Below are 144,179 nucleotides of genomic sequence, written 5' to 3' on the forward strand. Positions count from 1 at the left end.
ACAAAAGAAAAAAAGACTCGTAAGCTTTAATATTATCCAATGACTTCAAATTAAAAACTAATACAAGTTTCCTTCAGAAAATGACCTTTAATTTTTTTTATAATTTTTTTTATTTTTCTTTAACATATTCAATGTCTTTAGAACAGTTTCCATTGTCAGCTGATTAAAGTTTTAATCCGAAGTTTCCACATTATGTCACAATACTAAGGAACGGCCTAAATAATATTCTAATTTAACACCAGTTGGTCAACAGTTTACATAAATAGTGCACATTTAATACAGCCTCTTCAAGGCAGCAGCTATACCGTGTGAGACACCAGAATTTATTACAATTTTCCACTAGTAGTTATGTACAAAGAATTTAATTCTCTTTAGCTGATTAGCCACTTCCTAACTTCATTTCTTAAAGAGGTTGTCTTGTCTGAAATTTAAAAAAAAAAGTAAAAAAGTACCCTTACCACATGAAGCAGCGTCACCCATGTCCATGGGATACGTCTGGCATTGCAGGTCTGTATGTGGATGAACTGAAATACCAGGAACAGCCAATAGTCGAGAGTGGTGCCATTTCCGGGAGGGCGGGGGAAATAGACTTTTTGTCAACCACCTTTTTTTTTACTAAAGGGAGTCTGTCAGAAGATTTTAGCCTATCCAACCACAGCTTGGTGTAAAAAAAAACCAAAAAAAGAACAAAAAGCAAATTGGAAACCTATGCATTATGAGAGAATAGCAACAGAAATCAACTTAGGCTGGAGTCACACTTGTGTGTGACTCGTGCGAGTATCGGATCGCACTACCCGGACCGGCTGGCTTCTCTTCTGCCAGGAGTGGCTCCGCTGTATGCATTTCTTTGATGCTGACCCGCTCCTGTCAGGAGAGCCGCGGCTGGTCTGGGCAGTGCAATCCGATACTCACACGAGTCACACGCAAGTGTGACCCTGGCTTAATCCCATTTCTTGACGGGCTGACAAGTATCCACTGGGAAAACCTATCCACGCAACTATCCTAGTATGAACTATCAATACCTTTCTTTTCATGTTGACTGAGAGGTTTAGAGTTCTAGTTTTTGATCATTTCTTGCCTGGTTTTTCTAGGGCAGGGAAGCCAATATAATAATGGATAATGGAAGCCAATGGGAATTCAGCCATTTTTTCTGGAAGATTTCTCATAAAAATGCTTGCGTTCCCCATTGGCTTCCATTAAACTTGGTACTTGAGTTGCGAGCATCCAACTGCTTGTTACGAGCACCCGAGCATGATAGTGTCCCGCTCATCACTAGTTACGAGTACCCGAGCAAGGAACTGCCCGCTCATCACTAGTTCCCTGTTATTCTAATTTTAAGAAAGTCAACTTTATGTTTCAATTTCTTTTTAAGTCACCCACCTAGGGGATGTTGGTGTGTGGGTGGAAAGGTTAAAATCCTCTGACCAACTCCCATTAAGTATTATGGTCCAAATCCCCAAAAATATTGTTTGCTACTCTTTAGTCATATCAATACTGTATCAAATCTGTAAGATCATGTGAAACTTCTCTTGTAAAGATTAATTTATTGAGCCCAACATAACAGATGGAGTAAATAGACTTCAAGAGTAACATTCGTTTTAATTTTTATCTCCTAAATCAATAATACACATAAAAATAAACAAATTGTTTCTTCTCCTGGCATCATCTGTTAGGGGAGAGTTTGGCGGTAGTACACAGAGGGATTGATCAACAAAGTGGTTTTGCAAAGATTATATTTTTTAACAAAGAGGCTTTCCTAGGGTAACCTTAAACAGCATAACTGGTCAGCTCCTGCTCTCCGTCATTTCCACCCAGTCTTTATTGATGGGTTGCAGCGGTGACATCACAACCAGAGCGCATTTACCATTAGACCTTTACCCAACAAGAAAACAAGGATTCCTGATGGGAGGCATTTTGTAATGTAGAATATTGTTCCAACATGACAGACAATCATTAGCTGGAGCCATCGCTATCGACGGGTTTGTCAGTCTAATGGGGGCACCGGACAGATGACTGCCAATCCATTTGATCTTCAGGAGATAAGCCACCACCACAAATGTCTGGCAATGGCTTTGTCACAGAGAGCACAGGAACATTGAGAAGCGAGTGCTCTTGTGTATGGGATAGTCGGGAGAGACAGTGGCTGGTCAAACCATTGGCTGAACCGTCCATCTGATAGTCATCTAATGTGTATAGGGCTGGGGGGAATTTTAGTGTTAATGTAGCCTAGACCTATGTAATCTGAGGCAGAGTGATTACTTAAAATACTTAGCCTGACAACCAAACTTATAAGATGTAACTTAAAATGGCCAATTCTAATGGGAGATGAGTCAGCTGAACCAAGTATGGGAGGCATCTTGACTCTTCCCCTTACAGATGATGTCAGGGAAGAGAATGATCAAACATCATGTATTTCAGGGGGCAATTTTTTGTTCTCTTAGCACAGCGTCGAGATCAGACAACTTTGGCGTAAACCTTCCGATCGGTATGGAAAACACATGCACACTTGGCCGAGTTATGAGACTGCTGTAGGCAAAAAGTTGTTTAAAAGGGGTATTCCGATCACCACGATCCTATCCCAAAATGCAGTAGCTGTAATAATAATAACATTAGCAAATACCTCCAATTAGAAATTTAGTATAGTTATCCTGATTCACCATGTCATTTACCTCATGTTCAGAGCAATGCAGGACCTTAGGTATCCATAGTTAAGACCACGCATATGGTCACAGTTGGTTAGATGTTAGTGGTTATAACCATGGATACCGAAGTTCCTGCAATGCCCTGAACATGAGGTAAGCGACATAGTGAATCAGAAGAACTATACTACATTTCAAATTGGAGGTATTGGCTAATATTATTATTATTATGCCTACTACATATTGGGATAGGATGTTGGCGATGGGAATAATCTTTTAAGGTATTCAAGAACCTTTAGGAAAAGGATCCTATACAATCTGTCTCAAATGATTAATCCCCTCAGCCAACTGCAACAGTCCAATTCTCAGCCTCGTTTTTAATTAGATTTTTCAAAGTAGAAATTTATGGAAATTGTCTTTATTGTTAGTAAAAAATAATCCATCCAATTAAAGAGGATCCTCTATATTAGAGGAAAAAAAAAAAAACTACAGACTTTTTTTTTATAGGAACAACATCTCGCCTGTCCATGGGGTACGTCAGGAGCTCAGGCCCATTTACTTGAATAGGGCCGAACTGCAATGCCTATGGCCAAAAGTGTTGACATTTCCCCAAAAATGTAAACAGTTATCCTAATCTTAGAAAATGCTTTAAAAGGCTGGGATTTGCTGAGAAGGCATTGATCAGAACGTACATTCATATATTTATCAGGAAGTGCACCTTCAAAAGTGTAAAATGCTATTTTTTCTCTAAAACATTCAACTTTTTCAAATAAAAATAAAATAAAAAAACACCAAAACCAAAGATCTGTCAAAACAGGTGCAAAAGAAAAGTGGACAAATCAGATTTCCTTTTCCTTGCACAAGTCTTGATAAGTGTCCCCCCCACTGTATTCAATTACAAACCATATTGATTATATAGCTTAATCTGTGTAAAATTTGTCAGTTACCATTGGTAAAATATAGCCCAACCACTATGTATTATAAATACATTCAATATCTAACAGAAGTGATAAATGTCCTATAAAATGTCAACATTCTTATGAGATAGAGTCTGTGTGCAATGTATGAACACCGGTCTCGAGACACCATAACGTGACTATCGGTGATGTGTGGAGAACGAGGCACAAGGAGTCACTACTTCTATTTAACCCCTCTAGAAATCCCACTGGGTCAACTTTGTTTATATACTATAAGTTCTAGGATATTCTTAAACATGTAATGAATTAATCTCTTACACCCAACACAGCTTGTACACATAAGGCACTGGAACATTATAAGCTCTCCAATGTCCAATGGGAGATGGGGAAGGGAATCTAATGCCCAACTGCAGAGAAGAAATCTTCAGGATACATGGATAAGATTCATCTCTATCAAAATGAAACATTTTATAGAAAAACAAAAACTGGCCCAGTTGTCCTTAAAACTGTGGTAGGAGTTTGTGGTTACTCCATGATGTGTTGTTCTGGAGCTCTATGAATATTCTCTTGCTCGGTGACGATGGGGGAAGTAGAACGCCGGTATTCAGCCATTTATGAAAATGTAATTTTGTTTTGAATTTGGTTTAAGCCGATTTTCATGTATTCATTTTGAAGCTCTTAGAATTTTATGGACGTCTACCCTTTAATTTCTGAATACCATTACAAAAGCAAGCCATCTTTTAACAATACAGAGCTCCAATAGGTGTACCCCCACGATCCCTGAAGTGTAGGGGCAGAAGTACTCAGCAGAGTGCAGGTTTCCTCCAAGACTGAAGACTACACTTCATCGCCATTTATTTGAGCACAACTTTATTGATGGAGAGCAGCACTCAAAATTATGATATGTCTCCATGACATGTAAAAGAAGATTTTGGTACTCACTATGAATCTCTTTCTCGTAGTCTTCATTGGAGGACACAGGAACCATGGGTTTGTGTGCTGCCTCCAAACTAACACATGGTTCTTGTGTCCTACAATGAAGCTACTGAGAAAAACATTTTCTGAAAAGGATGACTGGCTTTTGCAAAGTGTTAATCTCAAAAACATTATAGCCTTTTCTTCTGTCCTGACTTCAAAATGAAAGTTGTCTATGAGAAACTTCACTGGATGATGGAGAGAAAATCCTTTAGAGCAATCTTACTTCAATCGGTGATAAGAGACAGGAGGAGACCAACAAGCCGTTGTGGAGCGTCTCCACTCTTGATGCTCACTACTTGTTAGAAGGGTCCCATGACCATAAGCTGGTCAAACATTGTTCCACGGTGATCTGCAGGGAAACCTGGAAATAAGAATTTCATTTTCCTAGAGCGCTACCAATGGGAAAATTTAGAATTATACAGAGCCCACACATTCATGGGTTGTCTGTAATGCAGGACAGGTCCACGTGACACGCTCTATGTCACCACTTTGACCAATGGTGTAATTTGAAGCCAACATGCCTTTACCCCACTCCCAACAATCACGAGTCTATAATAGTATTGATCCTCTTAAATTGGGGAAATGTAACCTTTGGTCCTACCTAGGTTCCAGGCCCTGGGGGCTACTCAAACCCATACCCCACTATAGTTATGACCCTGGGTCCCAACTCCAAGCAAAAAACAAGGATACCATGGTAGGATATATGGAAACGTTTTTTCTAAACTGCTCAATAAAAGTAAATTTTAAAGTTTAAAGATAGGTCCAAAACTCATGAACAAGGTGGTGGCCTTACCAAGTTCAAATCTAAAAAAGTAGCTGAATACGTATGCTGTACATAAAATATCCTTAGTGCTAGACACCATAGATAGTGGCGTTGCTATTCGTAGTATTTAAACAAGGATAGAAAGATGTGGTCCCTTGATGATTAGCAAGAAAGTGGGCTGCAAATTCAGAGGTGGTGGTGGGGCATGTACCCTAGATGCCAGGGGAGCCTAAGAACACCAAGCCTATACAGGGCTACTCAACTAGTGAAGGAAGACCTGATGCTTAAGCTAGGACTATTCTATTGATGCCATTATATTTTTCAACATCTCAAGCACCTCAATATCAAACTTTAATTAGTGTAAGTCTTGTTTCTATACCAGTAAGTGTTAGCCTGATCCCATTTAAGATAATGCAGCTTCACATAGAACAGAAAATAAGTCTCTATTTTCTTCAAGTACTAGGCTGAGTTATTTACAGTATGTTATAGTAAAATTACACTCTTTTAGGTCAGGACCCCCCAAAAATACATTCACTCCATGTAACTCCAATATTTTCCACTGCATATGGATCAGAAAGCGAAATGGTCTATTGAATAGTTAACGTCAGACCTACAGTACAACAAGTAGCATACGAGATCAAGCATTTGGATGCAGATGCATCTGTACCAATATCGGAATCTGAAATTACAGGATGTGTACGCTTGAGTCTAGAAACATTCCTAAAATGGACCCGGGATGATCACTTAAATGCAGATTAGCAGTGACTGCACCCTTAGGACAGTCCCCCCAAACATCGAGACTGATGGCGGTATACAGATGAAGTTGTGAGCCCACAGAGAACAAGAGGGTTTTTTCACTGGCAAAATATATCTATGTTGGGAAGATGATGGAGAATGCCAAAGGAAAAATGCCACCCGCAAAAAAGTAATTAACAGTTCAATGGAAAAAGAAAAAAAAACAAAACAAAGGAGGCTACACAGCTTAGCGCAAGTCTCCAAGACATGACAAGCCCTTGTAACATTTATGAATGACGTTCCAGCAGCAACTGAAAAAAAAATAAAACGCTCACATGTTCCGCAGACCTTGAAACATAAAAATGTATAAAAATAACTATTAAACCGGCAGAAGGCTATGGGGCCCGGAGGCGTCTGCAGTCACTAAAAGCAGCAACTACAAACTGAGTTCTGTCAGGACTGTTGTAGTATATGCATTTTAAAACTAAGAAAAAAGGGTCAGGAAGTTTTTTTCGTGTGTTTTTTTCATATATATTTTTTCTGTTCTCATCTGCGACCTTGGAGTTTTATTTTTTTCCTTTATTACAGTTGTTTGTAGTGATGTTGAATAATGCCATGATTTCCAGCATGGCTTGTCTGATGTTTTGTCCAAAGCGGTGAGAGTCCTGAAATTAAATAATTGTAAAGATTAAGTATGGAGACTGTTATACAGTTTTTTAATTTGCTGCAATGTTCTGGTTGCTATTATAGACAACTACCGTATTTTCCGGCGTATAAGACGACCCCCAACTTTTCCACTTAAAATATAGAGTTTGGGATATATCTATTTATACTCGAGTGTAAGCCGACCCGAGTAATGTACCCATTGTTTAGTGAAATCCCCTGCTGTAATGTCCCATGCAGTAATGAACCCATTGTTTAATAATGCCCCCTGCTGTAATGTCCTGTGCAGTAATGAACCATTGTACAGTAATGTGCCCTGTCCTTAATGACCTGTACAGTAATGTCTCCATTATTTAATAATGTGCTCCTGCTGGTTCCCTTCTGTCCCCATCATGCCGTTTACACACAATAAAAGATATTCTCACCTCTCCCCTGTGCCCGCGCTGAGTCCAGCTGTTTCTTGCAGTCTGCACACAGACTCCTCCGTGATAGCATGAACGGAGCAGCCGCTGCAGAATGTCTGCATGGCTTTACTACAGTTCAATACTTTATGGCGCCACAAAGCATTCAACTGCAGTAAAGTGCATCCAATACACAGGGCTACCGCTACTGTCAGTGCTTGACTGCAGTTGAATGCTTTGTGGCGCCGTAAAGTATTCAACTGTAGTAAAGCCATGACGACATCCTGCAGCGGCCGCTCCGTGCACAGACGCTATCACGGAAGGGTCTGTGTGCCTGTGGACTGCAAGAAACAGCTGGAGGCACCGCGAGCACGGAAAACAGGTGAGAATATGTTTTATTGTGTGTTAAGTGATAACAACCGGCGTATAAGACAACCCCCGACTTTTGAGAAGATTTTCAGGGGTTAACAAGTCATCTTATACGGTATTTTTTCAATTGGATTACTAGACACTCAAAGATAACTTACCACTTGGTTACATTTGTTAAATGGAATCAGTCACTGGGTTTTTGCCACCTAAAAAGTGAGAGCAGCATAATATAGAGACAGAGATCCAAATTCCAGCGATGTCTCACTTACTGGGCTACTTGCTGTAGTTTTGATAAAACTACCGCAAAAGTACAGTAGTTTTGATATAGCTACAGCACTGTTTTATCAGCAGGAGACTATCACTAGAGGACTAGTAAACATGCTGTCAAGTAGTCCTCCATATTTAGGAGCTCAGTATAATCCCGCCCCACCACTGATTGGCTGCTTTCTGTGAACACTATGCATAGGCAGAAAGCTGCCAATCAATGGTGGGGGTGGTGTTACACACCCTGCCATTCAGAGAACTGATAAAAATCCATGATCTCAGTTGCAGTTTTGTCAAAACTGCAGCAGACAGCCCAATAAGTGATACATCATTGGAATTAAGAGTCTCTGTACCTACAAGATGTTGCTCTCAAATGGAACAGCAAAACCTGGTAACATGTCCCTTTAAACTGGTCTTTTCTGATCAATTTCCTCCATTTGAGCTTGTAAAATTATGTATTGCAGCGGTGTGCAAATGATACTGTTCTTTATTGCACACTATCCACTTAATTAGTTTTGTATATTTATTACAAGTAAATATATTAATGAGTATAAAGGTATTTATTACATAAACTTAGAATAAAGTATGGAAATATCAGAAGACGTTAGTTCCAAGCAATGTGCTGAGGTTTGATAACGGTGTGTATGATTGGAGGCAAGAATAAACCCTACACAACTATAGGGAATATTGCTTTTCTCTAGTAGATCCCAGGGCTTTGCTCGCAGAACAAAAAAGGCTTCACTAGGAAATCACACAAAAATCACTCCGTTTTTTTCAGTCACAAGCAAGGACAAATGGTGGCATGAGCTATTTACACCATCAGTCAAATATTCTGGTTATAAAGACTGAGCGGGTTTTTATACTCCAACCCTTAGATGCATGGGACGTCTCTCTGACACTCGGGATTATATAGCGAAGCAGGAAAACATTAATAAGGGTGGAAAGAAATGAATGACAATTATGGTAAATTGACGCTGCCATTACTGCTCAGGGGCTTGGGATTTCCCTTTATTAGCTTAAAGGAGTTGTCCTATGAACAAATAACATTTTAATCACTAGATCTTGGAATAACAAGTTCAACAATTACATTTATATAAAAAAAAATGTTACTATGCTGAGATAATTTTATGTGTTGTGTCCATGTTAGGTACTGTGTAATGGCTGTGTCTGACCATACAGGGAGATGGTCTGATCATATCACAGCTACTGGACAGGGAGGACACAAAGAAATTTACAGACATTACAGCACTGGATCACAACTGCTGCTTTCTGTGAGGAAAAACATTTTCCTACTTGTTTAAAAACAATGTTTTACCTCACAGAAAGAATCAACTGCTATCCTGTTTCTATACTCATTTGTTGTCACCAATGGTTGCTACACAAGGAATAGAGTCATGCTGCTCTGCTCCACTTGGTGTTGAAAGCCAAACACCCTGGTGCTGGTAGCACCTGAGCAGTGAGGATGTCAGGCATCATCCCTCTATCAGTATATTAATCCATTATCCTGGGCATAGGTCATCAATATTATATGTTTGGTTATCTGTATAAATTAGCCCCAGATGTTAATATATAGCTCAACCCAGGTCAAGTGTTGTACTGGATCCTCCAAGGTTGGACAAACAAATGTGTTCATAGTTAACCTGAAGAAGACTTATCTAGAGTGACGCAAAAAAGAGGGCCATCCCAGAAACACAATGGGTGACAAGAAACTGATCAATAAAGAAAAAATATTGTCGTATGCTCCCTAGAGAAGCTGCAGCCTTACTGGAGGCAAGCACCAAGCAAAATAAGAAGCCGCCATACAAGAGATTTCCCGGAGGCTGTATAGAAACGCTACTTCTCCATCAAGAATGTACCAAGTGAAGGAGCTAATAGGAATCTACAAACTAAAGACTTTGTACTTACTGTCTCTGGGCTGGAAAATTTGCTTGATATGTGGAAATTGATCAGATTTTCTCCGACAATTATATAGGAAACCCCATATCCATCATCTGCAACCTACAAATACAACAAATGAGTTCATTGTTAGGAAAACTTATGAAATGTATCTCACCCTAGACATCTGTTTTCTGGCCCCACAAGTGTCAAAGATGTTACTGGTCTCAAGCCAGGTAGAAGGGGTTACAGAACTACTCAAACTTCTTAATAATGCAATCTCGGGGGGAAACTAATAAATAGGAAACATACTGAAGTGCAAGATAAATTATCAATGAATGTAACTTACAGGCCCAAAGCCACCACCACTTGAGACATTTTCTGGATACTTCTCCAGCTGGAAAAGGTGAACCTGCTGCTGAGGTGTCTGACTTGTTGACAGTCTCCATGGCTCTGACAGAACCTAGAGGAATAAAGATGTGCCACCATTAGGTCTCTAAACTCTAGACTTAACTCTACACCAACTTTTCTTAAAACGCTGCATTGTCCTATTCCTTTGTTATTCTACATAGAAAGATAGGTATAAAAATAAATTGACAAGAGGGTGTGACCGGTGGGTGGGTGGGGGCGATGTCCACAGCACATGATGATAGATTTCCAATTAGTGATGGACTGTGGGGACAAACTGTATCCACAAAGGGAATGATCCTGCCCATTTGTTAGAATATTCATAAATATTCAGAAGAAATACAATACTCTCAGGCTATGTGCGCACGTTGCGGATTTTACAGCGGACATGCCGCAGATTTGCTGCAGAAAAGGTTTCTAACATTTCTGCAGTCATTTCCCAACAAAATCTATGGGTATAAAAAAATGCTGTGCGCACACTGCGTTTTTTTATACCTGCAGATTTACCCGCAGATTTTCTGCTGCGGAATTAACATGCATATCACTTCTTTTCTGCAGGTACCTGTGGTTTTTGCCATAGATCATGGTAAAAAAAATGCAGGTACCAACCTCCGGAAAGATCACAGGAAAACCGCAGCAATACCGCGGCAGACCCACGGGAATACCACGGGTGCGTTATTACTGCGGTTTTTGCTGTGGGTGCGGTATTCTGCCAGAGGGTGCAGATTTTTTTTTTAAGAAAAATCCATTTTCTAGTGCACACATAGCCTTAAAGAGGCATCATCACTGATATCTAATAAGTAACCCAAGTCAGGCCTCCTATACATGTCTGTGTTTCCGCTCCATGTGGCATCACTTTTTTTTTTACGCATACAACGTGTACCCATTATAACCTATCGTGAGCTTCACATGTCCACCAAGGCACCATCCCACTGTATCCACTAAAGTTTGGCTACTGATCCCTGGTCCTTATGTGCAGGTGTATACATAGAAAACAGGGTGCACATATGCCCAATAATTACTCATGTGGGTGCTACAACTATGAGGGAATAGAGTCAATATATAAATAGAGAAAAAAGAACACAATAGAAAAATGCGCACACCAATATATACAAAGAATAAATATAAACTTTTATTATGTCCAACACATACAAAACACACAGTGATAATAAAAATCAATTAAAAACAGAGAAGCCTATGTCCCAAATGACACACAATCATATGGTATCTAATATATAAAGCTGAGTGTATGTGTGTGTATGTGTGTATGTCCGCTAAAGGAATCCGCACCGTCTCATTTACAATCACGAAATTTTGCACAGACGCCTCATGTGACTCAGGGAACGTCGTAGATTATGTTTGGGCGGGAAAATTTAACCCCGTGTTTTCCAGTTACTGTACAAAAATCCTGCCGCCATTAAACTGAATAGAGCTGGGAGCTCCAGGCTATAAATAGCAACTGTCAGTGGTTGCTATAGGAACAAAATAAACTGTTAGCATAAGATAGGATAGAGAGAGACAGAAAAAGACAGAGAGAGACAGCCGGGCAAAGAGACAGCCGGGCAAAGAGACAGCCGGGCAAAGAGAGTGAGACAGATAGACTGATGCAAATACAGAGAGATAGAAACAGACAGACAAGGAAAGAGACAGATAGACAGCGACACACAGACAGAGACTGGGAAAGAGATAGAGAGACAGTTACTATCCCGGGCAACGCCCGGGTACTACAGCTAGTCTATATATATAATTGCCTTATTCTGTCTGTCTGTCTTGCTCCAAAATTGTGTCCTTACGGTGACACAAAGCTGATTGGCCGCTGGGCTCGCCATGGCCCCCCCCCCGCATGGATTGGCCGCTCGCCCAGGCTCCGCCCCCCCACAGATTGGCCTCTCGCCCCGGCACCCTGCAGGCATTAGCAACTCGGCCACGCCCCGCCCCCCTCACGCGATGCACGCTAGCTCTGGTCCCGCCCCCCCCACGCATTCCCCGAACCGACACGGTCACGGAGCCACGACTCCCAGGTGAGTACTGTAACCCCGGGAGCCCACATCAGCGTACACCGCCAACCCAGCCGACACATACCCTCGCATTGCTGGGGCTGGCCGGCGTATGCTGGTGTGGGCTCCCGTGCGAGCGGGGGACGAGATACGCTGGTAACCATGGTAGCATAGTTACCAGCGCATCAAGGTCCTGCAGCGGTGGAACATACACACACGCACACACATAACAGCACACACACACATATACACACACACACACACATATCAGATCACACTCACTCTCACACACACATCACATCGCATCCACACACTCACAACATCCTGGGATATCGCTTGCTTCTCGGCGGCGATACTGTGCTGTGAGCTTCCAGGACCTGCCGGAGGATCACATGGCCAGAAGCATGTGGTATCTCCGGATGTTGTGAGTGTGAGCGCGTATGTGTAATATCGTCAATGTGTGTGTGCGTGCGTGTATGCGATCGGGTGTGTGTGAGTGTATGCGATCGTGTGTGTGTGTGTGTGTGTGTGTGTGTGTGTGTATGCGATCGGGTGTGTGTGTGTGTGTGTGTGTGAGAGTGTATGCGAGGAGCACGGCGTGCTGGAGGAGGCTGGGAGGAGAGAGGCTGATCCTGGGGAAGGCTGGGATGGGGAAGCTGAGAGAAGAGAGGCTGATGCTGGGGGAGGCTGAGGCTGGGGTAGGCTGGGAGGAGAGAGGCTGATGCTGGGAGGAGAGAGGCTGATGCTGGGGGAGGCTGAGGCTGGGGTAGGCTGGGAGGAGAGAGGCTGATGCTGGGAGGAGAGAGGCTGATGCTGGGGGAGGCTGAGGCTGGGGTAGGCTGGGAAGAGAGAGGCTGATGCTGGGAGGAGAGAGGCTGATGCTGGGGGAGGCTGAGGCTGGGGTAGGCTGGGAGGAGAGAGGCTGATGCTGGGAGGAGAGAGGCTGATGCTGGGAGGAGAGAGGCTGATGCTGGGAGGAGAGAGGCTGATGCTGGGAGGAGAGAGGCTGATGCTGGGAGGAGAGAGGCTGAGGCTGGGAGGAGAGAGGCTGAGGCTGGGAGGAGAGAGGCTGAGGCTGGGAGGAGAGAGGCTGAGGCTGGGAGGAGAGAGGCTGAGGCTGGGGGAGGCTGAGGCTGGGGTAGGCTGGGAGGAGAGAGGCTGATGCTAGGGACAGAAAAGCCTGATGCTGGGAGGAGAGAGGCTGATGCTGGGGACAGAAAAGCCTGATGCTGGGAGGAGAGAGGCTGATGCTGGGAGGAGAGAGGCTGATGCTGCGGGCAGAGAGGCTGATGCTGCGGGCAGAGAGGCTGATGCTGCGGGCAGAGAGGCTGATGCTGCGGGCAGAGAGGCTGATGCTGCGGGTAGAGAGGCTGATGCTGGTGCAGCATGGGGGATGGAGCACGATGGGGGGTGCGCAGCATGGGGGATGGAGCACGTTTGGGAGTGCGCAGCATGGCGGATGGAGCACGTTTGGGAGTGCGCAGCATGGCGGATGGAGCACGTTTGGGAGTGCGCAGCATGGCGGATGGAGCACGTTTGGGAGTGCGCAGCATGGCGGATGGACCACGTTTGGGAGTGCGCAGCATGGCGGATGGACCACGTTTGGGAGTGCGCAGCATGGCGGATGGAGCACGTTTGGGAGTGCGCAGCATGGCGGATGGAGCACGTTTGGGAGTGCGCAGCACGGGGGAAGCAGCACGATGGGGAGTGCGGAGTATGGATGGAGCACGTTTGGGAGTGCGCAGCATGGCGGATGGACCACGTTTGGGAGTGCGCAGCATGGTGGATGGAGCACGTTTGGGAGTGCGCAGCATGGCGGATGGAGCACGTTTGGGAGTGCGCAGCATGGGAGATGGAGCACGTTTGGGAGTGCGCAGCATGGCGGTTGGAGCACGTTTGGGAGTGAGCAGCATGGCGGATGGAGCACGTTTGGGAGTGCGCAGCATGGCAGATGCAGCACGATGGGGGGTGCGCAGCATGGGAGATGCAGCACGATGGGGGGTGCGCAGCATAGGGGATGGAGCACGATGGGGAGTGCGCAGCATAGGGGATGGAGCACGATGGGGAGTACGCTGCATGGGGGATGGAGCACGATGGGAAGTGCACACCTCCCCCCAACACACACGCGCGCGCGCGCGCGCACACTGCACAACACACCACACACACTGGGAACCACAAACAACTGCCCTACACAGACACCCACACACAACGCTGCACACACACAACACCCAACACACAAACACCGCGGCATACATAAATATACGCACATACCGCACAACACACACATTGCACAAAACATACCTCCCCCCAAAACACACCACACACACACAAACCGCGCAACACACACACACACAACGCGACAGACACACAGCGCTCCACAAACAACGCAACACACATACAACACCGCTCTCACCCCCCGCCACACCCAGACAACACCCAGAACATGTACAGCGCCCTACACAAACACTTGGTAACTACACACAACAACATCTATATATATATCTATATATATCTATATATATCTATATATATATCTATATATATCTATATATATATAACAAAAATCATACATGAACTACACAATACGTAAATTCTAGAATACCCGATGCGTAGAATCGGGCCACCTTCTAGTATTAGATATTTGTGGAAAATATCTGTTCCCTTACAGCAGATAAATATCAAGACGGAGATACAAAATGTCTAGGTCTATATTATGCAAGGTGACTTCAAAAGAGTAACAATATAATAAAGAAGATCAGTTATTACTAGCGTATAGCAAAAAATCGTAATAAAGGCAATGTTAATGGCAGTGTTAATGGGAGGTAAAAAACTCGTAGATGTAGAATATAGGAGATAACCTCTACAAAATAGCGGTGTGAATAGTACGATAATAACCGTTACCAGTATAATCTATTACATAAAGTGACAAATACAACTCCATTAACACATCCTATTGCCTTTATTACGATTTTTTGCTATACGCTAGTAATAACTGATCTTCTTTATTATATTGTTACTCTTTTGAAGTCATCTTGCATAATATAGACCTAGACATTATATATCTCCAATTTGATATTTATCTGCTGTAAGGGACCGGATATTTTCCACAAATATCTAATATACAATATGATTGTTTGTCATTTGGGACGTTAAATTTTCCCGCCCAAACATAATCTACGACGTTCCCTGAGTCACATGAGGCGTCTGTGCAAAATTTCGTGATTGTAAATGAGACGGTGCGGATTCCTTTAGCGGACATACACACATACACACACATACACTCAGCTTTATATATTAGATACCATATGATTGTGTGTCATTTGGGACATAGGCTTCTCAGTTTTTAATTGATTTTATTATCACTGTGTGTTTTGTATGTGTTGGACATAATAAAAGTTTACATTTATTCTTTGTATGTATCGGTGTGCACATTTTTCCATTGAGGTCTTTTTTCTCTACTTATGTGCAGGTGAACACCACTATTTAGCCATTTAACAGCAGGTAACATCTCTTATGTTTCTATACTTTCCCTAACCTTATTGCAGCTTGCACTTAGTGGTGTGTGGCTGCCATCTAGGGGCTGCATGGCAGAATGCTTCAATATGGGCTATGTGCAACATTTTACTTTCTTTGTCGCTCCATTGGGAGACCCAGACAATTGGGTGTATAGCTTCTGCCTCCGGAGGCCACACAAAGTATTACACTTAAAAGTGTAAAGCCCCTCCCCTTCTGCCTATACACCCCCCGTGCATCACGGGCTCCTCAGTTTTTATGCTTTGTGCGAAGGAGGCTGACATCCACGCATAGCTCCACATCTTAGTCAGCAGCAGCTGCTGACTATGTCGGATGGAAGAAAAGAGGGCCCATAACAGGGCCCCCGGCATGCTCCCTTCTCACCCCACTCTGGTCGGCGGTGTTGTTAAGGTTGAGGTATCCATTGCGGGTACATAGGCAGGAGCCACATGCTGTTTTCCTTCCCCATCCCTTAAGGGCTCTGGGTGAAGTGGGATCCTAATCGGTCTCCAGGCACTGGGACCGTGCTCCCTCCGCAGCCCCTGGGGAATCTGCTGGACAGGAGCTGGGTATCGTCAGGGACAAGGCCCTGCTACTGTGAGGTACTCTGTGTCCCCTTGGGGGACCGCGCATGAGCGCTTGTGCCATACACACTGCAGCACTGCTGGGTGTGTTAGTGCGCCGGGGACTACCGCGCCGACCGCGCTTATTTGCCGGCCGCGCTTATAACTTTGGTCCCCGGCTTTTGCGGCCTAGTATCGCATTTTACCGCCCCCAGGCCTGCCAGTCAGGGGAAGGGCGGGACGCTGCACAGGACGTCAGCGCTGAGGGCTGGAGCATACTTTGTATCCTCCTCCCCCCTCACTCAGCACAGTGGGGCACCAGATTCCCGCACTTTCTAGGACACGCCCACGGCCCCCTCCTCCCCCAGAACGCCGGCAGCCATTCCTGTCAGCACTTCTGACGCTGGAGAGGAGACACAGCTCTGGGAGGCCCAGGCAGGGAATCTGGTGATCACACAACCGCTTTGAGCGGTCGGTAAGCAGCACCTGAGGTGCTGGCCCCACTGAGTGCCGAAGTGTACATATATTTATATGCTTATATGCTATACATTTACACTGTACGGTCGCACTGTTGATTTTTGGCTATATACCCTCCTGGATTGTACTCTGAGGAGACAACAGCATGTCGTCCGCAAAAAGCAAGGGTGCCAAAGTACAGGCTTACTTTGCAACCTGTACCTCATGTGCGGCTATACTACCGGCAGGTTCCACCGACCCTCATTGTGTGCAATGCTCGGCCCCTGTGGCACTTACTCAGCCGGAGCCTCTGCTACTGGTGGCCCAGGTGGAACCACCTGCTACCACTGTCCAAGTGACACGGACGGAGTTTGCAGTATTTGCTGACAAACTGTCTGAGAGTATGGATAAATGGTCTGCTAAGATACTAGAGGCCTTACAGTCCAGACCGGTGACTCAGGCCCTGGGCACTGTTGAATCATTGACCCCAGGCCCCCCTCAGTTGGAGCAGCAAAGTGCTCCTGGGGTGACCCATAGGTCCCAGGGTGAGGTCTCTGACACGGACCGCAGTCCCAGGCCGCCTAAGCGGGCTCGCTGGGAAATTCCCTCGACTTCATCACACTGTTCAGGGTCTCAGCAGGAGGACTCCCTGGATGATGAAGCGGAGGTAGCAGATCAGGATTCTGATCCTGAGGCCGCTCTCAACCTAGATACACCTGAAGGTGACGCCATAGTGAATGACCTTATAGCGACCATCAATCAGGTGTTGGATATTTCTCCTCCAGCTCCTACAATTGAGGAGTCAGCTTCTCAGCAGGAGAAATTCCGTTTCAGGTTTCCCAAGCGTACAATGAGTACGTTTCTGGATCACTCTGACTTCAGAGAGGCAGTCCAGAAACACAGAGCTTGTCCAGATAAGCGTTTTTCCAAGCGCCTTAAGGATACACGTTATCTCTTCCCCCCTGACGTTGTCAAGGGCTGGGCTCAGTGTCCCAAGGTGGATCCTCCAGTCTCCAGACTGGCGGCTAGATCCATAGTTGCCGTGGAAGATGGGGCTTCACTCAAGGATGCTACTGACAGACAGATGGAGCTCTGGTTGAAATCCATCTATGAAGCTATCGGCGCGTCTTTTGCTCCAGCATTCGCAGCCGTATGGGCTCTCCAAGCTATCTCAGCTTGTCATGCGCAGATTAATGCAGTCACACGTACGTCTGCTCCGCAAGTGGTGTCCTTAACCTCTCAGGCGTCGGCGTTTGCGTCCTACGCCATTAATGCTGTCCTGGACTCTGCGAGCCGTACGGCGGTAGCATCCGCCAATTCGGTGGCAGTCCGCAGGGCCATGTGGCTACGTGAATGGAAGGCAGACTCTGCTTCCAAAAAGTTCTTAACCGGTTTGCCATTTTCTGGCGACCGCCTGTTTGGTGAGCGATTGGATGAAATCATTAAACAATCTAAGGGGAAGGACTCATCCTTACCCCAGTCCAAACCAAACAGACCTCAACAACGGACGGTACAATCGAGGTTTCGGTCCTTTCGGCCCGCGGGCAGGTCTCAATTCTCCTCGTCCAAAAGGCCTCAGAAGGATCAGGGGAACTCCGATTCATGGCGGTCTAAGTCACGATCTCCGCCCCCCGAGCGAGCCGATGCTCTTCTTCAGGCGGTGTGCACTCTGAAGGCAGAAGGAGTGGTGATCCCTGTTCCTGTTCAGCAACAGGGTCACGGTTTTTACTCCAACTTGTTCGTGGTGCCAAAAAAGGACGGATCCTTCCGTCCTGTTCTGGACCTAAAACTGCTCAAACACGTAAAAACCAGGCGGTTCCGGATGGAATCGCTCCGCTCCGTCATCGCCTCAATGTCCCAAGGAGATTTCCTAGCATCAATCGACATCAAAGATGCTTATCTCCACGTACCGATTGCTCCAGAGCATCAGCGCTTCCTGCGTTTCGCCATAGGGGACGAACACCTTCAGTTCGTGGCACTGCCTTTCGGCCTGGCGACAGCCCCACGGGTCTTCACCAAGGTCATGGCAACAGTAGTAGCAGTTCTACACTCTCAGGGACACTCGGTGATCCCTTACTTAGATGATCTGCTTGTCAAGGCACCCTCTCAAGTGGCATGCCAACACAGCCTGAACATTGCTCTGGAGACTCTCCAAAGTTTCGGGTGGATCATCAATTTTCCAAAGTCAAATTTGACACCGGCCCAATCACTGACATATCTTGGCAGGGAGTTTCATACTCTCTCAGCGATAGTGAAGCTTCCGCTGGACAAACAGCGTTCACTACAGACAGGGGTGCAATCTCTCCTTCAAGGCCAGTCACACCCCTTGAGGCACCTCATGCACTTCCTAGGGAAGATGGTAGCAGCAATGGAGGCAGTTCCTTTTGCGCAGTTTCATCTGCGTCCACTTCAATGGGACATTCTCCGCAAATGGGACAGGAAGTCGACGTCCCTCGACAGGAACGTCTCCCTTTCTCGGGCAGCCAAGGCTTCCCTTCAGTGGTGGCTTCTTCCCACTTCTCTGTCGAAGGGGAAATCCTTCCTGCCCCCATCCTGGGCTGTGGTCACGACGGACGCGAGCCTGTCAGGGTGGGGAGCGGTCTTTCTCCACCACAGGGCTCAGGGTACTTGGACTCAGCCAGAGTCCTCCCTTCAGATCAATGTTCTGGAGATACAGGCAGTGTATCTTGCCCTAAAGGCGTTCCAGCCGTGGCTGGAAGGCAAGCAGATCCGAATTCAGTCGGACAACTCCACAGCGGTGGCATACATCAACCACCAAGGCGGAACACGCAGTCGGCAAGCCTCACGGGAAGTCCGGCGGATTCTGCTATGGGTGGAAGCCACAGCCTCCACCATATCCGCAGTTCACATCCCGGGCGTAGAAAACTGGGAAGCAGACTTTCTCAGTCGCCAGGGCATGGCCGCAGGGGAATGGTCCCTCCACCCGGACGTGTTTCAGGAGATCTGTTGCCGCTGGGGGATGCCGGATGTCGACCTAATGGCGTCCCGGCACAACAACAAAGTCCCGACATTCATGGCACGGTCTCAAGATCACAGAGCTTTGGCGGCAGACGCCTTAGTTCAGGATTGGTCGCAGTTTCAACTCCCTTATGTGTTTCCTCCTCTGGCACTGTTGCCCAGAGTGTTACGCAAAATCAGGTCCGACTTCCGCCGCGCCATCCTCGTCGCTCCAGACTGGCCGAGGAGGTCGTGGTACCCGGATCTGTGGCATCTCACGGTGGGCCAACCATGGGCACTACCAGACCGACCAGACTTGCTGTCTCAAGGGCCGTTTTTCCATCTGAATTCTGCGGCCCTCAACCTGACTGTGTGGCCATTGAGTCCTGGATCCTAGCGTCTTCAGGGTTATCTCATGAGGTCATTGCCACTATGAGACAGGCTAGGAAACCAACGTCCGCCAAGATCTACCACAGGACGTGGAGGATATTCTTATCTTGGTGCTCTGATCAGGGTTTTTCTCCCTGGCCATTTGCCTTGCCCACTTTTCTTTCCTTCCTTCAATCCGGATTGGAAAAAGGTTTGTCGCTCGGCTCCCTTAAGGGACAGGTCTCAGCGCTCTCTGTGTTTTTTCAGAAGCGCCTAGCCAGGCTTCCACAGGTACGCACGTTCCTGCAGGGGGTTTGTCACATAGTCCCTCCTTACAAGCGGCCGTTAGAACCCTGGGGTCTGAACAGGGTGCTGATGGCTCTTCAGAAGCCACCTTTCGAGCCAATGAAGGATATTTCTCTTTCACGCCTTTCGCAGAAAGTGGTCTTCCTAGTAGCAGTCACATCACTTCGGAGAGTGTCTGAGCTAGCAGCGCTGTCATGCAAAGCCCCTTTCCTGGTGTTTCACCAGGACAAGGTGGTTCTGCGTTCGGTTCCGGAATTCCTCCCTAAGGTGGTATCCCCCTTTCATCTCAATCAGGATATCTTCTTACCCTCTTTTTGTCCTCATCCAGTTCACCAATGTGAAAAGGATTTGCACTTGTTAGATCTAGTGAGAGCACTCAGACTCTACATTTCTCGTACGGCGCCCCTGCGCCGCTCGGATGCACTCTTTGTCCTTGTCGCTGGCCAGCGTAAAGGGTCACAGGCTTCCAAATCAACCCTGGCTCGGTGGATCAAGGAACCAATTCTCGAAGCTTACCGTTCTGCTGGGCTTCCGGTTCCCTCAGGGCTGAAGGCCCATTCTACCAGAGCCGTGGGTGCGTCCTGAGCTTTGAGGCACCAGGCTACGGCTCAGCAGGTGTGTCAGGCGGCTACCTGGTCGAGCCTGCACACTTTCACGAAACACTATCAGGTGCATACCTATGCTTCGGCAGATGCCAGCCTAGGTAGGCGAGTCCTTCAGGCGGCGGTTGCCCACCTGTAGGAAGGGGCCGTTTTACGGCTCTATTACGAGGTATTATTTTACCCACCCAGGGACTGCTTTTGGACGTCCCAATTGTCTGGGTCTCCCAATGGAGCGACAAAGAAGAAGGGAATTTTGTTTACTTACCGTAAATTCCTTTTCTTCTAGCTCCAATTGGGAGACCCAGCACCCGCCCCTGTTCCCTTCGGGCTGTTGTTCTTTGTGTACACATGTTGTTCATGTTGAATGGTTTCAGTTCTCCGATATTCCTTCGGATTGAATTTACTTTAAACCAATTTATAATTTTTCCTCCTTCTTGCTTTTGCACCAAAACTGAGGAGCCCGTGATGCACGGGGGGTGTATAGGCAGAAGGGGAGGGGCTTTACACTTTTAAGTGTAATACTTTGTGTGGCCTCCGGAGGCAGAAGCTATACACCTAATTGTCTGGGTCTCCCAATTGGAGCTAGAAGAAAAGGAATTTACGGTAAGTAAACAAAATTCCCTTCATTGTTTAGACAAGTTTTGCATGCTCAACGGCTTAATATAGAATTTATAAAACTATACATGGAAATCTAATATAAAGCAATGGATTCATCTTGTGCACTTATTACAGCAATAGTGCAACATACATAATATTATCAGTGTTCTATTTTGTGGTGTATTTTTGGCACAATTTTGCCTACTGCATATTTTCAACTCTCCGCCCATCTGACCTTACGTACATCATTTTTTTAATATGAATAAAATAAATGTGGACGCATGATCACTTTTCTTTCTTTTTTTGCTTTGTACCTATTAGATCCTGTAAGATTCAGGATGTAATTTTTTTTAGCCTTCATAAGGGACTCAAATTTGCAATTTCATTGCGTTTACTAGATACTGCAATACAGCAGCGTACAGTGAAAATCAATGAAGCACAGTGATTGACATTGAAATGGTTAACAGCACCGATTGGAGCCAATCATCTATATGTAACATGGCTGCAATCAATAGCACGTGGACAGAGCTCAGGTCCTGAACCCGCTCCAGTCTCCTGCACAATAATGTACGAGTACTTGATTAATCGGTAGGGGGTTAAACTACACTTTAGCTGTTGGAGTGTTTTTGTTTTTTTTTTTTCCAAATGTTGGAACGTTGTTACTTTTTTCCCCTATTTCCTTACAGTTAATAGACTTTATGCACCTTAAAATGGTGGAATTAAAATGAAAACTCCTGCAAAAAACCCCCCCAAAAAAACATAATAGGGCTATAATTGACAGGAGAAAAAAAAAGTTCTGGCTGGCTTTCGGTATGTGAGGATGGAAAACCAAAAAAAGCATAATGAAGACCAAAATAAATCATGGCCTTAAGGGGATTATCCCAACTCATCAAGGGATCTATTCACAGGATTGGAGGAAAAAAAATGTAGATCAACAAGGGTTTGACCAATGCATAGCACAGGAGTCTAAAGTGCCCTGTTACAGTGGCCCATGGAATTCTAAGGGGGGCACGCGGTCGGCTAACGTGGCCATTGCATGAGCCATTATTGGAGCATTGGTGGCAATGCATGACCATCCTTTCATTATAATGGAGAATTTTAGAGCCCTGTTGTCGGAGGCCCAGCTCTCTGTTCCCACTAATAAGAAAGTTATCCAGTGGATAGCGGATGACCTGCAGAGTTGGGGGTCTCACCTTTACAAAGGGAAAACTTAAACAAATGTTAGTTCTGAAAAATAAGATTCTCTGAGCTGAAATGACAAATTGTGCTGGTCTTTTCTTACTTCTTTAAGGAAAGCAGAGTCGACTCCCAGATACTTGGACACAACATAAAGACAGAAGAGGTGCCGATCAATGCCAGCCCCCGTCATGGCTAGGCGGTACATCTGCTGATGTTTTTCTGATGCTGCCTTGAATAGCTTAACTCTGGCTTCATTCTGTAAATACAGAGAGATGTCATGTTTGTCTCAGATTCATGGACATAATGAGCAGAGCAGTCACAACCCCAATAACAAGTTATTTTCCAAGCAAGGACATAAAATCAATGTAACTTTAATGTGCAAATATCCAAAATTCAAATCAGTATTAAGACTTATGCGCATGCCCGCGATAATTTTTTTCATCATTCACTTCCAAAATGCTGAATTAAAAAGGGGTTATCCGGCTTATTTGGCCTTTTTTTGTCATTTCACTATTGGGCTACATTGGGGCAGGTAAGTAGATAGCGACGACCTACCTGCCCTGCTATCAGCCCCTCTCCCCGCCTCAGAGCAGTCATATGACCGCTCCTGCCGGGATTTTGCTGTTTCCTGTGACGTCACGTCAACAGGGGCAGGACCTTGTTGACGGGCTTCACAGCCAACTTCATGTTGCCGCCCTGCAGCTGACCAGGTACAGTGGGTGGAGTGCCCACTCCCCTTCCCCCGCACCCTCCCACACATTCCGTAGTGTAGTGGTCTCAAAGACACTGCCCGCAGGCGGCATGCGGCCCCTGATGCTGCTTGCAGCCAGAAGGCCCATGGCCCCCTTGTTGATAGCTGCCTGTGCTGCGGCCACGCAGTCAGTGCTTTATATCAGAGGACAGATTCCTGGGCGTTGCGCAAGGCCCACTCTGTATACAGCTACTGCAATGATCAGCCGGTGGCCAATCAGAGGCCAGCAGCTGATCACTGGAGAAGCTGTATAGAGAGCTCGGCCCTGCGCAACGCCTGGGAATCTGTCATCTGATATAAAGCACTGACTGCACTGTAGGGCTCATGAGACATAATGTAACATGAGCCCCATCACTGACATCGTTGGAATGGCGGTAGCACCAGAGGGGAGTACAGGCTGTTTATTAATTTTATGTGGTGTAATATGGTAATTGAGAAAGGGTAGTCTGAGCAGTGGACAACCCCTTTAAAATTACCTGACTATTAAAGGGAACCTGTTTGGTGCAATATGCACCCAGAACCACGAGCAGTTCTGGGTGTATATTGATAATCCCTGCCTACTCGTCCCTGTATACACTAGCATAGATAAAGAGATCTTTAGAAAAGTATTTGTAAAGATCCTTTAAGATATGCTAATGAGGCAAGGGACTAGTCGCAAAGGCGTTAAGAGTTCCTGCGCTTATTCCGCCCTTTAGCATGGTAGCACACCCACAGAGGCGTGCTAACATGAGATTCAATGCAGCATCACCAGTGGTGAGGCGCGTACCTGTGTCTGCTAATGTGAATGCCGGGAACTTCCGGTCATGCGCACTATGAAGCCAGGGGTACACGTCCCAACTTCAGAGAGGTCTACTATGCAAGACCGGAAGTGTCGGGCATTCAGATCAGCGGTCACAGCAGACACAGGTACGCACGTCAATGCTGGTGATGCTGCACTGAATAGCAGGTTTGTACACCCCTGTGGGTATGCTAACATGCTAAGAGGGTGGAATATGCACCCAGAACTACTCGTGGTTCTGGGTGCATATTGGATCTGAGAGGTTCCCTTTAAAACAGATAAAATTACATCATAGATCTGGCTTATCTCAAGGGCTCTTTCTGCTCTCTCTTCTCCTAGAGCTAGTCAAAGGGATGTTTACAGGTCTTCACAATGTGGAGAGTTGGGAAAGCATCTACATGCTCAGGTGGGGGGTGGAAAAGCAGAGGACATTTGTATTTTTACCTTGGAAAAAAGGTACCAAAGCGCATTGGCATAATAAAAACCTTCATTTTATACCATTGAGGAGCCTCAATTTCCGCAGATCCCAGCAAACCTAAAAAACTAATATTATTGGAACTTGAAAAATCCTTTAAAATACTTACATTTTCTTTGGGATTTGACATAGCCAGGACAAATTCACTGGACTCCACAGTACATGAGCGCACAGTCTCAGTTCTGCCTTCTCTGAACAGTCTGGTCATGGAGGCCTCATAGGTCAGACAGAACTTTCCTTTATCCTGAAATAAAAAAAAGATCAAGCCATATTATTAGTCCTCAAGATGAAGGAGACCACACAGAATGGTGTCTTGCAGCTATAGTGGTAATTTATTAAAAAAATATATCACATGAGATCATTGTACGTCAGGAGCAGCACAACTTACCCGGAAGTGTGCCAACTGAAGCGCCAACTGAACAAGGGCATCCGGGCTAGTTTTAGTTTTCTTGATGAGACCTTTGCCAAAAGCATCAAAAGGGAATGAATGAAAGTCAACGTCATTTGCAAGGGCATTGGCAACAGTCAAGGAACTCTCAATCACGTTTTGGCACTAAAAAAGTAAACATGAAGGAAAGTGTGAGCCAAGGGACAATAACTATCATCAGTACAATACAAACAAAGAACTTTCTGAAGAATAAAACAAGAAGTCCGAGTTATTTCTTGGCACAAATCTGCTTCCGTTTTCAATATTTTACAGACAATACAACTATCTAATTCTTAGGAAGTGCTTAGGAATTTTAGGCCATAGCCTACTATAAGTGTTCAAAGGCAACTGTCCAATTGTGACAACCAGTGTCCCTTTCCTAGTTTAGAGTGTATGGACTTTTATGTTATAGATCTTCTGCTATGAGCTGGATCTAACAGTAATTAACAAGCATCAGCTCAGAATCGTCAAAATCATTTCAAGAATTTTCTACCTTTAGTGTTACCCATAATCTGCACAAATCAATTCAGAACCAAACGGAAATAATTTTGAAGGGTAAAATAAAAATAACACTAAACTAATATGATTGCAAAATTGTGAACACCCTCTTATAATTGGGGATGTGGTTGTGTTCAGAATTGTCCAAACCCTTTTAACCTCATTATCAATAGTACACAGTACTCAGGTTGGCTGCCATCATGTACAGTGGTTCTAATCAATCTCATAAAGTTTAGCTGTTCGTGTTGGATTTTCCTGACATTTTCTTAGTTGCATCTTGCAGCAAAAACCATGATCCATAAACAGTTTACAACACAGCAAAGTAATCTCATTGGTGAAAGTTAGGAGTCAGGAAAAGGGTACGGAACCATTTCCAATACATTAGATATACCGTGAAACAATGAAGAGGGTCATCAAGAAGTGACTTACATTTGACACTATGGTGAAGTTACAAAGATCAGGACATTGCTCAAAAAGTGATGAAAAGATAAGAAGAAAATTGTTCGGGGAAGCTGCCGAAAGGCCGCTTACAATATTAGAGAACCTGCAAGACTTTTTGTCAAGTAATAGTTGTGCACGGCATGTGACAATCTCCTGTATTTTTGTGTTGTATGTCTGTTCTTAGAAGTAAGGTGGTAAGATGGAAGCCTTCTCTTTAAAAAAAAAACAAAAAAAAAAACCCAAAAACAATAGCCAAGCCCAGCAATGTGTTGCAAAACCATACATGAGTCTGCCAAAATCACGTGGTATATTGTTTTAAGGTCTGATCAGATGACGGTTCAACGTTTTGTCTATAATTGCTACAGGTATGTTTGGAGTAAAACTGCATCACTAAAAGATCACCATAACCAAAGTGAAGCATGGTGGAGGCAGCATTATGCTTTGAGGCGGGTTTTTTGGCAACTGGAACTGTGGCTTTAGTCAAATAATAAATTATTTAACGGTTCCAAATATCAGTCAATTTTGCATATAAATTTTCAGGCCTCTGCTAAAAAGCCGAAGAAGAATTTCACCTTTCAGCTCAACAACAACCCTAAGCATAGCTCGAAATCAACCAAAGAATGACTTTGCAAGAAGATTACAGTTTTGCAATAGCCCTACCAGAACCCAGACCTGGATCTAATTCAAAATCTGCGGGTGAACTGAAGAGGGCGCTCTAGACAAGAGATGCCATCACAATATGACAGATTTCGAGCTACTACATGGAAGAGTGAATAAAGATTGTCACTTGCAAACAAATTACTACTTGAAAAGACTAAATACTGTCAGAAATGGAAAGGGTACTTTAACAAAATATTAGTTTAAGGGTGTGCATATTTTTGCAACCACATAATAGTAATTTGCTACATGAAAAGATTTTAGTTTATTTTTCAATGGATTTGAACAGATTACAGGAGACATTAAAGTTGGAAAGAGTCCTGAAATGATTCTTCTTTGTAAGATTTTTTTTTTTTTTTACATGTCAAAAACTTGTCGTCATTTTAACAGGGGTTTGTAAACTTTTTATATCCACTATACATTCAGGATCACACTTATCAATTAGCGAGAACAGAAAGGAGCTATAAACTGTATTATTTGCTCTATTTTGGCCTGTTATTCTTAATGGCCAGAGTATAATGCTCTGGGTTTACCTGTGGTGGCCCGGCAGGGAAACTGCACATTTGCTGCTACTTTATTTGCAGAGGGAACCATGTGGGTTACACTAAAGATCTGGTCCATACAGTAATCTGTTTTTAACCGAAGAGTTTGTGCCAATGTGGCGCCCCTGACCTGGTCAGGCGCCACTGAGTATTGCACCCATGCTGGGTGAGTGCAAACAGGTAATCCTGAAGGCTGGAATAGGGTGTATAAGCACAGACACATAGCAACCAGGTCTCTCACACACACTAGAGGGGACCCTTGGGCAGACCCAAGAGGGGGCGTGGCCTTCACATCTCAGCTAAGGGGGCTGGGGAGGGGCTGGAAGCTAGGGTGGCAGTGGCAGACAGAAAAGGAGTAGGAGAGGAGCAAGCCAGTCTGAAGCGGAGAGCGCAGGGAGAAGGAGCGAGCAGGCGCATTGACCCACTAGTCAGACCCTGCCCGTGAAGTAGCCGTTAGTAGCGGGGGAGACAGTTGCCACACAGTCAGCCTGAAAGACACCTGAAGAGAGAGGACAGGCAGTTGAGTACGGGGACTCCTGGTAACCAGGCACGAACAGGGTACAGGTCCCTAGAGCCAGACATCCATTTAGTGGGCTGCTAAACCTGCAGGTGGAGGGACTAGAGGTTCCTCACCAACCAAAACAGAGTCCGAGCATCAGCAGCAATGAGGGGGCCCATAAGGAGGATCGAGCCTGGAGCCATCTTCCTTGGTCCACGCTGCCAGCAAACGGGCCAGAAAGGGGAGAAAAGGCAGTTGCGACTTCCCTGGATGAACCCCACAGTACTTTAAGTCAGGGGTTGTCCGAAACAAGAAGTGCTAGGAAGGAGAGTTAGCGGTTACCCTTAGACCAGTCTAAAGGATACCTGGTTCCACCTGGTCTATCTCAGCATCGCCTGGGTACCTCACAAAACCAACTGAACGTGAGTAAACAAGTTGAAAGACTTTTTGAACTGCGACTGAGTTATTCTGCGACTTGTTCCACACACCCGAGCCCCTGGGGCCAGCCTCACTCTCGGGAGGCCACACCACCAGACTGCAGACCCCATCAGCCCCAGAAGCTCGTTAAATCTGCAGTGGCGGTCACACATAACCCTGACCGCAAAACCATGAGTGGCATCATGACTCCCATGTAAATAAACCGGACATACCTGTTGTCAGCGGTAATCAAGTGGAGCCCCTGTGGCGTCCCAGAAGGTGCAGTGACGTCCCTGAGGCAACCGCTACAGGTGGGCGACACACTAACACTTCATGAATAGGGCTGAGCAGATCCGAACTGTAAAAGTCCGGATCCGCCCGGTATTGCCGCATCTATTTGATGTGACAATCCCGATGCAATACCAGCTCTTCTCGATTGCCCTGGTGTGGTGGCAATTGGGGTAATAAGGGGTTAATAGCAGCGCACAGCTGCTACTAAACCCTAGGTTAGTGTTATGGGACAGGCGTCTATGAGATACCTGCATCACACTAACATGTAAAAAAAATGTAAATAAACACAGACCCAGAGAAAAATCCTTTAACCCCTTCACGACCATGGACGGATCTATCAGTCATGGATGGTGTGCCGTTAAGCCCCGCCCCCTGCCACGGGCAGGGTGCGGCGATCGGCGCACATATCAGCTGTTTTCAACAGCTGACATGTGTGCCTGCATGTTACGAGTGGAATCGGATTGCACCCGTAGCATTAACCCCTTATATCTCGCTGCCAAAGTCTGGCAGCAAGATGTATATACGCGCGGTGAAGATTTTCACTTACCGCCGCCCCCACCGGAAGTCACGTGAGTGATCACGTGACTTTCGGTGGTTGCCATGGTAGCACAGGGTCATGTGACGACACCTGCAGCTATGACGTTTCACTTTCGTTCTCACTCGGACTGGGGGCTGGAGGCTAGTGAAGCAGGAAGTGGCTGTATTGCTGTGATCAGCAGATAGATCAGAGCGATCGGATTGCTGATCGCTATAGCCCCCTAGGGTAGACTAGTAAGATAAAAAAAAACAAAAAAAAACAAAAAAACCCTAAAAGTTCAAATCACCCCCTTTCACCCCATTGAAAATTAAAGGGTTAAAAAAAAAATAAATATATACACATATTTGGTATTGCCGCGTTCAGAAATGCCCGATCTATCAAAATATAAAATCAATTAATCTGATCAGTAAACGACGTAGTGGCAAAAAAATTCCAAACGCCAAAATTACGTTTTTTGGTCGCCGCAAGTTTTACGCAAAATGCAATAACAGGCGATCAAAACGTAGCATCTGCGCAAAAATGGTACCATTAGAAACGACAGCTCGAGACGCAAAAAATAAGCCGTCACTGAGCCATAGATCCCAAAAAATGAGAATGCTACGGGTTTTGGAAAATGGCGCAAAATGTACGCCACTTTTATTGGACAGACTTGTGAATTTTTGTAACCCCTTAGATAAAACTAAACCTATACATGTTTGGTGTCTACAAACTTGCACCGACCTCAGGAATCATACCCACACATCAGTTTTACCATATAGTGAACACCGTGAATAAAACATCCCAAAAACTATTGTGCCATTACACTTTTTTTGCAGTTTTTCCACACTTGGAATTTTTTTGCTGTTTTCCAGTACACCATATGGTAAAACTTATGGTTTCATTTAAAAGTACAACTTGTCCCGCAAAAAACAAGCCCTCATATGGCAAGATTGACGGAAAAATAAAAAAAAGTTACAGCTCTCGGAAGAAGGGGAGCAAAAAACAAAAACGGAAAGTGCCCTGGGGCTGAAGAAGTTAATTGGAATAAAGTACAAAACACACCTCCTCCTTCACCACTTTATTAACCCCCAAGACCCTGCAGGTCAGGCGTAATCCACACGAGGTCCCATGCCGCTTCAGCTCTGTTACATACAGCCAGCGGCCATAGAACACGACCGCTGGCTGTACAGAGAATGACTAAGCCGCGATGACTGCACGGCAGGCAGATACTGTCACAGACTGGGGGTGCGTCTGCCTACAACCAATCGCAGACAAGAGGACGGCCGGTGGGCGGGGAAAACACGGAAAGCTGTGTGCATACGATGCACAGTAAAGGAAGTGAATGCGCGATCCGGAAGCTGTGTGCCGCCATGACACAAAGTCTCGGTAAGTATGAAACGCTGTTTTATTTCTGTTTTTCTTTATTTTCAATTATTTTCCCCAGTGCCGGATCCGGATCGTGCACCCAAAGTTCCGGATCCGGCACCCGGAAATCTTTTAAACCGCGCAGCAGCGGGCTGAGAATATTAGCCCCCAGCCGGCATTATCATGGCTGGGGATGAAAATTAGGGGGAACTGCACGTCGTTTTTTTTAAATTATTTATTTAAATAATAAAAAAAAAACAACTTATGGGCACCGGAATCCGGAGCGTATCTGGATTTTTTGTTCAATTCGGCAGGGATCCGCTGGTTTAAGATTTTGGCGGATTCGATCAGCCCTATTCATGAACTTAATAAATTACTGCTTAGAAGCCTCTCTTGATAAATTTCAATACTCCTCTGCAATGAAGAAGTAAGATGATGCAGAAGTCGATGCAAGTAAATATCGCCATCTGCTGGCCAAAGGTAATAAAAAGAAGAAGAGTGGAGAGAAGGCCAGTGAGAGAAACCACACAGTAAAATACACGTTCCCCCATTGTAGAGAAGAGAGAAGACGTCGGGTCATGTGACCGTTGTGGCGCAGTTGCTTAAGGCCTCGTTGAGAAGGGCAGAGTTGGTACCAAGAACTTGTTACCGGAAGCAGGTTTACAGTCAACATTGCTATAGAAGGGACCAGTGGCGGTCAGATACTAGGAAAGGCCTAAGTTACACCAGAGCAGACAGAAGGAGAGGTGCTGTGAGCGAAGAGGAACATCATGACCCAATCCAAAAGAAACCACCGTGACCCGATCCAAAAGGGGACACCGTGACCCGATCCAAAAGAAGACACCGTGACCCGATCCAAAAGAAGACACCGTTACCCGATCCAAAAGGAGACACCGTGACCCGATCCAAAAGGAGACACCGTGACCCGATCCAAAAGGAGACACCGTGACCCGATCCAAAAGGAAACACCGTGACCCGATCCAAAAGGAAACACCGTGACCCGATCCAAAAGGAAACACCGTGACCCGATCCAAAAGGAAACACCGTGACCCGATCCAAAAGGAAACACCGTGACCCGATCCAAAAGGAAACACCGTGACCCGATCCAAAAGGAAACACCGTGACCCGATCCAAAAGGAAACACCGTGACCCGATCCAAAAGGAAACACCGTGACCCGATCCAAAAGGAAACACCGTGACCCGATCCAAAAGGAAACACCGTGACCCGATCCAAAAGGAAACACCGTGACCCGATCCAAAAGGAAACTCCGTGACCCGATCCAAAAGGAAACACCGTGACCCGATCCAAAAGGAAACACCGTGACCCGATCCAAAAGGAAACACCGTGACCCGATCCAAAAGGAAACACCGTGACCCGATCCAAAAGGAAACACCGTGACCCGATCCAAAAGGAAACACCGTGACCCGATCCAAAAGGAAACACCGTGACCCGATCCAAAAGGAAACACCGTGACCCGATCCAAAAGGAAACACCGTGACCCGATCCAAAAGGAAACACCGTGACCCGATCCAAAAGGAAACACCGTGACCCGATCCAAAAGGAAACTCCGTGACCCGATCCAAAAGGAAACTCCGTGACCCGATCCAAAAGGAAACACCGTGACCCGATCCAAAAGGAAACACCGTGACCCGATCCAAAAGGAAACACCGTGACCCGATCCAAAAGGAAACACCGTGACCCGATCCAAAAGGAAACACCGTGACCCGATCCAAAAGGAAACACCGTGACCCGATCCAAAAGGAAACACCGTGACCCGATCCAAAAGGAAACACCGTGACCTGATCCAAAAGGAAACACCGTGACCCGATCCAAAAGGAAACACCGTGGCCCGATCCAAAAGGAAACACCGTGACCCGATCCAAAAGGAAACACCGTGACACGATCCGAAAGGAAACACCGTGACCCGATCCGAAAGGAAACACCGTGACCCGATCCGAAAGGAAACACCGTGACCCGATCCAAAAGGAAACACCGTGACCCGATCCAAAAGGAAACACCGTGACCCGATCCAAAAGGAAACACCGTGGCCCGATCCAAAAGGAAACACCGTGACCCGATCCAAAAGGAAACACCGTGACCCGATCCAAAAGGAAACATCGTGACCTGATCCAAAAGGAAACACCGTGACCCGATCCAAAAGGAAACACCGTGACCTGATCCAAAAGGAAACACAGTGACCTGATTCAACAGGAATACAGAATACTAAAGAAAATTGAGTACTGAATACCCATTTGTGAGCCGTTGCTTCTTGACCAGTATTATGGTACGAAGACGGGACTGGGACTATGCTTCAGACAGAAAAGGCAGCTACTATACCAAACTTGAGAAGCTACTTGTAAAGTAGGACTTGCCGTCTAGTGTGAAGTGTTGTTAATCCCTGTTAGGGCTTGTGAGACGCTAACTGGAGTTAAAGTGGTGACGGAGCGAGGATAGTGGCGAACGCATGACAGACTGTAACGTGCTTTAGCTAAACCATTAGGTTTGAGGCATCTTTAATAGAGGTACTTAAATAATAGCTTGTTAGTAAAATTGCTTTAATACTCGGAGTTGTAATAGTAGAATAATAGTGAGCTGATAGTAGTGTTCTAATTTCTAGCACTGAAAAATTGGTGTAATCGAACTGCATAATAATATACAGTGGAACCTCGCTTAACGAGCAACCAACTTAACGAGAATTTCGCTTAACAAACAAAGCTTTCTGTAAATTTGTAACTCTGTTTACGAGAAAGCTTTGCTGTACGACCAAAATCCTCACCGCACACACTTCCACTTCCGTACATCCACCGTGCTCTCTTTGACTCACACTTGCAGTCCACACAAACACACAGAAGCAAGCACAAGCACGCACAAACACGCACGCACATACAGTATTATGCTCACCTTACCTTCCGTTCCACCGCCAACATCATGGTTCTTGTAGTCCGCCGGCTCATTGCGACGTCCTTGCAGCGAACTACAAGACCCAGGAGGCCGGCTGATGGAACGGAAGGGAAGGTGAGCATAATATGTGTACCTTCAGTTCCATCGCCGGCCTCCTGGGTCCTGTAGTTCGCTGCTCCACTCCAGGCTGTGCATCGGCAACCATAGCGACGAAGCAGGAACTTCCTCTGTCACCGCTAGTCAAAGGTAGCGCGCTGGCCAATCAGAGGCAAGCGGCTCCTGCCTTTGATGTCAGTGCTCTGGCAGAGGAAGTTCCTCCCTCGTCGTTATGGTAACCCGATACACAGCCCGTACCGGAGAACAGCAAGTCCCAGGAGACCTGCGATGGAACAGAAGGTAAGGTGAACATAATATGTGCGTGTGTTTGTGCGAGTTTGTGTGTGTTTGTATGTGTGCGTGTGTGGAATGACACAATAGGGGACCAGGATGGGACATTTAAGTTGTGGAACGAATTGTCTGCATTGCAATGATTTCCTATGGGAAATCTTGCTTTGCTGAACGAGTAACTTGGTTAACAAGCACACTCCCAGAACGGATTGTTCTTCTTAACCAAGGTTCCACTGTACTGTAAATATACGGTTCGCACTATGCAGGGATAGTCTCCTTAGGGCATCATAGTCACCCGTATTACCAAATTCCTTTCTGTCATATAATCTGTTTTATTGTCATCACCGGTGCCATTCCCTTACTGTATACTTAAGGTCTCGACTTTCTGTTTGAGTAAAATAAATATCTGTTGTTTAAGTTACCACTGCATCATCCCTTTCTGTGCTGTTGCATCCTAGTGATCTGTTTACAAAGACAGGATGTAGAGAGTAGGAAGGAGGGGTAGGACCTATGTTCACAGTAGAAGGTACAAAAATCAGAAACAAGCCACTATCCATCCATGCTCTATTTCCACCTCATGAATGTGCATCTGGATGTCAGGGCTGAGTCTCATGGTGCAGCAAAAACTGGTGAGGCAGAAAAGAAAACGTTTTATCAGTTTGACCTCGCAGAAGGTTTATAGAGGTCACTGGAGACCTGCTAACCCATCCAGGAGCCAAAGAGATTTCCCTTCATCCAGGGAACCACTTGGATATTCCAAAAGAACTAGCAAGTATAATGTATAAGTAGGTGGAAAAAGACAGGACATTTTCCTGGTAACTTATGACTCTGATCAATCTGTGATAGCCTCATGGACGCCATAAACAAGACATCTCATTATTTGAAGATATGATACCATGAATTATTTGCAGTCTCGCTTACCTCTTCTGGGATTTCCCATTGCAGTCTGCTTGGAGGAGGAATGCTAGGATTGACATCTCCCTTACAATGACCATTATCTTCATACCCAAGATCAAATTTATCAGTTGCCATGACATACTGCAGATGATAAGAAGCCAAGTATTTATATTAGTAGTAAGGGCAAGACGATTAGAAAGATATTAAAGAATTTATATGAAAACACTCAGTTGAAATTGGAAAGAAAAAGGAAGTCTGTAAAGTAAGATTTAAACGGTTTTCTGATATTTTCTAGATTATCTGGTAAAATAAAATTGACGGAAAGAGAATAAAAGGCGTTACATATGCGGCAGGAGCATTTAGTGAAGACTGAACTATTTCACCAGATTCACAACTTTTTATAAACAGAGCATTTTTCATTATTTTATTGGATTAGAATTACTATAATAAACTAAATCCTAGGTCATATGAAAAAGGCTCTTTAAAAGGGCCACTTTTGACTTTTAGGATTGCTGCTTCCAATAGGTGGCGCTAGAGCTCGTCTCCTTCCTCCCTGAAGAGGCAATTTGAATATAAGAAACTAGAATTTATCTTCATACTCCTCTAGATTTTATAGAACATAATAATAATAATAGAACATAATATTAGAACATAGAACATAAGAGTAGAACATAATAATAATAATAATAATAATAATAATAATAGATTTATAACCACAACTTACTTCCCACAGATGGCCCACAATCGGGGCATCGGCCCAGGAATGCTCACAGTTCATGCCCGTCTTCCCATTCTTGAAGACAACAAAGCTTATTGTTTTGTCAAACCACCTAGAACATATTACATATTGCCATTATTATATGGAGAATAATCTGCGCCATACCCGCTTACTAGTAAAAGAAGTTGTTTTGAGAGATTAATTGATCAACCTTATAGGTAACCTGTCAGGTCCAATATGCACCCAGAGCCACCAGCAGTTCTGGATGCATATTAGTGATCCCTGCCTAACAGTCCCTATATCTAGTAGCATATGAATGAAAACAGATCTTTAAAAAAAAAAAAAAAAAAAAAGTATTTCTAATGATCGTATATTATATATGCTAATGAGCGCAGGGACTAGTCCTGAGGGGGTTTGTTCACTTAGCTAGTCGGGCCACATAGCATGGTGGCACGTCCCTGTGGGTGTACTAACATGTTAATGAATGCGCAGTGCCGCTGCACATACCTCACTGTTCACGGTGGCTGGCGGAGGATGGATGCGCTCTGCGCATGATCTGGAGTACCCGAGGCTTCTGATCATGCGCACTAAACTCATGCCAGGTATAAACTTCCTGGCTTCAGTGATGTACAGTGCAGCACATGACCGGAAGTGCTGAGGACTCCGGATCATGCACAGTGTGTATCCAGCCTCCGCCGGCCAACAAAAAAAGAGACAGACAGGGAAAGAGACAGACAGGGAAAGAGAGGCTGGGAGAGAGAGAGAGAGACACACACACAGACAGGGAAAGAGAGGCTGGGAGAGAGAGAGAGAGAGAGACACAGACAGGGAAAGAGAGGCTGGGAGAGAGAGAGAGAGAGAGAGAGAGAGACACAGACAGGGAAAGAGAGGCTGGGAGAGAGAGAGAGAGAGAGAGAGAGACACAGACAGGGAAAGAGAGGCTGGGAGAGAGAGAGAGAGAGAGAGAGAGAGAGACACAGACAGGGAAAGAGAGGCTGGGAGAGAGAGAGAGAGAGACACAGACAGGGAAAGAGAGGCTGGGAGAGAGAGAGAGAGAGAGAGAGAGAGAGACACAGACAGGGAAAGAGAGGCTGGGAGAGAGAGAGAGAGAGAGAGAGAGAGAGAGACACAGACAGGGAAAGAGAGGCTGGGAGAGAGAGAGAGAGAGAGAGAGACACAGACAGGGAAAGAGAGGCTGGGAGAGAGAGAGAGAGAGAGAGACACAGACAGGGAAAGAGAGGCTGGGAGAGAGAGAGAGAGACACAGACAGGGAAAGAGAGGCTGGGAGAGAGAGAGACACAGACAGGGAAAGAGAGGCTGGGAGAGAGAGAGAGAGAGACACAGACAGGGAAAGAGAGGCTGGGAGAGAGAGAGAGAGAGAGAGAGAGAGACACAGACAGGGAAAGAGAGGCTGGGAGAGAGAGAGAGAGAGACACAGACAGGGAAAGAGAGGCTGGGAGAGAGAGAGAGAGAGAGAGACACAGACAGGGAAAGAGAGGCTGGGAGAGAGGGAGAGAGAGAGAGAGAGAGAGAGAGAGAGAGAGAGTTACTATCCCAGGCAACGCCAGGTACTACAGCTAGTATATTATAAATGCCCTTTTTACTGGCCTTTCTAACTATAGGGGTATGTGCCTAATTTTTGTCATCTACACTGGTAACTTATAATATAGACCTAAAGTGCTCCCATATCAGTCAATGAGATGAAGGGCAGCCTTCAAGCTGGAAAGATTTGCCTTTTATAAATTAAGTGTTTTTGCCGACACCACTAGAGAATGTTTTTTAATTTTTTTGTTATTTATTTTTTTTTTTTAACATTTCAAGTAAAATAAAATGAATATTGTGGTCCCTTGTAACAAATTTTCACAAGCAATTACATTTCTGACAAGCTCTGTATTGTTAGAAATAACCAGATCCATGAGAGCATAATCTCGTTGGGTCTTCCACAAACTGTCCCAGAAAATTATTCTGCAACAAAGTTGAGGAACTCCCTTGGTCATTATCTGGGTAGTAAAGAGCCATAATCCTTAATTTATCACTTTGTGTATTAAGAACCTTCTGATTATGCGGCCGACCCTCCAAATCATCATTCAGTGCTTCTTTGCCCAAATTTTAGATGTAGCCAAGTATTCATATGTGCATATTATTACAGGATTAATCATTAACCTATAAAGTTAGCAGTGTAAAAAAAAAAACCATAACAAAATAAAAAAAATATCCAACATCATCAGAATACCTATCATAGCATTTTCCATGCAAGAGAGACTTGGCATATTTGTCAAGGGAAGTGACTGGGTCTGCTTTGTTGTATCCTTGCTCAGTCTCATCTAGAGTTACAAAGAAAGCGGCCTTCTCAACTGCATCCAGACTTTGCTTGTTCTTTCCATTTCCAAAGTAATCCTTACGAGCTGTGGCCCATGGCACCCTGCATGGCACAAAGAATATGAGTTATTATTGGGATGTTGCCCGATCAATACACAAAGACTAATTCAGAACTACTATTTAGAGTAGAGTGAATCGATATGATGCAACTTGATGTTTGTGCTACATTTTTATGAATTTTCTGTCCTTGGCAAATACAAACAATTTGCGTTTCGCTTTCACAAAGTTGCCAGAGATGGCAGCCGCCAATTTACACATTGCAAAAGATTTCTCAGCCAGAAAAGGCTCAGCTGTGTGGATTTTCCAACTATTTCTTTGCTACCATCACATCACATGGTATAGCACAGCCAATCAGGAGAAATTATTATAGCCTGTATAAAAGCAGAGGGTGGAAATGCAGCAGCAGATTTATGGTGAATCTGAATAGTGAGAGAATGTGACAGCTTAGCTATAGAAATAGGGATAGAAAATCATAAAATCTTGACCAAACTGTATAGATATTGTAACAGCACAGCAGTGAAGATTAGGGTGTGAATAACAAGTTATTGGTTACCATTAGGTATTACTCACAGGAAGAAGAGGGCAGCAGCTATAACCTGCCCAGGCCAAAAGATCTAATGCACTGTCAGGATGCAGCTCAGCACCCCAATAAAGATGGAGGCATCACAGGTGCAAAACACTAATGAACCAATCACTCACAAACTACTAATGCATGGAGGTGGTGATAAAATTGCACACAAAATACTCCATTCTGGGGTCTCCATTCCTGTATAGTGCACTTATATAGTGCTGGACAGCCCACCTAGTGTAATAGTATTGGCGTAACTAATAGGCTGCTAGCCAGACACTGTGCACCTACATGTGTGAACAGCACCCCATACAAGTCTATTTTATGTGCAATTTGATCACCAAGCAATCACCACCTCCATGCATTGGTAGTTTGTGAGTGGTTGCTTAATTAGTGTTTTGCACATGTGATGCCTTTGTCTTTATTGGAGGGCTTTGCTGCATCCTGTCAGTGCATTAGATCCTTTAGCCTGGCCAGGTGTTAAGCTGCTGCCCTCTTGTCGCTGTGAGTAATTGCTACATTTTTGGAGGAAATTATATTCCTCTTTTTGCTGTGTTTTTTTTTCTTTTTCTTTTAAATATGTTACCACCAGTTTCCATCCATTTATGCATAGTCCGATATATTGGGGGCGATTTGATATTAGTATAGCTGTATTGCCAGTAAAGAGCTTGAACGGTGTTGTGTAACACTGTGGTCTCCTAGGTCTGTATCCATGTATTTCAGGGTAACTGGAAGCTTTGCAGTGCTTTCAAATTGCGGTGAATCAATTAACCACAAATCAAGTATTTAGAGAAATATGGCAAAGCTGCAAATTCAGATTTCAAAACATTTGCTGATCTCGATTACTATCCTTTACCGTGCAAGAGACACTCAAGTAGATGGAATATATCATTCAAAGAGGAGACTATTGTGCACACTCATCTCTATTGCCATAATAGTGTATTTGCAGTTTTGCTGCTCAATGTAAAAGACATTTCCACAGTAAGAATATCTGTCCCTCTGGGTGGCTCAGTATGGTTTCTCCAACTAGGTTAATTTTACAGCATATTCTGCTCAGTATCAATCACTTAATTGTATGGATCATGGCTCAAAAAGTGAAGCTTCTGCGAATGATAACTTTGTGCATTCTGTGTGCTCCTTTTGTACATGATTATTCTATTGAACTGCTAAGCAACAGTCTGGATCTGGGTCAATGAAAAACATGATCTTGTATCCCAAACCCCACCGATTCATTAATGCCAAGAGAATTTGGCATCTTTACAACTGGCTGGCCTTCAACTGAAAGCTTGTACACTTCAAATGTCACACTAAAGAGCCATTATACTTAATGGTGTATTTTCATGTTATGAAATTAGTATAGCTGCTAGACAGCATGAAAATAAGCTACATTGCAAATGATGTTTTCTATCTGTCCTCATTATCCTGCTATGAGAGCTTTTATCTTACATAGTGTATATTAGGTGATCAACCACCAAAGGGCTGGTTGAGTATGCAAATTAGTTATATGACTGAGTAAACTCCTAAGATCCCAGCCACCTTTCTATGGCCCATTGATGTCTAAGATTAAATAAACCAAGAATAATAAACAGAATATGTCACAGGGGTACATACGATGACACAATGGGTGTGCACAAGTAATCCAAAATGACATGTTTGAACAGGAGGACAAGACTTATGTGTGCCAAAAAGGTTGTAGAAAATTATTTTATTTACATATTAAATACATATAATAATGGATAAATTAAAACTGGAAGGCAAAGTAGCAAATGCAAAAACCCATATCCAGACAGAGTCAATATTATTATATAGTACCATGTGCGCTTGGTATATTTGTGTATAATTTGTTCCATCATTCCACTCTGACCCCCAATACCGCTTCATACAGTGGTTATGCATAAACGGAAATTGACTGTCTGGATATGGGTTTTTGCATTTGTTGGTTACTTTGCCTTCCATTTTTTCTTTATACATTATTATATGTATTTTATTTATATATATAAATAAAATAATTTTCTACAACCTTTTTGGCACGCATCCTTTTTGTCCTGCGGTTCATGCATTGATCGATACATCAGTTAGCCTTTCACCCCCCCTTGTAAGTTCTCACTGCTCCTGAGTTCTCCTATCACTACTCTCACTTCCCAAAGAAATGTGCTTGTTTAAAGGCCCAGTTATCTCTATATGGAGATATAGTGGTAACAAGGTGGACTTCAGAACAAACACTGACCCACCCTTAAGCTGGGTTTACACACGGCAACATCTCAAACGACATCGCTGTAACGTCACCAGTTTTGGGACGCAATAGCGATGTCGTTTGCGATGTTGCAGTGTGTGAAACACATCAGCGACCTGGCCCCTGCTGTGAAGTTGCTGATCGCTACAAATCGTTCAGGACCATTCCTAGGTCCTTTGTTTCCCGCTGTGCAGCATGATCGCTACAAAGTTTCAGTGTGTGAAAGACTTTGCAGCGACTTTGTTAGCAACTTCCCTTTCAAAAAGCTGCTTATCAACGTCCCCAACAACCAGCTAGGTCGCTCTGCAGGTCCGGATCGCTGTTGCGTTGTTGGCCAGGTTTGCCTGTTTGAAAGCTCACCAGCGACTCACCAGAGACTTAGGGAGGTCGCTGTTACGTCACAAAACCGGTGACGTTACAGCGATGTCCTTTGCGATGTTGCAGTGTGTAAACCCAGCTTTACTGCATCATAGTAGCAGGACAAAGCTAATCAGTAGGACAAAGCTACTGAACCAGAACGGTCATTCAAGAATGAGTGCCTGCCCCAAAGCAACAAGGAAGTGAAAGACTGGAGAGCTGTGTCCTGCTCAAGACACAAGTTGAGAATACTCCTTTAGAGGCTGAAGAGACATTCTTAGGTGGTAACCATGTAATGCCTTATTTTTACAGTCTAGGTCTATACAGAAAGGAAATTGTTTCATACCTGTCTCCTGCAGTTAGTGCGGCCAGATGTTCCTCTCCAGCCTGGGGCTCAGACTTGTCATCAATAATTCGCTGCATCTGCTGTTCAATCTCTCTTGGTTTCAATAACCTTCCATCATGATACAACCACACTTTGAAGTACCGGCCCTTATGGTAGACAACAATGTGTTTGCTGTCCCTTACATGTTGAATTGTGTCTGAAATGGTTAGAAGCTTATTACAATAAATACAACTATAACATTCGACCTAAACACACACGGAAGTAAAGGAACAAACTCAAACTGGCTGGTGCATTGATAGCCAAGGACAAATTAAACAGGAACCTCGGTTACATTTCTTTTATGGTTTGAAATCTTTTTTTGGAGGTTTGTATTTACTTTCTTGAAGGCTCTTCACAAATAGGCCCATGTATAAAGGGAGTTTATTGTGAAATTATAATTCAGGCACTAGATATTTGGGTTTTGAAGGCAAAACGTGGGGTGATCAGCCCATGATGGCCTCATTACTACTGGGTGGCAAAAACACATATAAAAATCACTAAACGGTATGCAAAAAGGGGATTGGAAATTGAGTCAAAAAATGTCTTGGAAGGGGTAATAAAATCCGGGCCCTTTTGTTTTACGTGGCATATTCTGGCACCCCAATGGGTGCCCAGACTGATTATATTTATTATTTCCTATGGGGTGCCCATTTTTTTTCCCTATATCCCTTTTTCACAGTATCCACTTCATGATAAACTTCCATAATGCAATAGTTTTATTTGCAATTAAAGACAAAAAGCTCTCAGCCTGGTGCCTTATTGATGGAGTCACCTTCATGTTGTATATACCATATACAGATGGTTCTCCATATTATCACCTTTGGGAGAACATGGGTCAGACCCATTTTTATTCTGTCAGTTAAATGAAAAAAATCGAAAACATACCTGGCCCAGTGTGCATTCATCACAGAAAACAGAAAGTCATCTAAGCAAGCATAACATGTATTTTACAAGGACATTATTATAAGATAGCGGTAGGGTGCCTCCAGCCATTTATATAGGGCATGAGTGGGTAAGCATCATAGGGTCTCAGTTGGAAAAGGGGGCTCTATCTCTACTGAGAACAAAAGGATCAGGCAGAAGAAATCCAACTGTCCAATCCTCATATTCCCCAACATTGGCCAATTATGGGGAGTCAGAAGATCCCATACACATCATGTGGTCACCTAGTCTAGATGAAATCATCAGATTGACTAAGAAACAGCTAATGTGAATGGCCAGCTTTAGACTCGGACTATGTTTTGGGCAGGCTTCATATGTACGACCGTATTAAAGGGGGTTTCCAGACTTCTGATATCGATGACCTAACCTGAAGATAGATCATCACTATCTTATCAGTGAGGTACAACATCTATAGCAGCTCAGTTCCCACTGAAGTGAATAGGAGCTCAGTTGCAAGAGAAGAGGTCATCAACATAGTAAGCATGGATAATCCCTGAAAATAGGACTAATCCTATACTTCACTACATAATAAATGTACAGCTGCATCATTGCTTGGGCATCATAGGTGGATCATTAAAAGCCACTTAACAATAAGCGTTGTGAGCATTTATGACCACAATATATTAATATAAACTAACCCCATTAAGATCATTAAGAATTTGAACTTTTTTTCCACAAATGCTGAATAAAACTTTATATAGTGTATAAAAACATGTTAAAGATGACAGATTACTTGCTAAAGAAATTAGTTAAATTCCTTGTAACAATCCCCAAGCTCCTCTGATTCTGCAGCTCCTTTTTGTTTTGTGCTGCGTCACTCCATTTCCGAGATATTCACATTTGAAGCTTTTGGTGCACAGCACAGTATGTGAAATCTCTGCTCCTAATCCAACTGGGCGACACGTCTGAGCCTTCTCTGGGGTGTGTGCTTTTACCCCTCCCTCCCAATCACGTCCCGGCACATCTCAGACTGCTAAATCAGTTGCTGACCTGTAGTTGGCAGCATCTGGGAGTTAGGGGTGAAGCCATACGTTCCCCCCGAGAAGACTTTGAAGAGATGCCCAATTGAACTGCAAGCGGAGATTTCACATTTTTTTCTTCAAAAGCAGCAAATGTGAATCTCTCTCCAATGGAGCAATGCAATGCAAAACGGAAAAGAGCATCAAAATCAATGGAGCGCAGGGAATTTAATTAAATGTTTCGGTGCAAGTGACCGGTCCTCTTTAAACATACATTTTGATTAACACGTAATATAAAGATATTACCCATCCCCACAGAATAGATTACAAATCAGCAAGCCATTCATTTACACAACATTGGCATTGTTAGGTGAATTAAAAGATGATGTGAGGAAAACCAACAATGTTAGTGAACATGCAAGACAAGGCATGCAAAAGGTGATCGGCATGAACTGACTGCAATAGCTTAGATAAGCAATAAAGTGCTGACAAATCTCAGGTAAAAGCTTTTGGTGGCATCTATAATAATAACTTAGTAATTCATTTACCACCATACCAGTGTAAGTCTGCATTCAGAGTGAACCATTTACAAACAAGACCCTGATGACCCAATAAAGAGTTTCTGTAAACCCTGACCTGTGTACAAAAACAAAAGCAACAGTAGAAATCTATTAGGGCTGGACTTACTTTGCCACTAGGCCAAGGGTGGTTAACCTGAGAAGTCATTTTCTCCTTCCCCTGGGCAGATTCCCAAGGACCTCAGTGCCGGGGCATGTAGCCCTGGTTTTGCTGGCCACTGGACCTTTAATTTCTCCTTACATTGTGAGGATGGACATGCAGGGTTCACTACTGAACACTATGGCGCATGCAACAAAGCATTACGACCCGATACTGGTGAATGCCAGCACCAGGACGTTCTTTGTGGGAAGAGTTAGCGCACTCTGCCTCCAATCCTTTTCCAGGCAGCAGTCGCAGTGTCTCCTACGTGTAATCTGGAAGCTCTGGCCCCAGTGTCGCCAATCTATATATATAATTGCCTTATTCTGTCTGTCTGTCTGTCATGCTCCAAAATTGTGTCCTTACGGTGACACAAAGCTGATTGGCCGCTGGGCTCGCCATGGCCCCGCCCCCCCACACGGATTGGCCTCTCGCCCCGGCTCTCTGCAGGCCCCGCCCCCCTCACGCAATGCACGCTCGCTCTGGCCCAACTGACACGGAGCTCCGACTCCCAGGTGAGTACACACACACACACACACATCAGATCACACTCACTCTCACACACACCTCACACATCACATCCACACACTCACAACATCCTGGGATATCGCTTGCTTCTACACCGGCTCCGTCACGATCCCAGCAGCGCCAGACATAACCTTGCGATGCTGGGATCTTGACGGAGCCCGTGAACGCTGGTAACCATTATACACATCGGGTAACTAAGGTCCCTTAGTTACCCGATGTGTATCATAGTTACCAGTGTACACCGGCTCCCGGTACACATGTGCAGAGAGCCGGCATTATTCTCCTCTCTCCCCAGGACTACTCCTCCTATTACAGTCCTCCTATTATACTCCTCTCTGAGTATAATAGGAGAACTATTATAGCATGGGGGATGTCGCACGATGGGGGTTGCGCAGCATGGGGGATGTAGCACGATGGGGAGTGCGCAGCATGGGGGATGTAGCACGATGGGGAGTGCGCAGCATGGGGGATGTAGCACGATGGGGAGGTGCGCAGCATGGGGATGTAGCACGATGGGGAGTGCGCAGCATGACGGATGGAGCACGATGGCGGGTGCGCAGCATGGGGGATGTAGCACGATGGGGAGTGCGCAGCATGGGGGATGTAGCACGATGAGGGATGTAGCACGATAGGGGTTGCGCAGCATGGGGGATGTAGCACGATGGGGAGTGCGCAGCATGGGGGATGTAGCACGATGGGGAGTGCGCAGCATGGGAGATGTAGCACGATGGGGAGGTGCGCAGCATGGGGATGTAGCACGATGGGTAGTGCGCAGCATGGGGGATGTAGCACGATGGGGAGTGCGCAGCATGGCGGATGGAGCACGATGGCGGGTGCGCAGCATGGGGGATGTAGCACGATGGGGAGTGCGCAGCATGGGGGATGTAGCACGATGGGGAGTGCGCAGCATGGGGGATGTAGCACGATGGGGGGTGCGCAGCATGGGGGTTGGAGCACGATGGGGGGTGCGCAGCATGGGAGATGTAGCACGATGGTGAGTGCGCAGCATGGGGGATGTAGCACGATGGGGAGTGCGCAGCATGGGGGATGTAGCACGATGGGGAGTGCGCAGCATGGGGGATGTAGCACGATGGGGAGTGCGCAGCATGGGGGATGTAGCACGATGGGGAGTGCGCAGCATGGGGGATGTAGCACGATGGGGAGTGCGCAGCATGGGGGATGTAGCACGATGGGGAGGTGCGCAGCATGGGGATGTAGCACGATGGGGAGTGCGCAGCATGGGGGATGTAGCACGATGGGGAGTGCGCAGCATGGCGGATGGCGCACGATGGCGGGTGCGCAGCATGGGGGATGTAGCACGATGGGGAGTGCGCAGCATGGGGGATGTAGCACGATGGGGGATGTAGCACGATGGGGGGTGCGCAGCATGGGGGATGTAGCACGATGGGGAGTGCGCAGCATGGGGGATGTAGCACGATGGGGAGTGCGCAGCATGGGGGATGTAGCACGATGGGGAGTGCGCAGCATGGGGGATGTAGCACGATGGGGAGTGCGCAGCATGGGGGATGTAGCACGATGGGGAGTGCGCAGCATGGGGGATGTAGCACGATGGGGAGTGCGCAGCATGGGGGATGTAGCACGATGGGGAGTGCGCAGCATGGGGGATGTAGCACGATGGGGAGTGCGCAGCATGGGGGATGTAGCACGATGGGGAGTGCGCAGCATGGGGGATGTAGCACGATGGGGAGTGCGCAGCATGGGGGATGTAGCACGATGGGGAGTGCGCAGCATGGCGGATGTAGCACGATGGGGAGTGCGCAGCATGGCGGATGGAGCACGATGGCGGGTGAGCAGCATGGGGGATGTAGCACGATGGGGAGTGCACAGCATGGGGGATGTAGAACGATGGGGGATGTAGCACGATGGGGGATGCGCAGCATGGGGGATGTAGCACGATGGGGAGTGCGCAGCATGGGGGATGGAGCACGATGGGGGGTGCGCAGCATGGGGGATGGAGCACGATGGGGAATGCGCAGCATGGGGGATGGAGCACGATGGGAGGTGCACACCTCCCCCCAACACACCCACACACACAGGGAACCACAAACACCGCCATACACAGACACCCACACACACAGACAACGCTGCACACACACAACACCCAACACACAAACACCGCGGCATACATAAATATACGCACATACCGCACAACACACACATTGCACAAAACATACCTCCCCCCAAAACACACCACACCCACACAAACCGCGCAACACACACACACACACACACACACAACGCGACAGACACACATCGCTCCACAAACAACGCAACACACATACAACACCGCTCTCTCCTCCCGCCACACCCAGACAACACCCAGAGCATGTACAGCCCCTACACAAACACTTGGTAACTACACACAACAACATATATAGAGATTATATATATATATATATATATATATATATATATATATATATATATATTATATATATATATCTCTATAACAAAAATCATACATGAACTACACAATACGTAAATTCTAGAATACCCGATGCGTAGAATCGGGCCACCTTCTAGTGTATAATATGGATGCTCCGGCCCCAGTATCTCCCATGTGATGCATATGCTTCAGCCCTTGTCTCCTATGTGATATATATGCTACAGCCCCAGTGACTCCTCTGTGATGTATATACGCCAAACGCAGTGTCTCCTATGTGATGTATATACTACAGCCCCAGAGTCTCCTATTTGATGTATATGCAACAGCCCAGTTTTTTCTATGCAAGATGAATTTCTCACATTAGAGTAATATCCATCTGTGTTTGGATCAACTTACTGCTACAATCAGTTCGATATAAAACTTAGTGCAGAGTCAACTGCGCTTCAGACCAATGCAAACTTGGAAAAACAATTGCAAGTAGCAACATCATCCGTAGCACCTAACATTACACCCTCACCGAAAACAAGCAGTTCCAGCTATCACATTAGGGGTGAGTTAATCGTTTGATCAAATATAGCAGGATAATTTTTAAGTTGATGACATTGTACAACCTGTGACTGATCTAAAAATGGCAAATGGAAGAAAAAAGGATCCTCGCCACTGGTTTACATGGTCATGTTACTCTCTGAAACACAAGTTATTCACATCTTTACTGATGAAAACTGTTCCTGAAAAATGTTTAATTCATATGCAAATATGACTTAAGTGTTTTGGGTATGATGAGAGCACTTCCATAGCCGATGGCTGTATTCCCTACCCAGCCCCACCTTCCTCTGCTTGATTGACAGCTCACTGGTTTGACTTCACAACAGAGGAAGGTGGGGATTAAAGCCAGTGAAGTAGAGACTTGAAAAGTGCTTTGACACACCTAGAGCACTTGAGCCCATTTGTATACAACATAAAACAGCAATTTTCCAATCCGTAAAAGTGTGGATGACATTATCCTTTGAAGCGCGACACAACCTTATAAACGGTTTGCTGGGTTGGATCGTTCTGACAGATTCCCTTTAAGAAAAATCTCAAATGTAGCCTTGGGGCACCTTCAACTTGAGATGGTATCATTTCTAGACAGGGCCAGAGAAGACATCATAGGATTGGTGACCGGTAAATCCCTGATCATTGTATTTCCCCATCCTGTTAAGGGAAGCAAATTTCTAGAATGGCGCTACATTTGAGTAGTCAAGGATCTATTATCTGTTTATAAATGGTCCATTCCTTTGTAGATTTCAGCTCTTACTTTGTCTTGTGTAACAGTTGCCAAAACTAAATTGCCACGTGCTTGTGTTAAATAGTGCTGCACATGCACTAGAATTGTGATGACTAACAACATGGAAGACAGGACCGAGGCTGTACCTGTCTCAACGCCCGGTATACGGCTACTATTGAACATTCGTTCATACTGGTAGGAGCACATTGGAATGGTATTATTAATCATAAGCTGAAAGGAAACATAAAGGGGTGAAAACAAATGAACGGAATGGAAAAAAAATTAATAATACCAGAACAGGCAAAGTAAAATTCACATACACGTAATACAAAACGAAAGAGAGGACCCAGATGAACCTAGGATGAAAATACCAAAATATAGGAGAGGAATTGCCAAGCAGTGTTCTAGGTGAGGAGACATTAATAAGGCATCTAATGAAATATTAACTGTGAAACTCACATTTTTTTTATTTGTGTAATTGTTTGTAAGTTCGGGTAGATGGGGGAACGTGGCAGGAACCAGTGTATATAGCACCGCGCCATGAATTATGCAACGCCAACATTAATAATTCAATCTGGTGCAATACACCAAGCAGATGTCATCTCCCATGGATTCCAACCAAAGTATTGCGGGGTTCTTTGGGTCACATTTATGAAACCATATATATATATATTTTTTTAAAACAAATCTGTTGTTTTAGGAAACAAATCTTGTAGTCATCAAAGCCAACACAACCGGGAAGTCTCACAGCTAATATTTGATAGATGCAAGGACTGGGACAACGGCGGCGGGCAGCTCTTACCTGTCTCTTCTCCGGGTATACGGGAAGTATTAAACATTCTTTCCCACTGAGATGAGCATAATGGAACTGTGGATCCCATCAGCAGAATCTATACCACATAACCAAATGGTGTGCCGAATGGGTGATAAATACAAGCGTAAAACACACAATATTATACAAAGGGATAACATTCAATAAGGAACAGACTTTAGTTTTTTTTGTTTTTTTTTATTATTAAAAGTAACCCGGCACGTCCCTAAATGCTGGTAGTTTGCAGGTTAATAACGCTCCAAAGCTGCCCGATCGCAACAATGAAAACATGGCTACTGGGAGAAAATAAACTTTATTCCTCCCAGGAGCCCCTGGATTTCAGTCATAGAGGTGCGGCCAGCATGGCTTTAGTCCCCGTTAAGTACATAGAAAGTAGAGGAAACATTTCGGCACATCCAATATAGATGAAAAAACGATTTTGTTACACAAACATGTTTAAAAAACAGGCAGGAACCAGACTTTTTTTCATCCATCTTGAATTGGATGTGCTGACATTTTTGCTCTACTTTGTGGTTCGCTGTAGCCACTACGGCTTTTGGAGACACCTACCATGGACATACCACATGTTTGATATGTTCATAACGTGTTGAGCCTCCTACCTGTTAAGTACACAGTAAGCAGCGGGTGTAACCACACTCATGACTGACAGCCAGCAGTGAAGAGCATCAGTACAGAGCCAGCTGTCAGTCAGTATCGGGGCTGAATTTGCATTCCTACAAGTGAAAGAAGAGGCTGCCGGGAGGAATAAAGTTAATTTCCTTCTGGTAGCCAGACTCTCAGTATGGCGGCTGCACGGCTTTTGAGTGCTATTTACCTGCAGATTAAATCCATATCTGCAAATTAATATCATTTGGGACGTGACAGGTTCTCTTTAAGGACTGGAAGAAAATAGATTTTACCAATTCATTGTCAGTAAGAGGCAGTAATCTGTACATAAGTTCTCCAGGTTTAGATAAATATAATTATTACAGGTACAAATCAATTCCGGCCTACAGACGGCACGGAGTGTATCCAATTTAACACGTTTGACATTGAATTTCAGCAGTAGTAATACCATTCTATATTCCATGGACGATATATAATTTGCCAAATCTGGTGAATAGATATTCTCATCCCTAAGTTAAAGGGTTATTGCCATCTCCAAGATCCTATCCCAATATGTAGTAGGTGTAATAATACTAGCAAATACCTCCAATATGTAGTATAGTTCTGATGTAGCCATGTCTCTTACCTCATGTGAAGGACATTGCAGCTGAGAGATCCATGATTACGTCCACTCATATAGTGACAGTTTTTTGAGGTCGCAACCATGGATACCTAAGCTACAATTCCCTGCACATGAGGTAAGAGACATGGCACAACAGGAGAACTATACTACATTTCTAATTGAAGGTATTTGCTATTATTATTATTACTACACCTACTACATATTGGGATAGGATCTTGGAGATGGATTAACTCTTTAATGCAGTTAAACACATGACACTCTGGAATCCCATGCTTTCAGTGGACCCCTTGTGGAAAATCCTGTGTCTGTAAAGTGAAAGAAGGTCCCAAATTATAGGCCACATATGGTGACCAACTGAGAAGGTTATTATACAGTAAATAAAAAAAAATCTTGTGTACATAGGACGTCTTTAAAGCACCTGGTGTAGAATCATCTCATATTTAAACTCCATAAATTTACAGACACATGGATGCAAAGATAAAAAGGAAAATCTATGTATGAGTCCATGTATCTTTTACGCATCATCTATGTACTCTGTACTGTGGCGCACAGCTGTGATTGTTGGCGCTATTGGAGGCAGCGAAGTCAGCGCATGCAGCCTGTGATATTAGCTCTGCAGCAGCTGGAGACTACTGGTATAAGGGACATAACAGAGTGCCAGCTCCTCAATAACTGCTTAGCTGAAGACCGTAATATGGGGAGATTTTCTTACCGGTTTAATTTCCTCCCTGTCCAGTTTTCTCCGGTAGAGCAGAAGCGAGTGGATGGCATTGCCGGCTCTGGCAGCTTGAATTGTGGTTGGCAACACGTATAGGTAATCCTGGGTGGATAAGAAAACATGACATTAATCCGTTTTCATTGTAAAGATTAATGACCCATGTAGAATTTACCACTGAATTACATAAATGATCCTTAACCCCTTCACGACCAGCCGATTTTTCGCTTTCTGGTTTTTTTTTCGCCATTCTTTTTCTGAGAGACGGAACTTTTTTATTTTTCAGTCAATATGGTCATGTGAGGGCTCATTTTTTGCGGAACGAGCTGTACTTTTAAATGAAACCATCAGTTTTACCATATAGTGTACTGGAAAACGGCAAAAAAAATCCAAATGCAGAAAAATTGCAAAAAAAGTGCAATAGCACTATGGTTTTTGAGATATTTTATTCACTGTGTTCACTATATGGTAAAACTAATGTGTGGGTGTGATGCCTCAGGTCAGTTCGAGTTCGTAGACACCAAACATGTATAGGTTTATTTTTATATAAAAGGTTAAAAAAAATCGGAAGTTTGTCTGAAAAAAGTGGCGCACGTTTTATGCCATATTCCGTGACCCGTAGCGTTCTCATTTTTCTGGATCTATGGCTCAGTAACGGCTTATTTTTTGCGTCTCGAGCTGATGTTTTTAACGGTACCATTTTTGCGCAGATGCTACGTTTTGATCGCCTCTTATTGCATTTTGCGCAAATGTTGTGGCAACAAAAAAACGTCGTTTTGGCGTTTGGAATTTTTTTGCCGCTAAGCCGCATACTGATCAGATTAATTGATTTTATATTTTGATAGATCGGGCGTTTCTGAACGAGGCGATACCAAATGTGTGTATATTTTTTTAACCCTTTAATTTTCAATGGGGCGAATGGGGGGTGATTTGAACTTTTAGGTTTTTTCGTTTTTTTTTAATTTTTTAAAACTTTTTTTGTAACTTTTTTTTATTTTACTACTCCCCCTAGGGGGCTATTGCGATCAGCAATCCGTTCGCTCTGCAGTATCTGCTGATCACAGCTACAAGGCTGTAAACAGCAGATACGCTCTCTTTCTCTTTTGCTGTGCCGCTGGCACAGCGAAAGTGAAAGCAAGTCAGGTGTAGTACAGGAGTCATCACATGACCCTGTCCTACCATGACAACTATCGGAAGTCAAGTGATCGCGTCACGTGACTTCCGGTATCGGGCGGTAAGTAAAACTTTACCGCGATCGCGCTTATAATGGCGCTGTCACATATTGACAGCGCCATATAAGGGGTTAAACGGCACGAGCAGATAACGATTCTGCTCGTGCCTAGCAGGCACATATCTCTGCTGTGAAAATCAGCAGAGATGTGTGCCGATCGCAGCATGATGCTGCCGGCAGACCGCGGGCAGTAACGTTATGACCACAAGGACGTAATTTTACGGCCCACGGTCGTTAAGGGGTTAAAGGGAACCTGACAGGTCCCCTATGCACGCAGAACATAAGCAGTTCTGGGTGCATATTGATAATCCTTGCCTAACCGTCCCTGCATATAGTACATAGATAAAGGGATCTTTATAAAAAAGTATTTCTGAAGATTCTTTATATGCTAATGAAGCCAGGGACTAGTCGCAAGGGCATTAGTTCCCTTGGCTAGTCGCCACCAGTTAACATTTTAGCACGCCCTTGCGACTCGTCCCAGGCCTTATTAGCATATTATAAAGGATCTTTAAAAATACTTTTCTCTAAAGATCCCAATTATGCTACTAGATACAGGGACAGTTAGGCAGGGATTAGAAATATGCACCCAGAACTGCTTGTGGTTCTGGGTGCACATTGCACCTGACCGGTTCCCTTTAAGCTTGCCGACTGATATGAATCCACTGTGCCCATCAGTGCCCATTCATATCAGTCCAGTGTGCTCATATGAGTGCCTATTCATATTTAATATCAGTCCACTGTGCCTATATCATGCCCACTGATATCAGTCCACAGTGCCCATATCAGTACCCATTCATATTAGCCCACTGTGCCCATATGAGTGCCCATCAGTCCACTGCCCAGGTCAGTACCCCTTCATATCAGTCCACTGTGCCCATATCAGTGCCCATTCATATCACTCCACTGTGCTCATATTAGTACCCATATCCTCCACTGTGCTCATATTAGTACCCTTTCATATCACTCCACTGTGCTCATATTAGTACCCATATCCTCCACTGTGCTCATATTAGTACCCATTCATATTAGTCCACTCTGCTCATATTAGTGCCTACATCAGTCCACTGTTCTCATATCAGTGCCTATATCAGTTCACTGTTCTCATATCAGTGCCTATATTAGTCCACTCTGCTCATATAAGTGCCTATATCAATGCACTGTGCCCTTATCAGTGCATATATCAGTGCCTATATCAGTCCACTGTGCCCATATCAGTGCCTATATCAGTCCACTGTGCCCAATCAGTGCCTATATTAGTCCATTGTGCCCATATCAGTGCCCATACAGAGCAGTCCACTATAATGGACAAAGTGCGGAGTACTGCAGAGTGAGTCTTTGTGGTTACTTGACAGTCTTGACCATAGGACAATGTTCCCCAACTTCAGGCCTCAGGAGCCATCATTAGATCATGTTTCCATACTTTCCTTAATATATACAGGTGATGTAAGTATCATCTGTGAAATAATAAGGAAATTATGGAAAAATGATCTGTGGCTCTTGAGGCCCGGAGTTGGGGAACACTGGCGTAGGACAGCCCTCTACTAATGGAGCATTTTCTCATATGTAATCAAAATTACTTTCAAGCTTTAGGATATTTAAGGTCTAAAATATCAGAAGGTACATGGGGACAAAACAATAAAATGAAGGTGTCTCGAGCAAACCATAAATGACAAAGACACCTTCATATTCTTAACCGCTATGCACCAGGTTCATGTCTGTGTGATGTAACAGCTAGGAAATGGTGAAGGGCGTGCAAAAGTAGAGTCATAAAATACTCCCAACTGCGACATGTTCCAACTATATACTCATTCACTGTACTTTGGTCGCTTCACTGGAAACGTTTTATCACATCCTTCTAGTAATAGTACAAGAAAGGAGATAAGACAAATTACAAGTAATAGATCATAAAATATTCTAATTAATGGGAAAGAGCAGTCGTCTTGTCAAAAGTAAACACGATGGAGAAAACCAGTGTGATCATAAGACGAGCCTTTCTCAATGTGGAGCTGGTGCAGATCAAGGGGCGTCAGGGACCCTCAGGGACCACCCGTTGTGCCACTGACTGTACATTTCCCCTTCAGCGGCCACTTTAGTGCTCTAAAAGAAATTGATGTCGGATAACGCCGCGCAGAGGCTGGTTCTCCGCTCCTCGGGCACCTTCTCTCCTCTCACTTAAATTTTTTTTTTCTGCTGTGAGAAACGCCAACACAGTAGACTTACCATTGCATAGTAATTACTGTTCACCATGATGGGCCCGCGGCCTCTGAGGTAGATATATTCTTCCCACCAGTCACTGACCTGGAAACATAAGTAACTTATGAGTCCAGAATGTGGAATATGCACCATATATATTAATGGGACATTTTATATAGAAAAATATAAGATGAGGCCAAAGATAACAAACACATATTTGCTATACACTTACCATTAAGTATTTATAATTTTTGTTAAAAAAATATTTGTGTTGCAATAGTGGAACTGATGCATTTATTAATTGCTTACTGCTTTTGAACAGTGGTTATATACAGGTCTGTATATTGGCCCCAGCACATTCATTTAAAGGGATTGTCCAGTGAAAATGATTTATTCATAAGATAGGCGATAACTTATTGATCAGATAATATCCAACCCCTAGGACCCACACCATCAGGCAGACGGAGTACGTTTTAATCCCTTAAAAATGGAGCATCAGTGCTCATACTCTGTTGCTGCTCCATTCATTTCCTATGGGGTCTTGAGGGCTGGATTTAGCTTTTTCCGGCAGCCCCATAAAGAATGGATGGCATGACGGTGCTCCATTCTAAGGCTATGTGTCTACGGGAGCTCGCACCTGCGGATATATCCACAGGTACGTCCGCAGGTTTCCCGCAGCTGATCCCTGTAATCCGCAGCTATCCATTGCTGCGGGATTCCAGCGAAATAGCTGCTGAAAACCTGCGGACATTCATGCGACTTACCTGCGGAGGTCCCGGCCTCTATCTCCATAGTGGAGGGACGGGATTTCCGCAGGTAAATCCGCAGGAATAACTGACATGCAGTTATGTGCGGCTGTGGGTCATCCGCAGCATATTCGGCAGCCGCACATGCCGCAACATGGACACATACACTCCCCATGTCCCATAGGATAACATGGGGAGTGTTTGTACTTGCTCAAACCTGCGGATTTATCTAGAAAATCCAGATAAATCCGCAGGTTTTCCGCGGCAAAATCCGCGGGTACAGGGACAAAAGTGCCCAGTCAGGAATAACATTTCCCCATTCTGCCGATTAGTTAAGATTCCAACTGTTGGACCCTCATCAATCAATAAGTGATCACCTATCCTATAAATAGGCGAAAACTTTTATTTTCACCAGAGAACCACTAGCCTTATTCTATATTTTCAGCATTGTGCATTAGGGGGGTGTAGCAGCCCCCTGGACTGTGACCCCTCATCCATCTATCGTTCCCAGAGAGGTTTTAATTAGAGGTTAGCTGGACCTCATCTCTGCCCCAGGTCATTAGAGGCCAATGTAAATGTCAAGTGAGTTAGGCTCCATCCATTGAGGGCACCTTGGTGCTGGTAGATGGATATGTTTTTTTATCAAAACCTCTTATCCAAGTATCCCCCAAAAATGGAACTATCTGAAGCAGCTCCTGAAAAAGGCGGTTCCAATTCTAGAGGACACAAGTGGGCAAAAATATATCATATAGTCTCCCGTTTATTTAGTGGACACCAGACAAAAGTGCGGCCGCCCACAGCTTCCCTTACAGCTGATTATTTGGGGTTAACCTGCCAGCCCGGTATTGATCAGCCAGGCGTCAACATGCCCTTATTTCATGAAGGGTTTGTCCAAAGATCAACGACTTTAAGTCTTAATCAATATTTTCCTTCTTGGTTGCTAATCCGGAATGACTCTGCACCATCTGTAATAGGTTTATTACACTGCTTACGATTTTACAGCCGCACTGCTAAATATAAGCAGCAGTGAAACAATGACGGCAGTGTTTCACAGGAAATCACAAAACCCACATTTTTCTCTACCCACACAACTGTCCCTGCAACTAACAGCGATAAAGTAACTTAGAAATCTGATCAATCTTCTCAATCAGTTAGTAATTATGCTCGTTATAGTAATAGATTTCTTTCCGAGACACCGGACTGGATTCACGCCAACATTCAGTGGTAATCTGAAAAGTGCGTCATATCGCTTCCAGTAATCAATGCAAGATCAGCCGGACTTAAAGGGAAACAGTCAGGTCAGGATTCCCTATCTAAGTATAGGCAGGGGTTATAATTAGCACCCAGGGCATGGCCGTGTCATAGCTGGCACTCAGCGGTCAAAGGTGAAAACATGGTCATGGCACCGCTCCATCCCCAACATTGGTGCAGGGCACAGCACTCAGCAATCAAGACTGTTCCCTAATTATGTCCATTCTACAGTTTATTAATATGATATCCAGCTCAGCCTGTGAATGTCCTGAGCAGGCTGTCAATCAACTGAACAGGGGTTGTGATTGGACAACAGACAAGAACAGAGTGCTGCACCCTGATGACTAGAAGGGAGTGCGGCAAAGAGCAATTATAATGTGGTTGTAACTGTTCATCGTTGAGGACATGCTGTGGATGCGAATTATAACCCCTAACCTGCTCTGCCTTACTGATCCTACCGGTTTCCAATAAGAACTCTATGGTAAATCCTCTAATCATAGCAAATTTCTTTGACCTTGACATCCAAGATGCTGGTGTCCACACCTGTGAATGAGGCACTTCAAGAGGCATATTGCTAGGATAAGCATTATTTTTTTTTTGTTAGTTGGGGTCTAATTGTCAGAACATCCAAAGTCCTGAGAAAGAAAGGGTTGATGTAATTGTTTTCACCATTTGTGAGACCCGTCACTGTTCCAGACCTCCAAAATTAGCCAAAACAGTAGTAGTTCTTAGAACAGTCCAGCAAGAAAGTTTAAACTGAAAAATAAGGAGCGCTGATAGTGTAATACCAACAGATCAGTGAGGTAGATCAGGAAAAATACACTCACCTAAAAAGGTTGTGATAGTCACAACCACTGATAGAGCATAGGATGAAGGCGTCTGCTGCAGCCCCACATGGATGTGCATACAAATCAGAGTGAAGAGGGGGTTAATGCCGCGCATCAGCCAAAATGAAGATGTAGCACGTTGATGTTATAAACATATTCTTTTATTCCATCGGTCTACACGTTTCGAGGATATACCTCTTCTTCAGGACCAGTGCATCAACATAGTAACATAATAATAGTAATAGATACTATGTTGATGCACTGGTCCTGAAGAAGAGGTATATCCTCGAAACGCGTAGACCGATGGAATAAAAGAATACGTTTATAACATCAACGTGCTACATCTTCATTTTGGCTGATGCGCGGCATTAACCCCCTCTTCACTCTGATTTGTATGCAGCAAGAAAGTTGACAGCTAACAAAGGTGCATAACACTTACGTAGTTTGTGGCCCACCATGACTTTAGTTTCAAGTACCACTGAAGTCTTGGTCCCAGGTTGACGGCAAAATCTTTGGCAAGACCCTCCATTCTCTCAAACTTTTCTTCATCCATCAGTGGTTTAACAGAGTCCAAGTACTAGGGAGATGAAGGATGATGGTTAATATCTGTCGCAAAATTAATTTCAGTCCCTTCATCCTCTGATCCTGATTTTGTCAAAGTGAACTCTATCTACATTGTCCGCATGAATTCCTCTGATCCTAAGCCATGCTTAGCAAGTCAAGAGAATTGCGTAAAAATGTCAACATCATAGTGCCATCCGACAGCAAGCTGACAACAAAAAAGTTTGGCAGAGAAGTCAAAGAATGATTTGATCCCATGATGCCAATGCAAGACACTCCATAGGGTGGTAGGGTGCGTACAACTGTGGTTAGCCATCTTGAAGAAATACTAAATTTTGTAATAGAATTTTAGAACTCAGTCAACTTACCAAAAAATGAATCAGTGTGTGTATCAGGGCTGTGGAGTCGGTAAGCCAAACCTTCGACTCCGACTCCGACTCCTCAAATTCTCTTGCACCGACTCCGACTCCGGCTCCGACTCCGACTCCGGCTCCGACTCCGACTCCGACTCCGACTCCTACATATATTGCTTATAGTTAGGTGAAAAATTTATTGTAGTACATGAATATGTGTATGTGAACATCAGACATTTAATAATTTTTATGATACAATAATCAAGATATTTGGATAGAACATAAAATATATTTATTGGAATACAACTTTAGAACACAAAAAACTGTAATAAATTGTAAATATGTAATACACTATGTAATATACAGTAGATTACATATATATCTTGTGTGTGTATATACACTGTATATATATATATATATATATATATATATATATATATATATATATATATATATATATATATATATATATATATATATATATATATATATATATATATTTTACAATTTATTAGTTTTTTGTGTTCTAAAGTTGTATTCCAATAAATATTTTATGTTCTATCCAAATATCTTGATTATTGTATCATAAAAACAATTAAATGTCTGATGTTCACATTGTACTACAATAAATTTTTCACTTAAATATAAGCATTATACTAAATGTTATTATTTAGTAAAATATTCAGCACATTCTGCATTGCACTCCTGTCCCCAATTTATTATATATTTTAGGAGTCGGAGTCGGTGCATTTTATACCGACTCCGACTCCACCAAAATGAGCTCCGACTCCGACTCCGACTCCACGACTCCGACTCCGACTCCACAGCCCTGGTGTGTATTATATATATTCTACACATATACATACATATATACATACATACTAATATATGTACGTGTGTGTGTGTGTGTGTGTGTGTGTGTGTGTGTGTGTAAGTGTGTGTGCACAGTGTGCGGCTGGAATTTTTTCTATATATATATATTTTATATACACACATACACACTCTAATCTATATATACAATTGCCTTATTCTGTCTGTCTGTCTGTCATGCTTCAAAATTGTGTCCTTACGGTGACACAAAGCTGATTGGCCGCTGGGCTCGCCATGGCCCCGCCCCCCCACACGGATTGGCCGCTCGCCCAGGCTGCGCCCCCACACGGATTGGCCAGCCGCTCGCCCAGGCTCCGCCCCCCCACAGATTGGCCTCTCGCCCCGGCACCCTGCAGGCATTGGCAACTCGGCCACGCCACGCCCCCCTCACGCAATGGACGCTAGCTCTGCCCCCCCCTCCCGCGCATTCCCCGAACTGACACGGTCACGGCTCCCAGGTGAGTACTGTACAACCCCCCCCCCCCAACGGGAGCCCACATCAGCGTACGCCGCCAACCCAGCCGACACTTACCCTCGCATTGCTGGCCTTGCCGCTGTATGCTGGTGTGGGCTCCCGTGCGAGTGGGGGACGTGATGCGCTGGTAACCATGCTAGCATAGTTACCAGCACATCAAGGTCCTGCAGCGGCGGAAAATACACACACGCACACACATAACAGCACACACACACACATACACACACATCAGATCACACTCACTCTCACAAACACCTCACACACACCTCACACACACATCGCATCCACACACTCACAGCATCCGGCGATATCGCTTGCTTCTCGGCCTCGATACTGTGCTGTTGTGACCTTCCAGGACCTGCCGGAGGATCACATGGCCAGAAGCATGTGGTATCTCCGGATGTTGTGAGTATGAGCGCGTATGTGCAATATAGTCAATGTGTGTGTGCGTGAGTGTATGCGATCGGGTGTGTGTGAGTGTATGCGATCGGGTGTGTGTCGGTGTGTGTGAGTGTATGCGATCGGATCTGTGAGTGTCGGCAGAGGAGCATGGCGTGCTGGAGGAGGCTGGGAGGAGAGAGGCTGATCCTGGGGAAGGCTGGGATGGAGAGGCTGATGCTGGGGACAGAGAGGCTGATGCTGGGGACAGAGAGGCTGATGCTGGGGACAGAGAGGCTGATGCTGGGGACAGAGAGGCTGATGCTGGGGACAGAGAGGCTGATGCTGGGGACAGAGAGGCTGATGCTGGGGACAGAGAGGCTGATGCTGGGGACAGAGAGGCTGATGCTGCGGACAGAGAGGCTGATGCTGCGGACAGAGAGGCTGATGCTGCGGACAGAGAGGCTGATGCTGCGGACAGAGAGGCTGATGCTGCGGACAGAGAGGCTGATGCTGCGGACAGAGAGGCTGATGCTGCGGACAGAGAGGCTGATGCTGCGGACAGAGAGGCTGATGCTGCGGACAGAGAGGCTGATGCTGCGGACAGAGAGGCTGATGCTGCGGACAGAGAGGCTGATGCTGCGGACAGAGAGGCTGATGCTGCGGACAGAGAGGCTGATGCTGCGGACAGAGAGGCTGATGCTGCGGACAGAGAGGCTGATGCTGGGGACAGAGAGGCTGATGCTGGGGACAGAGAGGCTGATGCTGGGGACAGAGAGGCTGATGCTGGGGACAGAGAGGCTGATGCTGGGGACAGAGAGGCTGATGCTGGGGACAGAGAGGCTGATGCTGGGGACAGAGAGGCTGATGCTGGGGACAGAGAGGCTGATGCTGGGGACAGAGAGGCTGATGCTGGGGACAGAGAGGCTGATGCTGGGGACAGAGAGGCTGATGCTGGGGACAGAGAGGCTGATGCTGGGGACAGAGAGGCTGATGCTGGGGACAGAGAGGCTGATGCTGGGGACAGAGAGGCTGATGCTGGGGACAGAGAGGCTGATGCTGGGGACAGAGAGGCTGATGCTGGGGACAGAGAGGCTGATGCTGGGGACAGAGAGGCTGATGCTGGGGACAGAGAGGCTGATGCTGGGGACAGAGAGGCTGATGCTGGGGACAGAGAGGCTGATGCTGGGGACAGAGAGGCTGATGCTGGGGACAGAGAGGCTGATGCTGGGGACAGAGAGGCTGATGCTGGGGACAGAGTGGCTGATGCTGGGGACAGAGTGGCTGATGCTGGGGACAGAGAGGCTGATGCTGGGGACAGAGAGGCTGATGCTGGGGACAGAGAGGCTGATGCTGGGGACAGAGAGGCTGATGCTGGGGACAGAGAGGCTGATGCTGGGGACAGAGAGGCTGATGCTGGGGACAGAGAGGCTGATGCTGGGGACAGAGAGGCTGATGCTGGGGACAGAGGCTGATGCTGGGGACAGAGAGGCTGATGCTGGGGACAGAGAGGCTGATGCTGCGGGGAGAGAGGCTGATGCTGCGGGGAGAGAGGCTGATGCTGGGGGGAGAGAGGCTGATGCTGGGAGGAGAGAGGCTGATGCTGGGAGGAGAGAGGCTGATGCTGCGGGTAGAGAGGCTGATGCTGGCGCAGCATGGCGGACGGAGCACGTTTGGGAGTGCGCAGCATGGCGGACGGAGCACGTTTGGGAGTGCGCAGCATGGCGGACGGAGCACGTTTGGGAGTGCGCAGCATGGCGGACGGAGCACGTTTGGGAGTGCGCAGCATGGCGGATGGAGCACGTTTGGGAGTGCGCAGCATGGCGGATGGAGCACGTTTGGGAGTGCGCTGCATGGCGGATGGAGCACGTTTGGGAGTGCGCAGCATGGCGGATGGAGCACGTTTGGGAGTGCGCAGCATGGCGGATGGACCACGTTTGGGAGTGCGCAGGATGGGAGATGGAGCACGATGGGGGGTGCGCAGCATAGGGGATGGAGCACGTTTGGGAGTGTGCAGCATGGCGGATGGAGCACGATGGGGAGTGCGCTGCATGGGGAATGGAGCACGATGGGGAGTGCGCTGCATGGGGAATGGAGCACGATGGGGAGTGCGCTGCATGGGGAATGGAGCACGATAGGGAGAGAGAGAGAGAGAGGGAATGTATTCAGAATAGGATTATAAATAATTTGCCAACATACTTTCCTTCTACAGAGCCATGATCTTTAGCTGTCAACTTTGAGCCCGGATGAGAGTGAGCGAGTCCTGTGTCAGCTCGCCGTCAAGAGATGTGTGAAGGAGGATTGTTGACTACTCAATTTAGTGGCCAAACCAGCATCCTTCTCTTTCTCTTCACTGACCGAAACAGATAAAGAGCTGGCTCATTTATTGGCTTGCTCACTCAGCCAGCCACTACCACAGTTCTGATGAAATAGTGACACAGGAAATATTTTCCACGTGTGAAGAATAGATCTGGAAGAAGAGCTGCCACACCAGGGACCCTGGTTGACAGCGACAACCGATTATTCGATCATCTTAGAAAATAAATGGTAAATCAATAAAGTCTTTATAATTAGTGATGAGCGAGCATCACCACTCTTAACACGAGTCAAGTACCCGAGTATAATGGAATTCAATGGGGAATTCAAGCATTTCCCAGAAAAATGCAGTTCCCCATTGACTTCCATTATACTCGGGTACTCGAGTCGCACCCATCTGTTACGAGTACCGAGGACCCAGGCCTGGCAGTGCTCGCTCATCACTATTTATAATCATTTTATGAACAAATTTAAAAGTCATTTTTTGGAAGTGGACAACACATTTAACCAGTAATTCAGAACTTCGCTCAGAAGATTTCCCATTGTACCATAAAAAACACATTTATAAAATACAAAAATTGGTATAATCAAAGTAGTAGGCAAAGAAGCTGCAAGAAGGATCAACTACAAAGTGATCCCCCCCTCTACACCGAGCTAAGGTGCATTAGCAGTGACTCCGGATAATGAAGGGGGAGTGGAACAATATGGCCCATTCTAAGTTTTACTTATCCCATGGTTTTCCCTACACTGTCCACGTTCTCTCTTTTGCTGCATTGTACTTTGTTTGCGTTATTTCTTTAATGTGATATCTTAATTGTACCTGTACTGTGATTTTACATGTGTGTTATACCTGCATACACAGGACTTTATCATCATCATTATATGCATGCAGCCTCAGTATGTCTTTCCTTCTGTATTGTCGCTGTGTACACAGCCCTTGCATTGAAACCTGACTATGTGCATTTGGGAGACTAAAAATAATCATAAGCTTCTCATGTTTTTTTTCCCTGAACTTATCATGGTAGAGTGGGGTCCTATTCCAAATTTTGCTGGCGGTCCCTATGGTTATTTGTTATAGTATATCCCTTGGAAATATGCATCCCTGTCTTGCAGTCATAGTATATAGATTTTATAAGCTTTAAAGCAGCAAACACAAGCCTCAGCAAACCCATTAGTAGGAATAAAATATGACGTGCACATTAATGTTGCAGTAGATTTGCCTCCTAGACAGCTGTTCAGACAATGTAAGGAGAGTTACATACTTTAACTCATTTACTATTTACAAGTTTTGCTTCTTTGCACATAGAAGTCTCCTTGAAGCAGAAACTGTTAATAAGGAAAGTATAATACACATTCTGCAGGCCAGCTCCTCCAGGCAGGGAAGGAAAATGTACAGGACCTGCAACCGGCAAAGCCAGGGAGATGCAAAGACACGCTGAAAGACTCACATCCCGACAAGGGTCTTATTACCTGTACCTGGATATGGACAAAGAATATTTAAACCTGACATTTATATACTGCGTTATCATTAAAGTGGTTCTCCACTACTTGGACAGTCCCTTCTGATTCCACTAGTTAGCCCCAGTTAAAATAAAAGACCCAGTACTCACCTCCCGTTCTGGCGCCATTCCAGTGCTGTCAGTAATCGCGATTCAAAGCTCACGTGACATTGTGACGTCACGCGAGCCACACAATCAATAACTGCTGACATTTTTCTCCACACTTTCGGACCAAATTAGTTTATCAACAGGAAGAGACACTGCAACTGCAACTCACTTCCTGTTGATTGCTCATTTGATCCCAAGGCATGGTGAGAAAAGACGGCGGTGATAGGACGTGGGGCTCCTGTGACGTCATGTGACCCCCCAAACTGCGATTACCGACAGCGCTGGAACGGTGCCAGAATGAGAGGTGAGTACTGGGTCTTTTATTTTAACTGGGAGAAACATATGGAATCAGAAGAGGTTGTCCTAGTAGTGGAAAACCCCTTTAAAAGAGAACTGGTCACATCTAGAAATGCTATTCACCTACAGCTATAAGGACAATCTATAGGGAAACAGTATTTAAATCCTGTGTAGCTGGCTTACGGGAGAAAATTAAGTTATATCCTCCCTGTAGCCACTCACTTCCAGTAATTGGGGTGGAGCAGAGATTGGCTACAGTCACCATTCACTACAAAGGGAGGACATTATAATCACTACGATTGACAGCTTGCTGAACAGCATGAGTGCCTTTTGCACAACCAGTGTGTGCACGTGCAACCAGTGTATGTGCGTGCGTGCGTGCGTGCGTGTGCGCAGCCAGTAAGTGTGCGCACAGTGTGGGCTGACAATTAGTGTGCCGGTCAGTGCTTACAGCTGTGCTCACCGTATGCTATCTTTATTACTCTAAAATTTGGAGAATAACCTGGAGGATGTATGCTGCATGGAAACAATGGATCAAGTTATACCTTTGTAATTCTAGTAAGAAGCCACATGCCAATACTCTGACTTTACACTTGTGAAAGCATGACATGTAACAAACCCAGCACGTTAGAGATTGCGCAAATTATTTTGAGCTATATATAAAAGGTTACAAACCTTACCGGCTCGCCACATGTTCCTAAAAGAGCACAGAAAATGAAAATGTGTGACCCTTCCAGACTCTTCAGTACATGCTTTTAGTCATGAAGTTCTACATCTACATTTTAACATCCTATAGTTTTTTGGCTTTATAGCAAAACTGGGTATTTATTCTGAAACTGACCCCCGGATAAGGGAGCAAGGTCTGAGAAGCTCAATCAAGATTCCATCATTTCACTTAAATGTGCTCCACAAATAATGATCTCTGTATGATGTCTGGAGAGTATGATAGACGATTCACTTACTTTAATCACGAATGTTGTGTAATCGCCACCATACACTACAAAGATATGTGACATAGAGACTAAAGAGCTGAGCAAAGCCCAAACTAACCGCTATACAGTGCTCACATAATACCATACACTGCCCAAATAACTCTAAGTAAATACAGCGCTGTACAAAGATAAAAAAATGATATATAAGTGATAATCTGATCTGTGGTTGTTGCGTGTCTTGGTTGCCCCCCTAAAGCAGTGACTGCTGATGCCCCCCATTTGACCGCACACTCCTACAGTCAATCCCCAAATATTGTGCATTCTATGCACCAAGGTATAAAAAGGTATAAAAGGCAGCAAGGTTTTCAGAAAACAGGAGGTGGTGCACACAAACAAAAACTAACGAATAACCGCCCATGTGATCATCTCTATCGTCAGAAAGTCAGTGACATAATTTATGAGATGTGTAATTGAAAGCTTGAGATAATTAGGAAATACCGTAGATTAAGCGGCCTAATTGGTCAATATTTACAGAAATCTTATATATACAGGACTTTTTATTGGGACTGAATGTACAACAACAAATACTTTTACAACCTAGAAACTCTTCTTTATTGACAAAACATACCCTTTTGACCGTGTCCTTAACAGCTGGCACAGGTAAACGAGGAAGCGAGGTTTGGAAGCTGTAGAGCATAGGCTTTCGGCCAGAGAACAATTTCACCATTCCCTAGAAGACAAAGTACACTGCCTAATTAACAAACGCAAGAGTCAAAGATTCCTCGAGTAACAGGTTGTCAACTTTCACCAGCAGTCATCGTATTTTACTAAACTGCTGTTTATTTGGACTGGGACTACTGGAGAACACCAAAGGGTAAATGATGGCTGCTCCATCTATGCAGAACCGGTGAATGTCTACCTTCACATACATAACATATTGACAAAGACTAATTAACAACAAGTTTATCAACCCATAAGAAAAAGACCAGAGGGCTTGCAGGTCCATTATGTGTGGCTCAAAGTGGTCTACCAACTTGATACTTTAGCAAACAGCTATGAAGAGCAGGTCTCCAGATGGTGACTTATGTGAGTAGCCCAGAACAGGAGAGCAGATCGGGATATAATGGTCATGGTGGTGAAGACATACATATGGTAAGCTGGAGATAGGATGATTCTGCCAGTTAGAGGGTTGCTTGAAGCTGGATGTGACAGTGTGGTGGGTGCGCTTGATGCAAGGGGTAAAGTGGTAACCGCTGGATGCAAGTATACGGCCTATAAGGAGGAGGACCTAATATCTCAGGGTGCCTTCTCCTGTTATAACGGTAATGGGGAATTCTGGGTGTCACTACTAGGGAAGAGGGCGGGGGGAGAACTGATGTGGTTTAGGACCATCTCTCGAAGCCAAAAGTGCCTATGAAGGTAAGAAAGGTTGGAGACCAGTGTGAGCAGAGTAATATTGAAGGAAATTTTTCAACACAATTTTTATCTTAAAAAGTATAAACCGCATATGGTTTTATTTTTCCTGTAACAATTTTTAAACTGTTGGAATAAAGTAAAAAATATTTTAGAAGTGCTGATTTTTTTCCCCCCTTTTTTGGATTTGCTGGAGCCTTTTCCAAGCACTCTGGGACAGGTGAGCTGGTATTTTTTTCCTTTTTTTACACCACCAACATTACCCCTTCACATCTTTATATCACCAGAAAAGTTTTAATATCAAACCATATTTTTCGGATTATTAGACGCACTTTTAGACAGGTGCATCTTAAAATGCGAATGTAGCTTACCGGGAAGTGGTGGAGAGGGTTAGCCGGAGGCAGGGGCAATGCTGCGGTGGCTGTGCACAGTTGGCAGCTGTGTCTGTGGGCGGTGAGCACTTCAAATAATGGTGCTGGAAGCCGGCTCATGGGCAGATGGAGCTCTCGGCTCAAGATCTCATCTGTACACGCGCCGCCTCTGGCCCATTGATCTCCCAGCAGCAGACTTAGGGAAAATGGCGTCTGGATGTGGAGCGTGCGCAGATAAGATCTTGGCTTGTCATTGGGCCAAGAGCTCAATCTCAAACGCGCATGCGTTGGCTCCAGGCACCATTATTTGAAGCCCTCACCGCCCCAACCCAACTGCCGTCGCAGCCCCAGCACAGCCGCTCGAGCCCCAGCACAGCCGCTCGAGCCCCAGCACAGCCGCTCGAGCCCCAGCACAGCCGCTCGAGCCCCAGCACAGCCGCTCCAGCACACCGCCAACAGTTCCTAAGACAGTATCTGGGACACCCGTCGGCTGCACTGCCCGCAGCATCGCCCTGCTCCAGTACCACCCCAGCTTCCTGTGACCCCGCTCCACCACCACTGCTGCCCTCCTCCGGTAAGATACCACTGGATTATAAGATGGACACCATTTTTTTTCCTCTAAAATTTCGGGTGCGCCTTATAACCCAGTGCGTCTTATAAACTGAAATAACGGTAATTTGTTTTCCTATTTTCTGTAGTCCAAACCTGGGTGCGTTTAATAGTCATGTGCATCTTATAAACCGAAATCCAAAAAATACGGTAACGCCAATGTGTTATGTACCCAACAAAAACCTCAATAGTGAATAAAGTAACCATTCAACAAAATCAGAGTTCAATGTTGGGAAACCAGGTGGGAACAGATTGTGCCTCAATGCAGGATTCACGTTAGTTTCTCCCAGGAACAGTGGGACATGATCTGTTCACACATTGTTTTCCCAGCATTGGGCTGGGTTTTTTTTTTTTAGGATATACCACAAGCTCCCTTTAAGCAACAATGATGGATCAATTGTTCAAGGTTACTCACCATCCACAACCTTGTAGATTTTGAGAGTTTTCCATGCTCTTCAAACATCCATCCATGATATGAGAGAAGCTTCTTTAGGGAATATCGCATGGTTGCAATCAAGGCCACCCACACGCCTGTACCAAAGAGGACATTACTGACAATGTTCTGAGTCTGGCTGGTCATGTAGCCACTGTTGGAACAGAGCACACAATTACATGCTTATATCTCGACATGATAGAGTTGAGAAAACAGAGTACAATGCTATCAATTCTTGAGATGTTCAACATCTCCAAAAAAGGCTTTCAGGAAAAAAAAATCATTTACCAAGTTGCAAACAAAAAACATATATATTGTAACCATTTTTAAACTGCTCACTAATTTTAACTTTGTTCTCCATGTAATGTGGAGAAATCTGGATCGTTTAACAAATTAAGCTTGGATTGAAATGCCCCCGCCGACCCAAGTGCCTCATAGGCATGCAGGCAGAAGTTAGCGCACATCAGTCAACCCAGAATTCCATTCCATGGTTCACTTCTTACAGACTTCTCAAACCGGTCTTAAGACTATGTTCATACTGAGGTTTTTTTTTTAGGCATTTATAAACAATAAATTTTTAAGTGAATACCGCTGCAGGACACTTATTTAGGAGTTTTTGGAAGTGTTTTTCCTCTTTCACAAAGAGGTATAGAGGGTATGTGCCACGGCCACATGGTGATTACTGCGATCCCCTCGTGTGACACTCGGCTTATGCTGGCAGTACAGCAGAGCCAGGTGTCATGCGAGTATCATTGCAACTGAGGTCCAATCGTGCGAGCGGACCTCAGCTGCGGGGGGCGGGCCGGCTCTGCGAAGGGGCAAACCGTCTTTGCGGAGGGGAGGGCCGGCAAGGAGGGGGGGAGGGAGGGATTTCTCTCCCTCTCTCCTCTGTAGCCGGCTATTGCCATTCTTGTTCTGTGCGATTTTTCTCTCACCCCATTGACTTCAATGGGTGCGAGAGAAACAATGATGGCATTACAGTCGTAACATGCTGCGATTGTTTTCTCGGTCCGATCAGGGCTGAGAAAATAATCGCTCATGTGTGCTGATACAGGCTAACATTGGACCGAGTGGAATGCGATTTTTTTTATCGCACTCCACTCACATCGTTTTTCTCGCCGTGTGACTTAGGCCTAAGAATATGCTTGAGGAAAACACTGGCAGTGTTTTTTCTGTAGTGTTGTCTTTGTCATCCTTTTTGCTGCAGCGTCTTTTCTTTTTTTAACTATAAAATAGTGGCAACTTTAAAACAAAAGCCACTACAAGAATGGACAGGTCACATTTTTTAGCCTCTTCCCGTTTTTCGTGTCTGAAGTGGTTAAAAAGGCTCCAAAAGATGTCATTTTGATGCAGATATAGATATGTTAAATCTTTTTAGCATAATTTAAATGCTTTTTCAGGAGGGATCCAGGTGGAATCCGCCTTAAAATTACATTCTGTGCACAAACCACTAGGAGTTTTTGAAGCAATTTTTCACTTTTTAGATTTGACAGTGCCTAGTTTGGAGCAGATTTCATCAGAAACTACTTCAAAGATGTGTTGTGCACTTTTATTCGTAATGGGCATTTGTCAAAGTTTCTTCAGGGGAAAAAAAAAACAAAAAAACCTTGAAAAACTTTGAATAGAAATACTTGTTGAAGTGGTCTTTGAAGAGAATGTTAGAGCTGCTCAAAAAAATCTATGTGAACATGGCAAAAGATTGGAATCAAATGGACACCCCCAAACACTTTGCTGACAGATAGTGCCTCCTAAAAAAATAAGTGGCCGTTCAGTACAGTCTTTTGGTTCAGACGTGGGAAAAGGTTCCAACGCACATCTAATATCTGTTAGCTCCCATCTGTACATTTGCACTATATCAATGTTCCAGTAATTTACTCTTTGGGATCTACAGGGTTTTGAAACAGTCAAAAGTTTTAGAATGTTCAAGCAAAGCAAAAAGAATAAAAACCCTGTCTCACCATAATCCATTGTCACCTCTACCTGTACATGGAGAATGTGCTTTGTTGGTTTAGTAACAAGAGAACAGTAAAGCAATCACTATAGAAAACAGCCAGAATTACCCAACAAAACGTGGCAGGTTCTGTATGATCAATAACACAAAGGAGCAACATCTTTCAGGTTTCTCTACATAAAGAATACATGAAACACAGAAAAGTATTCTATAGAGTAGATTATTAGAAATATCTCTGCACTTTTGTGGCTGAAGTTTTTTGCAGCTTTTGTCTTGTCAAAGAGGAATGTTATTTCATTTTAGGGTATGTGCGCACTAGGCGTGTTTTTCACGCTGTGTTTTTATGTGCGTCTTTGTCTCAAAAAACGCACCCGCGGCTAAAAAACGCGACAAAAACGCATGCGTTTTTACCGCGATTTGGTGCGTTTTTTGCTGCGTTTTTGCTTACTGCGTTTTTAATCAGTGCACACAATGCCATTAAAGATTGTTGATGAAAAAAAAAAAAAAAAAAAGGTCTGATGTCATTTCCTTCTTCAAAATGTTCATTGTATGCAGGAGAGCAGACAGCTGCAGAACTAGTGTATGCAGGAGAGCAGACAGCAGCTGCAGAACTACAAGGCTCAGCATCCCCCATCCAGGACTGTATGCAGGAGTTTTTTTGCCCAAAAAGAAAAAAAAAATGACATGGGCTTCGCTATATTTTTGTATGCTAGCCAGGTACAGCAGGCAGGTACAGGCTGCCCCCAATCCCCAGCTGCCTATTTGTACCCGGCTGGGAATCAAAAATATAGGGAAGCCCTTTTTTTTATTTCATGAATTTCAAGAAATAATTAAAAAAAATGACATAGGCTTCGCCCAATTTTTGAGTCCAGCCAGGTACAACTAGACAGCTGGGGATTGGAATCCGCAGTGCAGAGTACCCAAGCTTTCTGGGCACCCCCACTGCGAATTGCAGTCCGCAGCCACCACAGAAATGGCGCTTTCATAGAAGCGCCATCTTCTGGCGCTGTATCCAACTCTTCCAGCTACCCTGGTGACTGTGGCTCGCTGGGTAATAATGGAGTTAGGGCTAGCTGTATAGCTGGCCCTAAGCCCGAAATTCATGGTGTCACGCCAATATTAGACATGGCCACCATGAATTTCTAGTAATGATAAAAAAAAAAACAACACACAGAAAAATATTTTTATTAGAAATAAAACACAACACAATTAGTGACTCCATCTTCATTGAAATAAAGAACCCCCCTCCGCAGTAATCCTGGGTCAAGGGTCCCGCGCCGTCCAATCCGGATCCAATGTCATCTGATCGGTTTGCTGGAAGGCAAAGCAATCAGATGATGTGTCAGGTTAAAGGACGTGAATCACATCACACATCATCTGATTGTATAAACGGCTTTTATACAATCAGATGATGCATAAATGCAAAAAAAAAATAAATACTCACGTCTGTGCTGATTACCGGCAGCTCCTGGAGCGATCGGATGAGAGTCTGATCCTGTCCCATCGCTGCAGGAGCTGCTGGTAATCAGCTGATGAAGTCCCCTGACGGCAGGATCAGCTGATATCCGGCCGGGAGCGAAAAAGCCGGCGACACCGCGAGAATTACGATCAGCTGATGCGTCAGGTGACTGCATCAGGTGATCCACCGCCAGGTCCTGCAAGCTTCGTACGTGCCCCCGGGAGACTGCACACAGCCAGAGCGGCGGTACCGGGACAGGAGCTGGGAGCGGGCATGGCACCGGGAGTCTGCAGACAGGTGAGTATGGCATTTTTTTTTTCTACTGTTCACTTTTGTTTTCGCCGCTGCCTCCACCTCCCGCCCGGACATGGCGCCGCACGGAGCTGACATGGCACCGGGCGGGTTGTGGACGCAGCGGTGACGGTACCGGGAGGATTCATGCTTCTGTATTTACCAACAGAAGGAATCCTCTTCCTGTACACGTCACTTTACTGCCCACCCCTTGCGTTTATAGCTGCGTTTTTAGTCATAGAAACGCAGCTATATGCGTTTTTCATTGCGTTGTTGAACATCTCATTGAACTCAATGGGTGAAAAACGCAGTGAAAAACGCAGAAATAATTGACATGCTGCATTTTTGTGGTCACCACAAAAACGCAGCTACAAAAAAACGCTGTGTGCGGACAGCACTTATGAAAACCCATAGACATTGCTGGGGAAGCAATGTCACTGCGTTTTCAGCACAAAAACGCGGTAAAAAACGCAGCTAAAAACGCAGCAAAAATGCCTAGTGCGCACAAGGCCTTATATAGCACAAACATATTTGGTAGCATTGTACATACTTTATCAAACTCACATCGGCCTCTGCTTCATAATTTAATTTCCCCATGTCACATATAGTACAGACCAAAAATTTGGACACACCTTCTCATTCAAAGATTTTCTTTATTTTCAGGACACTGAAAATTGTAGATTCACATTGAAGACATCAAAACTATGAATTAACACATGTGGAGTGAAATACTTAAAAAAGTTTGAAACAACTGAAAATATGCCTTATATTCTAGGTTCTTCAAAGTAGCCACCTTTTGCTTTGATTACTGCTTTGCACACTCTTGGCATTCTCTTGATGAGCTTCAAGAGGTAGTCACCGGAAATGGTCTTCCAACAGTCTTGAAGGAGTTCCCAGAGATGCTTAGCACTTGTTGGCCCTTTTGCCTTCACTCTGCGGTCCAGCTCACCCCAAACCATCTCGATTGGGTTCAGGTCTGGTGACTGTGGAGACCAGGTCATCTGGTGTAGCACCACATCACTCTCCTTCTTAGTCAAATAGCCCTTACACAGCCTGGAGGTGTGTTTGGGGTCATTGTCCTGTTGAAAAATAAAATGATGGTCCAACTAAACGCAAACCGGATGGAATAGCATACCGCTGGAAGATGCTGTGGTAGCCATGCTGGTTCAGTATTCCTTCAATTTTGAATAAATCCCCAACAGTGTCACCAGCAAAGCACCCCCACACCATCACACCTCCTCCTCCATGCTTCACGGTGGAAACCAGGCATGTAGAGTCCATCCGTTCACCTTTTCTACAAAGACACAGTGGTTGGATCCAAAGATCTCAAATTTGGACTCATCAGACCAAAGCACAGATTTCCACTGGTCTAATGTCCATTCCTTGTGTTCTTTAGCCCAAACAAGTCTCTTCTGCTTGTTGCCTGTCCTTAGCAGTGGTTTCCTAGCAGCTATTTTACCATGAAGGCCTGCTGCACAAAGTCTCCTCTTAACAGTTGTTCTAGAGATGAGAAGGTGTGTCCAAACGTTTGGTCTGTACTGTATACATGAGCTAATTTCATAGGAAGCCATGAATACTGACCTAACTATGCTTCTTGGAGTGTGGGAGGACTGAGAAAATGGAGAAAACCAACCCATAAAATGGTTAGAATAGACTAATGCCACACAAATGTATTAATCAAGTACGACTTGGACCCAAAAACCATAAAAACACCATGAAAAACTTACGTTGTTGCAAGTGCGTGGTTTATTTTCTCTATCAATCCAAATGACGGGTCAACTTTAGTGTACATTGATGTTGAGGTGACACCCACGACTACCACTAACCAGCTGGAAGGGGTTGATGGGAAAACGCCGGTGAGGATTCCATTCTGTTAAAGAAATATATCATTAAAAAAACCTGACCTGAGAAGATAGATACAATAGTGGCCATACTTGTCACTTTTAGTATCTCCAATTCTCTTCAACAGAGAAGTGAGGTTACATGAATGTGTGACGCCCTGGACAAGCCAGGAATCACAGGTAATTACACCACCACACCCTACACCCCGGTTAGGCACATCTAAGCTAGACCCAAAAACCCTTGTTGCCTTCCTCCAGGGGCTGATGTTCACACCAGGGGGTGGGCCAGGCGGTTGGTCCCGCCCACCGAGGAGTTCACAGTCCTGGAGGCGGGAAAAGAGAGCAGATTAGTTTGAGAGGTGAAAGTGTGAGGAGCAAAGTGGTAGGAGAGCAACTATCTGACTGCATCCGGGTGTGTGCCCCGGACAGAAACCGCAAGGTTAGCAGACGGCGGTGACCGTCTGCAGGAGTGGCCTATCGGAGTTACCGTAAGGACCGTGGACGGGCGGTGGCCCGGCGGTACCGGACCGGTACACAAGGAGAAGCCAGCACCATTGGCAGGGGCTTTTCGGACCCCGGCAAGGCTTGGAGTCGCCGTGAATTTGCCGAATCCGTCAGTGAAGGGGACCTCCTGGGTTTCCAAACAACTAAGTCCCGATTGAAGGCAACAGTCCAACCGAGGGAGAGAGACACCGCCACCGCCAAGGCATCAGTTTCTCAGGGCCAGCGCCTGCGGGCAAAAAGGGGCTCCTCCGGCCCATATCCAAGCCGGGGAGCGGGTTACCGGTGGGAACCCATTGGAACCAACAGCCGTACTCAGGTGCAGGGAAAGGACAGTCACCGTTAACCTAACGGGGAAAAGCATCAGCAGCCGTCCGTGGGACCCGTCTTTCCAGCCGTGTGTTTTACCGAGAACTGTGTCATCGTCTCAGGCTGAGTGAGTACTACCGTGCCGTGCGGCACAGCGCTGCCCCCGCGACCCTGCACCTCACCAGGCCCCGCAACCCGCCTGCCATGACCCATCCTTACCCCATCACTGGGCCCCGGGACAACCAACCCCTACCCACGGAGGGGAGAACGAACAACTCAGCTGCTCCCTGTCACCGCTCCCGGGATCCCCATACAGAGCAGCGGTGGCGTCACCAAAATCACCACAACCGTGGGTGGCGTCACGCACGACAATAACCAAATCCCCACCACCAATCAACCCCTTTCACTCACGGGCGAGGAGCACCGCTCGAGACCCCGGGATCCGGCCCACCGCTCGAGCCACCACCGAGCAGCAGCAGCAGCAGTAGCCGGACCCGAGCAGGGGGTGAGCGCAGCGTTGCCATCCTCCTCCCCGCCCGCGACAAATGTCCTCCACACCACTAAAAAGAGACATAAAGATCTCTTTATTTTGACCCCTGACTGATGAACCCCTTAAAAACAAAAGCATTTCAAGGTAATCAAAGTTGAATAGTTGCTCTGCTCTTACCTTAAACCTGATGAACTTCTTCTTCCAGGAGTGGAGGCCAGAGAGATAGATCTGACGCAGAGCTTCATGGCTTAACCTTAGGTCAATTCCATCGGGTGTTACTGTAAACTGGAATGCTACGGCCTGATGAGCTTCTGCCATCTTTACTATAAGATATAATGTTGAGGAATATTTTTATTAAGTAAATAATGTCTAAACAAATTTCTCCTGGAAAAGCTGCAGTAAGGGTAATGTACATTAAATTACAGCAAATCAGCTAAATAACCCATAAAGCATGGCTGGATTGTTTCTTGCTTATATAAATGGGTATCATGAGTGCTAGTTCCAACAACAGGTCCCACATAACAAATCCAACCTATGTCAGGTCCCACATAACAAATCCATCCTATGACAGGTCCCACGTAACAAATACAACCTATGACAGGTCCCACATAACAAATCCAACCTACAACAGATCCCAAGTAACAAATCCAACCTGCGACAGGTCCCACATAACAAATCCAACCTACGACAGGTCCCAAGTCACAAATCCAACTCACGACAGGTCCCGCATAACAAATCCAACCTACGACAGGTCCCACATAACAAATCCATCCTATGACAGGTCCCACATAACAAATCCATCCTTTGACAGGTCCCACGTAACAAATCCAACCTACGACAGGTCCCACATAACAAATCCAACCTACGACAGGTCCCACATTACAAATCCAACCTATGACAGGTCCCAGGTAACAAATCCAACCTACGGCAGATCCCAAGTAACAAATCCAACCTACGACAGATCCCAAGTAACAAATCCAACCTACGACAGATCCCAAGTAACAAATCCATCCTACGACAGATCCCAAGTAACAAATCCATCCTACGACAGATCCCAAGTAACAAATCCATCCTATGACAGATCCCACTTAACAAATACAACCTACGACAGGTCCCACATAACAAATCCAACCTACAACAGATCCCAAGTAACAAATCCAACTCACGACAGGTCCCGCATAACAAATCCAACCTACGACAGGTCCCAAGTCACAAATCCAACTCATGACAGGTCCCGCATAACAAATCCAACCTACGACAGGTCCCGCATAACAAATCCATCCTATGACAGGTCCCACATAACAAATCCAACCTACGACAGGTCCCACATAACAAATACAACCTACAACAGATCCCAAGTAACAAATCCAACTCACGACAGGTCCCGCATAACAAATCCATCCTAAGACAGGTCCCACATAACAAATCCAACCTACGACAGGTCCCACATAACAAATACAACCTACGACAGGTCCCACATAACAAATACTTGGGACCTGTCGTAGGATGGATTTGTTATGCGGTACCTGTCATAGGTTGGATTTGTTATGTGGGACCTGTCGTAGGTTGGATTTGTTACCTGGGACCTGTCGTAGGTTGGATTTGTTACTTGGGACCTGTCGTAGGTTGTAACAAATCCAACCTACGACAGGTCCCAGGTAACAAATCCAACCTACGACAGGTCCCACATAACAAATCCAACCTATGACAGGTACCGCATAACAAATCCATCCTACGACAGGTCCCACATAAAAAATCCAACCTACGACAGGTCCCAAGTCACAAATCACAAATCCAACCCAAGACAGGTCCCGCATAACAAATCCAACCTACGACAAGTCCCAAATAACAAATCCAACTCATGACAGGTCCCACATAACAAATCCAACCTGTGACAGGTCCCACATAACAAATCCAACCTGTGACAGGTCCCACATAAATCCAACCTACGACAGGTCCCAAGTAACAAATCCAACCTGTGACAGGTCCCACATAAATCCAACCTACGACAGGTCCCAAGTCACAAATCCAACTCATGACAGGTCCCGCATAACAAATCCAACCTACAACAGGTCCCACATAACAAATCCATCCTATGACAGGTCCCACATAAGAAATCCAACCTACGACAGGTCTCACATATCAAATGCCGGCTGCAAGGGTGCCAGTATAAAACCACTAGACAATTTTAGGGGTGAAAAGGATTTGGTCAAACTCATTTTCCATGTTTTTGCCTGTAATTAAACCATTATATGAAACATTTCCCTACCTCTATCATTTACCATAGTTCCTAGAGAGTTATCTATATGAAAAAAAAATTGGTATCACATTTTTGTCTATAATTATGACCCAATGAAATGAAGTGTGCAGGCGTTATTTTCTAATCATGATGGATTGGCCTGTACAGCTACATGCCTGCACTAATATTAAATTTCTGCAGAGGAGATTAACACACCAAATGAACCTGACAACTTCTAATAGGATCAGGATAGAACAATGAAGCCTAAGCCGTTAAGCATTTCTAATGCATTTCTAAAATAACTACGTAACCTTCTTAATATTAGTAGTTTGATGCAGGTATCAGTTCTAAAAATGGAACCTGTCTCCTGAAAAAAAAGGTAAAATAATGACTGTGCTTATATAGCATGGCCAATTGCATTTGGATGAATGTCTATATTTAGTCGGTACAATTCTCTGAGAACCACAGACAAACTTTCCAAATACGGTTAATGATGAGTTAATATTTTTTATACAATTTATCCAAGTTGTGATAAAGCCGAGGCTCTTCACAATTACTGTATGGCCGGGGCCACACAGGGCACTACTGCGATCCTTGCATGATATTCGGCTCACGCTGGCAACACAGCAGGAGCCGAGTGTCATGCGAGTGTCAGGCTATGTGCGCACGTGTGCGCTCTGCACCGCACACAAAAGGTCCGCTTCAGAGCGCAGCTGAAGAGCTCCGTTCTGAAGCGTCTGGTGCCTACAAAATTTGTGCGCTCTACATGCTGCCTCTCCCTATAGACAGCATGCAAAGCGCACAAAAGAAGTGACATGCCACTTCTTAGAACGCACACTTCGGGCAGCAGCCGAATCGCTGCGTTCTAATACGCCACGTGCACACGTCTCATGCACAATCTTCATAGATTGTGCTGGGGACGCAGGAAGCATGCAGTTACGCTGCGGTGCAGAACGCAGCATAACTGCATGTAAATACGCAACGTGTGCACATAGCCTCACTGCGACATCATGCGATCGGACCTCAGCTGCGAGGGATGGGCCGGCTCTGCAGAGAGGCGGGCCAGTGCTGAGGAGGGGAGGAATTTCTCTCCCTCTCTCCTCAGTAGCCGGTTATTGCCATTCTCGCCCTACACACACGGTAAAACGGTGTACTGCGAGTGCAGTGCGATTTTTCTCTCGCCCCATAGACTTGAATGGGTGCGAGAGAAACAAGACTCGCATTACAGTCGCAGCATGCTTTGATTGTTTTCTCGGTCCGATTAGGGCTGAGAAAATAATCGCTCATGGGGGCTGGTACATAGGTTAATATTGGTCCGAGTGGAATGCGATAAAACATCGCATTCCACTCACTCCGATTTTCATGCCGTGTGGCTTAGGCCTGTGGCAGATTCTCAAACAGTTTCACACTATGTGGCTAACGTCACTTTTTTTTCTAGTTAGGCTGGGGCCACAACCGGCACTACTGTGATGCTCACATGAGACTCTGCTCGTGCTGGCAGCACAGCAGGAGCCGAGTGTCATGCGAGTGTCCCTGCTTCTGAGGTCCGATCATGTGAGCAGACCTCAGCTGCGGGGGGCGGGCTGGCTCCCAGGAGGGGAGGGAGGGATTTCTCTCCCTCTCTCCTCCGTAGTCGGCTATTGCCATTCTCGCTTTGCACGCGCGGTACACCGATGTACCGCGAGTGCATTGCGATTTTTCTCTCACCCCATTCACTTGAATGGGTGCAAGAGAAAGAGTCTCGGCTTACAATCGCAGTATGCTGCGATTGTTTTCTCGTTCCGATTAGGGCTGAGAAAATAATCGCTCATGTGTGCTGACACATAGGCTAGAATTGGTCCGAGGGGAATGCGATGATTTATCGCACTCCACTTGCACCGATTTTCTCGCCGTGTGGCTTAGGCCTTAGGAGTATAAAAGGGCTTCACTGCAGTGACAGACACAAGGAAAGCGGGCACCAAAGTAATCGTCAAGATCTTTGGGTCTATTCCCCACTGTTTTGATTTCTCACACAAACCAACAGCAAACAGGATGGGGCCAATCAGGCCTGGACGACCTCTATTCAGGGGCCCATTGTAGCCTAATGGCCAGTCTCTATGGTAAGTACTTTTTTACTTAGTTCCTCTATGGGACTTTTACTTTTATTATTCTGATCACTGGTCTCATGCATTGCAACAGACATGTATTGCAATATATGAGACCTGTCAGATTACACTGACTAAAAGCCTGTTATACTTTGCCTATGGCTGGGTCTAACAGGCCACCATATCTGTCACACCAGGAGGTCATCGTTTGACCTCTGGGTGCCATGACAACCATAGTCTCCCGTGATTGTGTCATGGTGTTCCGATGTAGATCAGTAAGGGAGCCCCCTCAAAACCTTCATAATGCAGTATATGGAGGGTTAGTCAGTCAGGGGCAGCACGGGTATCAACCCTGACTGTTCCCGCAGCAGCTCAGCTGTCAGCTAATCTGAACTCCTACAGTGATCAAGAGGGGAAGTACTGAGTAGTTCAAAGGCAGAAAAACACACACCGCATTGATGGTTCCACAACCGTCATTGGCATAAATGGATCACCCGGTTAACCCATTGGTCACAGCTGGGTAGTAATCAAATAGAAAAAAAAAACATTTCCAGCGATAAAATAAAAAACATTTTTTATGGTATTTATAATCCATTAAAAGTTGGTCATCAACATATTGATGACCAAATTTTAATGGAATACAAATAAAATACATTCTTATGGTATCACCAGATTTTTTTCTATTTGATTACTGAGTTGTTCCTATATATTAAAGAGGTTGTCGACTACTTTTACATTGATAGTCTATCTCTAGGATAGGTCATCAATGTCTGATCAGCTAGGGTCCAACACCCAGCATCCCCACAGGCCAACAATGTAAAAGTAGTGGAGAATTTCTTTAAAGGGAACCTGTCAGGTCCCTTCTCCATTCTAACATACAAGCAGGTGTGTTATCCGGGTGTTTACTTGCCGACTTTAGACGCGCTGTAGGCATGGTCGGAACTGCAAAGGTCTTCTGATCATGTGTAGTGCGCTTGTGAAACCGACAAGCAAACATCCGGATAAGAAGGCTGCGCAAATGGCAAGCGTGCACGTTCTCCAGAAACTGACCGTGACGTCGCTCATGTAAATCCATGGTATCACGCCCACAGAGGCGTGATTCCACGGAAAGCATGCAACCGCCCATGGGCCAAAGAGACGCCCAGGGGACTAGACCCTCTGCTCATTTACATAGGGAACATGTAGTGATAAAACGTTTTTTATACATTCATATTACACAATTTTACAACACAGGGATGGGTAGGAAGGGGTTTCTAGGCCACACACCACCCTGCTTGTAGGTCAGAACGCATAAGGGACTGACAGGTTCCCTTTATTGGGTGTTCAGTGCACATCTGAAGCCGGGTCGGCCGGTGCGAACAGAACCTGTGCTGCCAAGGTTACAGGTTGTTCAGTGCTAATTGGAAGCATTGGTCATTGGCAGAGGGGTTTTTTTTAGCATATTTCCAGCATTTTGGGGGCTTGTTTTTAACTGACGTTTTTGACTCCATTCAACAAATAAACTACTGGTGATTAGAGATGAGCGGACCTGTGGAAGTTCACGTTCACCAGGTTCAGCCACAATTTAGATAAAGTTCAGTTCAGGCCCCGGACTTGACCCCGGAGTCCAATCTGATTGGAAGCCAGGATTGAGCAGTTCGGCTCTCCGCCCACATACAGCCAGCCATACACAGCATTTCCGGTGGAGGGAAAGATTTTATTTGTTTTTGGACACACTACATCTAAAAACGTTGTTTTTACCCCCCATTGAGAGATTGCAAGAGGCTCGCACTGGGCCAAGCACCGAGCATACCCGGGCACATCGATGCTTGATCGAGTGGTTTGCTTACTTACAGCACCTGAATTCCAAACTCGGACTCTGATTTTTTTTTTTTTTTTAAATAAATAAATAAAAAAAAAGTCTATAAAGTTCGGCACGGACCCTGAACTTTACAGTTGGGATTCGATCATCTCTACTAGCCATTTTTCTAGTAAAAACGCTGGCAAAACAATAGAAAAAAACCCAGTCAATGGGGATCCAATTGACTTCTCTTATAACGTATAGGACGCTACACCTGACGAAGGCTCTGCTCACTTGTTATAACTACTATACTATACTATACTATATATGTCTTTGGAAACATTAAAGGGAACCAACCATCAGGATTTTCATATATAAAGTAAAGTAAAGCATACCTTTTGTTCAGAAATTGGAGGTTTTATTTCAGAAAAATGTGCACATAAAGTTCCAGCAATGCACTGCTATTTGATGGATAGGTGCAACAGGGGTGGAAATAGATATCAAGACCCAACCCACATATTGCCACCCTTGTTGCACCTGTCTGCCTGCGCCGGTATTAACGACTGACAGCGACAGGGAGAGGAAGGCCAGGCAGACATGAGTGGGAATAGATTGCAAGACACGCCTCCCATATTCCCTTCCTGTTGCACCTGTCAATCAAATAGCAGTGCATTGCTGGAACTTTACTTGCACATATTTCTGAAATAAAAACACCGAATCTCTGAGCAAAAGCTATGCTTACATTCAGCATCCTAGCACCAGTATAGCACTTCCTTTGCTTTATATATGAAAATCCTGCTGGTTGGTTCCCTTTAAGTGGTTAAAAGACGCTCAAACGCCTGAACAAATGAACAGCGAATCGTTTCCACATACAATCTTTGGAGCATTTTTTGGGTGCCTTTTAGAGATGTTTTTTTTTTTTTTAGAGTGGACATGTCTGAAAAAAGTCTTAGACAATGGAAGGTGAACAAGCTGATTGGATTACTAAGTAGTTTTTTCTCTGGAAAAGTTGCGGCAAAAAAATGATCTTGTTTACATATGCAGCCAATCTGTCTCTGGATTATTACTTCCAAATCAGACTATCATTTTCACTCTATATAGAGCCAACATTATAATTGCTATACTTTATTAAAAACAGTTTATGTAACTCCATCATTATATATCAGCCACAAATTAAGTAACCAAGGTCTGGGATTCTATTTAAATATGTAGTAGCAGTAATAATAATAATAATAATAATAATAATACTACATATAAATCATTTCCATATGGTAATTTAGGTAAAAAAAACAAAACAAAAAAACAGGAATGATTGAGTTAAATCAGGAGGAACTTCCATTGTAACTTGTAATCGCTGCCATTCACAATAGAATTGATGTTTTAAAAAGGAAACATGGTTTAGTTATAGTACATTTAAAACTAATTTCCTGTCATTTCAGAAAGAAAAAACTTTTTTCATGTATTAATATTTTTGGTTCAATCTATACAAATAGAAGTTGACTCCTGCGCTGTCGTAAGAAGATGGTCAGCAGTAATGGTTAAACGTGATTTTATTACGCGTTTCAGAGATCACATCTGTGAAACGTGTAATAAAATCACGCTCTAACCTTTACTGCTGACCATCTTCTTACGACAGCGCAGGAGTCCACTTCTATTTTTGATGATAACGCCTCGTGGTGACTGCTGCAGCCGTAACCTACACACTTTCAATAGCAGTTGTGACTATTTTCACAACTGTATCAGGTGCGCACGTTATGTTTTCCAACAAACATTTGTAACGTTAGCACCTTTTGTCTTTTCAGTCTCTTTTAGGCTATGTACGCACGTTGCGTAATGTCATGCATTTACGCTGCGTTTACCACTGCAGCGTAAATCAGTCCTGCGTCCCCTGCACAATCTATGAAGATTGTGCATAATCTGTGCGCACGATGCTTTTTTTGAACATAGCGTTTTTAGAGTCAAAAATTTGAGAAAATCTCTGCATTCAAAAATGCAGCATGTCACTTATTTTGTGCGCTTTGGATGCAGCTCCCACTCTGTCTATGGCAGAGGCTGCATCCAGAGCACATGAAATCGACATCTATTGTGCAGACACTGCATTCATTACGCAGTGTTTCTGCAGCGCACATGCACTGCCAAATTGCTGCAGATTTTTCAGCATGGACACGACCCAAAGTGCGCACATAGCCTTACATTGGTTCAGTCTATAGCAATGCTAATTTCTATCTGTGCTACATTACTTTGGGACAGAAACCTCAGCAAATTTTCTCAAAGGGTATTGTACAGAAAGACACAGAGCAGAAAACCCCCCATAAAATAATAAACTTTTTTTAATGAACCAATACAAAGTGCAAATTAAAACCATTAAGTCACAGGGAGGGCCTTGGGCAAATTCCCTATTGTCTCCCTTCCTGGCCGCGGAGGTTGGCACCCTAATTCAGAAAACGTAGTTCGGCCCCCGCTCAATGAGGACTGGCCCTTCTGACCCTACACTGAATGCTTCTCAGTGCTGCTACTCTATAGGAAGGCCTTAAAAATACAAAGTGAAAATATCACAAACACACAGATGGATTCCCAGAGACATCTTTCCTGGATATTATTCACAGGAAGATGGTTTTTAGGGTATGTGCGCACTAGGCTTTTTTTCACGCTGCGTTTTTATGTGCGCTTTTGTCTCAAAAAACGCACCCACGGCTAAAAAACGCGACAAAAACGCATGCGTTTTTACCGCGATTTGGTGCGTTTTTTGCTGCGTTTTTGCTCACTGCGTTTTTAATCAGTGCACACAATGCCATTAAAGATTGTTGATGAAGAAAAAAAAAAGGTCTGATGTCATTTCCTTCTTTAAAATGTTCATTGTATGCAGGAGAGCAGACAGCAGCTGCAGAACTAGTGTATGCAGGAGAGCAGACAGCAGCTGCAGAACTACAAGGCTCAGCATCCTCCATCCAGGATTGTATGCAGGAGTTTTTTGCCCAAAAAGAAAAAAAAAAATGACATGGGCTTCGCTATATTTTTGTATGCTAGCCAGGTACAGCAGGCAGGTACAGGCTGCCCCCAATCCCCAGCTGCCTATTTGTACCCGGCTGGGAATCAAAAATATAGGGAAGCCCTTTTTTTTTTTATTTCATGAATTTCAAGAAATAATAAAAAAAAAATAAAAAATGACATAGGCTTCGCCCAATTTTTGAGTCCAGCCGGGTACAACTAGGCAGCTGGGGATTGGAATCCGCAGTGCAGAGTGCCCAAGCTTTCTGGGCACCCCCACTGCGAATTGCAGTCCGCAGCCACCACAGAAATGGCGCTTTCATAGAAGCGCCATCTTCTGGCGCTGTATCCAACTCTTCCAGCTACCCTGGTGACTGTGGCTCGCTGGGTAATAATGGAGTTAGGGCTAGCTGTATATTATCAGCTGGCCCTAAGCCCGAAATTCATGGTGTCACGCCAATATTAGACATGGCCACCATGAATTTCTAGTAATGATAAAAAAAAACACAACACAGAAAAATATTTTTATTAGAAATAAAACACAACACAATTAGTGACTCCATCTTTATTGAAATAAAAAACCTCCCTCCGCAGTAATCCTGGGTCAAGGGTCCCGCGCTGTCCAATCCGGATCCAATATCATCTGATCGGTCTGCTGGAAGGCAAAGCGATCAGATGATGTGTTAGGATCAAGTGCCTGAATCACATCACACATCAGCTGATTGTATAAAAGCCGATTATACAATCAGATGATGCATCAGTGCAAAAAAAAAAAAATAAATAAATACTCACGTCTGTGCTGATTACCGGCAGCTCCTGCAGCGATCGGATGAGAGTCTGATCCTGTCCCATCGCTGCAGGAGCTGCCGGTAATCAGCTGATGAAGTCTCCTGACGGCAGGATCAGCTGATAGCCGGCCGGGCACGAAAAAGCCGGCGACACCGCAAGAATTACGATCAGCTGATGCGTCAGGTGACTGCATCAGGTGATCCACCGCCAGGTCCTGCAAGCTTCGTACGTGCCCCGAGGAGACTGCACACAGCCAGAGCGGCGGCACCGGGACCCTGCAGACAGGTGAGTATGAAATTTTTTTTTTCTACTGTTCATTCTTGTTTTCGCCGCTGCCTCCATCTCCCGCCCAGACATGGCGCTGCACGGAGCTGACATGGCACCGGGCGGGTTGTGGACGCAGCGGTGACGGTACCGGGAGGATTCATGCTTCTGTGTTTACCAACAGAAGGAATCCTCTTCCTGTACACGTCACTTTACTGCCCACCCCTTGCGTTTATAGCTGCGTTTTTAGTCATAGAAATGCAGCTATATGCGTTTTTCATTGCGTTGTTGAACATCTCATTGAACTCAATGGGTGAAAAACGCAGTAAAAAAACGCAGAAATAATTGACATGCTGCATTTTTCTGGTCACCACAAAAACGCAGCTACAAAAAAACGCTGTGTGCGGACAGCACTTATGAAAACCCATAGACATTGCTGGGGAAGCAATGTCACTGCGTTTTCAGCACAAAAACGCCGCTAAAAACGCAGCAAAAACGCCTAGTGCGCACAAGGACTTAAGATGTTTTTTTTATAGATCAGTCTTCCAAAATACGGTTGGATCCAGAGTAAGCACTAAATTAACATAATAGTCACTTTATAGGGTCAGAACAGCATGGTCCTCATTAATATGCAAGCAAACATATTCAGATATATTTAGTGAATAATAAAAAGGGCCAAATGACCAGTACTTAGCCACACTCAGCAGCTCACTGTCCGACGCGTTTCTCCCCCAAGAACAAGATTGATCGGAGGTTCATCAGGGGCTGTCCATAATTAGACCACATAAGTGACAAAATTAGAGTTATGTCATCCAAAAGGAAATCGGTCCTCCAATGAGGTAATTTTACCGATCAGGGATCATGCTTTTATACTACATATATCTGAATATGTTTGCTTGCATATTAATGAGGACTATGCTGTTCTGACCATATAAAGTGACTATTATGTTAATTTAGTGCTTACTCTGGATCCAACCGTATTTTGGAAGACTGATCTATAAAAAAACATCTTAAAAACAATCTTCCTGTGAATAATATCCAGGAAAGATGTCTCTGGGAATCCATCTGTGTGTCTGTGATATTTTCACTTTGTATTTTTAAAGGGAACCTGTCAGCAGAAATTTCCCCTAAAACCTAACAGATTCCCCCTCTGCAGCTCCTGGGCTGCATTCTAGAAAGGTCCCTGTTATTAGTGGGCCCCCTTTCTGACCAAAAAAAAGAGTTTATAAAGATGTACCTTTTTGGCTTCGGATTCTATAAATCTGACACGGGGGCGGGCAGCCTGATGGCCGTTATTCTGCCCCCTGGTCCTGTATGCCGCCCCCATCGCTGATTTCCATACTTTTGGACGCCGCCCACTGCTCCAGCCATCCCCGCGCATGCCCAGTGCCAGTCTCACGGGACTCAGCACTGTGACTGTTGGTGACGTGTGCGCAGGGAAGTGATTATGGGCGGGACTGTGACTGTTATCAGCAAGTACCTGCCCATAATCTCGTGAGCGCGCAAACCTCTCCAGCGTCACACTGTGCTCAGTGTAGATGCTAGACTGTATGGGCTGCTTCCAGGGATGACGTCCCTTTGTCACGTGATAGGGGCGTGTTCAAAATACTATCACGTGACAGAGGGATGCCCAGTGCTCAGTCCCGTGAGACTGGCACTGGGCATGCGCGGGGATGGCTGGAGCAGTGGGCGGCGTCCAAAAGTATGGAAATCAGCGATGGGGGCGGCATACAGGACCAGGGGGCAGAATAACGGCCATCAGGCTGCCCGCCCCCGTGTCAGATTTATAGAATCCGAAGCCAAAAAGGTACATCTTTATAAACTCTTTTTTTTGGTCAGAAAGGGGGCCCACTAATAACTGTATTGTAATAATGTGTATTATGAATGGAAAAAAAACCTAAACATTTTATTACTTACATGTTCTCTATGAATAAGGATAGGCTCTAGTCCCCTGGGCATCGCATCACCCTGTGGGTGTGATTCCATCGATTTACATGAGCGATGTCACAGTCAGCTCCTTAAGATCCCGCACGTGTGCGCTTACCATTCCTGCAGCCTTGTTATCCAGGTGCTTGTTTGTCTTCTGATCATGCGCAGTGCGCGTCTGAAGCCGAGAAGCAAGCACCCAGATAACAAGGCTGCAGGAATGGTAAGTGCGCACGTACCGGGTCTCAAGGAGCTGACTATGACATCGCTCATGTAAATCCATGGTATCAGGCCCACAGGGCGATGCGATGCCCGGGGGACTAGACCCTATCCTATTTACAGAGGGAACATGTAAGCAATCAAACTTTTTTTTAACATTCATAATACGGATTATTACAACACAAGGATGGGTAGGAAGGGGTTATTAGGCCACACACCACCCTGCTTGTAGTAGGTCAGAACGCATATTGTACGTGACAGTTATCACACTGATCCCCTTTGGATGAAGGCAAATACACAACAGGAAAGCTTGAAAAACACATGTAAACTTTCAAGTGCATTTTTTAAAGACCTTTATTTTAATGTGAAAACCCCCCACAAAATACACTGAAAAAAAATGTACATGCAGTTAACCTGATGTGCAAAGTATGTGCAAACAGAGGTTTTTGAGGCAAAAAAAATTACTTTCCGAGTAAAAACTGCTTCAAGAAACTCTGCATCTTTGAGGAGTATTTAATTTCCTGAAGAGGGTTTGAACAGTTTGAAATAATTTTATTTACATAACATGGATTAGTGACAGAACTTTTGTCAGGGACTGTATATGGACAAATATCAAATAGATTGCCAGTTTATATGAAAGAGTAAATATTTTGTGACCTGACACAAAAGGTGAATGTAGTGCCATGCCATATGTGACTTAAATTGAATATAAAACAGAAAGTATGTGAAATCAATGACATTGTGTCCAATAAATAATACGGTAGCATATAAAAACAGGTTTATATATTAAAATATAATCGTATCATACACACACACACACACACACACACACACACACACACACACACACACACCAGCCTGTCTACTCTTTGGTTCCTCTAGACTTCCGCAGTTAAAGGATCTTTGGTGGCATCATAATCACATGACTTTGATGTTACTAAAGATTTGTAAACAGTCTCAACCTCAGAAAATAAATACTGGGAACCTCTGTGTAGGGGCCCTGAAAAATTGCCCAAGTTTGCCCGACCCTCCACCTACACCAGCTCTGTATAGCAGCCTGTCTCCCCTTCAGTTTTTCTAGACTTCTGTAGTTAAAGGACCTTTGGTGACATCATTATCACATAACCATGATGTCACCAAAGGTCATTAGGCTCTGTGCGCACGTTGCGTATTTGCGTGCAGTTACGCTGCGTATTGCACTGCAGCGTAACTGCATGCGTCCTGCGTCCCCAGCACAATCTATGAAGATTGTGCATAATCCATGAGCACGTTGTGTTTTAGAACGCAGCGATTTGCATGCTGCCAAATTGCTGTGCTCTAAAGAGCAACATGTCACTTCTTTTGTGAGTTCTAGATGCTTTCTCCACTCTCTCTATGGGAGAGACAGCATCCAGAGCGCACAAATTCTGCAGTCAGCAAACTTTCAGAACGCAGCTTTTCAGCTGCGTTCTGAGACGCACATGCAGTGACTTGTACGCTGCGGTGCAGAGCGCACACGTGGGCACATACCCTTAACCAGTTTCAAGCTCGGAATGGACATACTGGGGACTACTAAGAGACTGAGGGCCTTTAAGCATAGGCACTTCACCAGTTACCCCTCTCCCAAATGTTGGTCCGGACTGTAACTAGGGCTTATTTTTGGAGTATGGCTTATATTTCAAGCATACTCCAGAAATTCTTTAAAATCATGCTAAGGTTTTTTGGGAGGAAGCACGATATTACTACCGGTATATAGTTATCACCTATCGTAGATCACCTGTCCCATGATGATGTACTATCCAGTACTATACTGTGGTAAAATAAAGGTATCATTTCATTTTTGGTCAGTTTTATATTTTGTGTTAAAATGTAAAAAAAAAAAAAATCTCAACTAGTCAATTTGGTTTATTGCACTCTACATGTAGATATAGTTTGATTTAATTTCAACTTAAAGCTTTGTTCACATGAAGCATAAATTCATAAATTCTGCATTTTCTCCAGTACATTTTTTCAGAATTTTTTTCTCCGATTAACAGTCGAAATACAGCGGATGTAATTTTATGAGCATTTTTTTTAGGGGGGGGGGGGTATTTTTTCCCCTATGGGAATCATGAAAAAAATGCACGCATGAGTAAAAGCTGCACACAAGTTTTTAAGTGCAGAATCAAAGCTTTTCTGTACTAACTAAAATGCATTTAAAAAAGGTGCTTATAATCTGCATAAAAAAAGGGAACACACACAGTAAATGCAATCAGAAACAATTATTGCATATTATAGGGCAATCGAGGGGTTGTGTGAACCGATTTGCCAACTTATTGATCACTATTTAAAACCATTAGTGGAGACACTCCCCTCGTACGTTAAGGACACTACGGACGTCCTGAACAGGGTGGACGGGATCTTTGTGGAAGAGGACATGCTCATGGTCATGGCCGACGTAGAGAGCCTCTATACTTGTATACGACATGAGCATGGGTTAGCTGCAGTGCGTCATTTCTTGGGGGTGGACGGTCGGGATGGCACTATGGGTTCACTTATCCTCGAGTTGCTCCACTTTGCCCTCACACATATTTTGTTTTCAAGGACCAATTTTACCTTCAGGGTCGCGGCACTGCGATGGGCGCGGCCTGTGCGCCTTCGTACGCCAACCTGTTCCTAGGCTTCTGGGAACGTAACATCTTTGGCGACGGAGGCGTCGGGGCCAGCGCCCATGTGCAGTGCTGGCTAAGGTACATTGATGACGTTTTATTTTTTTGGCAGGGCACGGTGGAGCAGCTCGATGTTTTTATGGGGCTTCTCAATGTCAATGATTTTGGCATTAGGCTGACTTATAGGTACAGCAGCATTGATTTTTTAGACATCAAAATAGAGGTTGGAGCGGATCATCTAATACAGACCGATGTCTACCGTAAGAGTACCTCGGTCAATGCTCTGCTGCATGCCTCGTCAGCCCATACACCTGCCACTATTCGCGCTATCCCGACCGGCCAGTTCCTGAGAATGAGACGCATTTGCTCGACCAACGACAAGTTTGAGGCTCAGTCGGCTGACCTTGGTTGCCGCTTCAGAGAGCGTGGCTACAGTGGGAGGATGGTGAAGAAGGGATATTTGAGGGCTAAAAATCTCCCTAGGGCGCAACTCCTCACTTACAGGCCCAAGAAAACGTCCTCTGGTGGTGAACCAAGGTTCATCAGCACATATAATCACGAGTGGGGCACCATGAAGGAGATTCTTCACAGGCATTGGCCTGTTTTATTATCTGATCCGATACTGTCGGGGATCCTCACGGATGCTCCGCTCGTGACAGCGAGACGTGCTAAGAACATCAAGGACCTGTTGGTGAGGAGTCATTATGTCCCAGACATCAAAAATCCCTTCAGTACCCGTGGCCCCACTCTTGGATGTTTTAAGTGCGGTCGCTGTCTGGCGTGCAATAACATTGTCCGCACTAAGACGTTTTTCTCCTCTGGTCACTTAAAGACTTTTGAGATCCGGAAATACATATCGTGTGGTACTACACATGTTGTTTACTTTGCCACGTGCCCGTGCTCTCTGATCTACGTGGGGCTGACTTCGCGTGAGCTCCGCATTAGGGTCAGAGAGCACGTGCGTGACATTTCGGCAGCAACATCAGCACAAGATCGTACTCTTCTTAAAACACTTCCCCGTCACTTCAGGAAGTATCATAACTGTGATCCTACACTTCTTGAGGTGCGTGGAATTGACACAGTTAGTTGTGGCTCCAGGGGGGGGGGGGGGAGATATAAAGAAAAAATTGGCTCAATGTGAGGCCCGGTGGATTAGTACTCTTGAAACCCTTGTCCCCAGAGGACTTAATGAAGTCATTAGCCTTGCATGCTTTCTTTGAATGACTCTCTCCATGCTCCTCTTTCATGAACATTCTTCGCCACTTTTTTACTATAATATAATATAATATAATATAGAGATATATATATATATATATATATATATATATATACACACACACATATATATATACACACACACATATATTATCCTTTTTTTTAAATATTTTTAATATATTTTTACACCGATTTTTCATGCCCTGCTCTCTTCCCCCTCCCCCCACCCCTTCTTTTTTCTGATTTCTATACCTCATTGCCCTTATTTATTGCATTTTTTATATTCATAAATAGGTGGTGTCCAATGTGAATATATTGGGCATCCATCCCCTTTTGATGTCCAGGAATCTTTTGGACCTGTGACCCATTAAGTGAGGTCAGACTATATCTACATCAACTACCTCTGAACTACCTGGATGGGACCCTTTTTGGCCACCTATATGGACTGACTATGAACTGTGGCAGAAAATCGCCATCTATATTACTTGGTGCTGTGTCTCTTTTCATACTATTGGAACTATATACCTGCATTGTCTGTGTATTTGATTTAACTCCGCCCACCTAGTCACATGATCGGATCTTTTTTTGTCCCATGAATGACGTTCCCTCGGCTTCCTGGCCTGCCGCCCTCCAGTACGTGCGGGGTTGCTGGCTCCTCCTCTCTCTCTGACGTGGCCGCCGTCTCATTGGACGGGGGCGCCCATGTGAGATATGGGTGACGCGTCCCTATTCTTACATGCGCGCTTCAGGTCTGACGGCGCTCCTTTGGTTGGGGGTGTTGCGCCAGCTTCCTGTGCGTGTCATTCCGGTGGGCGTCACTTCAGGAAGCCCTATGCACAGCGGGCATTATAAATTAATGAGGTTCCCTGTCTCTATCACCCTCGTCTTTCCTCCCTGATGAAGCGGTGTCCACAGGGGTAGTATTTGACTCTGCGAAACGTACGTTGGAGGTTTTAGGGGGCTCTTTCTTATGGGAGGTCCCCTTAACTGGGGATTCTGGCTCCTCCTTGGATTCAGCATTTTTGCAAGCAGTTTTCTGTACATTGCTATGTATTGTATTGTGTTGATGGCATGTGAGAGTGGATTCCACATACATATTGTGCTTATAGCAGCTTCATGATTCATTTCTTGTTTGCACTTGGCACTTTATAATTACTGTATGCTGCTATATTTGCACTGTATCCACTTATGCACTCAGCACTTTATGATTATTCATTTTTTACATGCTGCTATGTTAACATTTTGTCTGTAACAGCTGCCAGTCAGGATAATGTACTGACACTCTATCTAAAGTACTGTATAGCGAAACCCCTTTTGTTAGTTCTTATACCAACCCTGATTGTCTCTTCATATGCTGCTGCCTTTTCCCCTGGGGCTATTATTCACTTTTATCCCCCCATTCTGTGTATTTTATGGCCATCTCTTCTTTTTGTGTCTTGTTTATCTCACACATTTAATAAAATTTGTCATCGTTTTGCACTATTTATTACTCCGGTCCTCTTTGTTTTTCGATATTGCATAGGAGTATGTGCTAGGCACGCGTTCTGCCCCATTGTAGGCATTTGTTCCTTATATTGTGATAAGTGACGGTCATGAGGTATAGTTTTCTCATATTATAGGGCAGACCTATAGATCTCTATGAAATAATCCTTTATTTAAAGGGAACCAGGATTTTCCCGTATAAGCTGCGGCCACCACCAGGAAGCTCTTATATACTGTATATAAGAGCCCAGGCCGCTCTGTATAACGCAAAAAACATGTTTTTTTATACTCATCTGCAGGGCGGTCTGGTCTGATGGGTGTCACTGCTCTCCGGTCCAGCGCCACCTCTATCTTGTGCAGTCGCCGTCCTTATTTCCAGACCCGTGTGGATGGAGCGTCCTATATCATCCACACAGAGGCCTACATTGCGCTCCTGCACACACCTACTGAGGGCAGATCAACGTATTGTAGTGCACATGCACGAGCGGTCTATAACCTTTCCCCGCACCTTCACATTACAATACCTTGCTCTGCCCTCAAGCAGGGCAGATCAAAGTGCGCCTGCGAAGGAGCACAATGGCAGCCTCTGTGTGGATGATGTAGGACAAGTCATCTACATGGAGCAAGGAAGGAGGACGGTGATGGAAGGAAATGAAGAGGCACCAGACCGAGACCAGCAGCGCCCATCGGACCCAACCGTCCCGCAGGTGAGCATAATAAAAGGTGTTTTTTACATTTTACAGAGCGGCCTGGGCCGCTTTCTTGAACACTGTATATAAGAGATCACAGGTGGTGGCCACAGCTTATAAAAGGAAAAACCTGGTGACAGCTTCCCTTTAAAGGCAACCTGTCAGGTCCAATATGCACCCAGAACCACGAGCAGTCCTGGGTGTATATTGCTATTCTCTGTCTAACAATCCCTGTATACACTAGCATAGATAAAGGGATCTTTAGAAAAAGTATTTCAAAAGATCTTATATTGTATGCTAATGAGGGAGGGGCCTAGTCCTTTGGACATTAGTTCTCCTGGCTAGTCTGCTCCATTAGCATGTTAGGGGTGCTTCACACACGCCGAGATCGCTGCTGAGTCACGCTTTTTGTGATGCAGCAGTGACCTCATTAGCGATCTCGCTGTGTGTGACACTGAGCAGCGATCTGGCCCCTGCTGTGAGATCGCTGCTCGTTACACACAGCCCTGGTTCGTTTTCTTCAAAGGCGCTCTCCCGCTGTGACACACAGATCACTGTGTGTGACAGCGAGAGAGCGACGAATGAAGCGAGCAGGGAGCAGGAGCCGGCATCTGGCAGCTGCGGTAAGCTGTATCCAAGATAAACATCGGGTAACCAAGGTGGTTACCCGATATTTACCTTAGTTACCAGCCTCCGCAGCTCTCACGCTGCCTGTGCTGCCGGCTCCGGCTCTCTGCACATGTAGCTGCATTACACATCGGGTTAATTAACCCGATGTGTACTGTAGCTAGGAGAGCAAGGAGCCAGCGCTAAACAGTGTGCGCGGCTCCCTGCTCTCTGCACATGTAGCTGCATTACACATCGGGTTAATTAACCCGATGTGTACTGTAGCTAGGAGAGCAAAGCTAAGCGGTGTGCGCTGGTAACTAATGTAAACATCGGGTAACCATACCCGATGTTTACCTTAGTTACCAGTGTCCGCAGCTTCCAGACGCCGGCTCCGTGCAGGCGCAGGGTCGCTTGCACGTCGCTGCTGGCTGGGGGCTGGTCACTGGTCGCTGGTGAGATCTGCCTGTTTGACAGCTCACAAGCGACCATGTAGCGATGCAGCAGCGATCCTGACCAGGTCAGATCGCTGGTCGGATCGCTGCTGCATCGTTAAGTGTGAAGGCACCCTAAGTAGACCCCTGTGGGTGTGCTATCATGCTAATGAATGCAAAATGTCACAGGATGATCTCACTCACCTCTCCGGCTGCCATTATCGCCTGACACTGGATTTCGGCTCAGTGCACATGACCCCGGAGTTCTGGTCATGTGCACTATGAAGCCGGGTGTGCGCGTCCTGGCTTCAAACTGAAGTAGTGCGCATGACCGAATCTCCGGGGTCATGCGCACTGAGCCGAAATCCAGTGTCGGGCGGCGATGGCAGCGGAGAGGTGAGTGAGATCATCCTGTGACGCTGCACATTCATTAGCATCATAGCATACCCACAGGGGTGTACTAACATGCTAATGGGGCCAATTAGCCAGGGAAACTAACGCCATTGGGACTAGTCCCCGAGCTGATTAGCATACAATAAAATAAATAGAAATACTTTTTCTAAAGATCTCTTTATCTATGCTAGTGTATACAGGGACTATTAGGCAGAAATTAGCAATTTGAATCCAGAACAGCCCGTGGTTCTGGCTGTATATTGGACCTGACAGGTTCCCTTTATGAAGGAACCTTATTATGGGATCTGAGTTATGCTTTTGCACCGAGAAGAACACCTTAGCATAATTTTCAGTCCAGAACCGACACTTCTACGATCCTAAGGGTGCGTGCCCACGATTAGTTTTCACAGCGTTTTGGATGCAGCATGCTTCAGCTATATCGAAAACGCAGCGTTATACAGTACAAGCACGCACAGTAGATGGGATTTCTAGAAATCTTGTATCCACAGTGCTTTTTTTTCCCGCAGCAAACACTAACCTGCAGTGTGACTTTCCAAGCCGCAGAATGTCAATTATTTGCTGTGGAGTCACAATCGTCCTACGCAGGGAGAAGAGAAGAGAGAGACCGCAACTGCACGAGACAGGATCGTGGGCACAAGCAGCTGCCGTCTCCTGTGGAGGAGACTCATGGCCCCGCAGGTCAGGACCCGCCACATCCAGGACTGATCGTGGGCACATACCCTAATATATTCCGATAAATGAGATGACATTATGGTTGAGTTAGGATTCATGGTTACACACATTTAAGATCTCGCAGAACTGAGGTCTTGCAGCATGGTGGAACCTATTAAATCTGTTTCTTTAAGATACTGAAATGCAAGGGACACATCTGTTTAACTCCTCTCCCAAGAAGCTGAAACACAAGACATTGAAACCAGAGCAGTCACTTGGCACCATTCTGGAATGCATGGATTGAGGATCTGAATTAGGGGTGATAAATACCGTGGATCTATCGTTTGAATACTTGTAGGAGCCGTCACACTGACTTGTTCGCCTGGGTGCTGCCATCCCTCCAGTGATGCTAAATCTAAAAAACGTGTATAATAAACCATAAATGTTTTAAAACAAACTAAAAGCCCCCATACACAGATAAAAGTTGGCCAAATTCACAGTTTTCAATACTCCCCAAAAACTGATGTTGGGGATGAAAATTATCAATTTTTGGAATTACAACAGCAGATCTTCAAGGATCGCATTGGAGCATCAAGAGTAGAAGGCTAAGTTGAGAAAAACGTCCAATGTGGTCGGACTTCTACCGACTTGCTTGTCATGGTTGTAGTAACCACAAGATTGCAACGCCACCCCCTTCTCTTGTACAATGTAGCAGCGACACCTAGTGAACTTTGGTCACACAACAGGTGTCACGGCCAAAGTCCCCATGTAGCCTCAGCCATAGACCTAAGCCACACGGTGAGAAAATCGGTGCGAGTGGAGGATTAAACATCGCTTTCCACTCAGACCAATATTAGCCTGTGTGTCAGCACACGAGTGATTATTTTCTCATCCCTAATCGGACCGAGAAAACAATCGCAGCATGCTATGATTGTAATGCGAGACTCTTTCTCTCGCACCCATTCAAGTGAATGGGGCGAGAGAAACATCACACTGCACTCGCGGTACACCGGTATACTGCCAGTGCAGTGCGAGAATGGCAATAGCCGGCTACGGAGGAGAGAGGGAGAGAAATCCCTCCCTCTCCTCCTCAGTGGCGTCCCATCCCCCGCAGCTGAGGTCCGCTCGCATAGTCGGACCTCAGTCGCAGGGACTCTCGCATGACTCTCGGCTCTGCTGTACTGCCAGCGTCAGCCAAGTGTTATGCGAGGATCACATTAGTTCCCCCTCCCCCCCTTCCCCCGGTGTGGCCCCTGCCAAAAAGCAATCGGTAGCTAATTGAACAAATTCTTTCAAATAAATTCACACTCAGCTTAGCTCAGCATTTGTCATTTTTAAGGGAAGCTGTCACGTGGTAAAAATACTATTAACCTGCAGATATGGGGTTAATCAGCAGGTTAATAGTATGCTGAATCGGCCAGGTGCCTACACATTAAACCCCGCTGCCGGGAGTAAATTAACTTTAACCCTCCCAGCAGCATTGCGGTTTCAGTATCGGGGGCGGTGCCGGTTCAGTCACCGCTCTGTAGTTGCACCCCAAGCACTGACTGACAGCTTTCTCAAATGCTGAGCAGCTGTCAGTTACCTAATGTGTAGGGGTACCCTACAGTAGTCCACAGCCCTGCCCCTTATACCACTAATCACTGGGAATGGATGTTATATTACAGACCAAAGATTTATTTTCTGTTCCAGTCCTCAAGTCTCTCTCAGCCGTCAGAGTCTTTTCATGTCCACAGTAGGTCAGAAGTCAAAGAAAAACATGTAAATTGCAGTTAAGACTGCAGAAAAGAAGGGTTAATGATCTGAGCCCCCATATACAATAGATAGCTACTGCCTGGCAGCTATCATAGCCGGCTATCATGGCTGGCACTCACATACACAATGGTCAAGCGCTTCTGTGTTCTCTGTTAGAGAGCCGCAGTCAGACTTCTCTGGCAATAGCAAAAAAAAAACCCATCAGGTGTCCAAGATCGTCTAGAAAGCGGCACGCTCGTCGGTAAAATCATACCTTTATTAAAGCATCTTCATAAACACATTCACAGACGACTATCCAACATGGCGGGGAGGAAGAAAGGGGAGACAGCTACTGCAGGCCAGACGACAGCTGTTGTGCGCTGATCGATGCTTCAACAGGTCCAACATCAGACAAGCAGGAGCCTCATCTCCCCGAGAATCGTCGGTCTGGGGCTCCCATACACATTAGACTGCGTACTGAACTCATTGTATCGGCCAACGTTAGTCGAATGTGTATAGGGGGCTTAAGGCCAATCTAACTATATACAGTTTATGGTTATGGGCTGTAACCCTTAAATTCTATTTGCTTTACTTTTTAGCGGTAATTTAAAGAAGTATTCTGGAGATTAACATGAAGAGGATATGGCTGGGAGGTCTGTCGTAAGTCTGGCTGATGAGGATCTAGCGTCTGGAACTCCCCAAACCTTAGAATAAAGAGGATGAATTCGACAGCTCTTTTTATCCTTACAATGTCATCCAAAACTTGTGGCAGTGTAAAAGCTGCAACGCTGTCCCATTCACTTCACTGGGCTTGTGTCACAGTATCCGATGCAGAACTGGGTTAGTATTAGTGTCAGGATAAACGGACGGTGCAAAAGTCACCAAATCCTGAAATTATATTGTGGACCCGTGTTAGGGTACTTTCACACTTGCTTTCAGCGGACTCCGTCACTATGGAGAATAGCGCAGTCCGTTAACGCACTGCGCTATTCTCCATAGACTTGTATGGATGACGCACTGTAACGCAAGTGTCAGCGTTGCAACCGCCGGAAAATGCAGCGTCCTTATTTTGACGCTGCGTCAGGCGGAAGGAACGCAGCATGTAACGTTTTTTTGAGCAGCGGAATCCTTTGGATTTCACTGCGCATGCTCTCTCTGGCTCCCTCCAACTGTAACCAGGGTACACATCGGGTAACCAAGGAACCCTGGTTACATGTGCCGGGAGCCCGAAACTTTCGCGCTCGGCTCTGCCCCCTCCCGCACTCCGTATGTATACACACACACACAAAATCGCACACACACAATCACACACACACTCTCACACTCACTCACCTGTCCCCCAGCGATGCAGTCCCCGCGGCACTGACGTCCTCAGCCATGGCCCCGCTCGTCTCCACCCACTTCGCACTTCGCCCCCCGCTCCCGCCCCCCGCACACATTGTCGGCGACCGAACGATCAGCTGATCACCTGGCAGCCGGCTACTGTGAGTGATCGGCTGATCACCCGGCGGCCGGCTACTGTGAGAGATCGGCTGATCACCCGGCGGCCGGCTACTGTGAGAGATCGGCTGATCACCCGGCGGCCGGCTACTGTGAGAGATCGGCTGATCACCCGGCGGCCGGCTACTGTGAGAGATCGGCTGATCACCCGGCGGCCGGCTACTGTGAGAGATCGGCTGATCACCCGGCGGCCGGCTACTGTGAGAGATCGGCTGATCACCCGGCGGCCGGCTACTGTGAGAGATCGGCTGATCACCCGGCGACCGGCTACTGTGAGTGATCGGCTGATCACCCGGCGGCCGGCTACTGTGAGTGATCGGCTGATCACCCGGCGGCCGGCTACTGTGAGAGATCGGCTGATCACCCGGCGGCCGGCTACTGTGAGTGATCGGCTGATCACCCGGCGGCCGGCTACTGTGAGTGATCGGCTGATCACCCGGCGGCCGGCTACTGTGAGTGATCGGCTGATCACCCGGCGGCCGGCTACTGTGAGTGATCGGCTGATCACCCGGCGGCCGGCTACTGTGAGTGATCGGCTGATCACCCGGCGGCCGGCTACTGTGAGTGATCGGCTGATCACCCGGCGGCCGGCTACTGTGAGTGATCGGCTGATCACCCGGCGGCCGGCTACTGTGAGTGATCGGCTGATCACCCGGCGGCCGGCTACTGTGAGTGATCGGCTGATCACCCGGCGGCCGGCTACTGTGAGTGATCGGCTGATCGTTCACAATAGTCTGCCGACGGTAAAACTGTAAAAAAAAACAAAAAACGGATTGCATTGTTTTGCAGCATTCGTTGTGCCACTATATGCAACACATCCGTTGCATCCGTCACACAACGCAATGCAACGGATACCGTTCAACGCAAGTGTGAAACTAGCCTTAGCCAGAAAATTCAATGTAAATACGTTTATGCCCATGTCGTATCTTTCCAAGCATGCAAATGCTCATTATGAGTATCCGAGCAGGATATTGCTCGCTCATCACTACCTGCTATGTGTGGACAGCCTGCTTGACTCTTCATGCTAATATATTAATATGAGGCTATTAAATTCAGGCCAGGAGACAAGCGGGCAGTACAGTGCCTTGCATAAGTATTCGGCTCCCTTGAATTTTTCAACCTTTTTCCACATTTCAGGCTTCAAAAATAAAGATAAAAATTTTAATGTTATGCTGAAGAATCAACAAGTGGGACACAATTGTGAAGTTGAACGAAATTTATTGCTTATTTTAAACTTTAAAAAAGAAAAAAATAACTGAAAAGTGGGGCAGATTTGGTTACAAAAAGATTTCCAAAACTTTAAGGCTCTGTGCGCACTGGGAAGTGGAATTTTCTTGAGAAAATTCCGCATGCCCTCAAAGATTACCGCACCCGCGGTAAAAAAACCGCGGGAAACCGCACCCGAAAACCGCATGCGGTTTGCCGCGGTTTTGCCGCGGTTTTGCCGCGTGCGGGTTGGGATGTGCTTTATTGCATTCAATGCAATAAAGCACATTGAAGAAAAAAAAAAAAAGTCATTTAATTCTGAGAGTAGATAGACAGAAGAATAGATAGAGGGATAGATAGATAGACAGAGGGATAGATAGAAAGAGAGATAGATGACAGATCGCTGCATTTCCCACGGTCGGCAGTGAGTTCACATTACCGGCCGTGGGAAATGACCGGTAATTACCTCTGCTGCTTTCATTCAGCCTGTGTCTGTGACAGTCGCGGCTGGATGGAAGCAGCGCTGGACGTCGGACCTGGATTACGCCGGAGCTTTGTTTGGGGGGGTTAATAAAATGGTGAACGAGGCTTGTTTGTTTTATTTAAAATAAAGGATTTTTCGGTGTCTGTGTTTTTTTTCACTTTACTTACGGGTTGATCATGTCAGCTGTCACATAGACGCTGCCATGATCAAGCCTGGGGTTAATGGCGGTGGTCCCCCATCACCATTAACCCCTTGTATTACCTTGCCACCACTGCTACACGGTGGCAAGAAGAGCCGAGGACACGCCGGTATTGCCGCATATTGCATGCGACAGTGCCGGGGCAGCTGCGGCTGATATTCTCGGCTGCCGGAGGGGGAGTGAGGCGGGGGCCATTATCCCTGCCCCTCTCCCTCCCCAGCCTGAGAATACCGGGCCGCCGCTGTGTGCTTACCTCGGCTGGAAGGTAAATATGCAGCGGAGCCCACGTTCTTTGTTTTCTATATTTACGTTTCCTTTCTATGTGTGTTCTATGTGTCTGTGATGTGTTCTGTGTCTGTGATCTGTGTGTGTTTACTCTGCACGGCTTCCTCTTCCTGTAATGACATCACTTCCCTGCAAAACCGCAAGCAAGTGATGCACATTACCGGAGGTAAACCGCAAAATACCGCAGGGAATAACGCAGGAAAACGCAGTGAACCGCACAGAATTTGCTGCCTGCGTTATTCCCTGCGGGATTTCTTGATTAACATTGAGTCAATGGAGTAAAATCCCGCAGCGCTGTGCGGAAAAGAAGTGACATACACTTGTTTTTGCTGCGGGATTCCCGCAGCAAAACATGCAGCTGTCAAATTCCGCCCAGTGCGCACAGGATTTTTTTTCTCCATAGGATTTGCTGGTGATTCACTGCAGAGATGTTAAGAACATTTTCTGCAGCGAAACATGCAGCAAATCCGCGGCAAAATCCGCGAAAAATCCGGTAAGTGCGCACATAGCCTAAACATCCCAAGAAGCACTGTGCAAGCGATCGTATTGAAATGGAAGGAGCATCATACCACTGCAAATCTACCAAGACCCGGCCGTCCATCCAAACTTTCATCTCAAACAAGAAGACTGATCAGAGAAGCAGCCAAGAGGCCCGTGATCACTCTGGATAAACTGCAGAGATGTACAGCTTAGGTGGGAGAGTCTGTCCATAGGACAACAATCAGCTGTACACTGCACAAATCTGGCCTTTATGGAAGAGTGGCAAGAAGAAAGCCATTTCTCAAACATAGCCATAAAAAGTGCAGTTTAAAGTTTGTAACAAGCCACCTGGGAGACACACCAAACATGTGGAAGAAGGTGCTCTGCTCAGATGAAACCAAAATCAAACTATTTGGCGCAATGCCAAATTATATGTTTGGCATAAAAGCAACACAGCTCATCACCCTGAACACACCATCCACACTGTAAAACATGGTGGTGGCAGCATCATGGTTTGGGCTGGCTTTTCTTCAGCAGGGACAGGGAAGATGGTTAAAATTGATGGGAAGATGGATGGAGCCAAATACAGGACCATTCTTGAAGAAAACTTGTTGGAGTCTGCAAAAGACCTGAGACTGGGACGGAAATTTGTCTTCTAACAAGACAATGATCCCAAACATAAAGCAAAATCTACAATGGAATGTTTCACAAATAAATGTATCCAGGTGTTAGAATGGCCAAGTCACAGTCCAGACCTGAACCCAATCAAGAATCTGTGGAAAGAGCTGAAAACTGCTGTTCACAAACGCTCTCCATCCAACCTCGCTCAGCTCCAGCTGTTTACAAAGGAAGAATGGGCAAGAATTTCAGTCTCTCGATGTGCAAAACTGATAAGACACATACCCCAAGCGACTGCAGCTGTAATCACAGCAAAAGGTGGCGCTACAAAGTATTAACTTAAAGGGGCTGAATAATATTGCACGCCCCAATTTTCAGTTATTTATTTTTTTTAAAAAAAAGTTTAAAATAATCAATAAATTTCGTTCAACTTCACAATTGTGTCCCACTTGTTGTTGATTCTTCACCATAACATTAAAATTTTTATGTTTATGTTTGAAACCTGAAATGTGAGAAAGGTTGCAAAATTCGAAGGGGCCGAATACTTTCGCAAAGCACTGTGTATGGATGGTGATGCACGGATGTCTGAATGAGGCTCTATAAGAAAGGTAATACTGTCATAAACAGATGATACATGTTGGCTGAACCTGTCATTTCAGACTGGAAAAGTGAAATTCGTAATGTATCAGGGTGCCACAATTTTCCCGTGGTGGCAGAATTTGGAGAAAAGAAGGATTGGGCATTTACATTTCAACATGTCCATCATTTTATTCTTAAGGGAAATTCTGAGCAATTCTACTTCTCCCTACTGAGTATATATATGCACTCACATCAGAGCCAAGCCTGCATATGTATAGGGAGCTCCAGAGGAATAATTGTCGACTGACAGCTATTGAAAGTGTATGGCCAGCTTAAAGGGAATCTGCCACTAGCTTTTTGCCACCTAGTCTGACAGGAGCATAACGTATGTGCAGAGATCATGATTCCAGTAATGTGTCACTTACAGGGCTGCTTAGTGTAGTTTTGATAAAACCAGTTTAATCAGCAGTGGATTAGCATTAGAGAGCTACTTGGCGTGCTGCAGGAAGTGCAGCATATTCATGAGCCCTGTATAACCTCTCCCACACCATTGAGTGCCAGCTTTGTGTACACTGTATATGGGCAGAAAGCTGTCAATCACTGGTTTGGGTGGGGTGATAGTGCTCCAGAATTCAAATAACTGCTAGATCAGATTTTATAAAAATGACAATAAACCGCTCAGTAAGTGACGCATTGCTGGAATCAGGATCTCTGTCTCTACATTATGCTGCTCTCAGATGAGGTAGCAAAAACCTGGAGACAGATTCGCTTTAAGGGCCTGTGCACATTGGTGTATTATGTATAATGAACCTCTATAAAATTGTATGAAATCCAAAATGAGAAACAAAGTGGTCTGTTGTCTCACAAGTGATATGGATTGCTGTTGAGAGCATCATACAGCGACGTGGTATGTCCATGGGTCTGTCATATGGACATGGTGATTCCATGCATGCCTGAATATGCACATATAGGCTATGTGCACACAGTGGGTTTTTCGTGGCTTTTTTGTGCATTTTTCTGGTGCGTTTTTGGGCTCAAAACTGCATGACTTTGCTTCCCCTGCAAAGCCTATGAGTTTTAATTTTTGCTGTCCACACACAACTTTTTTGTTTAGCTGCATTTTCGAGCTGGAAAAAAAAATGGTCATGTCAATTCTTTTCTGCGTTTTACTGCGTTTTCCACCCATGCAATGTGTGTCGCCCTGGGCAAGCCAGGGGACACAGGTCACACACCACTATACCCCACACTCCAGGTAGGCACATCACAGCTAACCACAAATCCTTGTTGCCTTCCTCCAGAGGTTGATGATGCACACCAGGGGGTGGGCCAGGCGGTTGGCTCCGCCCACCGAGGAGCTCACAACACTGGAGGCAGGAAGAAACCAGGCAGATGAGTCCAGGAGGAGGAAGTGGAAGGAGTGGAGGAGTAGTCTAGACAGGGCTAAAGTAAACAACTAAGTGAAAGTGAAGGAAGGAAAGTAGTAAAGGAGGAAAAGCAAGTAAAGTAACAGAAGAGAAAGACAGCCTGAAGGGTCCAGCTTTGTGAGGGCCAGAACAGCAAGGTCAGCAACGGCGGTGACTGTCTGGAGGGGGACCGTTTGGAAGTTCCTGGAAGGACCCCGTTGGCTGTGTGCCCGGTGGTCTGGAGCAGTGTTCCGAAGGACAGTCAGCACCAGGGCAGGGGCCTCTCGGACCCCGGCAAGGCTAGGAGTCGCCAGATTTGCCAAATCCGTGAGTGACGGGGACGCAGATCCCCCAACAACCAAGTCCCGATTGAAGGCAACAGCCCAACCCGTATTGGAGAGACACCGCCACCGCCACGGCACCAGTTTCTCAGGGCCAGCGCCTGCGGGCAAAGTGTAGAGCTCCTCCGGCCCAGATTGCAGTCGGGGAGCGGGTAACCGGAGGGAATCCACCGCTACCATCAGTCAACACAGGTGCAAGGAAGAGAAACATCACCGTCACCTACCGGGAGTGCAGGTGCAGCCGTCTGTGGGACCGTCCTACCAGCCGTTGGTTTACCGTACAAACTGTGTCCGTGTGTCAGGCTGAGTGAGTACCACAGTGCCGCAAGGCACAGCGCTGCCCCCGCGTCCCTGCGCCCTCCAGGCCCCACACTTCACATCTCATCACCGGGCCCCGGGATCACCAACCCCTATCCACGGAGGGGCAACACAACACCTGGCTGCTCCGCATCACCATCCCCGGGACCCCCACACTGAGCAGCGGTGGTGCAATCACCACAACCGTGGGTGGCGTCACGAACTATAACAGTCCCTTCACCCAACAAACACCCCCTTTCACTCACGGGCGAGGAGTGTCGCTCGAGACACCCCGGGATCCGGCCCACCGCTCGAGCCACCACTGAGCAGCTGCCGGACCCGAGCAGAAGGGGTGAGCGCGGTGTGCTGACACCCTCCTCCCCGCCCGCGACACAATGCATTAGAAAAATGCAGCCAAACACAGCCAAAAACACACCGAAACGTGGCAAAAACGCAGGCGTTTTTACCGATGCGTTTTTTTCTGCGGGTGCGTTTGTGCGTTTTTTTACAGCAAGAAACGCACAAAAAACGCAGCGTCAAAAAAACTCAGCGTACGCACATAGCCTTGCTCTACTTACACTTTGCAGGTTTGGGTGCATTTTATCTATGCATAACAGCCAAAAAAAAAAAAAAAAAAAGAAGTGGAGCCTATGCGGAGAGAAAATAAAATAGCTTTAAAGAGAATGTAGCTTTAGTAAAAGATCTGGCTTTGTTTGAGACTGTCAGCTATATATTTAGCGCAAAAACAGGAATTTGATCCCATTCTGAAAAAGAAGTGTTAATATAAATACATAACATACAATTACTGTTAGTGCTATTATATCACCACGTATTGTATGATGCCGGTGTTTGTATTACCCCTTAGGGCGATTATTGTAGCTGCTCCTTTGATGATAACATCCAAGGACACAAGTTTACCAAAGACGTCTGTCCCACCCGGAAGGCTTTGTTTTACAACGCAATTCATGTACTAGTAACTGTAGCTGAGAAAAGGGCACATTGCTCTGTATATGCAGATAAAGACCCAGAATACCAGTGGACCCAATAAAACGCCATATCATAATAACAATAAATGATACCACTATGGGATGACATCAGGATTACTATTAGGTTGATTGATTTCCCAAGAAGGCAACTGTTTCCAAGAAACTCCAGGAACTCAGTTGACTATAGCTCAAATATATGTAGGATCCTGTCCACCAGGATCCGGGTCTCTATCGGCCACAGAAAGAATCCCAAGACCCGGACAGGCCTGTATCTAAACTGTATAATTCAGGGGGTCATATGTAGCAGCTGCCCCAGTGCTTAAAGGGTCTGTCCGGTCTAGAATGAAAAGTCTGCAGTCACTATGGAGGGTTCACCGGTGTCACAGACATGAATGGTGGTCAAGTATGCGATACGTATTCCCCCGCCAGAACCCGACCGGGAAGAGCAGTGCAATGCCACATCCACTAGACGGGGCGCAGACTCGCTTCACTACAAGTGCCGTCTAGCGGGCACAGCCTCACTCTGTGCGCACTAGTCGGGTTCTGGCCAGGAGTATACATATTCCCTCACCTACTGTATCCTCATCCAACCCTTGTAGACTGTGAGCCCTCGCGGGCAGGGTCCTCTCTACTCCTGTACCAGTCTGTATAATCACCAGCAGCGTATAGCCTGGTGATTACATGGTGGCATGGGCCCCCTGACAGTATGTTTATAGGTGTTTCAAGTTTAAGTTGTGGCATTGAGCGGTGCCAAATTCAGTATGGGGAATGAAGGGTTAATTCCCTTCATGTGGTAACACGAGCAGGCTGCTGTGATTGGTCAGCCTGCTGCGTGGTGGTAATGGAAGTTGTTATGATGGGAATTTATGGGGTTAATCTGCCCCCTGTGAGTAACGCGAGCAGGCTGTGTGATTGGTCAGCCTGCTGCGCGCCAATTTTAAAGTCTGTCATTGGTGGACAGAGGTAAATATGCAGGAGACTTGCCTTTATAAGGAGCCAGCTGTGAGCCAGCTGTGTCAGTTTCCAGCTGTGAAGAAAGAAGAATCCAGATGGAGTCCCTCCTGGAGAAGATGATGGCTCGGGTCGGCGCAGCGGACGGCGAGGAGTGGCTGAAGAGGTGTCTGGCGCCGGTGAACGAAGCCGCCGAAGTGGTCCTGGATCCAGCTTCGGATCTCGCCGGCGTTCCTGCGCGGAGGGAAGAACTTCTGCGGCCTGGAGAAGGAGAAGACGTCCGGAGATCCCTGCGGAAGAAGAGGAAGAAGAGCGACGCCTACTCACCGCCTGCATCATGTTCTCAGCGGTCCGGCGGAGGGAGGAAGAGGTCGGCATCTGCTCGCGGTCGGCGCGGCGATGGGAGGAAGACGCCGGAGACATCGCGAGAGGCGGGAGTTCCGGCGAGAGGAGGGTCCGGAGCATCGCGAGACCGCCCAAGAAGCCGACGAGATTTGGCCGCGTCATCAGGGCGCGACTCCCAGAAGGCCCGGCGGGCGATTATCCCGGAAGTCGCCGCCGGGAGTTCCGCTCCGGCTGTTGTGGCCGGGTATGGCGGAGATCCTGAGTCGCTCACGGGCCTGTACGCGCCGCCAGCCCCATTGCAAAAGAGCTCAGCTGGGGCTTTGGCGGCGGCGACGCAGGTCTGGAGCTCGACAGAAGAATCCGAAGAGGACGTCGCAGCAAGCGGAGGTCGTCAACCCCAGTACAGCGCGTTGGATGGACCCGGGAGCGGAGGACATGGTGAGAGCCCCCTTGCTGGAGCACCCAATGTTAATTGTGTAAAGGACATGGTCATTAGGACTTTGTCTGATCTGCTTGGGGGCCATGTAGTGCTACCCCAGGCACCGGTTGCTGAAGTTTCTATTCAGGACAGGTTCCCTGGGGTGGCAGAGTCTCATTTAAAGGAAGCACTGACATGTGATGTTTCCCCTTTATTATTATTATTATTATTATTATTTATTTATAGAGCACCATTAATTCCATGGTGCTGTACATGAGAAGGGGGTTACATACAAAATACGTATACAAGTTACAGTAGACAGACTAGTACAGAGGGAAGAGGGCCCTACCCTTGCGGGCTTACATTCTATAGGATTATGGGGAGGAGACAATAGGTGGGGTGTAGGTCAGGCGGCGGCTCCGCACGGTGGTCGGGCGGCAGCTCCGCATGGTGGTCGGGCGGCAGCTCCGCACGGTGGTCGGGCGGCAGCGAGTTCATTGTAGATTGTAGGCATTTCTGAACAGATGAGTTTTCAGGTTCCGTTTGAAGTTTGCAAGGGTAGGGGATAGTCTGACGTGTTGAGGCAGCGAGTTCCAGGAGACTGGGGATGCTCGGGAGAAGTCTTTGGGTTTTCATCTCAGTGCTTCCCTTAAGGAAAAGATTTGGAGACAAGAGTATGTAGATATCTTTTCTCTGTTACCGGTTGCTAGGGAATTGCAGCATAAAGTGGAGAAACCTGATGGAAAACAAGAGGTTGAGTCAGAACGAAAGAAAAATTTTAAATCATTTTATTCATGGTTACAGGCTTTCTCCATTTATGCTGCAGTTCTTGGGGAGAAGTTTCCTAAATTGTGTAGTGGTTTGTTTCAGCACCAAGATTGTATTCTGGAGGCTTATCGTAATTTCGGTGGCTTAGCGTGGCTGAATTACGATGAGTCTTTCAGGCAGAAGTTGGCGGTTCACCCTGCTGTCAAGTGGGGTGTTAAAGATGTCGGTTTATGGCTGAATTTAATGCTGCCTCAGCGACAGAACCCTCACAGACAGCAGGTGAATGGCAATTCAAAAAGGGGGGTGTGCTTTGCATTCAATGAGTCCTCGTGCAAGTGGCAGGGTACCTGTCGCTTTCGCCATGAGTGCTCGTTTTGTGGCGGGGCTCACCCCTTGTTTAAATGTTTTAAAAAGCATGGTCAGTCCACGGTACAGCCATCTGGTGTTAGGGAGCAGTTTTTCAAAGGCTCAGACTCCAGTGAGCCTGGAAGGAATGCTCCCGTGGCTAGACCGTTTTCCAGACAGGCCGAAGGCAGCTCTGGTTCGTAGTGGGTTTCAGGCAGGTTTTCCTGTACCTTCTTTTGAAGGTATAGGTTGTAATGTAACTAGGAATTTACAATCAGTTGATAGCCATAAGGAGGTAGTCAGGGCACATATTGAAAAAGAGCTGTTGTTGGGCAGGGTGTCTGGTCCTTTTGAATTTCCTCCGTTTACAAATTTTAGGATATCACCTTTGGGGGTTGTCCCCAAGAAGGAGGTTAATTCTTTTAGGATCATACATCACCTGTCTTATCCAGCAGGTAGCTCACTGAATGATGCTATTGATCCTAATGCATCTTCGGTGAGTTACACATCCTTTGATGAGGCTGTGGATTTGCTACGGAAGTTTGGCCCGGATTGTTTCCTGGCCAAATCTGATATCAAGTCTGCCTTCCGGCTTTTGCCAATTAACCCCTTGGGTTTTAATTCTTTGGGTTTTTGTTTTGAGGGCTCTTTTTATTTTGACAGGTGCCTCCCTATGGGTTTTTCTTTATCATGTTATTATTTTGAGTCCTTTTCCACGTTTTTGCATTGGTCAGTTCAAGAGGGGTTTTCAGAGGGGGGTATGTTACATTATTTGGACGATTTCCTTTTTGTTGGTAGGTCAGGACGTTGTTTGCAATTGCTAAATAAATTTTTGGGTTTGATGAAGTTTTGTTGGGGTGCCGTTAGCTCAGGATAAAACAGTTTTCCCTTGTACGGAGCTTGAGTTTTTAGGGATTGTTCTGGATTCACAAAAAATGGAATTGAGGCTCCCTGGCCAGAAGATTACGAAGTTAAAAGGCTGTATTGCGAGTTTTTTAGTGAAGAAAAAGTGTACCCTGCGAGAGCTCCAATCTCTGCTGGGTGGTTTGAACTTTGCATTGAGAATTCTGCCAATGGGGAGAGTGTTTTCCAGACGTTTGTATGATGCAACTAAGGGTGTTAGGTGTTCAGGTTCACACATTAGAATTTCGTGTGAGATGAGGAAGGATTTAAGAATTTGGTATGAATTTTTAGAAAGTTTCAACGGGATTAGCTGCGTTCAACAGGATTTTATGTTGTCTCAGGATCTCCTTTGGTTTACAGGGGTGTCTAAGGAAGTGGGGTTCGGTACGATTTTTCGTACACACTGGTGCTTTTCTTCATGGCCTTCATCTTGGTTGTCGGAAGGTTTGCTGGAGAAGCAGGTGTTATTGGAGCTTTTTCCGGTTTTTGTTTCAGTGCATATTTGGGGTAAGGAACTAGCGAATAAGAGGATTATACTCATATCGCATTGTCAAGGTTTGGTTTTTGCTTTGAACACCTTGGTGGTGAAGTGTAGGTTTCTGGGTGGTGTGTTGCGCAGATTGGTTCTATTGTGTCTGAAGTGGAATATTTGGTTGAAGGCTCGTTTTGCTCCTGAGTGCAATAATGCTTCCGTTTTTTACCTCTCTTCTCAGCGGTTAGAGGAATTCAGGAAGAGTTCAGGAAAGATGGATCCCCTTTTGACTGCATGCCCGTCCCAGTTATGGGAGGCAATTTTGGATTAGTAGCAGCTTCCATTAAAAATTCTATTGCACCAGGGACTTGGAAAGCATACTCGGCTGCTTGGTTGGCATGGAATCAATTTTGTGATTCCAGGAATCTGGTTCCCCGCAAGTGTGATGTGTCGACAGCACTTGGTTTTTTGAATTTTTATGTTGGTTTAGGTTATCGTTATAATTTTTTGTATAAAACATTTTGTGGAATTTCTTTTTTCTTAAAATTATATGGTGAGGAGTCTCTATTAAGCTTATTTGTGGTTCGGCAGGCGCTAAAGGGTTGTAAAAAAGGTTGTGTTGTGCCTGATCGCCGCAGGCCTATATCCGTGAATCTCTTAGAAAGATTATGGTTTATGTTGAGTGAAGTTTGTTTTAACAATTTTGAGTTATGTTTATTTCGTGCAGCTTTTGTGCTTTGTTTCTTCGCAGCACTCAGAATTAGTGAGTTGTTGTCCCATAGTCGGTACAACACCTCGGGTTTATATAGAAAGGATGTTTATGTATCTGACTCTTGTGCGGTGTTATTTATTAGTAGGTCCAAAATGGATCAACTTGGTAAAGGGTGTTCTGTGAAGTTGCGTCCTTTATGGGATTCATGTATATGCCCCGTCACCAATTTATGTAAATGGCTTACTGTACGGGGGGATACCCCGGGTTTGTTGTTTTTACATGTAGACGGTTCGCCTGCCACTAAGTTTCAATTTAATGCAATATTAAAAAAAATGTATGGTTAAGTTGCAGCTAGATAGCTCCAACTTCTCATCACATTCTTTTCGGATCGGGGCGGCAACCGAGGCAGCAAGAGCTGGCCTCACGGGAAAAAGAATTGGTAAAATTGGCAGATGGGCGTCAAAACGCTATCAGTTGTATATACGCCCGAATTTATTATAATTAATTTATTCTGTCTCTCTCCAATTCTAGGCCCAATGGTGATTTGGCTTGTAGGCCATTCGTTTATACACTGGGCGCAGAGGAGAGCGGCTTGTAGAAGTTACACAGAAAACTTATCTTTTCAGTATGAACTGATAAATGTTTTTTGGTACGGTATAAGGGGTCTGAAATTTTCTAATTTACTTGGCACCTTAAAAGGTATGCTGTTGACTCATCCGTATCCTGACCTTATAATTTTACACATTGGAGGGAATGACTTGGGTAAAATAAAGACATTGGACTTGTTATCTAATTTCCGCAGAGATTTTGCGTTATTAAAGAATCTTTTTCCTTATTCAGCATTGATTTTTTCTGAAATTGTTCCGAGACTGGTTTGGAATGGCCAGCTTGCCTTTTTGGAAAAAATAAGGAAACGTGTCAATCGCGACATGGCAAAATTTTTTGTTAGTTTGGGCGACTTCTCATATCGCCATAGTGATCTGGAAGGTTTTACGGTTGGCCTGTACAGGTCTGATGGGGTACATCTCTCTGACGTTGGTCTGGACATTTTTAATGTGGGTATCCAGAATATGATAGAAAAATGGCTGCGGTGTTTGGGGGGGGCCTCGTATTGTTAATACTCGGCCGTTTGGGAAAAAAATCGCCCAACTATGTTGGGTGGATTGTGGTTTTATAAGTGGTTAATGGTACTTTATGGTGGTATTTATGGAATTTTATGGTTATTGAATTTCAATAATATGGTGAATTTAATTTATCAAGTTACCAATAATAAAACACCACGGCCATTTTTATCCAAATGTCATGTGTCTGAGTATTTATTCTTTATTAATGGTAAGTTAATTGGTTATAGTGGGCTTTATGCTACCATGTATAATCACCAGCAGCGTATAGCCTGGTGATTACATGGTGGCATGGGCCCCCTGACAGTATGTTTATAGGTGTTTCAAGTTTAAGTTGTGGCATTGAGCGGTGCCAAATTCAGTATGGGGAATGAAGGGTTAATTCCCTTCATGTGGTAACACGAGCAGGCTGCTGTGATTGGTCAGCCTGCTGCGTGGTGGTAATGGAAGTTGTTATGATGGGAATTTATGGGGTTAATCTGCCCCCTGTGAGTAACGCGAGCAGGCTGTGTGATTGGTCAGCCTGCTGCGCGCCAATTTTAAAGTCTGTCATTGGTGGACAGAGGTAAATATGCAGGAGACTTGCCTTTATAAGGAGTCAGCTGTGAGCCAGCTGTGTCAGTTTCCAGCTGTGAAGAAAGAAGAATCCCCCGCCCGCCCTCCCAGTGGAAAGTCATGGTTTTTAACTGTTTGTTATTTTTGTCGTGATGTTTTATTAGTTGGGAAAAAATCGCCCAACTATGTTGGGTGGATTGTGGTTTTATAAGTGGTTAATGGTACTTTATGGTGGTATTTATGGAATTTTATGGTTATTGAATTTCAATAATATGGTGAATTTAATTTATCAAGTTACCAATAATAAAACACCACGGCCATTTTTATCCAAATGTCATGTGTCTGAGTATTTATTCTTTATTAATGGTAAGTTAATTGGTTATAGTGGGCTTTATGCTACCATGTGTCTTGTTTTGATTATGATTGTTGTACTTGTCCATACTATGTATGCCCCCTTTTCACATCTAAAGCGCCATGGAATAAATGTCGCTATAATAATAAATAATAATATTGCATATTTGACCACTGTTCCTGGCTCTGACACTAGGGAATCCTTGCAGTGCACAGTCCATAGTCACACGTGGTATGGTACACACAGTGACTTCAGACTTTTTATTCTAGACTGGACAATCCCTTTAAACCTTCAGTTAGTCGTCGAAAAATACGTACACTACTAATCGCGTGGCGTCGCCGCAGCATATGTAGATGACGCCATGTCTTTCGATGCACTGAGGAGTGAGGGTCACCTGAGCCAGAAAGCTACCAAAATGGACTCCACGCGACTAATGGTTAGAGCCATGTGCACATGTTGAGTACTTTGTGAGTTTTTTACCTCAGTATTTTACTCAAAAACCAGGAGTTGGTGAAAAATACAGCCGTAGTGCTCGTGTTTCTCTAGATCACTCCTGGTTTTGGCTTACAAATACTGAGGCAAAAAAAAAGTCACCAAATACTCAACATGTGTACCTGGCCTTAAAGTTTCAATCACATGAATCCTTTTTATATTAGGGTGCTTTCACACTTGTGTTTATTTTCTTCCGTTACAATCCGCCCTTTTGGAAAACAGCGGAATCCGTTAACGGATTCCGCTGTTTCCCATAGACTTGTATGGGTGACGGATTGTACCAAAAGGAGCTGCGTTGCTTCCGCTGGACGATGCTCCGTTGCTTCCGCCCAGCGGGAGGAACGCAGCATGTAACGTTGTTTTGAGCAGCGGAATCCTCTGGATTTCACTGCGCATGCTCCTTTTTTTTTTTTAAATCAAACTTTATTTTGGCTCGTGGTGGCCGAACGTTCAGCTGAGCGCCCGACCGTCGGCAAGCGACAGCGCTCAGCTGAACGACCGGCCGCCAGCATGCCCGGCCGCCGGCAAGTCACAGCGCTCAGCTGAGCGCCCGCCCGCCGGCATGCCCGGCCGCCAGCAAGTGACAGTGCTCAGCTGAGCGCCCGCCCGCCGGCATGCCCGGGCGCCGGCAAGTGACAGCGCTCAGCTGAGCGCCCGCCCGCCGGCATGCCCGGGCGCCGGCAAGTGACAGCGCTCAGCTGAGCGCCCGCCCGCCGGCATGCCCGGCCGCCGGCAAGTGACAGCGCTCAGCTGAGCGCCCGTCCGCCAGCATGCCCGGGCGCCGGCAAGTGACAGCGCTCAGCTGATCACCCGGCGGCCGGCTGCAGGGAGCGATCAGCTGATCACCCTTCGGCCAGCTGCAGGGAGCGATCAGCTGATCACCCTTCGGCCGGCTGCAGGGAGCGATCAGCTGATCACCCGGCGGCCGGCTGCAGGGAGCGATCAGCTGATCACCCGGCGGCCGGCTGCAGGGAGCGATCAGCTGATCACCCGGCGGCCGGCTGCAGGGAGCGATCAGCTGATCACCCAGCGGCCGGCTACTGGGAGCGATCAGCTGATCATTCACAATAGTCTGCCGCTGGTAAAACTGTAAAAAAAATTAAAAAAAAATCAAAACGAATTGCGTTGTTTTGCAGCATCCGTTGTGCCACTATATGCAACACATCCGTTACACAACACAATGCAACGGATACCGTTCAACGCAAGTGTGAAACTAGCCTTAGGCCACATGTAAAGTATTTGGTGAGTTTTTTACCTCAGTACTTGTAACTCAAAACCAGTAGTGGGTGATAAATACAGACATGGTGCCATGTTTCTATTATACTTTTCCTCTGATCGTTCTACTCCTGCTAGTATCCTACAAATACTGAGGTAAAAAAACGGTCACCAAATAAGTGTGCACTTGGCCTAAAGGGTTCAATGCCTTTTCATAGAAGGCAAGGTGCACATGCTGCATATTTGGTGAGATTTTTACCTCAGTATTTATAGCCAAAACCAGGAGTGTGTGATAAATACAGACGTGGTGCCCGGGTTTCTATTATACTTTTCCTCTGATTTTACCACTTCAGGTTTTCGCTACAAATGCTCAATACCAAATACTCAATGTGTGTACTGTACATGGCTTAAGACTAAAAGGCCCCTCTGCCACATGTGGGGCCACAATTATTAGAAATGGCACATACCGTAGTAGGTAGTAAGCCCTGTTACAGATTGTACATTGATGCCCAGAAGTTTCATGTCAGGTCCAAGGCTTCTAAGAAAATAAACTGACTTCCAAGGTCAGAGGTCTACATGCGAGGCTTTCTTGGAGACTAGCATGAATGTAGAAGATTGAAGTTACTCGAAGACATAAGTCACATGATCAAATATATCTGTGCAATTTGCCATCACGCAACCATTATAAAGCTGTGATTTTGCTGTAAAAAAAAAAAAAAATATACATTGAAAAAAAAAATATAGACAAATCACATATTAGTCACAGTACATGTAATTTGCCTTGAAGTCTATGGCAAGCAAATCAACCGAAAATCTATCATATTTGGAAACATTTGCGACTGAGCCTTAAGCTAGGCTCACACGTAGTGACGCAGCAGTGATCACGACTGTCGACCTGACCTTATCAGGATCGCTGCTGCGTCGTTACATGGTCGCTGGTGAGCTGTCAAACAGGCAGATCTCACCAGCGACCAGACCCCAGCGACGCGTGGAAGCGATGCTGCGCTTGGTAACCAAGGTAAATATCGGGTAACCAAGCAAATTGCTTCGCTGGTTACCCGATATTTACCTTGGTTACCAGCACACACCGCTTACCGCTGGCTCCCTGCACTCCTAGCCAGAGTACACATCGGGTTAATAAGCAAACCTTTGCTTATTTACCCGATGTGTACTGTGGCTACGCGTGCAGGGGGAGCAGGGAGCAGGCACTGGCAGCCTGAGAGCGGCGGACGCTAGTAACTAAGGTAAATATCGGGTAACCAGCAAAGCACTTCACTTGGTTACCCGATGTTTACCTTGGTTACAGCTTACCGCAGGCTGCCAGAAGCCGTCTCCCTGCTCGCTTCAGTTCGTCGCTCTCTTGCTGTCACACACAGCGATGTGTGCGTCACAGCGGGAGAGCAACGTCCAAAAAATGAAGCAGGACATTCAGCAACGACCAGCAACCTCACAGCAGGGGCCAGGTCGTTGCTGGATCTCTCACACACAGCAACAGCGATGGGACGTCGCTGCTACGTAATAGAAAATGGTGACTTAGCAGCGACGTCGTTGTCGCTGTGTGTGACACCACCTTTAGTCTAATGCTTGAATTGGGGTGGGGGAGAAAAGGCCATGTCCACATATATGGACATAAAAGATGAACATCATGGCTGGATTTTATGCCCATGGCAACCAAAGAGATGAATGTTGTTATTTTCCTAGTGCATGGTAGAAAGCAAAATCAGTATGGTGGTTGGTCAACAAGTTTAAAGGGAAACTTTCAACTGTAAAAACACTTACCCTGCAGATATGGGGTTAATCTGCAGGTTAATAGCATTTGAATCCTGTCTGGCGCCTGCACATTGAACACCGCTGCTAGGAGGAAATTAACTTTATTCCTCCTGGCAGCGTACCAGTTTCAGTCACAGGGGCGGCAGCAGCGCAGGTTCAGTCAACGCTCTGTCTATGGAGATCAACAGCTGTAACCGCCCCCCACACTGACTGACAGCCACTGTGCCTTAGACCCTGCTGTCAGTCAGTGCAAGAGGCCCCATTACAGCCACCACTCTCCATACACAGAGCATTGAGTGAACCCATGCAGACGCCGCCCACATGACTGAAACCTGAACACTGAAGGAGTGAATTAATTTAATTTCCTTCTTACAGCAGCTCAATGTACAGGCGACGGGCATCTTTGAAACGGTGTTAACATGTAAATTAACTCAATATGTGCAGGTTAATAGCGTTTTTCCACATGACAAGTTCCCTTTAAGGCCTCCTTCACATGTCCATTAATATATGGTACCGGTACCAGTGTTTTGGATCAGTGGGTCATCAGCATATGGTCCAGGTGTCTATATTTACCATCAGTCTCATCAGTATTTTTTACAGATGGATCATTAACTGAATAAATTACAAAACGTCTCCATTCGTGTGCTTTTCACGGATCCATAGAATTGCAGTAGCCCTTGTCATATGTACTGATAGAAAAAAAAAAAAAAGAGACATGTCTCCCTCCGTGTAGTTGACACAAACACATGATCCATGTAAAAACACGGACATGTGAGCAGCCCTATAAGCAATAAGTAGGACATGCTGTATCCATGAAAAAAAGGATATAACACACTGGAAACATCTCCTTTGCTTAAACTATTAAATGCAGCAGACAATTTGCACACACAAAGAAAAAAAAAAAAAAGAAAAAAAATGAGTTTTTAAGTGTTTAAAAGAGGTGGTTCAGCCCTTTTCATCACTGGCCACATCAATATTATGTTGAGAAACAAGGTTTCTCTCAAGTACCTTGTGTTGACAATAGTGCCTGTGAGAGGTGCTATTGCGGACCACTCACCGCCTTCATGTGACCCCCGGGCTCTGTGACCTCTGATGTCCGATGATGTCCCGTCAACTCCCTGCTGACCTGACATCACCGCGGCCAGCCCGTCTTCCTGAGTGACTGGGCTGTGGATGGCGTTTCTCCGCTTGTCACAGCCTGTGGTCAGTAATAAAAAGGGGTGAACCACATCTTTAAGTTAGGTGGGTATTTAACCTTAAAGGGTTAATCCCATCTATAAGATCAGCATAAATGATGAAAGGGCACCACCCGTTGGGATCTCCTGATATATAAAAGTAACCATACAAAAAAAGAATATATACCAAAAAATGGGATCACCAACACAATATTAGAATCGTACAAAAATATTTTTATTATTATTACTGAAAAAGTGTGGACAGATCACAGCCCCAGGGAAAACAAGGGCACACATACAAACCGTTAAAAACATTTAAAAAGCCGAAAATGGCATGGTTCCCCAACACGCCAACCTCCAATGTATGAATACAGAAATATATAGAGTACCTCTTATATGGAATATAAACAATGACCCTCTATATGGTAAAGCTGGTACATATAAAACCACCACTATCGCCACTGACGTGTGGCTTCCTCAGGGGAGAGAGAGTGTACACTCTCTCTCCCCTGAGGAAGCCACATGCCAGTGGCGATACGCGTGAGATCGCACGCCTCCTGCCTCCACTTCTTGTACCTCCTCTTTGCCTCCCCCTGGTATTGTTGCGCCGTGCTAGGTGTGAGTATGTCATCCTGCAGGTTTTTTACATCCCTGCTTGGATTTTGCATCTCCCTAGCGTGGGTTTGTTGACCTTGCACTGGTTACTTGGGGCTGGTCCTCTAGCTTGTCATCGCTCCATGGCATAACCACTGACAGGTTAGTGCTATGGACTAGATGACCCAGGTGTATATATTCACACTTGATGTACCCCAGGCTTGACATGCATTGAATGGTAATTATATGTATTATCCTTGCTTCATGATATATATTAGCCATTTTTGTGGACGTCCACACTACTTATTCTACCTTGACTCAATATTTCTGGTACCCGGCGTGGGGTTTACAGGTCTACTAATGTACAAAATTATTTTGTCTCTAATGATTACATGTCGTGCATGGTGTCATATGTGACCTGTATTTACCGCATAAACCCCCCCTCGTCCCGTTCTGTGAAGCAAGTTATTCACATACCAGTGCTTTTATATGTACCAGCTTTACCATATAGAGGGTCATTGTTTATATTTCATATAAGAGGTACTCTATACGGTATATTTCTGTATTCATACATTGGAGGTTGGCGTGTTGGGGAACCATGCCATTTTCGGCTTTTTAAATGTTTTGAACTGTTTGTATGTGTGCCCTTGTTTTTCCTGGCGCTGTGATCTGTCCACACTTTTTCAGTAATAATAATAAAAATATTTTTCTACGATTCTAATATTGTGTTGGTGATCCCATTTTTTGGTATATCTTCTTTTTTTCCCCATCTATAAGATCCTATCAATATGTAGTAGGTGTAATAATAATACGGTAATATTAGCAAATATCTCCAACTGGAAATGTAGTACAGTTCTTCTGATTCACTGTCACTTACCTCCTATGCAGGACCTTAGGTATCCATGGTTACGACCATGCATCTAGTCATAGTTAGCTGCTAGTGGTCGTAACCATGGATACCTAAGGTTCTGCAATGTCCTGAAAAACAGGTGATTCAGAAGAACTATTCTATATTTCTAATTGGAGGCATTTGCTAATATTATTATTACTATTACTACATATTGGGATAGGATCTTGGAGATGGGAATAGCCCTTTAAGGACTCCATACACAATAGATGACAGCTGGCCGAGCCTGCCAATATCAGCTGACCGTCCAAGGGGAGGGTTGCACTTCTGAAGTGTCTGCTACCCAAGGATCATTATGGTCTGTCACTTTTGCATCATTTTCAGAACACTGTGTGCAATGTTTATTAATGCCACCATCTCAAAATGGAATTTGAGGTGTGTAGATTGGAAAAAAAAAATACAGAAATGACAAGTATCATGTTACAGGTAATCAGAAAAAGACAAGTCTTCAACCTTAAGCCAGGCTGACACGTGCTGGTTTAGTGTCAAAATTCCCATCCACTCCATCAAAGCCACGAGCATGGATATGGGGGGTCTCAGATCAGCGCTCTGCTATGTACGAGACCCCACTGTCAGCATTGGCAACTTCTACACCAGCTAGATGGGGAAATGGCTATTTGATTAAAGTAATTTTGCTATAAATGTTGCTAAGGAACTGACAATGTGGGAATGTGAAGAAAGATGGCTCTAATATTCTCCAAGGAGGAGCGAATGGACCAAGACTGAGTCCTATGCCCCACAGTCCAATTATTAACCCTCCCATGTGATATGTTAGTACCGGTACTTTACGTACATTCTCTCTACTTGCAGATAGAAAGTCTGCGCCGTTCACTAAATACAAAAAGGTTGTTTTTAATTTTTCCATCAACAATGAAGAAAAAAAAATAGTAAATTGCTATATGTGTGTTTTTTAATTATTTTATATAGGGGAGGGTCAATCTGATCCTTCACTAAATAACCTTGCAGTTGGGATAATTAAAAATATATCTGCGCTTCCTTAGAAAAAGCAAAAGGGCAGATCACGACTACAATGTAGCAACATCATAGGGGATAGCTGCACATATAGGATATGCTCTCTCCGATGGACAGCATGCAGATTATCCCGGGCATCCATACAACCTTCTTATACCATTTACAAATTCCCTTTTTAGTCAAGGGCACAATCAGCAGCATAGCCTACTCCTATAGCCATCCCCGCCCCCTCCGGAGACGTCATCACTCCCAACCCCCAAAACTGCCATGGAACCACATGACTGCTGCTTCACAAAAACTAGGTAAAAGGTCACAGCTCTGCAGAACATGCTGCCGACAGCGGAGGAGCATGAATGAGCAATCATGGAGGAGAACAGGGTTTTCTTTTCTTGCAGAGGACGATTAAGCCCATTTTCCTTGTTATTCTGCAATTAGATTTTATGTATCGGCGCTTCTTGCATTGCTTTAAAGTTGCCATTACAATGTATCAACCGACTATGCAAATAATGAGCAAATGTAGCAATGTTTGCAGGCCAATATATAATAATAATTTTATTCATTTATATAGGCTATTAATTCCACAGCACTTTACATACATATCTTTCTTATATATATATATATATATATATATATATATATATATATATATATAAAATATATACATACGCACACACGCTGTTGATATAAACTGGAATCTTTAGGTTTTAAACTGGCTGGTTAATAATACAAATGCAACAATCTGCTGCAAATTCTATAGAGGCAGAATTGGTTACATTGGTAAGCATATGATTGAGTCACGTATAAATCAGTGGTGAGATTGTAAACTGACAAGGGCACGTCCTCTCTCCTCCGTCATTATATATATATATATATATATATATAATCTATAGCATCTAAGCCTTTTCACATATACAGAACCCTGGAATCAATGGTGCTCTAAAAATAAATAATGGTAATATCTGCATTATCATATACCATAAGACAGCAGGTGATAAACCTCATCAGAGAATGAATGATAAAGCAATGGATGTATCTAGAAGCACACGTCTCCCAGCAGAGGCCCTGAATGAATGGTACACTGCACTGACACCAGCTCGGTGACTACATTCATCCCTGCGTGCAGCATATATATCATGTTGACACTGTATAAAGTTCCATCTGCATATAGGGTTACGCACTCAGGGCCTCGTCTGGAGGAAGCGTCTAATAATCCAATGAATATAAGCTTTATATTTACCTGTCTTTGCTTAGCTCTTGACAAGCTGCAGCCTGGAGCTCTGCAAATCTCCAGCCTCTCTCCCCTGCAACCCTAACAGAATGGAAAGTCAGCCCTATCCAGCCCAGCCCAGCGCCTTCCTACCAGAGGGAGGAGTGAGCATTGTTTCCTGGTACAAGCTATGCAGACAGAGGCGTCCTGGCAGCTGGGGAAGAAGCTCATTCAAACTCACATCAAATGTAGGGAATGTGCACAAGACATCAATGTGCCTTTTGCTTGTAGAAAAGCTGTGCGGCTGTATAGACAGGTGCATTCAAGCCTGTGCCATAGTGCTCCATATATCTGCCACACACTGACACTTACTACATATATTAGCAGGACCGGTTTTAGATAAAGTGGGTGTCACAAACCACCGGGGGGGTCACTCAAAAATCCCCCGCGCTGGCTACCAGTACGTCACAATCGGGGGGTAACAAGTGGGGGTCACCCCTCCTTTATACCTCCCGACCGACAGACAGAGCACGTGACGCGCTCTCTAGCGCCCCTCTTATAGTCAGGCCAATTATGGAATTGCCCGACAATAAGCAAGGAGGCCGCTATACTACTTATGCCGATTATTGAAGGGTCCCCAGTGAGAGTAGGGTATATATTCCCCCGACCTCCGCGGGCGGAATATATAAAATCTCCCCGAATCTCACTGGCCTCCCCACAATAATCCTTGGCACAACTCGCTGCCACCAACCGCTTCACGGTAACTATTAGCCGAACACACAGACGTGGGATTCAAGATCGAGATAACAGAACAGCCCAAGATTAATTATATAATTTAATCAGCCTAAAGCACACTAGAAACTACAATATATACAATAGGGAATCTACAGAATATACATATGTCAGAGTACAGTTACAGATAAAGCATGGTTTACAACAGGTATGCAATTACATCAGTTACCTTGTGCGTCTGGCCACAGGGGGGCGCTGTAGACCAGGTTTCTAGGAACTCCCGCAGATGTTTCCTGCACGTGACCCCCAGCGAAAGAACACTGGAAAATGGCCGAAGTAGGGTTATCAACCTGGGCAAATCCAGGTCCCCTCCTACCTTCGTGACCTCAGAGGGAGCACTGCTCCACCCCTGGCTGGAGTTATGGACAAAATCCACAACATGGAATATGGCCATAACTTTGCCTGGGAGCGTCGTAGGCGGACGCCAATGCTCTCATTGTGACAGTTATGAATTTAGCTACAGAATGAGAGGTTTCATGACTTGTCTACTAGTTCCACATTGGCTGATATCACGCCTGGGGTATTTCCCAAGCTCCCGCTCCCATAAAAAAGGTGTGCCAGCATCGTCCGCATGCGAAAACACCATTTTTATGGTTGCCGTATTTATCGGAAATATGGCTTGCGAGATATGAACCATTTTTTACTGGAGTCGTTCTGTCTGGCTAGTTCCAGAGCCTTATAATGAGATACAACTCTTGTTACAGGGTGACGGCAGGGAGTCATCCTGTGTCCTTTGTTCCCACATCACCTAATTTCCATATCACAGGAGATGGCCATGGGATGGGTTGCTAAACAAGTTGTGTGAAGGAAAGGGGGGGTGACACCAGGAGAGGGCTTCCTGACATAACTTGAATATCATGATTTATCGTCATATCTCCGGATTTACCTCACACCTCCCCCCTTTTGAGGGCGCTAGGGGGCAGCACACTCCGGTGTTCCCCCGTGCACCCGTCCGCGACCTCTCCTTGTCGGGACAGCCCGTCTGCGTTACCGTGGTCACGGCCCCTTTTGTGGCGAATGGTGAAGTTGTATTGCTGGAGCGCAAGGCTCCATCGCAACAGTCGCCCATTCGTCCCAGAGACGGTGTGCAACCAGCTGAGGGGGTTGTGGTCCGTCTCCACGATGAAGTGGCGCCCGTATAGATAGGGTTGCAGACGCTGCAGGGCCCACACTATGGCCAGGCACTCCTTCTCCATTGTGGAATAGGCCACTTCCCTCGGTAACAGCTTCCTGCTCAGGTACAAGACTGGGTGCTCTTGGCTCGCAGAGTCCACCTGGCTGAGCACCGCACCGAGGCCGAAGTCACTGGCGTCGGTCTGTACTACAAACGGCCGCGTGAAGTCGGCTGCCTGTAGCACGGGCGGGCTGGACAGGGCGTCCTTTAGGGCCCGGAAGGCTGTCTCGCAGTCCATTGTCCAATCGACTGCAGAGGGCAGCTTCTTCTTGGTGAGGTCCGTCAGGGGCTTTGCCAGGCTACTATAGCATGGAACAAACCTCCTATAGTACCCAGCGGTCCCCAAGAAGGACATCACCTGCTTCTTGGTCCTGGGGGTGGGCCAGGATGCGATGGCCTCCACTTTCTCAGGCTCGGGCTTCAGTGTTCCCCCGCCTACCCGGTGACCGAGGTACTGGACCTCGCTCATGGCCAGCTGACACTTGCCCGGCTTGATGGTCAAACCTGCCCGGTGGACCCGCCTGAGCACCTGTGCTAGATGCTCTAGGTGATCTTCCCAGGTGGGACTGAAGACGGCAATGTCATCCAGGTACGCGGCCGCGTACCCTTCAAGTCCCTTGAGCAGGGTGTTGACCATCCGCTGGAAAGTGGCAGGGGCATTCCTCATCCCGAATGGCATCACCGTGGACTCGTACAGTCCAAATGGGGTAATAAAGGCAGAGCGTTCCCTGGCCTTGCGAGTCAGGGGGATCTGCCAATATCCCCGGCTCAGGTCCATGATGGTCAGGTACTGAGCCCCGGCCAACTGATCGAGCAGGTCATCGATGCGTGGCATTGGGTACGCATCGGCGACCGTGACAGCATTGAGCCCCCTGTAGTCCACGCAGAACCGAGTGGTTCGGTCCTTTTTAGGGACGAGGACTACAGGCGAGGCCCAAGCGCTGTTGGATGCCTGGATCACCCCCAGCTTCAGCATCTCGTCAATCTCCTGGCGCATGTGTTGCTGCACCTCCAGGGAGACCCGATATGCTGAACGCCGGATCGGGGGATGATCCCCAGTGTCCACGTGATGGACAGCCAAGTCAGTCCTTCCGGGCTGGTTGGTAAACAACCCCCGGAAGGGGTGTAGGGTGGCCCACAGCTGGGACCGTTGGTCCTCCAAGAGCTGGTGGCCAACCTCCACATCCTCAATGGATCCGCCTGCCCTAACCTGGGCTAGCATATCCAAGAGGGTTTCCGCTTCTCCCTCCTCGGGCAGGTTGCACACGGGGAGCGCACATGCCTCCCGCTCATGATGTGCCTTCATCATGTTCACATGGAAGGGCTTCCGCCTTCCACGGGCAGGGTCCAGGGTGACCAGGTACGTCACAGGGTTGAGCTGCTGGTACACGAGGTATGGGCCTTCCCAGGCTGCCTGAAGCTTGTCCTGTGGTACGGGGACCAGTACCCACACCTTTTGACCCACTTGGTAGGTCCTCTCACAAGCGTTCTGGTCGTACCAACGCTTCTGATCGGCCTGGGCTTGAGCCATATTGTCGTGTACCAGTTGCGTCAAGGCCTGCATTTTGTCCCGGAAGCGCATGACATACTCGATAACCGACACTCCAGGGGTGGCCAAATCCCCTTCCCAAGCCTCTTTCACCAGAGCCAGGGGGCCCCGCACACGTCGCCCGTACAGGAGCTCAAACGGTGAGAATCCTGTTGAGGCCTGTGGAACCTCCCGGTAAGCAAATAACAGGTGTGGGAGATACCGCTCCCAGTCACGCCCATGGGAGTCGACCAACATCTTAAGCATCTGCTTTAAGGTGCCATTGAACCGCTCGCACAGGCCATTAGTCTGTGGATGGTACGGGCTGGCCACCAGATGTCGCACCTGGACCTGCTTACAGAGGGCCTCCATCAGCTGGGACATGAATTGGGTCCCCCGGTCAGTGAGCATTTCCTGGGGAAAACCCACTCGGGAGAAAATCTCCAGCAATGCGGTGGCCACCTTGTCAGCCCGAATGGACGACAAGGCCACTGCTTCTGGGTACCGGGTGGCATAGTCCATTACCGTCAGTATGAAGCGTTTCCCGGAGCTGCTGGGGATGGCCAGCGGGCCGACCAGATCCACAGCCACCCTCCTGAAAGGCTCATCGATGATTGGCAGAGATACTAGTGGGGCTTTGGGGTGTGGCCCCGCCTTCCCCACTCTCTGACAGGTTTCACACGAACGGCAGTAGGCAGCCACATCGGCCCCCATTTTTGGCCAGTAGAAATGCTGGTTTAACCTGGCCTTGGTCTTAGCGATCCCTAGGTGTCCGGCCATCGGAATCTCATGTGCGATCCGCAACAACTCCGTCCGGAACGGATAGGGTACCACCAACTGTCGGTCCCTGGGCCACGCCTCCGGTGAACCCTGCTGGACCGTGGCCCGGTACAGCCGTCCTTGGTCCCAGACCACTCGCTCCGGGTCCGAGTCCGAGGGAGGCTGGGCCGCCTGCTCCTTAAGAGCTTTCAGGCTGTCGTCAGCTTCTAACGCTGCCTGAAACCCCTGACTAGATGTGGCCAGAATCGACGAGACTGTCACATCTTCGGTCAGTACCCCGGGACCTGTGTCCTGGCCTCCACCTGACTCGGCTGCCACTGGGTCAGAAGGGGAAGAGCTATCGGACCTCTGGGAGGCCCCTTGGCTTCCAGCACTCCCACTGCGGGTGACAGCGGCCACAGCCGCTGCGACCGTGGGTCGTGCCTGCTCCTCCTCCGTTCCTGACCAAGTCGCCGGTTCAGGCAGACCGACCTGGCTTCCTGACACCCCGGTTGTGGGGGAACCATGCACCGAGATCTTACCTGGGAGCACTTCCGCTCCTGGACCGGCCCCAATCTCACCTGCCTGTTCCCCTCCTGCAGCAACAGAACCCCGCTGTGAAATCTCTGGGGACCCCACATTTGCTGTGGTAGCCCCCACCCCACACACTGGTCCTCCCCCTGCAGCACCCTGCTCTCTGCTTATCCCTGCAGAGGGCAACAGATCCCAGCTCACAGGCTGATTACTTGTAGAGGCATTGTCACACCTTTCTCTGACCCCCTCCCCTGTCACAGCTGCAGCTGTGTGTGTGTCTATGGTGTCTATGCAAGCAGAAATATCAGAGTTCACTCCCTCCTCCCTTACATCATTCATAGATAACACATTAACATTGTCCGGAGGCATGTCAGTACTGGCTGAAGGTTCAGCCCTTGGTTGGGGCCCAAACTGGGAGGTTATCTGCCCCAAATCTGTCCCAAGTAGCACGTTTGCGGGGATCCGATCAGTTACCCCCACCTCCCTCACCCCTCGCCCTGCGCCCCAGTCCACATAAATGTCAGCAACAGGCAGCGCCGGGTCAGTGCCTCCAATCCCGGAGACAGCGAGGGTTTTTCCAGGGATCAAGTCCTGGGGGGACACCATCTCAGGCCGCACCAGAGTCACCTCCGAGGCGCTGTCTCGCAGTCCTATGGTCACAGACCGGCCGACGGTGACAGGTTGGAAGCTGTCCAGGGACCTACCACCACCCCCACCCACACAATACACCTTGGGCGGCCCTTGGGACGGGGACGGAGCCGGGGCCTTGGGACGCTGAGGGCACATGGCCTTGAAGTGTCCAGGTAGGTTGCACTGGTGGCACCGTCTTGGTTCTGCCACGGGCCTGGAGAGGGGAGTTGAGGGGGACACCCCCTGCAGTCTAGGGGCAGGTGGGGCAGTCGCAGAATTCATCTTACCCCCTCTCCAGGTGCTGCTGGTGGCTGCTCTCCTGGCTTCAGGAGCCCGATTGTTGGTGTAGTCATCGGCCAGGGCAGCTGTAGCCGTGGACCCCTTTGGCTTCTGGTCTCGGATGAACTGGCGGAGATCCTCAGGGCAGTTCCACAAGAGTTGCTCCGTGATGAACAAGTCCAGGATCTCCGGTCCGGTGGAAAGCTGCAGGCCTTGGGTCCAGTGGTCGGCAGCTCGGGCAAGTGCCCGCCGGTGGTCAGCCCAGGAGTCCTTTGGTCCCTTCTGTAGGCTCCGGAACTTCTTGCGGTAGGACTCTGGAGTGAGGTTGTACTGTTGGATCAGGGCCCGCTTGATGGTGTCGTAGCCCTGATCTGCCTCAGCAGGCAAGTCCCCAAGGATATCCAGGGCCTTACCCCTTAAACGGGGGGTCAGGTATTTGGCCCACTGGTCCTTGTCCAGATGGTGCTGCAGGCAAGTCCGTTCAAAAGCAGTCAAGAAAGAGTCCAAGTCTCCATCCTTCTCCAGCACGGGAAAGTCCTCAACACGGACCTTTGGAAGTTTGGTGTCTTGAAGGTCACGTGTGGCTGATGAGGGCCGGAGCTGAGCTAGCTGCAGCTGGTAGTCACGCTCGGCCTGTTGCTGTCGCTCTTCACGTGCTGCCTGCCGCTCCGCAGCCTCACGCACTGCTTGCCGCTCCGCAGCCTCAGCGTCACGCGCTGCCTGCCGCTCTGCCCTGCGCTCTGCCAGGAGTCCCTTGTAGCCCTCCTGGTCTCCAGCCTGGAGAAGGGCCATAGCCATTTGAAGAAGGCTATCCGAGCCTCCCAGGCTCGGTGGAATGGCACGTGGTGATCTGCGGCCCGCTGCGGAGCCTGGTGATTCACTGTCCATTTCAGAGCGGAGGGCTGGCATCTGGCTCGTTGAGGACCCTTGGGCGAGCTCCTCCTCATTTTGTCCAGCAGTGCCAGGTTGTGCGATGTCCTCTGCAGAGCTGTTCTCTGGCGTCGGGCTCTTGGAGGGCTCGTGGACAACCTCCTCATCGTCTCTGGCCTGAGCATCGGCCATTCCTTTGGCTTTGCTCCTGGTGCTCTCAGCCATTGTTGCAGACTTTGGTCACTGACACAGAACTGACACCTGATGCCTCCACACACCTTACAGTATCTGCACTCTGACACTCTAGTGTTGAGCTAGTCTGAAGACCCCAGCAGCCACAGCTGCTGCAGGCAGTCTTTAGTGTCTGGGAGTATGGGTCTCACACTCACACACACTATTATCTCGATCCCACCGCTTGCCACCAATATGTCACAAACCACCGGGGGGGTCACTCAAAAATCCCCCGCGCTGGCTACCAGTACGTCACAATCGGGGGGTAACAAGTGGGGGTCACCCCTCCTTTATACCTCCCGACCGACAGACAGAGCACGTGACGCGCTCTCTAGCGCCCCTCTTATAGTCAGGCCAATTATGGAATTGCCCGACAATAAGCAAGGAGGCCGCTATACTACTTATGCCGATTATTGAAGGGTCCCCAGTGAGAGTAGGGTATATATTCCCCCGACCTCCGCGGGCGGAATATATAAAATCTCCCCGAATCTCACTGGCCTCCCCACAATAATCCTTGGCACAACTCGCTGCCACCAACCGCTTCACGGTAACTATTAGCCGAACACACAGACGTGGGATTCAAGATCGAGATAACAGAACAGCCCAAGATTAATTATATAATTTAATCAGCCTAAAGCACACTAGAAACTACAATATATACAATAGGGAATCTACAGAATATACATATGTCAGAGTACAGTTACAGATAAAGCATGGTTTACAACAGGTATGCAATTCAATCAGTTACCTTGTGCGTCTGGCCACAGGGGGGCGCTGTAGACCAGGTTTCTAGGAACTCCCGCAGATGTTTCCTGCACGTGACCCCCAGCGAAAGAACACTGGAAAATGGCCGAAGTAGGGTTATCAACCTGGGCAAATCCAGGTCCCCTCCTACCTTCGTGACCTCAGAGGGAGCACTGCTCCACCCCTGGCTGGAGTTATGGACAAAATCCACAACATGGAATATGGCCATAACTTTGCCTGGGAGCGTCGTAGGCGGACGCCAATGCTCTCATTGTGACAGTTATGAATTTAGCTACAGAATGAGAGGTTTCATGACTTGTCTACTAGTTCCACATTGGCTGATATCACGCCTGGGGTATTTCCCAAGCTCCCGCTCCCATAAAAAAGGTGTGCCAGCATCGTCCGCATGCGAAAACACCATTTTTATGGTTGCCGTATTTATCGGAAATATGGCTTGCGAGATATGAACCATTTTTTACTGGAGTCGTTCTGTCTGGCTAGTTCCAGAGCCTTATAATGAGATACAACTCTTGTTACAGGGTGACGGCAGGGAGTCATCCTGTGTCCTTTGTTCCCACATCACCTAATTTCCATATCACAGGAGATGGCCATGGGATGGGTTGCTAAACAAGTTGTGTGAAGGAAAGGGGGGGTGACACCAGGAGAGGGCTTCCTGACATAACTTGAATATCATGATTTATCGTCATATCTCCGGATTTACCTCACAGTGGGGCCCTGGGAAAAAGTTACATGGGGTCCCAAATGCTCACATATTGCACCATCTTCCAGAAACCGTTACATGCGCTGAGTTCAGGCCATTAGACGAGTACAATCGACAACAGTGGAAGTCGTTCAGCAGTTGTTTCTCAGCCTCTTTACACAGGATGAGGAAGAATGATGGGCACAGAACAATCACTAAAGGGGGCTTTACACGGTAGCGATATCGCTAGCAATTTGTAGAGATAGCGACCGTGTAAGTACCCGCCCCCGTCGCGCATGCGATTGTTTGTGATCGCTGCCATAGCGAACATTATCGCTACGGCAACGTCACACGCACTTACCTGGTCGGCGGCGTCGCTGCGACTGCCGAACAGTCCCTCCTTCAAGGGGGAGGGACGTTCGGCGTCACAGCGACGTCACCGCAACATCACTAAGCGGCCGGCCAATCAAAGCGGAGGGGCGGAGATGAGCACGACATAACATCCCGCCCACCCCCTTCCTTCGGCATTGTGGCCGGCGGCAGGTAAGGAGACGTTCCCCGCTCATGCGGTGTCACACACAGCGATGTGTGCTGCTGCATGAGCGATGAACCACCTGGATAAACAACCCTTACCGATTTTGGGACGACCTCTCCATGGTGAACGATTTTCACCATTTTTGAGGTCGCTGGTCAGTGTCACACGCTGCGATATCGTTAATGACACCGGATGTGCGTCACTAACAACTTGACCCCGACGACCAAACATTAATGATATCGTAGCGTGTAAAGCCCCCTTAAGGCTGCTTTCACACATCCGGTTTGAGCAGTGCGGCTCAATCCGGCTGTGAAACCTATGCAATGGATGTGGCGAAAACACTGCATCCTTTGCATAAGTTTTTTACATGCGGCCCGTCCGGTTTTTACCGCTTGCGGCAGGCTACTGAGCATGTGCAGTGGCAAAAACCGCATGCGGCGGCCGGATGCGTTTTTTGCCGCATCCGACGTCTATAGGCATGCATAGGAAAATGCGCCGCATCGGCCGGATGCGGCGCAATGTGGGTTTTTTTGCCGCACAAAAAACCGTGCCAGGCAACGTTCCATCCGGCCGCCGCATTGGCTAAATCTGCCGCATGCGGCAAAAACTGGACGGAACGCAAGCCCATGTGGCACAATGCGGCACTAATGTTAGTCTATGCAAAAAAACCGCAACCGGCAGCAAAAAAAAACGGTTGCGTTTTTTCTGCAAAGCGCCGGATTGTGCCGCACAGGAAAAACCGGAGGTGTGAAAGCAGCCTAATAAATCAATCCGTCAGTCTGTCCCCATAAAGTATCATGTTATCAGCAGCACATCTGCAGTCCACATCGGGCAATATGCTGCTGAGAACAAGGATTTCTGTTTCACCGTCAGCACTCCAATCACCCAATGATGAAAGAGCAGCATTATGCTCCTTCAGTGGGTGATTGCCGACATGTTTATACCTATCAACTCTTATCTGTGCATTCAGGAATTATAAATGTGGATGTTACATACATACATAATGTGATTCGCACAATGCATGACACACACACACACACACACACACATACACACACTGCATGGCGCACACACACACTGCATGGCGCACACACACAATACATGGCGCACACACACAATACATAACACACCCCCAACAATGCATAGCACACACACAATATGTAGCACACACACAATGCATGGCACACACACAATACATAGCACACACACAATGCATGGCACACACACAATACATAGCACACACACTGCATGGCACACACACAATACGTAGCACACACGCAATGCATGGCACACACACAATGCATGGCACACACACAATACATAGCACACACACACAATGCATGGCACACACACAATACATAGCACACACACACAATGCATGGCACACACACAATACATAGCACACACACAATGCATGGCACACACACAATACATAGCACACACACACTGCATGGCACACACACAATACGTAGCACACACGCAATGCATGGCACACACACAATGCATGGCACACACACAATACATAGCACACACACACAATGCATGGCACACACACAATACATAGCACACACACACAATGCATGGCACACACACAATGCATGGCACAAACACACAATACATAGCACACACACAGTGCATGGCACACACACAATACATGGCACACATACAATGCATGGCGCATAGAAGCGGAGGGGCGGAGAGCAGCCACATTCACGTCACTCCCACCTCGTTTCCGGAGGACGCAGAAACGCTGTTGTTCGTCGTTCCCGGGGTGTCACACGTAGCGATGTGTGCTGCCTCAGGAACAATGAACAACCTGCGTCCAGCACGAGCAACGATATTTTGAAAATGAACGACGTGTCAACGATCAACGATTTAGTGAGTATTTGTGGTCGTTAGTGGTCGCTCGTAGGTGTCACACACAACGATGTCGGTAACGAGGCCGGATGTGCGTCACGAATTCTGTGACCCCGACAACATATCGTTAGATACGTCGTTGCGTGTAACGGGGCCTTAACTCTATAAAGCCAAACCCTACCTGTAACCCTAATTAGAGACAGAAAAAGTTTGTCATAGGTTGCTGTATTCTGCACAGGCAGCGCCCGAGATGACAAAGTTTACTGGACTATGCTGAACTTTTTGGACACTGTCTATTCGGAGCACAGCAGCTGTTGATAGTCATTCTGCCTGCTGTGGTCTGCATAAGCATCTCTGGGGGCAACATTCACTGTGCCTCTCCAAGACAAAGCGGTGCTTGCCATTGCCGTCTACGCGGAATGATAGCCATCTCTGCAGACTGCCGAGCACTCCTGCCTTCTATATGACAGTACAGATCTATGTGGGATAAGGTAGAATATATATTTGCATGTTACCTGGGGAAATTGAGGCTTAGCTTATATTGTATGTAAATATTATACATGGACCTCCCTAGTCAGGAACAAATGCAAGGTCTTCTGTGATGCGGCCATACTCATGTGACGTGATTCTGACTGCTGTAAAAGAGTTAGTAAGAACCTGGGAGCAGTGTTATATTACAGCACGCACCAGATACTGTATATTGGTGGATTGCCAATGTTATTTGTATAACTCTCATTGGATTGTTGCGTTGCATCATATTCCACATGCATCATTATCTTAAGTTGTTGTATGAGCTTCCAACTTTTCATAGTTATCAACAAATTCTTTATTTTACTGCAATGTATCAAACTTTTATGCACTGTCTATCGATATGCTGGAAATGTTTGTTAAAGGGAACCTGTCATGTCCAGAAATACTATTTACCTGCAGATATATGGAGTTATCATGCAGGTAATTAGCGTTTAAAATATGGGTAGCCAGCTGATTGGAGCAGCGGCTATCGGGAGAAAATTAAGTTTTATTCTCCCTATAGCCCCTTGCTTGTAGTCATTGTGGAGCTGCAGGTAAGGCCGGGGCCACATGGGGCACTAGTGCGATCCTCACATGACACTCGGCTCCCGCTGGCAGCACAGCGAGAGCAGAGTGTCATGCGAGTGTCCCTGCGACTAAGGTCCGACTGTGCGAGTGGACCTCAGCTGCGGAAGGGAGGGCTGGCACGGAGGAGAGGAAGGTGGGATTTCTCTCCCTCTCTCCTCCGTAGCCGGCTATTGCGATTCTCTCTTTGCACGTGTGGTACACTGCTGTACCGCGAGTACAGTGCGATTTTTCTCTCGCCCCATAGACTTGAATGGGTGTGAGAGAAAGAGTCTCGCATTACAGTCGTAGCATGCTGCGATAGTTTTCTTGGTCCGATCAGGGCTGAGAAAATAATCACTCATGTGTGCAGACACACAGGCTAATATTGGTCCGAGTGGAATGCGATGTTTTATCGCACTCCACTCACACCGTTTTTCTCACCGTGTGGCTTAGGCCTAATGGTTACAATGACTGCCAAATATACAGAGAAGCGTGGATGCAATCGCTCTCCACCACATGGATTGACAGTCTGCTCTTCAAACTGTCTATCAAATGCAGGACAGTGATAACAACACATATACCATATAGTGAGTTGTGAATGTAATCGTGAACTGCACCTGCCTAATGACTGCAAGCAAGTGGCTACAGGGAGAATAAAACTTCACTTTCTCCTTGTAGGCGTCCTCCAGTTGGCCAACTAATCAGATATTAAATGCTATTTACATACAAATGAACCCTATATCTGGATATGACTTTGAAGCCTATCTATCAATATATTTTTTTATTTACTATCTACTTGTTTCCTATCATGTCTTGCCGATCGATGGCGTTTCTGATCTAGAGACCCTCTGCTCTGTAATGTACTACTCAGGAGGCAGAAGCACTGTGCTCCTGCACGAGCCTGCACAGAGCAGTGTAAGGCTATGTGCCCACGTAGCGTATTTTCATGCAGTTACGCTGCGTTTTGCACCGCATCATAACTGCATGTGTCCTGCGTCCTCAGCATAATCTATGAAGATTGTGCCTAATCCATGCCCACGTGGCGTATTAGAATGTTCTAAAAAAGTGACATGTCACTTCTTTCGTGCGCTTTGCATGCAGCCCCCGCTCTGTCTATGGGAGACACAGCATCCAGAGCGCACAAATTCTGCAGTCAGCAAACTTTCAGAACGCAGCTTTTCCTGTCACATTATCAATAATAAAAATAAAAACTACACGAATTTTGCAAAGAACAAGCCTTGTTCAGTCTTCATTTTTTCTACTCTTGAGAGTGCAGTGTTCCAATTTTGATTGTGATTCTTGGCATTGGTCCCCACATTTGCACCTTGGAAGCTTTTTTGGCCGCGTGCACACCATACATCTTTAATACTGTCTATGGCCCTGTGCGCACTGGAAAATGGAATTTTCTCAAAAAAATCCGCAGGTATTCAAAGATTACCGCACCCGCGGTAAAAAAACGCAGCAAACCGCACCCGAAAACCGCATGCGGTTTGCCGCAGTTTGCTGCGGTTTAACCGCGGTATTTTTTGCGGTATTGCCGCGTGCAGGTTGGTATGTGCTTTATTGCATTCAATGCAATAAAGCACATTGAAGGGAAAAAAAAAAAAAGTCATTTCATTCTGAGACAGAGAAATAGACAGAGGAATAGATAGAAGAATAGATAGACAGACAGAGGGATAGCTAGAAGGATAGATAGAGGGATAGATAGATTCCCTGTGAGCACACGCTGCATTTCTCACGGTCGGTAGTGAGTTCACATTACCGGCCGTGGGAAATGCCCTGGAGTTACCTCTGCTGTCTCGCTGTGAGGCTGCATTCAGCAGTGTCTGTGTCAGTTGCGGCTGAATGCAAGCATCGCAGGACGCCGGAGCTGTGGATTACGCCGGAGCTTTGTTTCGGCAGGGTGGGATTCAGCCGGTTCTGTCCGGTTGTGGAGAACCGGTTGTTAAAATAGCAGCCAGCCGGTTCCCAGAACAGGCAAGAAATAGCTCTGGCGATCCGGTTCCCTGTATTCATTTGTGTTAGTGTCTCTTTAAGACACTAGCACAAATGAATCTCCATACCTCCGCGCCGCACTTCCTGGTTTAGTGAAGCCTGTCGGCTCCCTGACCCGGCGTGCAGCGACGCGCTGATGCTGCAGAGAGGTCACTGCAGTGTGAGGAGGTAGCGCCTCCTCCTGCCGTCTGTCAGCGTGCAGAGAGCCGCGGAGGAGGACGGAAGACAGAGAAGCAGCCCCCGGTATTTGGAGCAGGTAAGCGCTTATAGAGCCGAAGATGCAGTGAGAGGGGCTGCATAAGAGGGCAGTTATATGGGGAGAGAGGCTGCATAAGAGGGCAGCTATATGGGGAGAGAGGCTGCATAAGAGGGCAGCTATATGGGGAGAGGCTGCATAAGAGGGCAGCTATATGGGGAGAGAGGCTACATAAGAGGGCAGCTATATGGGGAGAGAGGCTACATAAGAGGGCAGCTATATGGGGAGAGAGGCTGCATAAAGATGGCAGCTATATGGGGAGAGAGGCTGCATAAAGATGGCAGCTATATGGGGAGAGAGGCTGCATAAGATGGCAGCTATATGGGGAGAGAGGCTGCATAAGAGGGCAGCTATATGGGGAGAGAGGCTACATAAGAGGGCAGCTATATGGGGAGAGAGGCTACATAAGAGGGCAGCTATATGGGGAGAGAGGCTGCATAAAGATGGCAGCTATATGGGGAGAGAGGCTGCATAAAGATGGCAGCTATATGGGGAGAGAGGCTGCATAAAGATGGCAGCTATATGGGGAGAGAGGCTGCATAAGAGGGCAGCTATATGGGGAGAGAAGCTGCATAAAGATGGCAGCTATATGGGGAGAGAAGCTGCATAAAGATGGCAGCTATATGGGGAGAGAGGCTGCATAAGAGGGCAGCTATATGGGGAGAGAGGCTGCATAAAGATGGCAGCTATATGGGGAGAGAAGCTGCATAAAGATGGCAGCTATATGGGGAGAGAGGCTGCACATAAAGATGGCAGCTATATGGGGAGAGAGGCTGCATAAAGATGGCAGCTATATGGGGTGAGAGGCTGCATAAAGATGGCAGCTATATGGGGAGAGAGGCTGCATAAGAGGGCAGCTATATGGGGAGAGAAGCTGCATAAAGATGGCAGCTATATGGGGAGAGAAGCTGCATAAAGATGGCAGCTATATGGGGAGAGAGGCTGCATAAGAGGGCAGCTATATGGGGAAAGAGGCTGCATAAAGATGGCAGCTATATGGGGAGAGAAGCTGCATAAAGATGGCAGCTATATGGGGAGAGAAGCTGCATAAAGATGGCACCTATATGGGGAGAGAGGCTGCATAAAGATGGCAGCTATATGGGGAAAGAGGCTGCATAAAGATGGCAGCTATATGGGGAGAGAAGCTGCATAAAGATGGCAGCTATATGGGGAGAGAGACTGCATAAAGATGGCAGCTATATGGGGAGAGAGGCTGCATAAGAGGGCAGCTATATGGGGAGATGAGCAGCATAAAGATGGCAGCTATATGAGGAGAGGGGCTGCATAAGAGGGCAGCTATATGGGGAAAAGAGGCCACATCAGATGGGAGCTATATGGGGAGAGGGGCTGCATAGATGGCAGCTATATGGGGAGAGGAGGCCACAAAAGATGGCAGCTATATGGGGAGAGGGGCTGCATAGATGGGAGCTATATGGGGAGAGGAGGCTGCATAGATTTGAGCTATATGGGAAAAGGAGCACATGGGATAAGATCTGCTGGGAAAAGAAGCCATGATGGGATGGGATCTGTAGGGGGAAGGTCGTCCGTTCCAATTTTAGCAGGGCTCCTTTAGTAATAATTTTTAAAAATTGTAGAAAAACCATTTAATACAATATGACTGAAAGTGACGGGAACAACTGGTACTGGACAGGAGAGGGAAGGTATAGGAGGGGGAGGAGATTTTACTTTAAATTACTTGTATTTTTTGGTTGAGGAAAGTGCGTGAAAATGGGTGTGGCTAACAAAATGGGTGTGGTTACATAATGGGTGTGGTTTTCAACTGGGCGGAGTTTACAGAGAACCTGTTGTTTAAAAATTTGAATCCCACCCCTGGGAGGGGTTAATAAAAGGGTGAACGAGGCTTATTTGTGTTTTATTTAAAATAAAGGATTTTTCTGTGTGTTCTTTCACTTTACTTACGGGTTGATCATGTCAGCTGTCACATAGACGCTGCCATGATCAAGCCTGGACTTAGTGGCGGTGATCCGCCACCATTAACTCCTTGTATTACCCTGACTGCCACTGCTACACGGCAGCAGGAAGAGCTGGGGACACTCCGGTACTGCCGCATAATGTATGCGACAGTCCCGGGGCAGCTGCGGCTGATATTCTCAGCTGCGGGAGGTGGGACGGAGGCGGGGGACATTAACCCTGCCCCTCTCCCTCCCCAGCCTGAGAATACCGGGACGCCGCTGTGTGTTTACCTCGGCTGGACGGGAAATATACAGCGGAGCCCACGTGTTTTGTTTTCTATATTTCCGTTTGATTTCTATGTGTGGTCTATGTGTCTGTGTCTGTGTTCTATGTCTGTGATGTCTGTGTGTGTCTGTGATGTGTGTGTTTACTCTCTGCTCTGCTTCGTCTTCCTGTAATGACATCACTTCCCTGCAAAACCGCAGGCAAGCGATGTACATTACCGGAGGTAAACCGCAAAATACCGCAGGGAATAACGCAGGAAAACGCAATGAACCGCACAGAATTTGCTGCCTGCGTTATTCCCTGCGGGATTTCACGATTACATTGGAGTCAATGGAGTGAAATCCGGCAGCGATGTGCGGAAAAGAATTGACATGCAATTGTTTTTGCTGCGGGAATCCCGCAGCAAAACATGCAGCTGTCAAAATCCGCCTAGTGAGCACAAGATTTTTTTCCCCATAGGTTTTGCTGGTGATTCACTGCAGAGATGTTATGAACATTTTCTGCAGCGAAACATGCAGCAAATCCGCAGAAAATCCACGGCAAAATCCAGTAAGTGCGCACAGGGCCTATGGGAGGGGCTGCAGCCAGAGCGCATGAAATCGGCTTTTCAGTACGCAGTGTTTCTGCAGCGATTTGAAGCGCACGTGTGCTGTTTAAATCACTGCAGAAATTTCTGCAGGGACAGAACGCAACGTAAGGGCTCAATAAAATGTGTATGTGCTTGTCCACAGAGTCAATGAGGAGCTCCTAGACTTTCCTGAAATGCCCTGTCTGTGCGCATGTTCATTTATGGGCTCAACACTTCTGCCTCATGAGGAGTATGCTGCAGTAGGTCTTAAGATCTAGATAGGAAAAAAAGGTGCAATTGGCAGCTCACCAAACATAGGAGTAATCGGGGTGCGGTGCATGGAGGTTCTGGGCCGGCTTCCAGGTAATGACTTAACGAAGAGGAGAAAAAATCCAGCATCTGCAAAAATGGGTAATTGGTAAAACATAACTTTAATGATTCTCCATAAAAAGGGGGATAATACAAAAGCTATAAAGACATGGGAAAAAGTAGACAATACACTACGCGTTTCAAGCACACAATCCAGCTCTTAATCTTGATACCTTCTCGAAACGTGTAGACTATTGTCTACTTTTTACCATGTCTTTATAACTTCTGTATTATCCCCCTTTTTAGGGAGAATCCGTAAGTTATGTTTTACTAATTACCCATTTTTGCGGATTCTGGATTTTTTTTTCTCCTCTTTGTTCAGGATCTAGATAACCACTGAATGGCAAGACCTATTAGAAAGAAAATACCGTAGATAGTAAGTAAAATATGTAATGTTAAGCACTAGGGATGAGTGAACCCGAGGTTGAGTGTTTGGTTTTCGTACCAAACACTGACTTTACCAAAAAGAACAGAGTTTGGGTTTGGAGTTTGGTTGCGTCACGGATGCAAACCACTCACGCGAGCATCTCTGTGCTTGGGTACGCTTGGTGCTCAGCCCAGTGCGAGCCGCTTGCCATTTGATTGGATCACTCGGGGGGAGAGTAACAACAGCGTGATCAGATGTAGTGTGCCTCAAACAAGTAAAATGGAAAAACTCTGCCCACCCTCCCCTGGAAGTGATCTGTTTATGGATGGCTGCATGTGGGCAGAGATCCGAACTGCCCAAATACTGACTTCCATTGGGGTTCAGGTCAATTCCGGGTCCCAAACCGAACTTTATCTAAAGTCCAGCTGCCCCCTCTGAAACAAACTTTAATTGATTTGCTCATCTCTATTAAAGAGAACCAACCATCAGGATTTTGCTATATGAGGTAAAAGCAGGTCCATTCTAGCACTAGGATGCTGATTGCAGGCAAGCTTGTTATAGAAAGATCCGATGCTTGGTTGCTGAAATATCTTTAATCAAAGTTGCAGAAATGCACTGAACTTTGACGGGTGCAGCGGTGGCGAGCTTTTATGGGTCCTCTCTATAAGGTCTTTCTCCAGTTTTCTCTATGACGTGCCCTCTTTTCTTTATTTGAATATCATGCCACACCACACCACCACCATTGCTATTGTTGGCGGTGCGTTCGCTTTGCTACAATGATTCTGTCTTCATTAAAATGTCGCCGGAGTCCGTGCATGCGTGAACTGTAGTCTCCAGCACCATTTTATTGAAAACACCACCGTGAACACTATGAGAGGCATCAGCACATGCACAGATTTTTTTTACGTCTGCTCACGCGCCCCTGACACTCATAGTCTTCACACCAGTATCTTTAATAAAATGGCATCGGAGATTGTGGTACGCGCATGCGCAAACTCCGGTGCCATTTTAATGAAGACATAATTGGGCCTTAAGGAAAAACAGTGAAGAAGACGCAGTCTTAAGGGGTGATACTACCCATCAGTGTATTAGATGAGATTTACCCTATTACTGTAGATATATATTTGGGGATCACCCTTGTGGCTCTTCATGCTCATTGCATGGGTCACACTATTATAAAATTAAAGATGACAAATTACATCTTCAAAAATTGCTATTTGTTAATTTGCAACTTTGTATATTGGTCTACAACACACCTTGGCTTTTCACTGCTGCTCGTTTCCAAGTTGTACTGGTTACACTGTTGATCTATGAAGCCAAAAGAGCCAAAACTAGCAGAACAGGTCGCTTTTTGTGCACAACATTTTGACCTTTGTCTCACATCTCTAAGGTAAACTAGATATAGAAACAACTAATGCAACTCAATCAAATAGGCCAAAATTAAAGAATGAGTCCCCTACGGGTTTGTATGACATCGTAACTTGTTAATGTAAAATATTCTATAACAACATCAATGTGATTCAGATAGTTATTGGAATTTAGGGGTTCTCTCTTTCCTACTATTTTTGGGGCTCAGTGATTCCGGTGACCATCACTTGTGTCCCCAAAATACTTCTTGTATTTGGGTGTGCTAGTCAAGCTGTCAACATAAAATTACATTATTAATAATCCCTACTATGCACTGGTCTTGTTCTGTTTTTATATCAAGACTGAAAAATCAGCTAACATGACACGTAACCATCCACAGAACCACCAGATCTGGCCTGAAATAATGGCAAAACTGTATTACAAAAAACATAGGATTTGGTGAAAACAACAGAATAAAAAGCTGGAAAATCTCTTTAAGCTTTGATGTCATTTTTACAAACTTTAGTTACCCCATGTGCCAAGTTGCAACAGCCACAGACTCCATATGGCTCAGCTCTTTCTATAACTCCCATAGATTTCAAATAAGAAATCCATGAGAATGAGAGATTTGTTTGCGGATCCCACATATATTGTGAATATGCCATACATTTTCATTTTAACTTACGTAAGTCATAGGATCATAGAATCATAGAATGGTAGAGTTGGAAGGGACCTCAAGGGCCATCGTGTCCAACCCACTTCGAGTTCAGGTTTTCCTAAATCATCCCAGCTATATGTTTATCCAGCATGCCCTTGAAGATTTCCATTGATGGAGAGCTCCCTCCCTCCCGTGGTCGCCTGTTCGACTCCCTGACTGTCCTCACTGAACGTTTTTCCTAATGTCTAATCTGAATCTCCTCCCTTTTAGTTTCATCCCATTATTTCTTGTACTTCCTTGTGCTAATGAAAATAGGATGATTCCCTCTGCACTGTGACTACCTTTCAGATATTTGTAGACCGCTATTAAGTCTCCTCTCAGCCTTCTCTTTTTCAAACTAAACATTCCTAGTTCTTTTAGCCGTTCTTCATATGACATGGTTTGCAGACCCTCTGCCATCTTGGTTGCTCTTCTCTGGACTTGCTCCAATATATTGATGTCTTTCTTGAATTGGGGTACCCAGAACTGTACACAGTATTCCAGGTGGGGTCTGACCAGGGCAGAGTATAGGGGAATATTTACCTCTCTTGATCAATAGTGCACATGAAAATAAGCAACTCTGCAGTACAGTATATTTTATCTACAAGAGAAATCTGTTTCTGGACTGTTAATTCTTTCTCAATTAATGGGTCAAATCTGAAAAATCTGTATTGAGTCAAGACAGATTTTCCCATTACTGTGATAAGAGATGGGAGTTGGTGCTTTAAAAACTCTACACAGAAATTCTGCTGCAAGTTCAAATAAATCATAGAACTTTATAAGCAAAAACTGCCGTCTTCTCTCAGTAATGGGAAATTCTTACTTTCTTCAATGAATACAACTTTTACACATGAATTGAAATTTGAGAATTTAATGATCAGTTCAGGAGGGAAAAGAAGAAGATTTCTCTCATAAAATATATTACAATGTTTCTTTTTTTCAGGTGTACTATTCGTTTATTAAATCAAAATTAAAATGACAGGTGCACTTTACAATGCGGGGATCACCCCTATTATTTGTGATATCCAATGCCATGCTAAGATCCAAATCACATTTATTATAGGAGATTTTACGTTGGCAACTTACCATGTCACAGATCTTTGGGATATGTGTTGACCACCTTACGATCACTTGTCCAGAGTATCATGTTAACCAATCAGCTCTGGTAAGCAATGGCAGGGACGCAGTAAAGAGGCACACACAGGTTCTCTGTCCAAAACTTAGTGGTTTATTCACAATGGTAACAAACAGAAAAAACACAGTCTTTCTTTAGACAGGTATGAAAAGCAAAATCCAGCTTGTGAAACAGCATAGCATACTTCCTGGACATGCCAGTCCGTTCAGGTATGTTAATCCCACAAAACCTGCTTTAGCTTTCGAGCCCAAAGCCCACCACAGTGAAAAGTTATGGCTGCCTATTTATGCTGTCCTAATCCTGCAAGTGAGCAACCTGGGCGTTCCCTACAAAACCCAGACTAGTAGGGAAGGTTCAGGCCAGGATTTGACCCCTTCCCTGCTGCAAAAGGAATTTGCTAGGAGGAATATACTGTATCTCCCCTCTACCACCATACCCTTCACTGTGTCACACACACACCAGAGTATCTCCAGTATGCCCAGTATTGATGGTCTCTTCCACGACATAGTCTATTATTACCAGCACCTAAAGCTGCAGTTGACTACCACTTTCTGTTAGAGACAAAATGTTTTTGGTTATGTAACAACTAATCTAATAATTCTGACTCTCAATCATTTACACTTGTGAGTCCAAGAAATCCAAATACTACAAATAAGACAGTTTAGCTTGACTATTGACTTAAACCTATAATTCATGCTGCTCAGTCTGAACAGCAAGGCCAGGTCTTACAGACCATACTGACCCCTATATACAACATGAGCCCCCACAGTCTCCTAAATACATCATCACATAGCCTGCTAAATACATTAGCCTCACTTAGCCTCCTAAATATATTATGAGCTCCACATAGCTTCCTATATACATTATGAGCCCCACATAGCCGCCTATATATATTATGAGCCCCACATAGCCTTCTAAATATATTATGTGCCTCACATAGCCTCCTATATATATTATGAGCCCCACATAGCCTTCTAAATATATTATGTGCCCCACATAGCCTCCTATATACATTGATCCCCACTTAGCCCCCTATATACATTATGAACCTCCACAGTCTCCTAAATCCAACATGAGCCCTCACATAGCCTCCTAAATATAACATAGAACCCTCATATAGCCTCCTAAATAGAGCACTGCCTCAAATAGCCTCCTATATTGATTATGAGCCCCACTTAGCAGTATATATACAGTACTACCTGTACTACCCGGCTTCGCGCGGGTTAATAACTGCTGTTAACAAAATAGAATGTATTAACCAATCAGAGCTCAGATTAATTAACTGTAGCAAAATAGAAGATGAGCTGTGATTGGTTGCTATTGGCAGCCTGATAAATCTCCAGGCAACAGAAAGCCCCCCCCCGACAATATATATTAGCTCACACATACACAAAATAGACAGGTCATGTGACTCACATCTGCCGTATTTCCTATATGGTACATTTGTTGTTCTTGTAGTTTGGCTGCTTATTAATCAGATTTTTATTTTTGAAGGATAATACCAGACTTGTGTGTGTTTTAGGGCGATTATGTGGCGAGGTTGGTGTATGTGTGGTGAGATGTGTGCTGAGGGTTGTATATGTGTTCAAGTACGTGGTAGTGTGTGGCACATTTTGTGTGTGTGTTCATATCCCCGAGTGTGGTGAGTATCCCATCTCAGGGCCCCACCTTAGCAACTGTACGTTATATACTCTTTGGCGCCATCGCTCTCATTCTTTAAGTCCCCCTTGTTCACATCTGGCAGCTTTCAATTTGCCCCCAACATTTTGCGTTTCACTTTTTCTCCATTATGTAGATAGGGGCAAAATTGATTGGTAAATTGGAACACGCGGAGTTAAAATTTTGCCTCACAACATAGCACCCGGCGCTGCCCGGGATAGTAACTGTCTCTCTGTTTCTCTCAACCAAACACCGAAATCGATATCAAGGTAATTATATTAGACCAAAAACCGAAAAACTCAAATTACCCACAAAACAATTTTATTACATATATGCCATAAACAAGGTACACATGTTAAAATATAAATGAGAAGAAAGGTGAGAATCAATACATTCTACTCCTCACCCTTCCTGTCATACAGGGGTCGGCGTCCTAAAGTTTGCTGACGCCCCTGTTCCTCGTCGGCTTGAGTCCTAAGCAGGCCCCCCACTTACACTGAAAGAACACCGTGTGCCCTAATTCAAAAGTGGGTAAGGTGAAACACCCAAAAGCCCATATAGACAGTATGTGACATCCTAGTTCAGTCAAAGAATTCTCTGTCAATGGATGTCATCAATCTATATGTAGGGGAGGTGCTGACTCAGTCGACTATTTGTCAAGACTGAGATTTGTAGATTTGTAGATTGATGACATCCATTGACAGAGAATTCTTTGACTGAACTAGGATGTCACATACTGTCTATATGGGCTTTTGGGTGTTTCACCTTACCCACTTTTGAATTAGGGCACACGGTGTTCTTTCAGTGTAAGTGGGGGGCCTGCTTAGGACTCAAGCCGACGAGGAACAGGGGCGTCAGCAAACTTTAGGACGCCGACCCCTGTATGACAGGAAGGGTGAGGAGTAGAATGTATTGATTCTCACCTTTCTTCTCATTTATATTTTAACATGTGTACCTTGTTTATGGCATATATGTAATAAAATTGTTTTGTGGGTAATTTGAGTTTTTCGGTTTTTGCTCTCTGTTTCTCTCCCATTCTCTGTCTGTCTCCCCCTCTGTGTATCTCTCTCTCTCTATCTCTTTGTCTGTCTGTCTCTTTCCCTGTCTGTCTTTCATTTTCCCTGTCTGTCTCTCTGTCTTTCATTTTCCCTGTCTGTCTCTTTACCTCTCTTTCCCTGTCTGTCTCTCTTTCCCTGTCTGTCTCTGTCTGTCTTTCATTTTCCCTGTCTGTCTCTTTCCCTCTCTTTCCATGTCTGTCTCATTCCCTCTTTCCCTCTGTCACTTTCCCTGTGTCTGTCTCTTTTTCTGTCTCTTACCCTGTCTGTCTCTTTCCCTCTCTTTCCCTGTCTGTCTCTTTCCCTGTCAGTCTGTCTCTTTGTCTGTGTCTGTCTCTTTACCTGTCTGTGTCTGTCTCTTAACCTGTCTCTCTCTTTCCCTCTCTTTTCCTGTCTGTCTCTTTCCCTGTCAGTCTGTCTCTTTTGTCTGTATCTGTCTCTTTGTGTCTGTCTCTTACCCTGTCTATGTCTGTTTCTTACCCTGTCTGTGTCTGCCTCTTTCACTGTCTGTGTCTGTCTCTTTCCCTGGCTGCATTGTGACATGCCAACTTTCCATATAAGGGCGTGGCTGCGAATTCTTCTGAAGTTCTGGCTGCATTGTGGCTCCCAGCTCCATTCGTTTAATGGAGGCAGGTTTTTTGGCGAATAACTGTAAAGTGCGGGGTTAAAATTTCCCCTCAAAACATAGCCTAT

The 144,179-nt window shown here is 46.0% G+C and overlaps 1 protein-coding gene across 2 annotated transcripts; it reads right to left on the minus strand.

Annotated features, from left to right (window-relative positions):
• Nucleotides 1-2,831: 2,831 nt before the first annotated feature.
• CPT1A (carnitine palmitoyltransferase 1A) lies at nucleotides 2,832-120,247 on the minus strand. 2 transcript variants are annotated; one of them, XM_075325300.1, is made up of 19 exons: nucleotides 120,160-120,247; nucleotides 74,514-74,659; nucleotides 72,923-73,065; nucleotides 67,477-67,648; nucleotides 65,297-65,398; nucleotides 57,319-57,456; nucleotides 54,083-54,160; nucleotides 50,629-50,736; nucleotides 48,003-48,087; nucleotides 40,998-41,193; nucleotides 37,348-37,536; nucleotides 35,121-35,226; nucleotides 34,421-34,537; nucleotides 24,945-25,109; nucleotides 24,666-24,800; nucleotides 22,656-22,808; nucleotides 9,954-10,067; nucleotides 9,635-9,727; nucleotides 2,832-6,697 (listed from the first exon to the last, which is right to left on the minus strand). In XM_075325300.1, the coding sequence occupies exons 2-19, from the start codon at nucleotides 74,652-74,654 to the stop codon at nucleotides 6,599-6,601; spliced, it is 2,334 nt and encodes a 777-aa protein (XP_075181415.1). In that variant the 5' UTR covers nucleotides 74,655-74,659; nucleotides 120,160-120,247; the 3' UTR covers nucleotides 2,832-6,598. The 2 variants fall into 2 exon arrangements, with proteins under 2 accessions (XP_075181415.1, XP_075181414.1); XM_075325299.1 differs by lacking the exon at nucleotides 48,003-48,087 and adding an exon at nucleotides 48,659-48,746.
• Between the last annotated feature and the right edge of the window lie 23,932 nt (nucleotides 120,248-144,179).

The sequence above is a fragment of the Anomaloglossus baeobatrachus genome, chromosome 10, assembly GCF_048569485.1.
Source record: "Anomaloglossus baeobatrachus isolate aAnoBae1 chromosome 10, aAnoBae1.hap1, whole genome shotgun sequence".
Lineage (NCBI taxonomy): Eukaryota > Metazoa > Chordata > Amphibia > Anura > Aromobatidae > Anomaloglossus > Anomaloglossus baeobatrachus.

Bases quoted from the DNA above. Each gene is read 5' to 3' on its own strand.
- CPT1A (XM_075325299.1), bottom strand. From the start codon at position 74,654: ATGGCAGAAGCTCATCAGGCCGTAGCATTCCAGTTTACAGTAACACCC. The intron at 10,068-22,655 runs GTAAGAAAAGAC...TTATTCCTCTAG, and splicing joins ACTCTGCTTTCCTTAAAGAA to GTTCTGTCAGAGCCATGGAG. The intron at 6,698-9,634 runs GTAAGTACAAAG...ATTTAATTTCAG, and splicing joins AATTTTCCAGCCCAGAGACA to GACTCTCACCGCTTTGGACA.